This window comes from Nuphar pumila, chromosome 3, assembly GCF_984573655.1.
Source record: "Nuphar pumila chromosome 3, dmNupPumi1.hap1.1, whole genome shotgun sequence".
In the NCBI taxonomy this organism is placed as follows: Eukaryota; Viridiplantae; Streptophyta; class Magnoliopsida; order Nymphaeales; family Nymphaeaceae; genus Nuphar; species Nuphar pumila.
Window position 1 is genome coordinate 7,497,858 of NC_143251.1, and position 144,179 is coordinate 7,642,036.

Consider the following 144,179-nt stretch of genomic DNA (forward strand, 5'->3'; position numbering starts at 1 on the left):
AATTCTTCCTGAAAATCGTTCAGCCTGGAGAGACTGTGAAACACTAATTAAATTAGGTTTATCTTGACGATAATTAGTCTTACAGGACTATATTAGGCGTGAGATTTCGACTGCAAAAGTTTGCCAAATTTCTCATGGATTTTTAATTGCTCATCAATATATGGCCATCATCTTCCTTTATGAATTGTTTTGTTGTTCTATAATTCAAGTCAATAATTAAGAAGATGGTCTCATCTTCTCTATAATGTTTCCATCTTCTGATACGTAACCTGAACTGGTTGTGCAGCATTGGTAGCAGATAAGACACTGTTTTATTTGGTTTTGTTCGCTTGCATGGACTCTCTCTCTCTCTCTCTCTCTCTCTCTCTCTCTCTCTCTCTCTCTCTCTGTGTGTGTGTGTGTGTGTGTGTGTTTTGTCAACCTGCCCTTGAATGTTGATGCTGCGAGTTCTACATTGTTAGGTTAAGCGGCTCTGATGGCATCAGAACAAGCCCAGTCATCTACTAGTGCTCCTACTTCATGTTGGAGGAAGAAGTCAGAGGATGCCACCTTTCTAGCTGATTTAAGGGATCATATTGATGAGTTTATCCATGCTTCTATGGATGAGCATAAGACATGTTTCCAGAAGACCATTCAAAAGGTTTTTGACAACTTTATTCAGCGTAAGGGTGATTTCAGTATTTCACTTTTAGATTGGTCACTTCACTTCTTTCTTCTTTATGTTAGTTGTCAAACTATTAATGGAGCTCATTCTGGTTTTTTTCAGATGTTTCGAATGTCAAAAGCTGTGTCAGAGAAACATTCCGAGTCTAATGGAGTTGAAAGTGTACTGCCTCTCCAAACAACAGTCTCTGAATAGAAAGGATAAATGACCATTTTGGTAGTCGATTTGAAGAGATCAAAAACACTGAAGAAGAGACACACGGTTTACGTGGTTCGGCCAATGTAGCCTACATCCACGGAGGAAGATCATGCATCTTTTATTCTCTCTTGCTTTTGAGTACAACAGGAGGAGGTATTTATAATAACAGTCCCACAGAGATAGGGAAAGTAAGTAAAGGGATAAACATGCCAGAAAGCAAAAAAGAGAAATAAGGAAAGTGAAACCGCCAGATCTCCCACGATAGGATATTGATCTTCACTCCCCCTTAAGTGGAGCATGTATGTCATGACATCCCCACTTACTCATTGCTTGGTGTAGATCAGACTTTGATATACCTTTGGTTAGTCCATCAGCAACTTGCTCATTGCCTTCAATGAAGAGAGTTCTGATTTCTCCATCAACAACTTTGTTCCTCACATAGTGACAATCAATTTCTATGTGTTAAGTTCTTTCATGATAGACAGGGTTAGCAGCGATATGTATAGCAGCTTTATTGTCACAGAACATATCGATAGGTTCTTTTGTGGAAAACCCCATTTCTTTGAGAAGATTCTTTGTCCAAGAGAGTTCACAGGCTCCATCCGTCATAGCACGGTATTCAGCCTCAGCACTGGACCTGGCTATAACCTTCTGCTTCTTGCTCTTCCAAGTGACTAAGTTTCCTCCGACAAACACACAGTACCCTGTAGTGGACTTCCTATCCAGGATGTCACCCGCCCAATCTGCATCTGTGAATACAGTGATGTCAGCATTGTTGTTCCTTTTATACCAAAGCCCTTGTCCAGGTGATCTTTTTATATAGCGAAGAATTCGATCAACAGCATTCATATGAGTCACCCGGGGGTCATGCATAAATCTGCTAACATAGCTAACAACATAACATATATCAGGACGAGTTACAGTAAGGTATATTAATCGTCCAACAAGACGTTGAAACCTTTCCTTGTCAACCTGTGGTTCATCCTGTTGAGCACTGTTTTTATAATTAGAATCCATAGGAGTATCAACTGGTCGAGCACCAATCTTCCCAGTTTCTCGAAGGATGTCAAGAGCATATTTGCGCTGAGATAAGAACAACCCTTTGTTGGAGTGAGTTATCTCAATACCAAGAAAATATTTGATTCTTCCTAGATCCTTGATATCAAAAGTGACTTGAAGATATTCCTTTAAGTCTTTTATTTCTTTTGCATCATTACCAGTTAGAATGATGTCATCAACATATATGAGAATGTATGTAGTACTAACTTTGTTCTTCTTCATGAACAAAGTGTTATCGGTATGACATTTGGAATATCCAATTTTCTCAAGAGCTTTGCTGAGCTTAAGATACCAAGCTCTGGGAGATTGTTTTAAACCATATATGGCTTTATTAAGCTTGCAGACAGAATCAGTACCTTCTTGAGGATGCCCAGGTGGCAGTGTCATATAAATTTCTTCATCTAGCTCTCCTTGAAGGAATGCATTCTTGACATCAAGTTGATGAAGAGTCCAATCAAAGTTACATGCAATAGAAAGTACAATGCGCAGAGTATTCATTTTAGCCACAGGAGCGAAGGTCTCTTCGTAATCAATACCTTGAGTTTGGGTGTAGCCTTTGGCTACGAGACGAGCTTTGTATCGGTCAAGGGTTCCATCACTCTTGAATTTTAATCGATAATGCCATTTGCATCCCACAGCCTTGAACCCTTGAGGGAGTTTCACAAGATCCCATGTATGATTTTTCTCTAAAGCTTCAAGCTCCTCTTCCATGGCTTTGCTCCAGTTCTTGTCATCTTTAGCTTTGAGGTAAGTTTCTGGTTCTTTTCTGCTATCAAGCTCTTTGATGAACACGGCATAGCCTTTTGAGATATGGTTATAACCAATGTGATTTTCTATGGGGCAGGCAGTAGAGCAGTAAGTCTCATAGTCAGCTAAATACCTTGGAGTGCTCCGAACGCGTTCAGATCTTCTGAGTTGAGAGGAGCTTTCAGTCGATTCTCTTGGATCAACATTCATAGGAGAATTCGTTTGATTAACAGACTGATCGCTCTCTAAGATAGTCTCAACTGTCCAAAGGAGATTGTCATAGTCCTCCATTGTCTGAGTAGTGTTCTCCTCCTGACTTTTATCCTGAAAAACATCATTTAAGACAAAGAAAGGAACATCTTCATTGAACCATACATCTCGTGACACATGTAGCTTACCACTTTCTGGATCATAGCATTTGTACCCCTTTGAGCTGAAGCTATATCCAACGAACACACACTTCTAAGTTCGGGGACTAAGCTTGTCTCTTTTATGAGGCGGAATCCATACATGAACAGTACACCCGAAAGTGCGAAAATAATGGATGTTGGTCTTGGACCCAGTCAGAAGTTCAATAGGACTCTTGTAGCCTAAAAGTCTACTAGGCGTTCGGTTAATTATGTGACATGCCGTGGCAACAGCAAAGTTCCATAACTGTTTTGGAACCTTGCTTTGAAACATAAGACTTCTTGCAACTTCAAGTAAGTGACGATTTTTTCTTTCAGAGACCCCATTTTGTTGGGGGGTGTCAACACAAGAGGTCTGATGAATAATGCCCTGATCTTTGATGAATTCCTCAAACCAATGATTTACGTATTCTGTTCCATTGTCAGTACGAAGCATTTTAATCTTGCGAGCATATTGAGTTTCAACCATTTTGTAAAATGCCTTAAAGTGATTGAAAACCTCAGACTTGCTTTTCATCAAATAGATCCAAGTAACTTTGGAGTAGTCGTCAATAAATAGTACAAAGTACCGGAATCCAAGAATGGATTCAATAGGAGCTGGTCCCCATACGTCTGAATGAATCAGATCAAAAACATTTTTACTAACACTTTCAGAAGTGGAGAAAACGGGTCTGGTCATTTTTGCATGCTGACAAATGTCACAGAGACTATTATTGAATTGAACATTGGGAAACAAAAAATTTAGAACACGAGAAGAAGGGTGACCCATCCTTCTATGCCACTTATTTCCTTCATTACTTCCTGCAAAGAGAGCTCTGTCAATCATATTTAAACGATAAAGTCCATTAGTAAGACTTCCTTCACCAATCATTTTCTGAGTCGTCTTGTCCTGAAATACCACATTTGAGTCAGAAAAAATGGCATAACAATTTAGATCTTTTGTAATTTTGGCTACTGATAGAAGATTTTCTGAAATGTTTGGCATGTATAGAGCATCCAAGTTATGATCAAGCAGTCGAATAGTGCCTTTTCCTTCGATCGGTATATGAGAACCATTGGCTGCAATAACCGGATTGCTGTTTTTGGATAAAACAAGATTATTACAGATATTGCCATGGTTCGTCATATGATGAGTGGCTCCCGAGTCCACAACCCATTGAATATTACAAAAAACAATCAGACTTTTGAATCATACCTGCATTAGCAAATGCCGGCTCTGTTGTTTCAACAACCATTCCAGCCGACTTCTGAGCTTGAAGACATTTAATCATCTCAGCCAATTTTTCCAATGTAACTTGGCTATCTTCAGCGTAGACCTGATTCGCCTTCCCTTTGTAGTCATTTCGATCAAAGTTCCTTTTGTGATTATAACCACCATTCTTTCCAGGATGACCTATAATGAACCAGCAGTTTTCTTTTGTATGCCCCACCTTACGGCAGTGAGAGCACCGTGGCTTTCAGTCCATTAGTTGAAACTTATTTTCAGTTTCATTAGCATTAGTTCGTGAACTAATAAAAGCCGATTTGTCTATTTTTCCAGCATCATCAGTCAGAACGATTTCATGATGAGTTCCCATTGCTCGACGTCTAGATTCTTCCCGCATGAGAGTAGAACAGACAACACTTAAAGAAGGAAGATCTTGGGTCATGAGAATCTGACTCCTGAGTTGTTCATACTCATTTCCAAGACCAGCAAGAATTTGAAAAATTCTTTCTTGTTCCTTTATTTTTTTGATCTGCGAGGGATCTGTGGTGGAAGGAATGTAGGAATCCAGTTCGTCCCACTTTCCTTTCAACGTGCCCAAATACTTGCTTAAAGGAGTAGTTCCCTTTTTTTGATTTTGGATCTCTTGAGTAAGTTGATACATGCGAGCAATGTTGTATTGCTCGCTGTATAGTTCACGGGCAGCATTCCATATGGCTTCAGCAGTCTCAAGAAATAAGAAACCATCTGCTATCTTTTGCTCCATAGAATTTAGGAGCCATGACATTACAAGATGATTGTTGGACTCCCAATCATCATACTTAGGATCATTCAAAGGAGGTCTAGGGTTTCTTCCATTGATCAGACCAAGTTTGGATTTTCCACTCAAGAAGAGAGTAGCAGCTTTAGACCAAGCAAGGTAATTAAATCCATTTAAAAAAGTATTGGTGATCTTGAGACTCGGATTACCTTGTTCGTGAACCACAACTTTGGTGGTAGATCCTTCACCATGAGAGATCCGTCCAGCGTTTTCACCAATGGAGTGATCTTGGTGATCCGCCATGACCTTCAGCACCCGTGACGATCAACCTTGCTTAGGAAATGAACCTAGCTCTGATACCATGAAGAGATCAAAAACACTGAAGAAGAGACACACGGTTTACGTGGTTCGGCCAGTGTAGCCTACATCCACGGAAGAAGATCATGCATCTTTTATTCTCTCTTGCTTTTGAGTACAACAGGAGGAGGTATTTATAATAACAGTCCCACAGAGATAGGGAAAGTAAGTAAAGGGATAAACATGCCAGAAAGCAAAAAAGAGAAATAAGGAAAGTGAAACCGCCAGATCTCCCACGATAGTTCAGATTTAGTCAGAAAAGTCACTGATCATATATGTTTTTCTCCTCTAGAGATTGAACTTGGGAAGAAAGTTAAGCTCATGGATGTATGCTTCTCATGATGAGTTCAATTTTATGGTTTCAGGCTAACTTTCTGAGAAGATGTAGGTGGAACTGCATATTTCAGTTTGGCAGAAGTGATCTACCAAATTGAGTTCTGCTATCTACGCTTCACATGTGCTATATTTCTCTGTTTAAATCTGATTCGTGAACTTGTATCTCAGTCATGCCTCTGAAATGAGAGCATCATTCCCCTGCATCAAATTTGTCATTCATCTTTATCTCGGTAAATTATTTCAGCAAAAATGTAGCTGATTTTTAAACAAAAATTGATCTGTGAATGTTTGCATTATCATGATGAACTTTCTTTTGATGTTCTAGTTGTACACTTGAGCTGGATACTCTTTGTTAATTCTTAATCCTTTTATAGTTTTGATAATTGATGAGGTACAGAGCGATTGCTCGATATTTGAGGGGGGGACACAGGAGTCCGGATCGGGTGCAATATGGTATCACAAATATTTGTGCATTAAGCACCTGATTTCCCTCCATCAGGCCTTGGGCCCACAACTGACAGGTCCTGTCCCCCAAGATGGAGGGTGATCAGGTGCTTAATGCACAAATATTTGTGCAATCATATTACACCTGATCTTTTCACGGGAAAGACGGCCTGCATTTTGCATTTGTGGGGATGGTTGTTAATCTCTCTCTCTCTCTCTCTCTCTCTCTCTCTCTCTCTCTCTCTATATATATATATATATATATATATATATATATATATATATATATTTTCAATAGATTGTTTCTTCAATGCCCCAAGTGGAGTTGGCGTAGTTGGGTGGGGGCCTTGCCTGCTAGATGGGCAGTAAAGGTTCGATTCTTATGGGTGTCATCCCTCTGCGCAAGTCAATGGGTACACAGGCCCCGGGAGCAGCAGGGATCCTAGCCTTGAGTTTTATACTGCTAGCATGATGACTGTAGGTATGACAGGCTGCGCCAGCGTGACCAGGTCTTCATGCCAAGTGTGGCTTCTCCGGGTTATAAATTCAAAAAAAAAAATTTGTTTCTTCAACTAAAAATGCCAAACTGAATCGTGTGCTTGAGGTGATGAAGGCCTTGACCCTAGCCAGATCTAATTAATTGGATCTGGGTCAGATCTCTAGCTATTGGTACGGGGTCTAAGTTCATAACTGACTGAGCTTCACTTGTGCTGAAAGCACAATACCCACTTTATGCTACATCAGATCTTTTCCAGATCCAATTGATCAGAACTCTAGTATTGACAGTACTGGGTATAATTCAGACTAATTGAACTTGACTAAGATTGAAAGTGCCACATCCACCTCACTAAAGCTACACCGATCTTAGTTAGATACAACCGGAAGGGATCCGGATCAGACCTCAAGGGATTGACAATGGGTTTGAGTCCAAATCTGACTGTACTTGACTTCTGCAATGCCACACTTTGGCTTTGGATACAAGAAATCAGATCCAGTAAAATATATAAATTTTTGATGTTTTTCATTATAATATTTCATATTTAATTTTAATTAAATCTTGGGTATGGTTTGTGCACCTTTAAGTCATAAAACATTGAAGGTTCCAGACGTTTCCTGTTGGCTGCATCAAAAAAGGTGAATCAGACTTGTAGTAGAGGGTTACCAATATGTCAATGTGTCTCTTTTATCAAATGTCACACCTTAAATAATCATAGTATTATAATCCACAACTACCAATTGTTTTGGCCAATCTAATTCAGCATTGGCATAAAATGAGGCATATATCTGTGTCGTGTTTGGAAAAGGTGTAAAACTAGAATGGATAATTATCTCTTTGTGTAAATTGCTTGAACGATTGATATGTTCATTGTAACCATAGTCACATATATAAGTGATATTTTGAAAATATAGCGATAATATAATTATAAATACATAAAATAATATTAAAATAAAAATATATGATATTTTGAAATCTTAAAACATTATACATATAACAATATTGCATCTTTACCTGTAGGCCCACTTCACACTAATTGCATCTTTTTTAGGTGGCAAGCCTACAAATTTCTACGTGTTATTGTTCTCAATGAGTGCAATTTCTTCTCTTATAGATTCTTTTCACTCTTCTTTTTCAATTGCCTCTTCATCTCCATTCATAAGAGCAAAATTTCACGATTCATAAATTTTACATAATGATCATACTTTATGTGGAGGAGTGTTGACGTTTGGGTCATTCAAATCACTAGATGTCCTTCTAGTTAAAAAGTCACTAGATAACATGCTTATCTTTTTTTTTTTTCAATAAGAGACTTTAAATTCCTAAAAAAAATTTAAACGTCTCTAACTTTTGAACAAGAAAAGACACCCAACTCGTACAAAAAAATCATCAGTAAATAATAAAAAATATTTATGGAGTTTGTAGGGGTCCACATGTATTAGCATGAACCAGTTTCACATGCATTTTGGATCTCCAAGCTCTTCCACTTTGTTTGTCCAAACTGGGTTAGTCCATTATACAAGAAGCTCCAGATCCATGGGTTCGATTGGTCCAATGTAAGTACCTCTCTTCCTCTACAATGTGGTTTCCTAAAAGGTTTAATACTAGTTCTTATGGTTGGAAGAGTTGCTGCCATGGTCTCAATCACATTAGAGACCATCTTAATTAAGTGGGAGGTGAGCAATGGCCAACGTATTTCCTTTTGGCTAGACCCATGGATTGGGAACTCACCGTTAATTAATCATTTGGGGATCCCTCCTGGTAGATCTCTGTTTAAGTTCATGCGGCAGATCCATATAGCCGATATGATGGATCAATCTATGGGACTGGTCCAAGATATTTAGGAGGCCATAAGACAACACATTGAGAGTCTTGGCTTTCATGTGGACAAGCCCTTGCCCAACACCAACAAAAGAAAAAAATATTTCATGGGCAAGTTCTGGTTCCTTCTCCACTTCCTTGAAATGTGATCTGTACTCAACACTCCAAAGTTCCTATCTCTAAGCTCATTTGGTGCATCAAGTTACTATTTGCAAGTTTAGGGAAGCTTCTTACTCAAGACAGGCTTCAAACTCTTGGGTTCTCTTTTCCTAGTCGCTGCAGCCTTTGTAGGGCAACTTGTGAATCGGTGGACCATTTATTTTTCCACTGCAGGGTGACCCAAAGGGTGCGGCAGCAAGTTTGCCGAACATTTAGTCGTGAACTTGTCGGTGAAGCGCTTGTCAAGGTTGTTAAATGTGATGAGGCGAAGCGAGGCGTTGAGCCTGCGCTTCGCGTCTGAGGCGTACGCCTCTCACAACTGGAATGGAAGTGAAGCGGTGGGAGGGGAGGCAGTAAGAGAAGGGCCACCCGCCCAGCTGGTACGGAAGCGAGGGATATGCCGGTCGTCCGGTGGTCGGAGAAGACTGAGCAGCAGCTGCAGCACAGCAACTCCGGTGGTCGGTGGTCACAACTGGTCGGAGGTTGATGAGGGGCGCATCACAGCAACGCCTCAGTACCTTGAGCGTGCGCCTCGCCTCTGAGGCGTACGCGCCTCGCCTCTGAGGCGTACGCTTCAGGTACTAAGGCGTACGCCTCTCACAACACTGGCGCTTGTTACTTGGGGTCGGCGACGGCTTCGTCACAAACACGTGTTTAAAGCATGGATGGTATCCTTTCAAATCATCATTTGGAAAATTTGGTCTTTGAGAAATTCAATAATTTTTGAAGAGGTTCCATTGGATGATGAGCAACAAATTCAAAAATCATGTTTGAGCGTTGTTCGGGAGCATGTATTACACATCTGTAATAATGTTGTTCATCCCATAGTTTGGAAATGGTGTCATATAGGTGAATGGTTCCCTCCTCCAAACTGAGTAAGGATTAATATATTCAGTCTGTATAGAAACCGATGGCAAGTGGGGTACACTGTTCGGGACTGTCAGGGCCAGTACTTTAAGGCAGGATGGGTGCTTGATAACTCGAGGGTGATTGATCGTGAATGGAGGGTGTGGGAATTGATTGTAACAAGCATGGATAGAAGATCCAAAATTATGATCGAAGTATCTCGGATGGACATTTCAGTGGTACTTAATCATAAATTAAAAGGCAGAGGGCGAAGCTCTGTCTCGCTAGACTATTTAGTGGGTATTTTACTTTGTTTCAAGAGGATCATTATTAAATATGTTTCCAAAGATCAAAACGTACATTGTTTCGTCTTGTAACTTTGTTTTTTATTGCCTTTCTTACCACTTTTTTTATTTTTGTTGGGTGGTGTAAGATCTCCTTCGTTCTTGACCATGACCATGACAGCTAGTCTTGTCTCTTACTACATGTGATCAAAATTTTTTTTGCCAATTTTATTTTTAACTTAGATCTCCACCTTAGACTGAAATGCATGCTCAATATTCTTATCAACTGGTATGTGCATTTTTACTTTATAAGCCATCAAAGAAGTCATTAGTTTATTAATAGAGTAAATTGATAAGTCCTTATATTTTTTTTATAATAGTGACAACATGACCAAATTTTGAAGGTAAACTCCTCAAAACATTTTCTACAATCTTTTGATCAATAATGTTTTATCTAAAAGTTTACATTTGATTAATAATAACATAAATTTTAGAGCAAAAATCTTGTACAGGCTCACATCCTTTCATAAATCATATTTCAAATTCTCTACATAGAGTTTGGAGTTTAATCAGGATTACTTTTTTGTAATTGTAAAATTCTTGCCTTGATATGTCTCATGCTTCTTTTGCTTTTGTGACATAAGTCTTGGAATCTCTTTTTTACTTCTCTTAGTTTCTCTTTATAACCATTTGTTCTCTAATAGATCTCAAAGATCTTGTGAGATGAAGAATGTTCATATCTTTATAGTTCAAAATTCATAATTTTTTTCATTAAAAATAAAAACTAGAGATTGTAAAAGGTTAAGTGTATTTGTATTATTCAACATCATGAACTAAAAAAAAATTAATTACCTCTCTGCACCAATTTAAGATCTTCTGCTTCAGCTACTACCTTCACCACCACAGTGTTGCGCCCAGCTTTCCGTAACAAGACTTTGATACCAAAAATATTGGAAGAAGAATAAGAACAAAAGTTCTACCACGCACAAGAGAAATACTAAAAACTCAACGCATTATCGTAAGAGAATAAGGAGATAACAAGACAAATAACACACTCACATCTAATGCCTATTTATATAAGCAACACAAATATCGTGGAAACAACCCATGTATAAACCACCAACACTTTATTACACAGTTACACACACGATTTTTTTTAACGCACCAACACACAACCCTTTCATCTTATCATGACTTTTCTACTCACACATACGACTTTTCACGTGACACGTTCTCATAAAAAAATGTTACACAACCTGTATCAATTCTTCACATGAACAGTCTCTGGTGAACTTTTTATCAAACTTCTTCAAGAGTTAGAGGAATGCTACTTTTCAAGAAGAAGATTTATCTTGCTCCCTGTTGCGCTTCACCGCCAACTCTTCTCGATTCTTCCTCTCTTGATCCCTCTTCTCCATCCCCTCCATGAACTTTCGGTGCAATTCCTCCTGATGCTCCACTTGGTTCATGAGCCTCTTCAAAAGCGTTGTTGTAGATGCCAATTTCTCATGTTGTTCTTGACCTGTTTGCTTCCTTTTTTCTATTTTGCTCTTGTTGGTGGTGGTATTGCTTTTGTTATTGATCCTTTTGTTGTTATTGTTGTTCTAGCTATTGTTGATGTTGCTTTTGTCGTTGCGTCTTTCTCATGGACTCCTCTTCATGCGTGAATCAAGCACACACAATCACACCAAATTTTTTAACATGGTTCGATCACTAGGATCTACTTTCACATTTTAGACCCTCTCTCTATCTCTTGATAATAAGAGAGAGAGGACCCTTCTTGTTTATAGGTGATCATTTACATGTTTCTTAAGAAGAGTCCTCCACTTTGACGAGTAATGGGTTGGTGCTAAACTCATTTGGTGCTACATCGCTTGCTAAATAGGATTTTTGAGTTTTTTTTTTCATTTTATTTTTAAATTCTGACCATACAGACGTGATCTATGTACTTGATTTTATAGGGATCAGCTCTTGAAGTGTTTGATTCCAACACATGGGTGGGTTTTTATAAAGTTCAAAAAATCAATGGTCCAAAATCTTTGTAAATTATCGAGGCTCCAAACATCATTTTTTTCGTCAAAAAACACATGATCCAAGCCTGGATTCTTATTAAATCGACCATGCCCAATACATTTATAGGGCCAGAACCTCATAAAAAGCATCAAAGAAACTGAAAAAACCCATTTAGCACGCAGTTTAGCACCAAATAGGTTTAGCACAGACCCTTTGGGAGTGCATTATAAAGATTATCTTCTTTAAGTTTACATTTGAAACTCTCTTTGATTGGGAAGACTCTCTGCTTATAAGGTAACTTAGTCTCCTTTAGTTCGTTCTTGTTTAAAGATTCACTTTTTGCTGCTTCTATCTTGAAAATGATTATCTTGATTGAGATTAGTTGATCAGAAAAGAGGAAATACATGTATAGGATGGGCTTCTTCCTATACACGTTCAAAAGATTTTTGATAAGAATAGCAAGTGTTTCCCCAACATATGATGATAAATAAAGAAAATTGTGTGAAAATCAAAATGCGAATACGCTTTGGCTTTTCGATGGCCCGTCGTACATTTTGGGTAGTTGAGTTTTGGGCCCTTTTAAAAACCTAATTACTTGTCATAATCACATGATTCAAAACAAGTTGGGTATTAAAACAAATCAATCATGTATGTACATTTCGTCTAAAAAATTGAATTTAAAAAAAAAAGTGATTTCCACCTACTAGTTCCTTACCTTCTTTAGTAGCCAATATTTACCATTGTTACAACTTGTTATTTCTACAAATATATCACCAAACAAACCAGTTTCTTTAAAATAATGAGAGATTTCCCTATCAGAGATTTTCTGGAGAACCAGATTTGTAACCACTGACCACGACGTTGAGAGCATGGGTTTGTTAACTCGTGCCCGTTTCCCGTGGCATTCCCGACTCTGACCTTCTGAAGGGTTTAGGGTTTTAGTTGCAGTCGACGAAGTTGTTTTTTCAGACAGATAGAGAGATGATGGAGGCTAAGAAGAAAGGCTCCATAAGCGAGGAAGACGTTTCTTTGCTTCTGAGAAGGTACAAACTCGAACCCTTTCTCTTTCCTGTTTGGTTTTCTCGAATCTTTGATGTTGGTCGTGATTCGGCATGATCTCCGCGTTTTCTTGCTTTCCCTTCTCCCAAATCCGTCCGGGAATTTTTGATCTGCGTTTGGACGAACACGACGAGCTGGTAACCAAACTGGGAGAAATCGTATAGATTTTGTTCGGTTTTTTTCTAGGGCTCAAGATCTGACTCGAAGGAGAAAAAAAAAGGAATGGGAAAATCATACTTCTAACAGGAGCGTTTGGGGCCACCCACATACGCGGAAAAGTAGGATAAGTTGGGAAATTGCAAGTTATCCGACTTATCTTACTTTTCTGGATGAGCGCATGCAATTTCTAGGAATTTTGAAAATAGAGCATTTTCAGTAGATTCATATGGGATTTGAATTCTATAGATTTGTGACGGTAGAACAGTTTCGAATTAGAGTATGCAACTGGAGTTTCAAATTCGGTACTTCAGCCCATTAAAAACTGAAGCAAGGCACGAAGTGGGGAAGTTCCTCATTTGGGTTGTATTGTCTAGCTTGATTAGTTGAGGACTTGACATAGAGTTTATGGCGTTGGTTATATTGCTCGACATTGAAGGAGGAAGAGTTGATGGGTTTGATTGCACAATTGTGTTAGGTAATCGGGTATAAAGTGAACAATTGCATCTTTATTGTGAACGAATGCATCTAATTCATGACTCCATTAGCTGTAAATTGTGGACAAATTTGTGATCCGTTTAGATATTTTTGACAACTGATGTGTATTTATTAGGCTCTTAGTGCAAGCATATGAAAAGAAGAGGAGGATGTTTACTTTTTTCCTTTCTGTTTGATAACTCCTTGTTTTCTCTTGTAAGATACTGCAAATATTGGGCATTGTATATGTTCTTGTATGTAAAAAGAAATAGGATGATAATGATTGGGGGAAAGGGGAGATGCTTTTGTATGTTATGAAGCTAACCCACCTGTCAAAACTTTTTTAAACAGATCATATGCATCCAGAAAATGGTAACTCGAATCTTTTGTTTTGGGTGATCTCATCGACGACTTGTGTTTTCTCTTTGTTTTATAGGTACACCGCTACAACAATACTTGCTCTTCTCCAGGAAGTTGCTCAATTTTCTGGTGTCAAAATTGATTGGAATGCATTGGTCAAGAAAACCTCTACTGGGATTTCAAGTGCACGGGAATATCAGATGCTATGGCGCCATTTAGCCTACCGCCACTTCTTAGAAGAGAAGTTAGAAGAGGGTGTTGAACCTCTGGTGTGTATCCTGAACCTTCACTTTTGTAATGTGTTATTGCACATTTTTTATGAATTCATTGGTTACAATCTTTTTTTAAACATATTTTGTATGTATAGATTTGTTGATGCCATAAGCAGGCTTGAGATAAGGCATACTTTAATTCTTTATTTGATGGATTAATGCTGCTTACATTAAGCATTTCTGGAGCATGAATGTGTAGCATCAAGCTGTGTACATAAGCTGCTATCTTTTTGGCTTTAGAAAGAGTAGTCCACAAGTTAATTGTTGCACTAGCTGTATTTTCTATTTTAGGGTCTGGTGTGTTTTTCTTTGTTTTAAGCAAATATGGACTTCTAGTATTGTGTTGTATAGTTCATCATGACTTAGCTGCTAACTATGCTGATATTTTGCTTTACCTATAGGATGATGATAGTGATTTAGAGTTTGAAGTGGAAGCTTTTCCTGTTGTTAGTAATGAAGCTTCAACAGAAGCTGCAGCTTGTGTTAAGGTAAATCTTATCTTGTATGAGGGAGATAGTTTTCCTTACTCATTGTCATTTATTTCAAGTGTGCTATAACAAGGAATAAGTGCTGTGGTTGGGTTCTTGCCCCCCTGTTTGTCATTCATGTTTTCCATGTGTCTATGAACCTCCAGTTTTAGTTCTTTAGCTGCCTGTTGCAAAATTGTATGGACCCTGATAATTATCATGATATGATTTTTTATTCTACAATATCGTCTTTGGTATTTTTTCCATCTTTTCTATGTCTGTTGGCACATGTGCAGCATGAGAATGATTCCAATTTGATGCACCCAAAGTTTTTATCTTTTAGTCATGCTTATTACAATCTACTGTTATAAATATGTTGTTCCTTTCTTTTAACATTAATTTCTGATTGTACTTTCTTTGGGCTAGGCCTCAGCCAACATTGCTCTTCATTGATTTTGGAATAACGAAGGCAGCATTCTAATTTATGGTAGTGCACAACACCAAACACAAAAAACATTGGCGACTAGGGAAAGCAAAAAGAAGAAGCTAACAAAGAAATTTGTAAAATCCAGTAACATGCTCACAACATTTTGGTTTGGTCAATTCAGATGCCATTATGACCTTAATTTCCAATGCTTTTCAATTTTTCATAACTTGTACATGCTTGGAAACCTGTTTTCTGGTTGATGATCTATTGAGTTCCCAGATAGTTTTTCTGAGAACCACTTGTTCTGAGAACAACTTGTAAGATTGCCACAAGTTGCCTGATAACTGCTTAGCTGTGATATCATTTTGGATGTGTTTTGTAATTGCAGTCTTTTCCATTGAATGAAATTCACAATTAATACTGAGTGGCTGTAGCTTGATGATTTTAAAGCAAGCAACTTTGACACTCAATGAAAAATCACTTGTAGGGAAAATACCTTTTTTTCTTTCCTTGTTTTAAGAACTTTAATGGGGATGATATGTTCTCCGTCAATTTATTCTTTCCAGTAACTCTCCTGTGTTTAGTGTTTGTCTTTAGCATGGTATGTTGTTTCATTTACATCACATATCTTTGCCTGATTGATTACCTGAGACAGTTAAGTTGGTTTGGCCTTCTCAGGTCTTAATTGCTTCCGGAATGCCTGGCAACTCTGTTGCTCCAAATTCAACTGTTGAAGCCCCTTTGACAATAAACATACCTAACACTAGTCAAGCATTGAGTGGCCAGCTAGACAATCATCCTGGTCACGCTGCCCAAGGGATGAACATCACTGTTCCAGTTTCTGTTCAGAAGCAACCATTGCCTGCTGTGTCATCTGGGGAAGGATTGGATGGTAATGGATTAGTAACAGCTGGTCAGCCAGCAAGAAGAAAGAGGAAATTGTGGACAGCTGAGGAGGACAAGGAACTTATTGCAGCTGTGCACAAATGTGGTGAAGGGAACTGGGCAAACATACTGAAAGGAGATTTTAAGCATGATAGAACTGCTTCACAGCTATCTCAGGTTGTTTTAACACCTATATCATGTGTGCTTCTCTTGCTTGCTCCTTTCACATGTTTTGAAGGACCATTCTTTATCCTGATGTCTGTGATGGCATCTAGTGGCCAACATGATGTTCTGATTGGCAATGACTCCAATTTTTTTTGCTAATTTTGTGTCAAATTGTTACAGAGATGGGCTCTTATCAGGAGAAAGGCTAACTCAAATGTGACGGCTGTTGGCAACTCAACCAGTTCAGCACTCTCTGATGCACAGTTGGCTACACGACAAGCAGTTTCAATGGCTCTCAACATCTCATCTATGCCTTCATTCGGTACTGTCGACAGACTCTTGTTTCTCATTTTTCCATATACATCGATACTTTGTTGGGAGAAAATCACTTAAAGTCACAAGAATCTGCTGGCATTTGTTTGGCAACCACTTGTTGCAATTGACCAAATGATGCATTGGTCATGTTGGAAATTGCAAAATGCATAAAAGAAACCGAAAGGTATTTGGTATTAGCTTAAAACAGTTTAAGTATCAAGTTCAATTAGGAGTCGCAGGCTTCCTCATGATGGACCAATTGATGAATAAGGTGTGTATAGTTGAAGGGGGTTTGGTTTGTGCATGGGGTTTGCAAGCTTATTTTAATGATATAGCTGTTCATGAAGACAAGATGAAATCTGCCCCAACTTTCATCCCTGTTGGCTACGGCAAAAATTAAACCTGCCTCAACTTTCATCTTGTCTTCATGAACAGCTATATCATCAAAATAAGCATGCAAACCCCATGCCAAACCAAATCCCCTTCAACTAAAAGCATCTGATTCATTAATTGATCCATCATGAGGAAGACTGAAACTCCTAAATGAACTTCATATTTAAACTTTTTTAAGCTAATTCCAAATACCTTTGGGTTTCTTTTATGAATCTCAATCCCTGGGGACAAGGGGTAAGCCCACGGAGTTTTACGCTGCCAGGACAGTGACCATAAGTATGACAGGCAGAGCCATCGTGGCTAGGTCTCTGATCCTGAAGGCGGTTTCTCCATGTAAATATCAAAAAATAGATGAGAAAACTCTATCTGGAGATGTGGGCTTGGACAAAGTGCAAGGAAGAGGGACTGCTGTCTGAGGGAACAAAGGGTTCGGTTGGTGTCATGTGTGTATCTGTCCCTTCCCACCCCGGCCACACCGCCACCACCAAGGTCTTGATACATAAAAATGTAAATAACTCCAAATAACACAGATAATGATATGATATACTGAAATATACAAATAAAGTAGTAAAAGCCTGAGCTATGCCTTTATGCATAATATACACTGGTGAAATGGGAACATTTGCAATTGTTGGGATTGAGATTCAGATGGACAAACAAGATTCATCTGGAAACATTGCACTTTGCTTCCAACTTGACCAGCAATATATCATGGCTCTAAAATCATGCAGAATACAGTAGTTTGTGAGGAAAAAGTAGCAAGGGATTAAAAAGGAGGATTTTGGAGGGAATATGGTTTATTAATTGCTCTCTATGCACCTTGACAATAAGGATTTCAGAGGGATTGTGGTTTATGAATTGCACTTTGACAATAATAAGATGCATCCTTGTAGTTATTTTATGACTATAATGTGAACGATTTTGTAAATGATCAAATCCAATATGTCTTCATGTCATCACCTTCTGCCTAACCAGTTCCTCTTTTCTGCTTTTATGTGTTCATGTGTAAACAAAAATATGTGCTTATGCTTGCATACTAAATTTCTTGGTTTAGCATTTTTTTCTTGAAAATGACTGGTTTAATCATGTTATATATCTGCATACAAAATATATGACAAGAGTGCATTTTAATGAATTTCAACCACTAAGCCCCAAAGGGGTTGGGCATAGTGGGATGGGGCCTAGGCCGCTAGGCAGGCAGTCTAGGTTCAAATCCCATAGGTGTCACCCCTTGCGCAAGCTGAAGCGTTGGGGCTCCCTGGGGGCAAGGGGGTAAGCCCACGGAGTTTTACGCTGCTAGGACAGTGGTTGTAAGTATGGCAGGCAGAGCCAGTGCGGCTAGGTCTCTGTTCCTGGGGGCAGTTTGTCCTTGTAAATATAAAAAAAAAAAACCACCAAACATCACGGGGAAAGCATCAGGTTGAAACTTGGCAGGGTGCCTCATTTTGATTGAAGCATTTTGTTTGGATAAAAACATCCTCCCATATCCTTGGGATCACTTTAAGTGAGTTAAAAAAGTTTTGTATTGGGAAATTTGTATATTTATGATCTGTTTGTATTGGCAAAGCAGAAAGGCTTTTCTTATGTCCTCCATTTTCCAGTTTCCTTGTGCTCAAGCTATTGTGTCCGAATGTGTAACTGTTTTATCCTTGGGATCACTTTATGAGTTGAATTTTTTTTTGTATTGGGAAAGTTGAATATTTGTGATCTGTCTGTACTGGGAAATCAGAAAGGCTTTTCTTATGTCCTCCATTTTCCAGTTTCTTGTGCCCAAGTTATTGTTTCCGAACATACTGTTTTATGCTGTTGTTGGGTAATTAAGACATGTTTGAACATATTGGCGTACAGTGGTTCGGTAACAAAATGATCTTTATTTTGCAACATGTGGAAATGCTGCAACTTGTATGATATGCACTTCAACTCCCAGCAGTAGACCCAGCTTCCCGATGTAATTCCAATTGACACAGGGTTGGGTTTTTTTTAGGCATGCCTTCTATTTCTTCTGGTCCATCAGCAACTCCTGCTGCAGTAACGCCAGCCTCAGCCCAACAATCAGAACCAAGAGTCATGTCAGAAGCTACACAACAGGCATTGCAGCCATCTCCACAAGCTTCCACTCCAGCTAATGCTCAAAGATCAGCACCATCTCAGGCTGCCAAAGTTAAGCCAACCCTGAAAAAATCTTCAGCTCCATCCAAAGCTTCTAGTGGTCCTACTCCCAATCCGTTAGTACAGGCAGCTGCAGTGGCTGCCGGGGCTCGAATAGCTCCGCCTTCAACTGCTGCTTCTTTGCTCAAAGCTGCTCAGTCTAGGAATGCTGTCCATATAAGGCCTTGTGGGGTTCCTCTTGCCAAAACAATAGTCCCTGGTTCGGGCTTGAACACGATTGCATCGAGGCCTTCCAATGTACACTACATCCGGACTGGTCTAACTTCATCGCCTCCAGTTTATTCTTCTACTCTTCCTAGTGTGCAGAAGTCAGGTGGTCCACTGAGGGTGACACCAGTAAGTCAGCATTCTACATTGAGCATTCCATCAACGTCGAGGGTGCTGCCTAGTCAAGCTATGCCGGAGACATCCAAGCCGGCTAGTTTACTAAATAACGTGTCATCTGGAAGTCTTGATGCGGAATATGTGCCTCGGGATGTTGGAGATAAACACTTGCAAACAGCGAAGCTGGAGGGACTAAGAGTGTCATCCCTTGAGCAGCCATGCCTTCCAAGCTCAGAATCTACTGAGAACCAACCTGTGTTTGAGGATTCAAATGCAGGCAAGATTTTAGAAGAAGAAAAGGGGGATGTTAACAATGCTAACCATGAAATGGAAACCGGAGAGAAGCAGCTCAAGGATGCCGACTCATGAAGTCATGATCTATAGTGGAATTTTTGGTATCTCTATTCGTTTGCAATAAGCTTAATTCTTTAAAGGAATGAAAAAAGAGTGCCAATCTCTCTCTCTGTGTGTGTATGTGTGGATCGTTTGATGCGAAAGCATGAGGGAGAAATTAAGCAACGGGGAATAATTTCCAAATGGATATTTGATTGCATGACTTCAATGCATACTTTTTTGGGGATAATCCAAGGGAAAACCCACCTATCACTGACTGCACATCGTCTGGCCTTCATTTGGTGAAAACCCTTGAGGTCCGAAAAAAAGTCTTGTGAATGTTTCTCTTCAACACCATCTGTGCCTACATAACATTGAACCCCTTTGCCAATGTTTCTTCCTGCTCATTGTTTGTTATCCCACTTTCATCATCCACTATAATAGGTACTTCTCATTTGCAGAATCTTTACTTGGTGTTGTTGTAAAATACCCATGTACAGGTTCATTAACTTAATCTACATCTTGTTCTTTAAAACTTCTTGATTAGCATCGGCTGCTATAGCTTCTTTTACCGAACAACTTGCATGATAATGCACCAATTCTTCTTTCAAAGGAAGCCTATCATCATAGACATATATTAAGTTTTAGAGGTCGCTTAGTGACTAATGTATGTTTTCCAATGTCTGATTCCATTTTTCTTATATATATATATATATATATATATATAGAGAGAGAGAGAGAGAGAGAGAGAGAGAGAAGGGTGTAATGTCAAATTGCAAAAAGTTTGATGTTACATCGAACATGCGTGGTGCAAGTTAAAAAAAATAAAAAATACCTGCCCCATATCAAAATCCTACCCTCCATCCCTGCATGGGTTTTGATTTTAATCTCTATCCTCGTTTCATGTCCTCCATCTTCGTTCCAAATGAGGGGAGGCGGAGTGGGCCGGTTTCCCCTAGGTCAAGGATGAGGGACAGGGGCAAGGCGGGGATCGGGGATGGGACAGGGTGGGGGAAAGCATAAGTCAATCCGCACCTCCATCCCTGCACAGATTTTGATTTTAACCTCCATTTCCGCTTCCATTCCTGTTTCATGTCCTCAATCCCTGGTCCAAATGAAGCGAGATGGGGTGGGGCCAGTTCCCCCCTTCCACTGTCATCCCTAACCTCATGTTTCACTAAACACGAAAAAGTGCTGTGATTATGATTCGCATCACAGGAAGCTAAGAAAATCCAAGATTAGCATGTCGTTGCAAACGTCCCCAAAACTTTTCCGTGCTTAGATTTTGTGGAGAACGAGATTTCAAAAGTTTTCATCCTGCTACCGTGCCCCCGTCCATCCTTGAGATGGACGTCTCGTCTAGCCTTGGACAGTTTTTTAAAAAAAAAAACAAAATCAAAAGAAAGCGTGTGGTAACGTATGGTATTATGGTGCTGGAGCGCCCAGCACCTTCTTCCGCCGGTCAAAATTACTAAATCACCCATTTCCCTCCATTCAAGAATTCGCGCGAAAACTCTCTCTCTCTCTCTAAGCAGACGAGAACAAGAGGAAGAATGTTCGGATATTCAACTGCCGGCGAGAATCCTCTACTCTCGTCGTCGGAGAGGTTCAGGCTCCCCGAAGACAGTGTATTCTACGACATTTCCCCCTACAAGCCGTCGCAGAATCCGGCCGATCAGGAGGAGATGTCGATCTCGTTAAAGGGGCTCCATGTAGGCATCCTTGACTTGATCTCTCCTTACTCGAAGGATTACATTTGGCAGCACGAGCCCTTCAATCTCTCCATCTCTCTCCCAAACCTTAGCAAACCCTGCATCTGCGTCTCTGGAAGCCCTAGAGACGGCGACTCCGAAGCCGGAAAACCTAGCTCCGGCGGTGTGGCGCCACCGCACCTCCATGGAAAGGTCAGGTACGGCGATAACCTGGAGGACGAGTGGTTCATTGTCTTCCTGATGTACGAGATCAGTAGGCGGAACCCTAGGGTTTCGATCCGTGTCTGGGACACCGACGGCGAATTCCTCCTCATCGAAGCTGCATTTTCGCTTCCTCGATGGATTAATCCAGAGAATAGCTCGAATCGGGTATTCATCCGTCAAGGAAAACTCCATCTGGTCCCCGATCAGAGGATTCGAAACCCGACGATCAATGATTCACTCAGTTTTCTCTCTTCATCATCGTCTAGTTCTGAAACTAGGGCCCCGGATGCTGTACAAGCTGCGGTCGAGCGCCGGATCGACCTGTACCCGGAGAGAGCGCGAGAGAGCATGCACAGGGTGCGTTGCCGGTTGCCTCTGGCGGTGGCTCAAGTTCTGAAGCACGAGCCTCAGATGATCTCCTTCCTTGGCCGTTGAGGGGTTCTATGATCGGGACATCGATTCAATGATGTTTGCGTCGCGAATGGAAAGGTTCCTGAGTGGGGGTGAGATGGTGGACGTCTCAGTAAGGATGTCACGGCCAATGTATGCGCAGCTGGTGCAGCAGGTGTTCCAAGCGCCCAAGTGTTATCCTCTGCCTCCGTTGTCGGAGATGCAAGGTTTCCGGGAAGCGGAATTGGGTATGAAGATAGCTTGTGGTTTTGAGATGATGCATCAGCAGAGGAGGCAGTTTGAATCGGGGTCTGGAGATAGCCGGGGAGCAGAGCGAGGCTTTTCTGCTTATTCTATCAAGGGAATTGAAGGTTTGGTGCGAGCAAGCGCGTGGGAAGCGTTTTTTAATAGCATGAATAGCAAGGGTTACTTTAGGGGTCTTCTTCCTGGATCAAAAGAGTATCGCCGGCTTATGGATGAAGCCCTCGATTACTACCGAAACACCAACTTGTTTTCTAAGACAAGGTGTGCACTGATCTCGTGTTTCTCGTTGTTAATTATTGTTTCTTGAGGCTTTTCCGCTCTTGTTCACTCTAGTGGTCGAGTCATCTTGTTCTCATCTGTTATTGATGTTTTGTGCCAATGATATGATAAGACCACTACATTTAAACATAAGGGCCAAACATATCCATTCTGGTTGGTTTGGAACGTTTTCCTCGGGTTCTTCTGTCATATTCAATAGTCATGCTTGCATCCCTTTGAGATGATATGTGAGTACAAGATAATGTAACTGAAAACAATTTGCCTGTCTTCTACTTGTGAAACTACTAAATATTCAGAATACTAGTGACTTTATTCTGGCTTGCATACAAAACTTGGTTGTTATAAGGGACTTGATCTTCCATCTTGCGTATGTACACGGGAAACAAAAAGGAAAATATATAAGGTGGCCTTATTCATATATTTAATACAAAGCCTTTGTGTATATCTTCAGTATGCCGGCATGCATGAGCATGTTAGACCTAAGATCTAATAAATAGTGTTCGTGGTAAAAACTTTCAGTTGCAAATAAATATACACAGGGAGTGTTTGGGTTGTGGTCATGCAGTTTACGGCGAGGACTTGAAAAAACAACTCAGGACGAAGTATTCATGTTACATGTCGTGGCTGAAAATAGAGAATCCAATAAAGCATGGTTAGAACTAGAATTGCATGCCACCTAGCTCTGACTCAGGGGAACAAGATTCTTTTGTGTTAGAATTTTGTTGTCTGACTCAAGCAGCAGATGCTTTGGATGTTTTGTGATGTACCATCGTGCCTTTGAGCATTGCCTTACTAGACTGAATAATTTCCCACAAATTTTTTGGTGGCTTCTATGAATGTGTTGTGGATGCAAATCTGACAAGTTTGCCACATAAGGATTATCTCTGCAAAATGTGGAGGATCGTTGGATTTTCTTGTAAAATGGATTCTAATAACTATCTATAAAGAATAGTTAGATTTCCTGAGAAAGCATGATTTTCTGCTCACATCGACCATCACCTGAGTTCTGGATCGTGGAATCTAAAGGAATCCCCATTCTTGTCAATTCAGAGACAGCCTTAGGCCCTTGACTATGTCACATATCAAAATGTTTTGAGACAGTTTAAATGTGGCATCATACATGGTGCTTTTATGGTATGGATATGCTTAATGCATAAAAATTAAAAGATGAATGATATATGCTATTTTTTTATTTACATTTGTTGCAGTGCAGTGCAGTGATTCAGGCTCCAGTCAAGAAGATTGATGAGATTCTTCATGGCCCCATTCTGTTAACGACTTTGAAGGCCTTGATCTTCCTGCCTCTGATGATGATTCTTGGCTATACAATGGGGAGGAAGAGTTTAACTCTGCCATGCTGGAGAAGCAGAAGGAGCTGGATATGTATGAGTTAAAGCGTCAGAAGCGGCACAGCTCAAAAGAACAAAAAGGAAAATTTGTTGATTCAGCCATGCAGTCAGAAAATGCTGATTTTGGTGATATAGCGGAAACAATGAAGATATTTGTCAGCAAGGTTTCCAGCTATAAGGGAGCTGAGGTTCCTGAAAACAGGTTTGATTAACTAATCTTTGATTAACTAATCTTTGTTCTTCATTTTTTTCTTGCCTGAAATATTAGGTTTTGCATTTATCTAACGTATGCTTGCACTTCTTTCACATTTGTGTAAGTATATGAGGGTCTTCCACGAAAGCACAAATGCTTGTAATAGGTGTCTATTGAAGACACTATAATCATAACCCACAAAAGGGCATAAATAAAAGAACACAACAACAACAACAACAACTACGCCTTCATCCCAAAACAATTGGGGTCAGCGATATGAACCAAAAAAGAAATTCATTTTGGGTCTTCCACATGAATCCTTTTCCTCCAATCATTTCTATCCAACGCCATGTCCTCGGTGAGGTTCAAAGCATTCATATCCTTTCCTATCATCTCCATCCAAGTCTTCCTAGGCCTACCCCGACCTCTTTTAACTAATATATTTTCCCATTTCTCCAACCTTCTAACTGGAGCATCATTAGGCCTTCGCCGAATATGTCCAAACCACCGTAAACGATTCTCTCGCATCTTATTTTCAATGGGTGCAACACCTACCTTCTTACGTATCTCTTCGTTCCGAATCTTATCTTTTATTGTATTTCCACACATCCATCTAAGCATCCGCATCTCAGCTACACTCATTTTTTGAATATGATGTCTCTTGGCAGCCCAACATTCCGTACCATATAGTAAAGCGGGTCTAATAGTCGTCCTATAAAACTTTCCCTTCAACCGCAATGGCATTCTACGATCGCACAGCACTCCAGTAGCACTTTTCCATTTCATCCACCCAACCTTTATCCTATGATTTACATCTCCATCAATTTCTCCATACTTTTGAATGATGGATCCCAAATATTTGAAATAATCATTCACCGGTATATCTTGCTTACCAAGCTTCACTACACTCCCATCACTACTTCGTTGCTTACTAAACCGACATTCCATATATTCAGTCTTACTCTTACTCAACTTAAAACCTCTAGCTTCCAATGTCTGTCTCCATAATTCTAACTTAGCATTAACCCCAGCTCTAGACTCATCAATCAAAACAATATCATCAGCAAACAACATACACCACGGTACATTTTCTTGAATTGATCTCGTAAGCTCATCCATCACTATCGCAAATAGGAAAGGGCTTAAAGCAGATCCTTGATGTAACCCAACCGTTATCGGAAAATTGGTTGTCACCCCTCCACAAGTGCGAACATTGGTTACTACTCCTTCATACATATCTTTAATTATACTAATGTACCTGAGAGAAACACCTTTCTTCATCATTGTCCACCAGAGAACGTCCCTAGGTACTCTATCGTATGCCTTCTCTAAATCAATAAAAACCATATGCAAATCTTTGTTCCTCTCTCTATATCTTTCAATAAGTTGTCTAAGAAGATGTATAGCTTCCATAGTTGATCTTCCAGGCATAAAACCAAATTGATTCTCCGATATCATGACAACCTTCCTCAACCTAGACTCAATCACCTTCTCCCAAAGTTTCATAGTATGACTCATGAGTTTTATACCACGATAGTTTGTGCAATCTTGTATATCACCCTTATTCTTATATAAAGGCACCAAAGTACTCTTCCTCCACTCATTAGGCATCTTATTTGTTCGCCAAATCAAGTTAAAAAGATTTGTCAACCATTCTAAACCTTTCTCTCCCAAGCATTTCCAAGCCTCGATAGGTATACCATCTGGGCCAACTGCCCTTCTTGATTTCATTTTCTTCAAAGCCTCTGCAATTTCTTTCTTTTGAATCTTGCGCATGAAGTCACGATTTATCTCATGAAAAGGAATGGAGAAGTCTCCAAGATCTTGAGCATGACTATCATTAAATAGCTTATCAAAATAATCTTTCCATCTCTCCTTAATCTCCTCATCTTTGACTAAAACCCTTTGCGTTTCATCTTTGATACATCTAACCATAGCCAAATCCTTCGATTTTCTATCTCTCATCTTTGCAAGCCTATAAATATCCTTCTCGCCTTCTTTGGTATCCAACTTGTCATAAACCTCCTTATATACCTTAGCCCTCGCGTTTCGAACAACTTTTTTAGCTTCCTTCTTTGCTATCATATACTTCTCCAAATTCTCATTATCACGACTCTTACTTAGATTTCTATAACACTCTCTTTTAACCTTAATAGCTAATTTGACATCCTCGTTCCACCATGATGTATCCTTACCTAGTGGTGCACCGCCTTTAGACTCACCCAATACCTCCTTAGCTACTTTTCTCATACCACCCGCTATCTTATTCCACATTGATTCTGAATCCTCCTCAAGACACCAATCAACTTCCTTAACTACCTGCTCTACAAACATTCCTTGTTTAGCTCCTTTCAGTGCCCACCACTTAATTCTAGGATCTATCCTATGTCTATCCCTTTTGCGGCATTGTCTAATTCTAAGATCTAAAATTACGACTCTATGTTGTGTAGCTACACTTTCTCCTGGTATAACCTTACAATCGATGCAACAACCCCTATCTCTCTTTCTAAGTAGGAAAAAATCTATCTGACTCGTATTAACCCCACTTTTAAATGTTACTAGGTGAGACTCCCTCTTCCTAAACCAAGTGTTTGCTAAGATCATATCATAGGACAAACAAAAATCTAAAATCCTTTCTCCACTTTCATTTCTTTCTCCTATACCATAGCCTCCATGGATATTCTCAAATCCATCCCTACTAATGCCTACATGTCCATTAAGGTCACCGCCGATGAAAAGCTTTTCTCCATAAGATGTCTCTTGTACTACTCCATCTAAATCTTCCCAAAATTGATGCTTAATGGAATCATCTAAACCTACTTGAGGTGCATAAACACTAATAATATTAATAATATCCGTACCTAATACTAATTTAATAAGTAAAATTCTATCACCCTTCCTACGGACCTCAACTACATTATCTATAAACTGACGACTCATAGCAATCCCTACTCCATTCCTATTCCTATTTATTCCTGTATACCAAATCTTATATCCCCAAGGTTCTATCACTTTAGCTTTCTCACCTACCCATTTGGTCTCTTGAAGACATAAAATATCAATCTTTCTCCTACACATAACATCTACTAACTCTACCAACTTACCAGTTAAAGACCCTATGTTCCAAGTGGCTAACCTAATTTTATGGTCTTGGACTAACTTCTTTACCCCCACCCGTCCAACAAAGTGAGGGAACCCTTGCCTATTTGACACCACACCCGGGCGCCGGTGTGACGCGTCGCTTCTGGGCGACGACCTAGCAACCCTTGCACATTTATCACTGCCTCCGGGCCTAGAGAGTACAGCGCGTCGCTCAGTAGGGAACGCCCCAACGAAATTCTCATATTGGTTCATTTTCATAGGATATGACAAAGTTTTTATGCTGGCTGTCACTGGCCTACCGCAACCCTCCTCCTTTATCCGGGCTTGGGACCGGCAGTGTATAACTACACAGGCGGAGTTATAATAAACTTTATTTCATTCATATTAAATGCATAAAAACATTGTTACAATGGAAACGGGGATCACCCCTTATTTATAAACAAAGTGAGAGGGAGAGAGAGGAGCTCTAAAGAGCTCCATAGAGTCGTTGGAGCTAGTCCAACGGCTACCTTGACTAGTCAAGATCTAGTTGGATCTTGATTAGTTTAAGGTCTAGTTCAATTTGAACTAGACAAAAATAAAAATATAAAAAATGAAGAAAGAAAATAAATAAAAATAAACATATAATAAATAAATATAGAATATTATATATTATATAATAAATATAGTTACATGGATGAGTACACTTTTTAACACTCCCCCTCAAACTTACAATACAATGAGCGAAAGTTTGTTTAAGAGGAAATGATATCTAGGAGCAACAAGAGGTTTGGCGAAGAAATCTGCTAATTGGTTTTCTGATGTAACATTTGGCTGATCAATAGTTCCATGTAGATACTCTTCTCTGACATAGTGACAATCAATTTCAATATGTTTGGTGCGTTCATGGAATGTTCGGTTGTTGGCAATATAGATCGCACTCTTGTTGTCACAACACATGCGTGAAGCTTGTGTCACTTCAACTCTCATGTCAGCCAACAGTCTTCTGAGTCAAACTACCTCCATTGTTGTGGTGGCCATGACTTGGTACTCAGCTTCGATGGACGAAAAAATGACCTTCTAATGCTTTTTGCACAACTACAAAATCAAGGATTCACCTAAGAAAACACAAAAACATTGGTTGAGTGCCTGTTATTGGGATCGCCTCCCTAGCCAGTCAACATCAGTATAAACAATTAAATCTAATGAGAATGAAACAGATAAAAAGAGGCCTCGTGAAAGTGAAGACTTAATCTATCTAACAATACACAAAACTGCTCCCATGTGAACAAAAGTGAGAGTGTGCTGAAACTGACTAGTGGTGTTTACAATGTGTGTTATATCAGGTCTAGTAATGGAGAGATAAGAAAGTACTTCAATAAGTTGTCTGTAAGGGGTGAGATCATCAAGAGGTTCTCCGTCATCGATTCTCATTTTGTTGTTGACAACTTTTGGATTATCCACTCTCTTATCATCTGTAATTCAAGACCTGAAAACAATATCAAAAGCAAACTTAGATTGATTTTAAGAAGTTTTTTAATGTTTTCAACTCCCTGTTTGTCGCCTCTGGTGATGATAATGTCATCCACATAAAGGAGAATAATAATCTCTGCACAAGTTCTGAATCAAATATCAAGAATAACATGACTAAACCTATCATATCAGGTTTTTGGTGCATGTTTAAGACCATAAAAAGCTTTTTCTAAACGAAGTGTTTTACCGTTAGGAATACTAATACCAGGAGGTGCTTCCATATAAGCTTCTTCAACTAAGTTTCTATTGAGGAAATCATTTTTTACATCCATTTGAAATATGAGTCATTTTCTAATAGAGGATAAGGTTATGAGTGTCCTGATTGTGGTCATTCGGGCAACTGGAGCAAAAGTTTTTTCGTAATCGATGCCATACTCTTGAGAATACCTCTTGGCCACTAATCTGACTTTATATTTTTCAAGAGTTCCGTCACTCTTGGTTTTAACTTTATAAACCCACCTACAACTTATATAGGTTTCTTTCGCTGAATATCTTGAATGGTCCAAATATTAGCCCTTTTGGCTTGAGTATAGGATAAAGGTTCTACATACAAGTGTATTAATGCAATAAATGCCTTATATGTAGGTGAACAAAATTTGTAAGATACAAATTTTTTGAGAGGTTTAGAGACTCTTGATGACCTTCTAGTTTGTGCTTCGGTTCATATGGGAAAAGATAACCATCATGCACCTCTAAAAAGTTGTCAGAATATTACAGAGCCCGAACGGCATACGCCTGAAAGCGAAGGTGTCATATGGACAAGTGAACGTGGTCTTCTCTTGGTTCTCAGGGTGAACGGCGACTTGATTGTATCCTGAATATCCATCCAGGAAACAAAAATATCTCTGACCTGCGAGTCGTTCTAAAATCTGATATGAACAGCAACGGAAAATAGTCCTTTCACGTTGCATTGCTCAACCTCTTGTAATCAATTCACACTCGCCACCCAGTGGTAGTCCTCGTGGGGACACTTTCTTCACGGTGAGCCCAGATTTCTTAGGAATGACTTGTGTTGGACTCACCTACTGACTGTCGAAGATAGGATATATGATCCCAACGTCTAACCACTTGACTATCTTATTCATCACCTCCATGTGAGGGTTTAACCTCGTTTACAACTCTCTAGAGAGTTTAACACCTTCCATGATGATTTGATGCATGCAAAAAGAGGGATCGATTCCTTTTAGGTCCGCCACAGACCATCCTATTGCCTCTTTGTGCTCTTGCAAGACCTGCAAAAGTTGATACTCTTGAATTCTCGTTAGGTCTGCAACAATAATAATAGACAAAGTTTGTTCTTTTCCTAAAAAGGCGTACTTGAGAGAAGCTTGTAAGGGCTTCAACTCAAGCTCAGGGGGATTCTCGATTGAGGGTTTGGCAGGTTGCTCTGCCAGATTCGGGAGAGGCTTGAAGTTTAAAGTCCAATTCAGCTCACCTGAAAGTCTATCTATCAATCCCAAGCTATCCTCTCTGAGTGATTCATCATCCTCATCCTGAAGTGGATCACTCAACCTCCAAAAGGGCTCTGCTTCTACCTGGTCCTGAACCAAATCGACCTGGAAGCAAGCATCCTCACCAGCAGGGCCCATGGCATCATTGAAAATGTTCAGTCTCATCTTCCTGTTGTCAAAGAACATGTCCATGGCTCCCGCGCGGCAATTGATGCACGCATTGACTGTAGCAAAATGGGATCATTCCAGGATAATGGACATCTGCCTGACGTGGTCAACGCCCTCCATATCCAGAATAATGAAGTCGACAGGGAAACAAAAATCCTTCACTTTGACCAACACGTCTTCAAAAATCTCTCGCGGGACCTTGATTGATCTATCTGCTAACTGCAGGGTCATAGGTGTGGGTTTCATATCCTTTAACTCAAATACGTCATAAAAGAAACCTGGTAAGATGTTCACACTTGTTCTAAGGTCAAGCAAGGCGCGCTCAACAGTAATGTCTCCTATGACGCATGAGATAATAGGAGTCTCTGGGTCCTTGAGCTTGGTGGAGTTTGGTGTTGCAACACCTCACTTACCTGCTCGGTCAAGTATACCTTTTTGGGTACATTAGACCTCAACTTCCTCTTTTGTGTGCAAAGTTCTTTCAAGAATTTCTCATATGAAGGGACCTGTGAACAAACCAAAATTTTCAAAAATTCCTTCTTTGCCCCTGACTTCCGTCTTTTGAATAATTGGGTCAACTTTTAAACCAAAATTTCACGGATTCGCCGGAATCCGAACTCAATTCTCATTTCTGACCCAATTTCTGATCCAAACCGAATATCTAGATCCAATTCTGATCTCGGATCTCTTATTGTCCCAAAAATTCAAAATTTTTAAATTCTTGATATTTCTCAGAGGTTTTTCTCAGTCCAGGGTTCTATCTTAATTCAAAATCCGAATTTTAATGTTTTATCAAAATTCTTGGACCCACATCCATTTCTGAAACCCGTTTCTGAAATTACATTGGATATTTTTCATAAAAAAAACACCCTTTTTTGCTAAAAAAACCCTTTTTTGCTAAAAAAACCCTTTTTGAGAAAAACTCGTTTTAAAAGAAGCTTTTTGAAAATTTTGAAAAAAATCAAGGAGCCCCTTTGAAAAACCTGCAACGGTTTTCCGGTGCGGGGCTTCTCGAACTCTCTCTCTCTCTCTCCCTCCCTGAAGCTCTCGATCCCTAACAAATGCCTTCTGGAGGCTTCTTTCTCCTCTTTAAAAGGGGCACGCAGGGCTCCCAATGAGGTCACCCGTCTTCACCCCACCATCTCATGACTTTTCATCAAACTACTTCTTCAGCCCTTCATCTCTGTATTTCTCCTTCTTCTCTTTTGTTTTCTGCTGGAGTTCTTCTCATCGATCGAAGGAGTCTTGGTAACAATTAAAGGTAATTAACTTGCTCTCCCCTTTCTCGTCTACTTTTATTATTATTATTATTTTTTGCATTTTTCTCAACCCTTCGTGATCTTCTTTATATGTAAATGTGGTTTTCTTTTCTCTTTTTCTCGATTGTTTTTTCTTTTCTCCTTTTATTTCAGTCATTTCCATCGAAACACCACTGTAATATCGGCTTGCTCATTAGCAAAGCCGATTTACAGACATGTAATATTAACGGGATGAGAGATCCCAACATTTTCTCTTCTTCTAATTTATTTCATTTTTTTTAGCCTATGCGAATGTAAATCTCAATTCATAATTATGCCCCTTTGTGAACCCTGTGGCCATTGGCACATGATTTTCAGCTAATTCTTGTATTTTTCACTCATTTTGCCTTCGAACCATGCCTTTGCTTCCCCTATCACCTCTCATTTATGTCTTGTAAGGTTAGCCCAACATAATCCTTATTTCATCATCTCTGTATTTTCAAGTTGAGCAGCAGTTCATGACTCCTCTGTATCTTCTTTATGTTACATTGTTTTCTTTTCTCATTAATTAATTTCACTAAGTGATTTGGCCTATTTTGCTGATTGTAGTATGTTTGTTTTCTTTCCAAGGAGTGCGCTTGTTTAGGATTAAGGTTCTACGAGCCATTTCAAGTCTTGCATTTAGAGTCAGCTTCTAGGGAATGTTATTCTGAGCATCATTGCTTGTACAATTTGATTCTTTTGTATATATTATCTAAAAAATTCTTATTTTTTAAAACCCTGATATTTATTTTATAAAAATTCTTTTATTTTCTCAAAATCCAGGATTGTATATTTCTCATTTTTTTCTGTCATAAATTTCTTAAACCCTGGACATTCTTTTAAGTTTTTCCTCTATCTTTCAAAAATCCAGACATATTCTTCTTCTTCTGTTGATTTATTTAATTTCTTTTTTCATCCTGTCTGCAATTTTTCAAAATATTTAAATCTTGTCATCCATCTTCAAAAATATGTCTTTAAAAATTCTATCCTCCCATCCAAGATCCCTTTTTATTATTAAGAGATCTCTTTTCAAATCTTTTAAAATTTTCTTTCGCTATCTCTCCTCCTTTCAAAAGTTCTTTGATCTGAACCCTTCATTTATTCTTCAGAAAATATCGACATTCCATTATGGTTCAAACGAGAGCAGGAAGAAGGGCAGCTCAGCAGCACAATGACAGCAAAGTGGAAGAAGTAAACTCTCCCCGACTATCCCGGAGGCATGATTCAGATGAGGATGATGTTGACCCGGCAATGTATAAGATCTTTCAAAAGATGATGGCAAAAATGATGTCTGAGCAAACTAGGACAGGTTCAAAGAAAACATCCTCTAAAACCAAGGTCAAAAGGAAGCCAGTGAAGAAGCATGTCAGGATCAGCAAGAAGAGGGTTCAGCAGGACAGCACCTCAGAGGGTTCAGAATCAGCAGGAGAGGATTCCGAAGAAGAGCAGTTCGTATTCGTCCCAAAGGAGCTGCGACAACCCAAGAAGGTGGCAGAAGAGCCTGAGTGTCAACAAGCCTAAAGATGGGATCCCGACAGAAGATTCAATTCAAGTATTGACGAAGATGGTCAAAGATCTCCAGATTCGAGATAAGGGGAAGAAGGTATATACCAGACAAGATTTCTACCTCGGTCTAGATGGGGATAACAGCTTGGAAGACCTCCCCCGAAAATTTATTAAGTTTGATGGGTCCGACAACCCAAAGGCCCACCTCGCGATGTTCTTTGCCGAGTGTGCCAGATTCAGTGAAGACAATCAGGCCCTCTTCTTGTGTTTTCCTCGCAGTTTGGAGGGCGTGGCAGCTAAATGGTACGCAGAGCATATCAACCCCGTTGAGCTGCAAAATTTTGACAAAGTCGTTAATCTGTTTGTAGAAAGATTCATGTTCAACACTGAGGCACTGCCGACCCTCAATCACCTATATAACCTGAAACAAGAAGATAAGGAAAAGGTCATAGACTTCATTCAGAGGTGGAGAGATACCTGCAACAAGATGAGAACCCCCATTTCAGAAGAATACGCGCTCCAAGTTATCCTGAACAATTTTTCTCAGCCCCTCAGAAGCCTCATTTCCACTTACCCATCAAAATCATTCATAGAGCTTATTGAACGAGCTGAGTGGCTCGAGATGAGGATGGACAATGAAAATTATTAGGGCATCACTCTCGTCAAAAGCGGTCAAGACCTCAAAAAGAAGGTGAATTATACATTCTCAGCTAACTCTGGGGGCAGTAGCAGCAAGGATAACACGAACAAGTAGATGGGGCAGCGAGAGGAACCTTCCAAGAAGAATGACAAGCTAGTTTCAGCCAAGCAGAAAGAGAAAATAAAACGTGAAGGTTGGGGTTATGACCGCCAATTCACTGCTCTGGAACAGTCCCTCGAGCAAGTTCTGGAGTACATGTTAAGCAAAGATATGATTAAACTTCCGAGAGTTGTTGATCCTCCGGTCTCCCTGGGAAAATGGAAGGACAAATTCTGCAAGTTTCACCGAGCAGTGGGGCACGACACACAGCATTGCTTCGTCCTAAAGAACATCATCCAGGATTGCATTGATAAAAATCTTCTGATAGAGGACGAAGAAGAAGAACAGCCCGCTGTCCTAACCAAGCCTTTCCCGGACCACTCCAAGAACTAGAGATGCTGAAGTTTCTCTGTTTTTTTTTCTCTTTTTCTTAGCAATCATCTTGTAGGGGCAAGTCAGCCCTAGTCTTCTGTGATCTCTTTTTATCACTTGCGAATATCCAAGTTTTGTTTTCATCCATTACTTATCAATGAAATGACAATTTCCTTCCTATTTTTGATGTTCAATTCTTATTTCTTTCGCCATATTGGGGCATCCTTTATTGTTAAAATTACATTTGCGCTTCAAAATATTCTTTTGTCATCAAATTCCCATTCTTTTTAGGATGAGGGGCAATCCCGACATCCTTCATGAGAGAAATGATATTACCTATGAGGGGTTTTTTCAAAATCGTAAAAATCTGAAGAATTTCTGCAAAATCTTCATAATAATTACCAAAAGTTCAAAATTTTGGTCCAATCTTTTTCAAAATCAACCAGCATCTTGATCGGTTTCAAACCATTATTTTCAAAATTTAACCCTCATGTTGATCTCTTCTCAAAATCAACCCTCGTGTTGATTCTTCTTTAAAGATTAGCTTTCATATTGATCATTCTTCAAGATCAACCGCACGGTTGATCCTCTTTTCAAAAATGGTTTTCTCATGAACATTCTCCTCTCATTTTAAAGATCCCACATGCAGGCAGGATCAAACAAATTCCTTTTCTCAATCAACTCTTTTCATTTGTCGATTTTTATTAGTCTTATCAATTTTTATTTATCTTTTTTGTCAATTTTATTGATTTTTCATTAATTATATTATTTTTTTTGTCAATTTTTATTTTAATTACCCTTTCAGGTTAAGGGATAAACCTGATGCCTCTTTCCTATAAGGTATTCCTTTTTTCTTTTGAATTTCCCGCTCAGGTTAAGGGATAAACTTGAACCTCGTCCCGCGAGGTCCTTCTTTCTTCAGGATCAGGGATAATCCTGAAGTCCTTCATCATCTTTCAAGTATCTTCAATTTTTCTACCAAATTTTACCATCTTTGTCAATTCTTTATTTTCGATTCTTTATCAATTTTATTGATTCTTTATCATTTGTTATCAATTCTTTTAATTCTTTATCAACCTTTTATTAAATTTTGTCGAATTTGTCAATTTTTCTTTTCCCCTTTCAGGTTAAGGGATAAACCTGAATCATCTTTCATAATTTCTTTTCTTAAATCTTCTTTCTATTTTTTCCTTTTAAAGATTCAGGTTCCGACTCAGGCTTCCCTTTGGTTCTGATTGGACCAATCGTTTATTCTTTATCTTTTCCTTTTAAAGATTCGGGTTCCGACTCGGGTCTTCCTTTTATCTTTTCTTTTGAAGTTTCGAGTTCCGACTCCGGCTTTCCTTTGGTTCTGATTGGACCAATCGTTTATCCTTTATCTTTTCATTTTAAAGATTCGGGTTCCGACTCGGGTCTTCCTTTTTATCTTTCTTTTGAAGTTTCGAGTTCCGACTCGGGCTTCCCTTTGGTTCTAATGCTCGCATTGGACCAATCGTTTTCTTTTATGCTTTTTCTTTTCCTTTTAAAGATTCGGGTTCCGACTCGGGTCTTTCTTTTATCTTTTTGTTTGAAGTTCCGAGTTCCGACTCAGACTTTCTTTTGGATCCAATGCTCGTGTTCGAACCAATCGTTGCGTCGAAAATTTGAGTTTTCAAACTCAATTTTCTCTTTTATCTTGAAGATCCGGGTTCCGACTCGGGTTTTCCCCTTTTATATATTCCATCTTCTTGAATATCCGAATTCAGGTTTATTCTCTTTAAAATTCCTTCTTTCCTTTTCAGGTTAAGGGATAAACCTGAGTTTCCCGTTCAGGATAATGGATAATCCTGAAACCATTCATAGAGGCAACGCAGTCTTCTATAATGGTCCTTCCAAATCCAGTCTAACACTGGTCCTCCGTCAAAATCCTTCACCAAATCCAATTCTCACATTGCTCCTTTATCAAACCCAATTCTCACATTGGCCTTCCAAATCCAGTCTAACACTGGTCCTTCATCAAATCCAATTCTCACGTTGGTCCTTCCAAATTCAGTCTAACACTGGTCCTTCATCAAAGTTCCAATGTTTTCATTGGTCCTTCCAAAATTCTAATTTCTCAAATTGGTCCTTCAAAATTCCAGTTTTACACTGGTCCTTCAAAATTCTAAATTGGTCCTTCATCAAAATTCCAATGTTTTCATTGGTTCTTCCAAAATTCCAATTTCTCAAATTGGTCCTTCAAAATTCCAGTTTTACACTGGTCCTTCAAAAATTCCAATTTCTCAAATTGGTCCTTCAAAATTCTAAATTGGTCCTTCATCAAAATTCCAATGTTTTCATTAGTTCTTCCAAAATTCTAATTTCTCAAATTGGTCCTTCAAAATTCCAGTTTTACATTGGTCTTTCCAAATTCCAATTTCTTAAATTGGTCCTTCAAAATTCCAATTTTTCACTGGTCCTTCAAATCCCAATTGGTCCTTCAAAATTCTAATATTTATATTGGTCTTGCAAAATTCAAGTTTTTACACTGGTCCTTCAAAATTCCAAATTGGTCCTTCATCAAAATTCCAATGATTGTCATTGGTTCTTCCAAAATTCTAATTTTTTACAAATTGGTTATTCAAATTCCAGTTGTTTCTGCACTGGTCCTTCAAAATTCCAATGTTTACATTGGTCCTTCCAAAATTTCAATTTCTCGGATTGGTCCTTCAAAATTTCAGTTTTACACTGGTCCTTCAAATTCCAAATAGTCCTTCATAAAAAATTCCAATGTTTTCATTTCCAAAATTCCAAATTCTTAAATTGGTCCTTCAAAATTCTAGTTTTACATTGCTCCTTCAAAATCCCAATTTTATAAATTGGTCCTTCAAATTCCAGTTTTTACACTGGTCCTTCAAAATTCCAATGTATACATTGGTCCTTCAAATTTCCAAATTTTTCTCAAAATTGATCGTTCAAATTTCCAATTCCAATTTAACATTGGTCCTTTACCAGAATTCTTTACTTAACCTCATTTTTTAGTTTGTCCTGCCAAATTCAGTTCTTCTTGGTTGAATTTTCCAATCCTCACATTATTTCTCCAAAATGTCAGCTCGAGGTCTTATCAAAATCCATATTAAGTGGTTATTTCACCAAGGATTCTCGAAAATCTTGCCAATCTGCTAAAATATGTGTTGATTTCATTATTTTATTGCACAAAAGAATTACCTCAGATTACCTCTAGCATTCTTTTTGAAAGGGGAAGCTCTTTGCGAAAAAGAGTAAGATTCAAATCTTCTCCCTATTGATCAACCAAGAGGATGTAAGAAATATCCTTGGTATGATTAGCGAAAGAAATATTCAATGATGTTGAAAAGCTAGAAGCGAATCGATATTTATCATAGCCACAACGCACGCATGTTTTAAGTTGATTCTCTGACAATCAGGCAGTGGAAATATCCCGAGCGATAAAAAGAATCCACTCCATCCATATCTCTTCATTCATTCATTTAAGCAGTAATCAAATATCTGCAAAAGAGATCTCTCAACTGTCGTCAAGATGAAGACGAATAGGCGAGCAAGACCCTCGGGGCCAAAGAAGATTTGGATCATCTTTGAGATGAAGGAGTTTGTGAAGGATCCTTTCAGGGAACGTTCAAATCACCGTCAAGATGAAGGCGACTGCGCTGAACTTCCCGACAAACCCTAAAAGATATTTGATTGCTACTATCATCTAGAGATTTTTAACCAAGGAGCCAATATCACCAGCATAGTTTCTGAGAAAAAGAATGATCAGAGCATCTCCAAGATGAAGGAGTTTGTGACATACCCTTCCCCGAAAAAGAAAAAAAAGCCAGGACATCTCTAAAATGAAGGATGATGTAATGAACTTCCCCAATGTCTCAAAAAGAGTGCCAAAAAGATCATTATGGAAAAGTCCCAGGATATCAAACTGCCAAAATTACCAGAAATCATCTTTTCTTATATGAAATCCTTTCATCAATGTCTTTTCATTGCTTGCTTTTATGAAACTAAGAGTATCTCTTCTCTATTCATGTCAAGGAAATGGATAACTTCCTTGAAGAAACTCAACAGCTTTAAAATTTGAATCTGACTCTGGAATCCAGGGAGTTAACCTCGATTGAAGAAAATACCTTAAGTGAAAAGAGGGAATATCTTTTGCACATACGTGCACGCTTTCAAGCATTTGAATCAACTACAATTCCATCTTATTGGCAAAATTTTCTGGTTATCCAAAAATGAAATAAATACTCAATACCTATTTTGATACAACCTAGCGTTGTGTATACTTTTTAAAGAGAATTGCTTCATTCTGGTGAGGTACTTCTCTCGGTCCCATCATGTTTTTTTTTTCCATCAAGGAATCCATGTTTTGTATATCCATTTCAAAATCATACCTTAACCTCATCTCACGAGGTAGTTTGCAAAAATGTCCCATCCAGGTTAAAGGCTAAACTTGAGTCTCCTTAAAAACTTCTTACCTTTGTCTCAACCTTGAGACTTCCTTAAAAAAATCTCTCCTTTTTCTATTTCGGGATAATCATCCCAAAATCCCATCACGATTTCCTCATTTTCTTCTGTCCAAATTATTTTCATTCTCGAGGATTTCGTTCTCTTCCCAAAACCTTTCAGAGTAAGGTGCCAAACCTGAAAAGTAATGTTTTACAAAGCCAATTCTTCCACACCCAGTTCATGCATTCTGACTGGGGCATTTTTTAAGAAAATTTGGCGTGTCTTCTTTGCCGCTAAGTTCGGCTTACAACCGGCTTAGCAGCAAAGAGGGGCATCTGTGAACACCCTAAATTTTCCAAAAATCCAAAAATTCCTTCTTTGCCTCTGACTTCCGTCTTCTGAATAATTGGGTCGACTTTTAAACCAAAATTTCACGGATTCGCCGGAATCCGAACTCAATTCTCATTTCTGACCCAATTTCTGATCCAAACCGAATATCTGGATCCAATTCTGATCCTGGATCTCTTATTGTTCAAAAAATTCAAAAATTTTAAATTCTTGATATTTCTCAGAGGTTTTTCTAAGTCCAGGGTTCTATCTCAATTCAAAATCCGAATTTTAATGTTTTATCAAAATTCTCGGACCCACATCCATTTCTGAAACCCGTTTCTGAAATTACATTGGATATTTTTCTAAAAAAAACACCCTTTTTTGCTAAAAAAAACCCTTTTTGAGAAAAACCCGTTTTAAAAGAAGCTTTTTGAAAATTTAAAAAAAAAATCAATGAGCCCCTTTGAAAAACCTACAACGGTTTTCCGTTGCGGGGCTTCTCGAACTCTCTCTCTCTCTCTCTCTCTCCCTCCCTGAAGCTCTCGATCCCTAACAAATGCCTTCTGGAGGCTTCTTCCTCCTCTTTAAAAGGGGCACGCAGGGCTCCCAATGAGGTCACCCGTCTTCACCCCACTATCTCCTGACTTTTCATCAAACTACTTCTTCAGCCCTTCATCTCTGTATTTCTCCTTCTTCTCTTTTGTTTTCTGCTGGAGTTCTTCTCATCGATCGAAGGAGTCTTGGTAACAATCAAAGGTAAGTAACTTGCTCTCCCCTTTCTCGTCTACTTTTATTATTTTTTTTTTTTTGCATTTCTCTCAACCCTTCGTGATCTTTTTTATCTGTAAATGTGGTTTTCTTTTCTCTTTTTCTCAATTTTTTTTTCTTTTCTCCTTTTATTTCAATCATTTCCATCGAAACACCACTGTAATATCGGCTTGCTCATTAGCAAAGCCGATTTACAGACATGTAATATTAACGGGATGAGAGATCCCAACATTTTCTCTTCTTCTAATTTATTTCATTTTTTTTAGCCTGTGCGAATGTAAATCTCAATTCATGATTATGCCCCTTTGCAAACCCTGTGGCCATTGGCGCATGATTTTCAGCTAATTCTTGTATTTTTCACTCATTTTGCCTTCGAACCATGCCTTTGCTTCCCCTATCACCTCTCATTTATGTCTTGTAAGGTTAGCCTAACATAATCCTTATTTCATCATCTCTGTATTTTCAAGTTCAGCAGCATTTCATGACTCCTCTGTATCTTCTTTATGTTACATTGTTTTCTTTTCCCATTAATTAATTTCACTAAGTGATTTGGCCTATTTTGCTGATTGTAGTCTGTTTGTTTTCTTTCCAAGAAGTGCGCTTGTTTTACTTCATCTCATTGGTTTTTTTTTTATATGTATGATCGTTTACCATGAGAAGCATACAGAATCACTCTGATCCTCACCTTATCCCATTGACTCTAATCGTCGCTCTTCCTCTTTAACCCTATCTCAATACATATGCATTTGTGTCCCTCAAATGCAATCACCAGCTATCACCCCGTGTTCTCCTCTTGTTTTGTTTTTTTTATTTTTTTTCTTATTGTCTGTGATATGTTGATTTCGCTGCTCTCTTTTGATCCATGCTCATGCTGCCTTCGTTGGTTTGCTATATGTCATGAGAACCTTGAAGGTAACAGACAGATGTGTTGCTTTGTGAGGTAACATCGATAATGAGGTAAGGATGTCATAGGTCGAATCGACCTGAGATGTATATAAAACACCATACTAGGCTTGAATGTTACCAAGGGGATATTAGCACAGGATATCCATTGAACAAATTCTCATTTTTGAACATCGTTGCAGCAACAATGCCTCTCTTGCCTTTGCCCACCATCAAAGGAAAATATTTCAGTAGTCTACGTCCTGGATATAAGATGAAATTTGATAAGCTCATGTTCTGCTATAAAGTTAACTGATCGAGTGATGGCTGCACCTAGAGAGATCTGAGGTAGAATGGTGGTCTTAATGGCTGGTGGCTGGGAATCCATCCTTTAGATATTTCTGAAGATGGTGAATCAAGATATCTCAGGCAAGCCTACTGAAATTCCTTTGATAACTCCATCGGCAAATCTCAAACAGCGCTGTTAAAGCTGAGGATACCCCCATCAAGTTGTATATACTCTATAAGGGGTCTCCTGCATTTTGTTACAGATCAATTAATTATTTTCTGCTATCTTGCATCATTATATATCATTTTGTTGTTCCCTCCATGCATCGAATTGGCGTTTGCATCAGTCTTATCCTCGTAATCTTATTAGAATATAATCATCATATGTTATCACTTCCAATTTTGGGATTTCTTACTGAATTCTTATGTTGGTCGAATGGCATTTGGAGTAATCTGATGCGGCATCCATTACCATATGTACGTTTGGTCTTTTCATTTTGCTTCATTTCATTCATATATTGCATGTCATTAGATTCGTTATACTTGTTGCATCTGTCTACAGTGCTTCCAACAGCCATTTCTGCATCCCTTATTCTATCAGTCTCCTGTAACACCACCCATTTCCAGCTCCCCCACTTGCATTTCCAGCTCCCTTTTACAGCATTTCTCGCTGTCGCGTTCTACTAGAAATCGATAAGCTCACGACTCACCTACAAAACTCAAAACCAACACAAAAGAACAAACGGCAACTAGATTATCTATTCTAGTTACAGTTAGTCCCAATAAACTAATAATTGAATGGAATCTAAATGTAATACCTGACTGCATCTAAATCTAAAGAAAGAAAGTTTAGACTAAAATAAAATTAGTTTAGAACACGGTATGCCAAATCACAATTTCCCAAAACCAAACTTTTTTTTATGTAACGTAATATGCAGCATGTGTAAAACTCGTTTTTGTACAAACTTATCACAGCCCGATTTTTAATCTCCCACTCACGCGGGTCTTGGGCAAAACCGTGAACTAATGTGTTAACCTAATACCGAAAAATTGATAAACTACTAATCTATCACTAAACTGACGAAAATATAATAAAAAAGAATTAAAGCACGCAAATCAGGTTCAGCCGACCGGTTGCTCTGTTTAAATATGATCGGCAAATCGGTTGGTAGATCGGGTCGGCCTGATCTGATTGCAGATCGACTGGCCGATCGGGCTATCCGATCGGTCTGGACGTTCAGCTGGTTTTAAAAACCAGTTTTTATATTTTTTTTGTTTAAGAAATAAAAACCCAAACTATGATGTTAGAATAACTACTCATAAGAACTAATTTATGTGCAGCAAACTGACGAAGATAAAAACTTATCTATATACGTGCAGAAATTAAGAAAATGAAAGGCTAATCTATATGTGTGTAGAAATTAGGCGATGCTAAGCTATATGCAGCAAGATAAAATAAATAAAATAAAGAAAGAGGGGGGAAGAGACTCACCTTTTGGTTCGCCTCCGTCGGATTGGGGAGAAGAAGAACAGCCTTTCCTCTTCGTTACGGCTTGTCACTCACCTCCGGAGTTGAGCTTCGATCATTAGATGAATCCAAACCGGCTAACCGGTGGAGGGAGAAAAGAGAAGATGGATGAAGAAGAAGAAAAGAAAAGAAGAAAGGGAAAAGAGAAGAAGAGAAGGCAAGAGAAGGGGGGGGGCGTGAATCCCAAGGAGGAAAGATGCCCCCCCTCTCTTCTAACAATCCTTTTTATATCAAGGGCTTAGGGTCGAAAGGGGTTTTTAGAAATTTTCTAAAAGGGGCTCCTAATCTCAATGATTTTCAAAATGCCACTTAAAATATTATTTCTAAAAACATGTTAAAAACTAAGATATTTCTAAAACATAGGTGGGTCAAATCTGGAGTTTAAAATTTTACCCGATCCGTTTATCGGAGCTCGATCCAAAAGTCTTCCATTTGCTCATTTTCACTCCAATTTCAATGAAATGTGATACGAAGCTTTCCCGTATGGCAATACATCAAAATCGACTAAACACTAAACCTTGAATATGCACAAGATCATGCATAAAAATATGGATAAAATATGCATGATCGGACAGAACAAAATCTTCTTCATTCTTTAGAGTATTCTTCTTAAGTCTATTTTCTTTGATAGTTAGTTCCTCAATAGTGTCAATAATAGAGGAAATTTATCTTCTATGTAAAAGAGTCGATTTGGTTGTTTCAAATTCTAGCTTCAAACCATTTATAAATTGGTAAAAGTATTCCATAGCGAGTTGTTTTTAGCGAAGATTGATATCTTCGGGACAATGCCACTCCGGCTCAAGAAGAGCCAACTCTTTCGAAAGTTCGGATAACTCATTATAATATTCCGTAATACTTTTATCTTTTTGAGTCAAAGCCCAAACTTTATCTTGCAAATTGCATACATGTGCAATGTCTTTAAGGGAATATATATTTCTAAGGTATTCCCAAGCTTTATTAGCATGCTTGAATTTGGGTAGACTAGAGCATTTCTTGATGTCAATGCTATTAATTAGCCATGGCATGATTTTGGCATGCCTTATCATCCATTCTTTCTACTTTTTCTCATATGTAGCCAATGCCTTATTTTTCTCTCCTTCCGTGAGAGGCACCTCTTTCTCATTTTCAATTTTTATGAGAATTTGTTTTGGTTTTGGAACCATCTACCATTCCCCACAACCCTTTTTCCCAAATGTGATGCTTCATGGTTGAAACCCACGTCACATAATTGGTATCATTTAGTTTCATGGGCATGATGGTGACATTATCATTGTCATCCATTTTTAAAGGGTGGAGAACAAAGAGAGATGAAAAGAGAGGAAAGAGAAAAGAAAAAAAGAAAAGAGGAAAGGACAAGAACACAATCACAATCTTTGTGTAGCCAACGATCGTCCAAACGCCTTCTTTCTTTAGCTAGGGTGGCACAAAAGTCACTTGAATCACGAATAAGAAGATGAATCAACTTTCACTGAGGCACAGAAAATGAAGTTAAAATTGTTCAAGATCTAGAAGAAGCTCTGATACCATGTAAGGAAATGAGGATCTTCCACGAAAGCACAAATGCTTGTAATAGGTGTCTATTGAAGACACTACAATCATAACCCACAAAAGGGCATAAATGAAAGAACACAAAAGATAAAATAATAAACTTTATTTTATTCATATTAAATGCATAAAAGCATTGTTACAATGGAAAGGGAGATCACCCTTTATTTATAAACAAAGTGAGAGAAAGAGAGAGGAGCTCTAAAGAGCTCCATAGAGTCGTTGGCTAGTCCAACGGCTCTAATTGTAGCCGTTGGACTTAGCTCCAACGGCTACCTTGACTAGTCAAGATCTAGTTTCAGGTCTAGTTTAATTTGAACTAGACAAAAATAAAAATACAAAAAATGAAGAAAAAGAAAAGAAAAGAAATAAAAATAAAAATATAATAAATAAATATAGAATATTATATATTATATAATAAATATAGTTACATGGATGAGTACATTTTTTAACAATCTGATGTGACAGCAACAAGTTTTACACTATACGTTCATGTTCATTCTCAACATTTCTTTGTTAAATTATCAAATTGGTGCATCTTGGTTATTAGTTATTACCATCTCATTGCTGTTTTTTATTTTCTTGTCTTTTTTTTTTCTTTTAAATTTAAAACTTATTGCTACTTTCCCCCCACAACATCTACTCATCCCCTCCATCTCTTTGTTTTGTAAGTGATGTTTTGGCTTATGCTACGATGTTAAGCCAACTTCCACTAAGTTCTTGAACATTTCTTACTGGTCATTATTAATAAGTTCTCTTAGTTTACTACCTTGTAGTCTGCGTGTTGGTCCATCAACCTGTGGTTGGTTAGTCAAATATTTTGTTGTGTTTATTGACTATTTCATGTTTATTTCCTTGGTAAGGAACCATTGCCTACTGTTAATGAATTTCATTTTCTAACTGGTAACATTCTCCAACCGACTCACTCCTGGTGCACATGCACGTTCTACTTCTAAAGTGTAGGCTTAGCTGCTTGAGCTTGCCATTAACTTGATTTTATCTGATTGTTAATTAAAGGGACTCTGATGATGTAAAACTCAATGTGGATCGCCTTATCAAAGAAATGGATTCTATCGTAAGAAACAATCCCCAAGAAGGCACTTCATCTGCAGCAGGTTTAGAAGAAGAATGTTCATCATCTTCAGATATGGACTTTGGTATGAGGTCTTTTACATGTTTGTTTTTGTTTACTCTGCTTCTAACTGTTATGTAGTTCTTCTGAGTAATGTTTTCTGTAGCTTCCATTTATTTCAAAATATTTTGTGAATTTTGTGTTATTTCAACATGTATGTGTGTTTGTGTGTGTCTGTGTCTGTGCGTGCATGTACATTTTGAACAGATAACTGCAGTGATTCATGGCCTTATTCCAGTTCAGCTGGAAAAGGAAGTACAATTTTGTGGGTTGTCAACTTTTCATTTGGTTTTATGGTGAAATTTGATGGTATATTTTGATTTGAATATCAGGAGAACCCTGGATTCATAACTTTCAATGCATTATTTTGTTAATTTTTGGTTGTTTGGTAATTTATGAATGCATTTGTGGCGGGTGTACTGTATCCTTGCATTATAACCTTTTGTCATTTGATTATTTATGATGCACTTGTCATGGGTGTGTCAAATTGTTGTGTTTTGGCTGACATATGTCGATATTTGTATACTATGCATTACCTTTTAATGTTTTGGTTGTTTGGATTGTCCTATTAATATCTTTGGGGTGGATGTTTGAATGCCTATGTCACATGGGTGCCGGTGCGGCACTTCCAAAAAACTTGGGTGCGGGGGTGCGGCAAAAATATAAAAAATTATATATATATATATATATATATATATATATATATATATATATATATATATAGTTCAAAAGTTGGACATAAATGACCCTGGGTGCGTTGACTGCACCCAGGGTCAGGTTGACCGCATCGGGTGCGGGTGCGACGCGGGTGAGGCACCTAGTTGAAGAGTCCCTGTGACATAGTTGAATGCTTGTATATATGTTTTTAATGTCATTACATTTTTATGTTCTGCAATGTTTTGTTAATTTTTTTGGTTGTCATTGCTTGGAATTCACTTTAGACTTTCTCGGTTTCGAGATAACATAGTAATGGGCATCAGAAACTTAAAATTTGGATTGTCATTGCCATTGGCTAACATAATTAAATGTTCATATTGAGTGATTCACCTAGTAAGATGGAAGAGCAGATATGTATTTAACTAGTTCAGTGTATTGAGACAAAGGTGAAATCTTGTAAGTTCTAAGTGGGTCATAAGTGAAGTTGAAAATCAACCGAAGTGGAGTGATAGTAATGACTGCATCTTTCTAATCCAATTACAAAATATCAGGCCAAGTCATATGAGTTTGCATTTGCCATTGCACAGGAACAGCAGAAAGGGATTTCAATAATGCCGTTTTCTACATAGAACTTTATGAAGATTTGTATATGTTACCAATATCATCTTGATTATTTTGTCAGCATGATCCATGTAGTTTGCATGTGTTTTTTTTTTATATTCATTGGTCTGACCTCATTATCACTTTTTTCAATTTCTTTTTAAATAATTGGCAATAAGGGCTTTGACAACACAGCCAAAGAAGCTTGCTAAATAAGACTTTATGTTCCTAGAGACAGATGGTGCTCTTGATGCATGTACCTCATAACTGTAACAAGGAACTCTGGGATTGTTGAATTCTAAACCTTTATGCTTTTATGTCACGTTGTGCATGTGAAGCATTTTTCTTCAGCAATTCTATTAACTGGAGAGTTCATTTTTCTTCATGCAGATGAGTCTGATGAATTCAGTGACTCAGAACCTACTGAACACATGGAATCCAGTGATTCTTTTATGCAGTCTTATTCAGATGCATTAAACGACCAGCTGAAAGCTACTACTATAAGAAAAAGTTTTATCCGTGCAAACGATCAGCCTTCCTCAACTAACGTTACTGAGGTGGTAAAATCTCCTCTCTAATATAAACCATTTTCATGTCATATTTCTCTGCAGATCTGGGTTTCATGATGTAGTTATTTCTTTTGTAGAATGTTATTAATTTGATTCATTCAGAAAAGAACTATACCTGGATCGTGTGGATAATTCTGTTTGCATATTAATTTTGATGGAAAAATTCAAAAAAGACGTCAAACTTTTTGGCAATAATGAAAGGCGCCTAAGTTTACCATGGTCTACCTTAGTTTATATTTCTCGTTCCAATCATCTGCCATTAAATGCATATTGCAATGAGCCTATTGTGTCTTTCCCTCACTTCTCATGACATTAGAAACTTTATTTTTTATTTAAATCAAAACCTTTTTCCTTGTAATTTTTCCAATACTTCCTCGTGAATTATGCTTTATTTGTTTTCCTTGTAAAGCATGCTCGGTAGTTTTGTTTGCTGAGAATCTATTGTTAACACCTTTGGTGATTTGCATTTTTTTCCAGTCCAGCCAATGGCTGCTTGCACAATGTGTTTTTAGACATTAATCCAGAGTAATACTCGAGCTTTGTAACTACCATCTGAAGGGCATCACTTTGTGCTCCGGTAGCCAGATTTGAATTTGGTTGGCCACTTGAGGATGTAACTACCTGGGCTCCCATTTCCAATGCTGCCTTCTGAGATCCTCATGTTTTGATAGCTGACTTTTAATTACAGAAGCAATTGTTCTTTTTGCTAATATGGAACTGATAAGTGTCAGAATAATTAACAAGTCCTTCCTAGCTAAAATGCTATCATTTGGCCCATTAATTTTATTTCTGCAAATTTTCATGCTACGAACCATGTTGAATGCGCCTCCAGCTTACTCTAATCTTTAACATCTAAGCTTCAATTCTACTCGTCCTGCATATTAGCTTGCTATATAATGAACAAGTCTAGCAACCTTTTTTCTACTGCCTCTTATATTTGCTGAGATATTTTTCCTAGTGATATAAAAATTATCAGGCGACCGTCATGTAGCTATGTTTCCTTGTATCTGTGGCTTTGCCAAGCTAGTTATTTGGATGTTCCATTACTGTGCTTCATTGATTTGCTCAGCGTTTTCATGTGTAAATGCATTTCTTGGTTGACATAAGACATTTGTGGTATCTCTATATTCTTTTGCGCTCAAAGTTTTTTTTAATCCGTCTATAAGGGTTGCCAACCACTTCTGAGGAAGAAGGTGCTGAATTTACGCTGGTTGACATGGATGTGAACCTTGTACAGAGCCTTCTTGATTCCTTCTCATCACAGCAAGGGCTCCCTGGGCCAGCATCCAATTTACTTGGACTCATGGGTTTGCAACTCGCTCGTGATTCGACTGCAAAGAAATGAACCTGCCTCATCTATCTTCTATTTATTCAATAGATAACTATTCTCATCGTAATCGATCAGTTTGCAAATTCTTGGAAGGGTAATGTTGTACATCTGCAATAGGTGGTGACATTTTTTGATCCTGTTCTCTTTGGTTTGCTGAGTTTTGGTTGAGGTCAGCAGACCGATAGTCATCTCACTGGCTTAAAGGTATGTGCTTTTGTATATAATAGCGGAATCTCTAATCTTGTGCTCTAGTTTAATTCAACCAATTCGATCATTTGTGATTGCATGTTTAGGTATGGAGCCTGAAACATGTGGTATGTTATCTGGGATAGATTAATCAAGTCATTATTTCAGTAATCTTTCAGGTCCTAAATTCGGTAGAGGTTGAACCTTTTCCGTAACCTGTATGTGGGAAAAAAGGGAGATCTGATAAGGTGATCTGCCAAATCACTTTAAAGAAAGCTATTTGGCATCCTCACCGTCCACAAATTGCATAAAGACCGTGGGGTCCTCGTGGGATGAAGCAATGGATGGTGAAGACGATTTGACGGGTCACTTGATCTGCTCTCGAAAAAGGGGGTCTGTTCAATTCTCTTATGTTCTCGGTGTTCACACGGGGTTGATGCGTTTAATATGTTTTTTGCTTAATCGCCCATCTTTTGTACGATGGACGGAATAAAATGGGGATCTGATGCAAAAGTTTCTGACTGGATTTATACCAATGTTGTCAGTATCCGTATCAGCACTGTCTCGTTTGGCCAATGATTCAGGTGAATTGCCCATACTCAAGTGAATCGTTCTGAATCAGCCAAAAAATACACATGTTAAAGCCATTAAAATAATTTTAAGTATTTTTTACATTTATTAAAAAATAGTCGATTCAGGATGAATGGTATCGTTTTTCTGCTGATACTGACATTGGTTTATACTCCGTTTATGTGGAGAATCATAGTCACAAATGTCGTTATATTATTTATTACTTACACTTGTATCTATTTTACTATTTTATACGTTTTATATTTTAGGTACACGGATACTTTTCAGAATTTTTTCTTAGAAAAATGGATTTTAAAAAATATTCCGAGAGTTTTCCTCGATGTTTTTCTTTTTCTGGAAAACGAGATTGGTGTCTAAGTAGAGAACCAAAAGACATGCAGAACAAGGAAAATAAATTTACCAACCTTCAAGCTTAGGCCTCAAAAACATGAAATTAACTAGTGTAGCCGGGATAAGAATGAGATGTGAATCTGGTAAATTTTGGTTGAGAACAGGGATTTACATATAAATTAAGTTTGCATCTGCTTCCAAACTTGAAACATTAATTATATCTAAGCTTTTAAATGACAGGATCCACCTGAATATGTTCTCAAAGATCAAATAGATCTTACTCTTGTTTGAATCATCAAAAAAAAACTGTCAGGTCAGGGATCGAGTTCCACAAAACTTGTTTCATTTTCATCCCTAAAATGAGCCTATCAAACTGTGATTATTGCAACTGTCTTGGAAAGTTAGTCTCTCTCTCTCACACACACACACACACACACCGGACCCCTACTCTTCGGTCTAATTGGCCATAAAGCTTGTGTGCCCTACTGCAGTCTCAGTATGACCTACAACTACCTCTATACCAGCCATACCAACACAAGCCTAAATATTAATACAAATCTTAATCACATTAATGAAATGTTTCTGTCGGGTTTATGACATCCTTAAATCGGAAACTGAAAACCTGAATTATCAATTTGCTCTCCTTTAGATATATTTTAATTTAGTCACATGACATGTTATTTTTAGATCATCTTGCCAACTTTGGACAATCTCTTACTTTCTTTTCAAGCAAACAAAATGGTGAATATATAAAATGGAGGCAAACAATATGAAAACTCATGGAAACCATATAATACTAAAATAGTTCCATGTCTTTTACAACCTATTATATTGAATAAAATATAAGAGACAATGCCGCATACCGACCCATAATTGGGCTTAATGTTGAGCTAAACACCGTTGAAATAACTTTTGCAATTGGACCTGAATGAGCCTATCTGAACACGGGTTGGTATTGTCGAGTGGGGTGTCTTCAAGGTGAGCTATGCTGTTGCTCTAGCAGATTCTCCATGCTCGGTGGTTTCGGTGGCAGTACCTTAAGCTTGTAGGGCCCTACGAGAGAAGCAAGATCACACATTATTGTATACAGTATAATTGCTATTAGCATTACTTTATCTCAGGGACACTAATCAAGATTAGTATTGGTAGGATCTTACTATCGATAGAAAAGGCCTCTGCATGATTTTGTTGCACATCCACCACCTTTGCCACTTTCCTTTCTCTTTCCTATACCGACATTCCAAAATATAACCACCAAATCAAATCAACCAACATTATCTAAAATTCCAAACGATATATGTAAGAAATATGTATATAGTGCACCCAGAAAGAATATGAAAAATACCATAAATGCATCCCTCCATGGTCTCTTCCCAGTGAATCTCTCTGGCCTAGGCTTGGTGGACTTCATGGTGGTTTCAACGACTTGGGGCAATTATCTCTGGCATTCTGTTAACCAAAGGCACTTGCCAATATCCAAAAGCATTTGTCTAGGAAAAAGCTTGATAATTGAAATGGTAACTCGGGAACTAAACATTAACAGTAGAGGCCTTCTCATGTTTTTGAAAATCCAACATCACCTCTGGCTCCTCCTTTTGGTCCTATGTCAAGACTCCAATACATCAATACCAAATCATGCAACTCAACATTTTCTATAACTCCAAAAATAAATAAACTAAAAGATGAATATATTTGCTAGAAGGAACATGAAGCATACCATAACAGTAGAGGCCTTTTCATGATTTTGTTCATCTGACATCCTCTCTGCAGGCTCCTCCATTTGGTCCTATGTCAAGATTCCAATACATGAATACCAAATCAAGCAACTCAACGTTTTCTATAACTCCACATAAATAAACTAAAAGATAAATATATTTGCTAGAAGGAACATGAAGCATACCATAACCGTATAATCATATCTTTAGAGTCTTCCCAGCAGGCAATGCTGAAGGTTCAGTAGATTTCGCATTGTTTTCAACATTTTGGGCAACTTGATGTCTTTGGGTTTCTGGCAAAAAGTATTGTAATTGATGTCACTCGAAAAGAAACGAAGAATAACCATGGTAATTAAAAGTAAAACTGGCAGAAACTTACCATCAGAAGAATAAGCCTTTTGATTCTGTTCCACCCCCAACATCCTCATTGCCACATTCTCTGGGTCCTATTCCAACATTCCAATATATGAAACCAACACAAAACCATGCCAACCAATCTAAGTACCCTATCTGAAATTCCATAAGCAAGTAAAGAAAATAGATTAATAATTTGTTCAGAAAAACCATGAAAGAATACCATAATCACATCATCACATATATCCTCCATAGTGAGCATTCAGTAGATCCATTAAGAAAATCAGCCTTCTTGTGATTCTGTTCCACCTCCACCTTCTCTGAGCGCTATTCCAACATTCCAATGTATGAATCACAACATTTTTATGAAAAAAAACAAAGAAATTCCATCAACAATTAAAAAAATAAATTACTAATGCATCAGAAAAAAAGAACATGAAAGAATTGAAAACAAAAAAAAAAACTTAAACATAAAATAAACAACTTCACACAAGATATTACGTGGTTCGGCGTTGGGATCACCTACATCCATGGTACAAGCTCTCTACTCAATTCCACGACTTGAGTAGGTTCCATTATCAAAGTTCTTTATATAGTTTTCATTTTTATAATCAAGTATTTCAAACATATCCAGACTCTCTGTTTCTTTGTTATTATATATCCTTCATGTGTTTAGCATTATCGTGAACCTCCGTTTGCCTTAGCCGATCATTATTAAGACTCTTCATTCGGTTATCATCTTTATTGTGAACCTCCATTTTCCTTAGTCGATCATTATCAAGACTCTTCATTCGGTTATCATCCTTATTGTGCCTCATTACCTTATCATTATCTTGATCTCCCATTCAGTTATGCTTCACCTTATCATTATCTTGATCTCTCATTCGATTATGCCTCATCTCTTGATCATTATAGCTACCGTGAACCTTCATTCGGTTATACCTTATCATTCCTCCTCAAACTTGAGTTGGGGTGAATTCACATCCCGAGTTTGCTTCAGAGTCGATCAAAGTCAATCCAAGGAATTGCCTTAGTTAAGATATTAGCTATCTGTTGGGAGGAAGAAACAAACTTGGTGATAAGACTGCCATAAGCCACCTTTTCCCGAACAACATAGAAGTCAAACTCAACATGTTTCATGTGATAATGAAATGCCGGTTTGATAGTCACTTGAAGAGCGACAATATTATCACAAAATAGAATAGGTGGTTCAGATAAATATATCCCAATGCCTCAAAGAATAAACGAGAACCATGTAAGTTCTACTACTGTTGATGCCATTACTTTGTATTCGGCTCCAGTACTTGAACGAGCCATTGTATATTTTTTCTTAGCACTCCATGATATGCAATTGGCGTCGAGGAATGCACAAAAACCTATGGTGGATCTTCTGGTAAGAGGACAACCGACCTAGTCTGCATAAGAAAAAGCATATAATTGAATTGGAGTGTTAGCCAATAACCGAGTTCCATACTCGATAGTTTCATGAATATACCGTAAAATTCTTTTTACCATTTGAAAGTGAAACTCAGTGGGCTTTGCATGAATTGACTAACATAATTTATACTGTATGAGATGTCTAGTCTGGTAAATGTCAAATATTGTAATCCTCCGACCAGACTTCTATACATAGTACAATCGTAGAATAATCTTTCACTTTCTTTGGTGGGGTGAAGGTTAGATGCCATAGGAGTAAAGACCGGTTTGGTGCTTAGCATTTGAGCTTGATCCAATAGGGCATAAGCATACAGTTTCTTATTTAGAAATAAGTCTTTAGTGGAGCGATGAACCTCTATTCCCAAAAATGGTGGAGATAGCCCAAATCTTTCATATAAAACTCATTGCTAACTTTAGTAACAAAATCATTTATCATAGTAAGATTATTTTCTATGAGAATTATATCGTCTACATAAAGTAGAAGAAACATTATCCCATGATTACTTTGATAAATAAACAGAGATGAATCAGCAACACTAGATCAATAAGATCCCATAAAGAATAAGAATGCACCAAACCTGTTATACCAGGCTCATGGAGCTTGTTTCAAACCATATAAGGCTCTATTCAATTTGCACACAAAATCGGGTTTATTTTTATCTCTACCAATACCCAAGTTGAAAAAAATAGGTCAAAGTATTTAAGGTCATAAACATGATGTTTCATTCATCATTAATTAAGTGATGGACAAGAACAAATGTCTCATCAAATCATTCATCTAAGCAAGCATACACAATACTCACAAACATCACATCACAAGCATGTCCTTCAACATCTCAATGACTAGCTATAGGCTAATTCAACTATCTTCATAAAGCATATCTCATATGTCAAAACATAATCATAATCCTTATGCATTCATAACACAAGCATAACTCATGCATTCATAACCTAAGCATGATTATTTTCAATACAACATATAATATGTAGTTATCTCAAATGCACATACGCATCCCACTAGCATTTGCACTTATGCAGATGCTCATATGTAAATAGCACTTATCAATAGTGTTGTGCCCATATGCACTAACATGTATTCTAACAACACGCTTCAATCATGCTATCAATGCATATGACAAAAAAAAAAGAATAAGAGATGCTTCTAAGTTGCTAATGCATTGTTCCTCTTGAAATTACTTTAAAACCCATCAAGTACAATCATGGGTATTTGTCACTCAGAAACAACCATCGAGATGTTCATTATGCTACATATTTTAGTATGTCTCAAAGGTTTAACTGGGGCATTGTCTCGTGCGATCGACCCTACAAGCAGCGGTCGGGAAAATGAACTCGGAGGTCCGTGTATCGGCCATAATTGGGGAAACTCACATCCAATCTCCTCTAGTCAAAAAGCAGCCTTGTGGGACGGTCTGAGTCAAAACCCTAGACCAAGAATACCCTGGCCTAATACATTGTTGGGTACACAAACAATTAGGCATGCATGTACTACTGCCTAGGATTCGCGAGTAGACTTGTCCCATAACCTTCGTGGAACGGAGACGAGAGACGCTTCTAGCCCTTTATAAATTTTTGATATCCCATGAGGCTTGTACCGCCTACCGTCTTTTAGGTAGAACTCAAGACACTAACATCTCGTGAGATCAGGACAATCACAATTTATCCATGCTCTCATATAAGATTCATTTCACAGTTTATCCATACTCTTATGCATGATTCTTTCATAGCATACTCACTTTATACATCGTGCTCTAATGCATGGCATACTCGGCTTATACAAAAATCATATGATATGCATGTCATGTTTCCACGCATAGCATGCTTCAACATTCATTCATTTCATTCAAGTATCACGGAATCATAGGTTTATCTCAAGCACATGCATAGCCCATGGCTTATGCATAGTTTCAAATGTACGTGCAAAAGCACTTCATATTCCCACTACACTATGTCATGCTCAGCATGACCCCAAGCTTCAACAAGCAAAATACTTTTATTCTCATTCATTCATTCATGAAGTGGCATGACTCCAAACTTCACAATTATAAATATGAAATCAAAGCACTTCATATTCCCACTACACTATGTCATGCTCAGTATGACCCCAAGCTCACGTATTATCCAACAAAAACAGTTAAAGGCCACCATGAAAATAAAACACATACCTCCTTTCTTCCATAGGTAGGGTCGGTTGAATTCTTTTTAGGAAGAAAAAAGATTACAGAAAGTGAAGAAATATGAGGAAGGGAAGGGATGAAGGAGAATGGAGAGAAAAGAATGATCAGATAGGTTAAAACATGGAGGGAGGAGTTCTAATTTCACACAATGACAAGCCGAGCGTTTCCTCACTCATTTCAGAAGGCGCATACTTTGCTTAGGCTTCTAATTTTCTTTCTTTCTTTCTCCCTATCAGATAGAACCCAACAAACGGTCAAGATCATGTATAATGTGCTTAGGCGTTGGATACAACCTCCCTTATTAATTATGTATAATAATGGTTGAAGACGAATCAGGTGATTTAACAAAACACAATTTTTTTTGTGTTTTGAAATCACCCCATCCACGCCTTCAATCACCACCGTTCATTGTGAAATGATGACATTAGCACTTTTGGTGGGTTCCATTGCTTGCACAATGAATAGTGGTGAATGTAGACATGGATGAAGGCATGGAAAATGAAGATTTCCACACACAAATTTTTTGGTTTGTGAAACCGCCTGATCCATACTCAGTTAGATTAGTTAGTTGTCAAAGGGAATCCTAAAATTTAATCATACAGCAACACAAGGTAGTGCTTTTTTTCATAGGAAAAAAAAAATAGTGTTCTAAAGCATAAAAGTAGGAGCAATTAATCAACATTACGTGGTTCTAGTAGGTGTTAGTGCAAATCATGTTATCAACGAAACCAGACCTGATACAATTTTTACCGAGTCAAACCTAAAAAACAAGATCTATTTCACTGTCCAAACAGGATCTCTAATAATAATCTCTGTTTCCTGATATCTAAGAATTGATTCAAAACTATACCCAAATTCAAATAAGATTTGATAAAGTTAAGCTAAATCCAGATCCAAATAATAGAGATATTATTGATAGACATTTGAAAATCAAAGAGCTCAAGACCAGATCCTAGTCCAAAAGGCATGCTTGAGCTTAGAGATGACCAACATGCAAGTTTCAGAGTTCTTTTCTGGGTCTACATCTGACAATTTCTTTCGAGATATAGGGTACATCACCCTTACCCTTCAAAAATGAGCTTGAGCAAGCCAGGTCCGGTCAGACCGAGCCCATGGATAGCTTAATTTGTTGTTAAGAGAGATCCTCAGCAATGCTGTCTTCACTTGCTCTATGTGAAACCAGGTCATTGAAACCACTACTATATATTAGATACCCCTTATGGGCTGAGAGGTGTCATGTTGACCATGGACTAAGTCCCACATTGTAAAACTTGATAAGGACTTCCCCCTGCCCATGGGAGATAGTCTCCCACTTGGACTAGGCCTTGCAAGAAAGGATGCACACAATGGGTATCGAACTCCTGACCTCCTCCAACTAGAAATCCTTAAGCCAACCCACCTGGACAGACGTAAGGAGTCCTTGTGGGAACATTCTTTTTCAACTTGTATTGAACCTCTTCCAGATAAGTACTATCAGGAGTGGAGCTAGGTAGAGGCCAGTGTGGGCATGTGCCCACCTGGACCTGAAAATATCGAGTTCAAGGTTTCGGATCAGGATGGGCAGTGCCCACCTTGACATTTTTACTGCATATTAAAAAACAATATATATACACATATTATAAGTGTATGAATGAGTACGTGGCTATATATAAATTACTTAAAAAAATACTTTTTTTACCATAACTTTCAATTTCAAATCTATTTATTGTTAACTTTTTAAAAATATGTAAAAGATTTGGAGATTTTTCAATCAGATTTAAAAAAAAAATTACCAAACCTGACTAAATGGGTTCGGTCAGTCGCATATGCGACCCGAACCTGTGCCGTATACATTGGAGTGCCTATGCCTTGGGGGTGTCCACAGGTCGGGTATGACATGATGCTGACCCGTACTGGATCTGGCAGGATCACGGCTTTGTAACAAAGGAAGAGCTCCGATTAATTATTATGGTCGGCCAGATGGGCAAACAAACTTAATTTTAATTACAGTGTTATAACATATGGCAAGAATGTAATTTTAGAAAAAGCAATAAGGCGTCTAATTTTTTTGCACCTGTTACCCTGCTTCTTCCTTTGTAATATTTAGGAAAATATCAAGAAATTATTTTTTAATCAATAAAATAATAAAAGACCCATGTCTTCATGTCCTATGTTTTTTCTTTTTGCAAAAAGAAAAAAAAATGAACTTGTATCAAGTCATGATTCATGATGATGTCTTTAAGATAGGCTGCAAACAGATCGGATATTTGATCTGAGTTCCACATGTTATTTCTGGATATGGATCTTTTAAGTAAAATCCAAATGTACATTCGGATTTGATTCAGTTCTGTTCAATCGGATTACTTTCGAATCTGGGTTGGCTTTGGATTAATATTTTAGGTCGGATCTGGAGTTGATCCAAACCAGCATCCATCCTGATTCAAATCTAAGTTCAGATTCAGATCTATTATTGAAGATTTGGATTCATATTCGGATCCAGCACGATCCATCCTGAATCCAACCCGTTTGTACCCCCTACTTCAAAACAAAACACAGGTTGATCACATTAAGCCTATTGTTCCTTTTTTTCAATTAAAAGGAACAAAAGTCCTTTGGCTTTCCTACTAATTCCATAATAATTTTCTGACTGGTGTGATTGGTAAAACCCAAAAACCTTTCATTTATGAGATTTTATGTTGCATATATTTTCTTTGCACTTTTTGTTGGGCCTATTATGTGGTGATGATATACTGTGCTCTTGATGGGGAAAAGACCCATTTGATAGATATATTATATATCCACCAACAGGGGCGTAGCTAGGGGGGGGCTAGCCCAGTCCTGCCTTCCCAAACAGTTAATTTTTTTTTAAAAGCCCAGTCCTAGCCCTGCCCTGATTCCATATGAAATAGATTTTTATCCATTTTTTAGCCCAGCCCTTACTGCAGCAAATAGTTTGATTTGTCCATATGAAATAGATTTTTATTAATAATTGTAGCCATTTTTTATTTTATCTCAAAAAAAAAAAATTTCGGGGGCGCTACCCCGAACCCCCGACTATCACACAAATTTTTTTTTCTTTCTACACCCTGTTTGCCCCCCCCCCCCCCCCCCCCTCACATGAATCCTAGCTACGCCCCTGTCCACCAAGATCCCTGAGGCCCATTGAGTTCTTTTATGTGATCCACAGAAACTATTGAAGATTATCTACTCAGCTTTTGTTTTCTACGACATGCAAAGCTGGACGCTTAAGCATGCCATGTGCTTGCTTAATTTCATGCATTGTATGGCACACATCCCCTTCTTTTTGTTGCATTGACAGCTAATACACAGAATATCCCTTCTTTGACAAATTTCTCTCTGTGATTGATCATGGCTTTGATCAATCCCAGGGTGACAAAAGTACAGATGACACCATATTAAGTTTGGAAAGAGGGAACAAAGGGAAGCACACCCATTGTAGTGTTTTGTTCTTTCTCATTTTCATTGAGATTGTGGTTTTCAATTGACCACCTCATTGATAGATCTCCAACACGGTTTACTGTCTTTCTTCATAGGAGAGGTAATTTTTTTTCAGACAACTTTCATTTAAGGTCCAACTTTTTCCCCTAATATCAGAAAATAGGACTCACATTTTTTTAATATACTGATATGAGCCGTTAGTTTTCTGAAAACTGATGCCATCAATTAAATATCAGGTAAATTCAATCAAATTGATGGTAGTACCTTTCTCTTTCGGACAAGAGGTAAATAAGTATTTTTCAACTCTAAAGGACAATATAAGAAACTAACAAAGATCACGTTTCCCCAAGATGATGGATATTAACCTAAGAGCTCTATTTGGCAGTTTTCAGGAAACCTTTGGCTCACACTGGGAAAATAAAAACACGAAGCTCTTTTTTGCAATTGTAGGTAAAAGGTTGGCCTCTAAATGCAAATTTCCCAAATTTTTTTTTACATGAATAAAAAAGGTTGGGTTTGTCTTACGTAGAGTTTAGATACAGTTAAGGGGTGTTTGAATGAACGAGATCCAAGGCTTGCTTACTGACAGGCCAATCACATGATATAGAATTCTGGCCCCATTTAGAATGCTGTCATTGTGATGAATACGGATCCCATCATTTGAATTAGGATGGGTTCCATCGTACATCTAGCCGATGATTAGATGGCTAGGATTGAATGTATGATGGAACCCATCCTATTCCAAATGTTAGATTGGCTTGTGTCACATAGGCAGGCACTCAACCGGCCCTTGTATCCCTGCTCCAGTTTGAAATCCTTGGATCTCAGATCATCCCATTTGAACTAGCATTGTGCTTACTTATGTGGGGGCAGGTCCCATTCCAAGATCGAGTGCTTTCAAATAACAGATCTTATATCAGGCATGCAAACACACACTTAGTGAGCATATGTTTGTGTCGGATCTCAGATCCCGAGACTGTGATCTGGCTTGGAGCCCACACCACATGAAAGGGTTTGCCAAACAGGGGATCCTCAAAGTACAGTTATTAAACGCTTTCAGTTGCACAAAGTGCAGTGGTACTATAGGGGTCGGCCTAAACCCAGGTTACCTATTAAAAAGAAAAAAAGGTGCAGATGGATCCCATTATTTTTAAATATGGATGGGTTCCATCATACATTCAATCTTAGCCATCCAATCAATGACTAAATGATTCTGCTGGATGGCTATGATTGAATGTACGATGAAACCCATCCTATTTCAAATGATGGGATCCGTTTGCCAGTGGGACTGGAGGCTTTGACAACGAAGGTAAAGGTGTAAATAATTATTGAGGAAAGAACAAAATACCTCACGGCGCTTGAAAGCAGTCAGCTGCAAGACTTGGCTTTACTAATGGCAACATAAAGGTGGCGTTAGGTAGAAAGGTCATCATTCATCCGTTAAAAACAGGTTGCTAGAATAAACTAAAAGTTATGTCGCTGTTATGTAAATATCTGATCAGTTGGGTAGCTTTCTGTAAATTATTCTTTTATCTTCCTTTTCTCGTCTTGGCAGTAAGAATCATGATATTGGATTGAAGCCACTGTGATCTAATTAACCACATGTACAGTTGCTCTCCAATTAGCTATAGGAGAATGGCGACATATATGGTGGTGTTGTTACAGATCGACAGAATGCAGAAATCATGGCCACACCCATCAATTTATCATGTTTTTCTTTTCTTTTCTTTTCTTTTCTAACGAAAAAACTATCACCAAGGACTGAGCCGCTTAATGAGCCCGCCTCCTGCAAGGTAAAACTCTGGATGAGGACATGACCACCCTGCCTTACATGGCCCGTCCACCAGATAAAGCTACAGACAATACCAATTTATCATGTTAATGCACTATTTTAGTAATTTGCTTAAGGTATTGCTGCAAAGCAATTTATAGTTCCATATATCAGCTAGGGTTACTATTGGCAACTAATGAAGGTACAGAACTAATGAGTTAGAAATCATAAGTGCAAGTTGTTGTATTGACTCAATCTAACTATATGGATATGTTCACCATGGTTTGTTTGCTAAGGATCAAGCCTTGAATTGTGCTTTTCTGCTGTAAAAATGTGATCTTTTGCCTTACTAAATTTTAGTACATTGTGAGCAGTTGATTTTTGAACTCCTTTAAAAACATAATTATTTGTCATAATCTTATGATTCAAAACAAGTTTCTTACTAAACAAGCCATGTAGATCACATCTGTAACATTTGATCTGCAAAAAAGTTGATTTTTTTTTTAAGAAAAAAGTGTTTTTTACTTATTAGTTTTGTACCTTCATCGGTAGCGAATATTTACTCATTTTTTATGCCATTAGCAATGCAAGTATTTTGAAAAAAAAAAACACGACTCTTTCACCAAGTTCATTGCTATAAAACTTCAAGTTCCCACCCCAAGGTGGGTTGGCCTAGTGGGGTGGGGCCTTTGCTGCTAGATGGGTGGTCAAGGTTCGATTGGTAAGGGCTTTTTTCCTCTGAACAAGCCCACACCCAGCATAAGCCCCAGGGCAGGGGTCCTAGCCTCAGAGTTTTATGCCGCCCGCATGATGACCTTAGGTATATCAGGCTGAGCCAGCACGACCAGGTCTTCGCGAAAGCGCCTGGGGCGGTTTCTCCCAGTAAAAAAAAAAAAAGTAATTACCAATTTGTCAATGCGTGAAAGTCATATTCTTTGGAGATCATGTTGAGGTTCGTTGGGGTTAATTACATGGTCAAATTTTTACAAGGTGGGTTGGTATTTCAAGGTTTTATTTTCTCCAAAGCAACTGGTCTCAAAGTACAAAATGATGGACAAAGTCGATTGCCGAGAAAACGTCAAACCATGTGCAAACAAAAGTGACACCATTCTTGTTGGAGTTCTATTTGCGTGTTTGATCTTTTCACTTGATATCGTCTCTCTCTCTCTCTCTCTCTCTCTCTCTCTCTCTCTCTCTCTCTCATACTTTAATATCCTTTATCAAAACTGTAGCCCATATTGGCCACTAAATAGAGTTTCCTAAAATTCTCATATTCAAGACGTGTTTAGAATTAGTTAGGATTTGATTACCCACCAAACAAACAGGGTTTCCTAACATTATAAACATGCCTAGAACCAGTTTAGGATGTGGTTGTTTTATTACCAACTTCAGGCATGTTTGTTTTGATCACAGTTCTGATTGCTCAACCTATGAAAGCTAGTCACAGGGTTCACACCCCCCGACTAACTTTCACATGTCAGAAGGTGTACTTAGTTTAGACAATGGCTTAAGCATTGCTAGCAAAACTCTGCTTAAAAAATGCCTTTCCAATAAAACCTTTGACAACAGAAAAAAAGAAGACTATCTTTGGGAGTGTTGAATCCCGAGGTTGTGTGGTGGTTTCGGCCATGCTCTCATACTCTCTTGCTGTTTGGGAGCAGTGTTGTTGCTGTGAAAAATGAGAGCACATTTCAACACCTTTCTTGATAGGATGTTTTTCGCAACTCCATCTCTCAACATCACACATTGGAAAAACGATATTTTTGGCAACACTGAAACGGTGTTCCCATCCCATTGCAAGACTGCCAAACATAGCCTAACAGGAGCGACATCAAAGATCATTAAGTTGGATTATTCTATACATAATGCCCCAAACATATATTTCGGATTGGAGATTTCCGGGAAAAGGAGTTAGTATTATTAAAAAGTACTTCTTGACTAAGAAAAAAAAAAAAAATCAAGAAGCAAGTGAGCATTTGGCAATAAGGCATATAACCATGGAAACTTTCTCACCGTAGACTGCATTTTGTTTTACCACAATGTGGACTAGGGGTGGCAATTTCTGACACGACCCGCCAACCCGACCCGCCAACCCGCCTCTTAGGCGGGTTCGGGTTGGGCTTAAGCCAACCCGTTTAATAAACGGGTCGACCCGCGTAACCGGTTTATTAAACAGGTCGGGTTCGGGTTGGGGGTATGCCAACCCGCCAACCCGACTGACCCGTTTAATAAACGGGTTAGGCGGGTGGGTCAACCCGCCAACCTGACCCGCGAACCTGAAAACCCGTTTACCCGACCCAACCCATTTATTAAATGGGTTGGCGGGTCGTGTCGGGTTACCCGTTTATTAAACGGGTCGGGTTCGTGTTTGCCACAGCCGACCCGTTTAATAAACGGGTCGGGTTCGGGTTGAGGTATGCTGACACGCCAACCCGCCAACCCGACCCGATTGCCACCCCTAATGTGGACTCGCTAGAAGTCTCCCATGTTTTTATAACTAGGAGAAAAAAAAATACAAACTTTTCAATCATCTAGAAACAATACATTTCCATGGAAATTACTCCCAGCTAGGACAAGCTGCAAATGTGGAAATATCAGGCAGGATAAAGGAGTAGCCATTCTCAGTGAAGGTTGCAGTGACTACAAATATGAGGAGGAAAGGTCCTTAGACCTTGGTGCACGCACCTGAACGGCTGAGCCAAGGGCCCATCTTGGTTAAATGGTTAAACAAAGTGGTCGGTCAACAACTTTAGGGGTGTGATTCCCTGTTGTGGGAAATCCATGGATATGTGGATCGAGGCATGGGTTTCACGCCTTGATCCACCACCCTCTCAAATACCGGATCCTTGTTTCAGGCAAGTTCTCCCCCAAATCCACAGGTCTCTAGTCTGAACTTTTCCCCTTTTTAGGGTGGGGCGCGTGGGAGAGACTAGAGATCCTTGGATCTCAAAACCAAGGATCTTTGGTATGAGATCCCTTGGTTCTGAGATCTGAGGAATTCAAAAAATACCCCATGTTTGTTTGAGTCTCATGATATTTGGACTCATGCAAATGAGAGAATGAATCTCATTGGCATCGGCTAAACAAACAGCAGAAAATGAGTGGTGTGAAATGAACCCTCGAATGGTTTTACAAATGAGAGTTGCTTTCTCGTTTACATGAGAATCAGAATAATAAGGAGCCTCATGTGATTCCGATTCATATGACCCAAATCAAATTTGATTTGGAAACAAGTGGCCCAGCAAACAAAACTTACTGTAAGACTGCATTGGATCACCTTGGATCCCAGATCCGTGGATCTGATGTGGCTCAGGGAGGAGCGCTCACCTAGATCCGACGTAGACAAATGGCGTATCTCAGGTTCACATTTTTTGAGGTATCTAAGATTCAAATTTGAAAGGAAATTCACGGTTCTTTGGCCTGACCTGGGGGGTGGGTGGGTAGGTGGATCAGGCCAGAGATCCTAGCTTTTCAAATCCTCCGTTTCCTCATATTTGAAAACCGACTCATTCAAACGAGCCTAAAGGATTAAGGCGTGAAATAGATCCAACCATGTAACACTGGAAGAGAGTTCCATGTTCATCCTAAGTTTGCTGGAATTTTCTCAAGCTCTGCTGGCTAGACAAACTGAAAGTACAGTCCCAGCTCGACAAGAAAACTTTTTACAGACCATGAAATGAGAGGGTGGTGTATGTTCACCCCCGATGATTCACTGAATCCCACGTTTGTGTTCGGGGGTCCCAAAAAGCACCACGTATATAAGCACATGGGACTCGTATTCCCGTGTATGTTGACATCACTCAGCATTGGAGTATAGTTCGGTTGCAAAGACTTAAGTACCCTTTCTTGCTATTCTTGCCATAAAACGAAGGTTTGAGAAAATGACAAAAATGTTCTTCATTCAAAAAAGGAAAACAAACGGTTCAAAAAAAGGACAAACATGTCCTTCATCCAAAAAGTCGAGGATGATGTTGACTCTTCAAAGTCTACACAGCGAAACGAACCTTAGTCGACGATCCGATGGTGAGCCGGCGAAACGAACCTGAGCCATCAAAAATGTATGTTTGAACTTTTCATCGTCATCTTCTTCTTCTTCCTTCTCCGTAAAACACTGTAAAACCCTCTATCTCTCTCTCTCTAGAGAAGAAATCAAGGAAGGCAAAAAGTTCCCCCTAGAGAAGGCCATGAACATCAACTCTCTCACTCTCTCTCCCTTCTCTTTCTACTTCTGTGCACATCCAGCAGACGATCCTACATTGCTCCATCAAACACCGACTGACCTGCACACTGACTGTAGCATCGTTCAACTTGATTTGTTGTGGAGTCTGATTCAGAGTTTTTGCCCTTATAGGAGGGGGGTTTGGGGGCTCCTCCCAGCGTGGGTAGCATCGTTCAACTTGATTCATTGTAGATCCTTATTTAGAGTTTTTGCCCTTACATGAGGGGGGTCCGGGGGGCTCTCCCGACACGGGTCTCAGTTAAAATGGGGAATGAAATGATAATAGAAATCGCTGAAAATTTACATGAATAAACTAGACTCAATAACGAAGACACCACTTTTTACGGATTTGAAATATGACCTCCGGTTAGGGAGATATGACCCTCACAAATTGGTCCTAATTTGGGTAGTGATTTATAGCGATTTGCTTACTGAATAACACTACAAATCGCTATAATGATTTGCAGAAAACACTACAAATCGCTATAGTGAGATCCAACAACACTATAAATCGTTGTGGGGCTCGTTGGAGACCCAAAAATACTATAAATCGCTATAGTGATTTGCGGAAGACACTACAAATCATTGTTGAAAGGCTGGATAACACTATAAATCGTTATGGGGCTCGTTGGAGACCCGAAAATACTACAAATCGCTGTAGGAAAGCCCGACAATACTATAAATCATTTTTGAAAGGCCGGATAACACTATAAATCGTTGTGAGGCTCGTTGGAGACCCGAAAACACTATAAATTGTTGTAGGAAGGCCCGACAATACTACAAATCATTGTGGGGCTCGTTGGATACCCGACAACACTAAAAATCACTATAGGGGAGTCATTGAAAAAATTATGGGAAAGAAACAGAAAAAGAAAAATAGAAAAATCGTGGGAAGGGGTGTTACGAAAACCTCGAGCAAGAAACAACCGAAGAAAACATGAGCCCCACGATTAAACAAAACGCTTTATTGCTCTTTTTTGATAGTTAAAAGAGGAAAAGAAAATAAAAAAATTATACAAGGCCCCAAAAAAAATTGGTTTGGGGGGGCGCTGCCCCCCGAGTCCCCTGCCAGGGGCGGCCCCCCTGGACCCCCGCCCGCTGACCGCGCAATGGGACCCGCGCCGGGGGGAGCCCCCGGACCCCCCTCATGTAAGGGTAAAAACTCTAAATCAGGCTCCACAACGAATCAAGTTGAACGATGCTACCCACGCTGGGAGGAGCCCCCAAACCCCCTCTTGTAAGAGCAAAAACTCTGAATCAGGCTCCACAACAAATCAAGTTGAACGATGCTATCCACGCTGGGAGGAGCCCCCAAACCCTCCTCCTATAAGGGCAAAAACTCTAAATCAAGCTCCACAACTCATCAAGTTGAATGATGCTACCCACGCTAGGAGGAGCCCTCAGACCCCCCTTCTGTAAGGGTAAAAACTCTGAATCAGGCTCCACAACTCTTCAGGTTGAATGATGCTACCCACGCTGGGAGGAGCCCCCAGACCCCTCTCCTGTAAGGGTAAAAACTCTGAATCAGGATCCACAACTCATTTAGTTGAATGATGCTACCCACGCTGGGAGGAGCCTCCAAACCCTCCTCCTGTAAAGGTAAAAGCTCTAAATCAGGCTTCACAACAGTCAATGTGTAAGTCAGTCGATGCTTGATGGAGCAATGTAGGATCTTCTGCTGGATGTGCACAGAAGCAGAAAGAGAAGGGAGAGAGAGAGTGAGAGGGTTGATGTTCATCGCCTCCTCCAGGAGAGATTTCTTTCTCGGATAATCCTGCAGTGCAGAGACTGAGTCTTAAATAATCATCTTCGGGGCACTTAAGTCTTTACAATCATTCCTTTTCTAGAATCGTTATTTTTTTGGCACCAATGGAGGAGAGGGTACTTAAGTCTTTGCAATCGCATCAAACTCCAATGCTAATTAATGCTGACAAACATGGGGATACGAGACACACAGGCTTAAATACATGGTGTTTTATGAGACCCCCGAGCATGAGATGCCCTGTTCGGGGGGAGGGGGGGACATATAACCTGCTTCGCCATGAAATCCATAATGTTGCTTCAAATCAATGTTGTTAGTACCGGTATCGGGTGAATCAGCAGATGCCAATTCTCAAGTGAATCATTCTGAATAGGCTACAAAATAATTAAAAAATACTTCTCGTTAGTATCGTTAAAATAATATTAAAATTTAATTTTAAGCATTTTTACATTTATTAAAAAATGGCCGATTCAGGTTAGTATCCTATCAATTTTCTGATACAGGCCTATACTGACAACATTGCTACAAATCATGTTCCCCATACGAACTAATGTAAAAACATCATGATGTTACTGATGCAAACTAGTGCATTGCACTGTTGCAACTTGCAATGTTGTGTCTCAATAATTGCACCAAATCATCATGATATTACTGATAACATGCTTTTTGTCACCCATAATCAATCAACATGCCAATAAATATAGATACAAGTTACAACACAGTTGAATCCTTGGTGTACAAAAGTAACAAAACTACAAAGTGGTTTAATCTTGGAATATTCGGTTCCAAGGCAATTAGTACATCCATTAAAGAAATCAGATTCTAGAACCTGCATAATTCCACTTTTCTAATGCTTGAATAGAATTAAGAACACAGACAACAATCAAGGAAATAATGGAACGGGTTCAGAAGCAACAATTTTGCAGCTTGTATTGACATAAAGGGAAGGGAAGGTATTTACAGCAAGAATCAAGCTAGATGCTTCATACTGTACATTGGTTTTGACATGTTTTTAGACAAGGAATCTCCACATATTCCAAAGCAAGTAGGACATCAATTAAAGACATCAGATTCAGTAGTTTGAATCATTCCAAAATTTCAAGCTTAAAAAAGAATTAACAGTACACCATAATCATGGAAATAATGGAACAAGGCACGTTAGCAAAATTTTACAGCTTGTAATGATATGAAGGGGAGGTGATATTTACAATACGAATCAAGCTTGATGCTTCATACTGTACATTGGTGGAAATTTATTTACATAAAGAATCTCCACGTCTAGTATTTACATATAATTATGAGCAATCACCCCAAGCCCATAATAACAATTGCTCATCACACGGAAATTTCACACACACACACAAGAAAAGTAGAACATAGAGAAAGTGGGCTCAATTTAGTGAAGTCTTTGATCCAACTACTTATGCTGTTTGTTTTCCGTTTTCTTCACTGATTTGATGGTTTTTCCTTTTTAATCTCTTGTAAGGCATGTGCATGCCTGACGTACTTAATATTTTTTGGAGGATATAATGAGCTGAACGCAGCTTCTTTCTCTCCGACACGATCACACCATGTGCATTGAGTGTCCTCCATTATGGTCACCTGCCAACTTGAAAGCCCTGCGGCTCCTGTAGAGAGGACAGCCATTTCTCCATGTACTTCTTGCTCTCTGCACATGACAAAGGTGCAAATGCCATTTGAGTTACTGGAAGATAAAAGAAACCACAAAAGGTTCAAAATGCAAGGTTCTCTGTTTCGTTGGTTATCTAGGGAAGAGTCCCGTATAATTGGGCAACTCAGATTGAGTCTTGTTTAGTTAAACTACCGGTTTCATGGCAAGAAAGATGGTGCGGACATGAGTTGAAGAATCTCTCGGTAGCCCGAAATCATACTGGAGCCTCACAATTAATTTGCTAGTTTGGTCCCAACTCCTCGAGCTGGTTTCGGCAGCCTTATGAGCACTCGTAACTGGACTCAGGCTACAATCATTTGGCCGGGAAACATTGTGGTCCTGGCCAAGTCCTGAAAGTTCCAAGGCCAAGGCCAACATTCATGGTCCCCAAATCCTTTTCCTAATATTTTCTTCTACAGATTAAATCAATAGCTAAATCTCTATTAATCGCACTCTTACCCGCTAGTCCCTTACAATTGCCAGATTCTGTGGGTTTCCGGCATAGGATCAAGAGGCAAACTGGAAGTGAATGGTCTAACATTATAGAGCCCTCCACCGGTTAGAGCCTCAGCGGCATAGAAACCCATCGGATGACCGGATTGAGTTTTGATACACTACTCCCTCTTCTAATAACACCAGAGATTGACAAAGACGATGAAAGCACACGCTCCAATGAAGAGCGTAAGATATCTTTGTTTTTCCTTTCCCTTCACATGCCTACCCAAAAGAGAGAAAAGAAAAAAGATGAATGAAAAAGCAGGGGAAGAGATGCTCACCTGCAGAATACCCAGTGTGCAAATTGGAAATAAACGCACCCAAAAGCTGATTCTCTGATCTTTCTGCCGCAGAGTCGCCGAAAGGCCTCCCATAGCAAGGCACCAACACGGCAAAACTGTTATCAGATTCATCGTCGTCCTGGAATTCGGGGGCGTGGGGCTCCAACCAACCAATCGACCAATCCGAGTCGTCGGATTCGGAACCAGACATGCATCCACCATCCGACGGCACCAGAACGATATCATACTCCCGGTCGATCCCCTTCCGTTCCTCCCGGCTGTGCCATTTTCGTTTCACCTTCCTGGAAGTAGAAGGGAATTTCGCTCCCTTCGCCCGGAAATGCAAAGAATCCGGCTCCCGGAAACTCGACTCCGCTGAAGACGAAGACATGGGAGGAGAGCCTGAGTGAACAGAGGGATCGTGTTCCTTTCCGCCCCACAGCCACCAAGAGAGACGAGGGAAGGCGACGGCCATTTTTTTATCCTTTTTTAGGAGAAAATCGGTGGGTTTTTCGAACAGAAAACCGAGCCCTAGGAAGAGAAAATTGAACGAAAAATCAGAAATATGGAGATTTAACAAAATACAAAAGAATTTTTTCTCTGTTTCTCCAGGAAAGACGCTTTTTAAATACAAAATAAAAATATTAATGCAAAAATTTGAATTTAAAACCCAGCTCGTGTGATCATTAGCGCTGAAAAGAGAACCACAAAGAGCACGGCAATTTTATTCGCTTTTTATGAAGAAATTTCTTAATTCTTGCACAATTAAAACCAAACACTTAATAAATGTCGCAAAATCGTGATTAAAAACTTACGAAAAACACTCAAACGACAACATCCACACAACGAAAAATATTAAAGAACAAAATTTGAAACAGTCGTTTTTTCCCTTTCAAGAAAAAAATTCCCGTAGATACCGTAAAAAGAAAAAAATGAAAGAGAATAAACTGGTTCTAGCAATCTCGATCACGAATTGCGAAAATAGCAAAAGGGGACTATCCCACACTACTAAATAAAGAAAAAGAAACGGGAAAAACAGAAAATCATCCAAAAACCGTATAAAAAAGAGAAAAAAAAACCCACACGAAAGCCTAATTTCCGTTCCTATCACCTTAAAACGAGAGAGAAAGGCGAAAGCAGAACTCTGTAATCTTGCCTCCTATTCCCTTCGCAGAGATATCCGACCGATCGCCGGATTCCGTCTCCGGATTCCCTCCGAGAAACCTATAGGAATGCCAGACGATTATGGAACCGATCTTCAGAGACGAAAGGAACGAGGAAGACGAAGAGAGACACGAGAACGACGCAGATGGAGGGACAAAATGGGAATTACAAATCTCCCCTGCAATCGGAATGCTGTTCCCCCTACGCTTCCCTATTTATAGACCTCACGTCTCTCTCTCTCTCTCTCTCTCTCTCTCTCTCTCTCTCTCTCTCTCTCTTTATTATATGTGGCCTCGTCGACAGATTCTCTCCTGATTCCATCGGACGGCTTAAGTTTTCCCTACTCTCTTCCTCGGGCCGTCCGATCTCAGTTCCCCCTCCAATCATTGGGAAGAGGGAGAATCTTTAATATTTTTTTTTTAAATTATCCACTTACGTATCTCCTTCCGTATAATTTCAAAAATAGATGCTATCCTTTTTGCTTAAATTTCACTAGAGATAGCGAGAGATAAAGGTATAGGCATACAAATCAATTTGTTGGATCCAATATAATTTAACTGAGTTCATTTAGGAGTCCAATATAATTGACTGGATCTAATTTGGTTAATTCCATCAAATGTGGTCAAATTGTCTCCATTCAGTTATACTGAATCCAATATGATTGACTGGATCTAATCTGGTCCAACTGGATTCACTGAAGTCTACTTAATCCAATATGTTAATTGGATACAAACAGACCCACTTTTGCCTCCATCTTAACCCATAAGTAAATGCATAAAAATGATGGTTCAAATGCATCATTGTTGATTGAAATGACATGAGATGAGTTTTATAATAAAAGGGCAGAAATATCGTTTTTATACTTCAGCCGAGTATTCGAAATGCATTCACATAAAAGTAGGCAGTTAAATGCACTAAACAAAATACTATGTCGCTTTTGTGAAAAGCTGATAAGTTAGGATGCTTTTTTAGTAAAATCTTTTTTGAAAAAAAAAAAGAAAAACTATTTTTGCTTCTAGAAGATAATTACAGGAGTCTACTAACATTGAAAAATCCCCATCCATACCGGAGAATATTGTTTTAGATTCTCTTGGCTTTGAAAGACCACAATTTATTTCTTTTTTGGATAATCCAAGAGAGAAGTCATCCCATCACCAACCTCACATTGGCTGACCTCCTGTTAATAAAAACTTGATGTCCCCCTGCCTAAGGGTGGCAAAACCTGACATGACCCGCCAACCCACCTCTTAGGCGGGTTCGGGTTGGGCTTAAGCCAAACCATTTAATAAACAGATCGAATCCGCCTAACCCGTTTATTAAACGGGTCGGGTTCGGGTTGGGGGTATGCCAACCCGGGTGACCCGTTTAATAAACGGGTTAGGCGGGCGGGTCAACCCACCAACCCGTCCACTGACCCGCCAACCCGCCCGCTACCCGCCAACCCGTTTTCCCGACCCAACCCATTTATTAAATGGGTTGGCGGGTCGTGTCGGGTTACCCGTTTATTAAATGAGTCGGGTTAGTGTTTGCCACAGCCGACCCGTTTAATAAACGGGTCGGGTTCGGGTTGAGGTATGCTGACCCGCCAACCCCTACCCCTGCCCACCAAAAAGTACGGCTCTACAACCAACATCAACCTTGAGTCAAGAGATGCCACCAATAGGTTTCGAATTTGTGATATCCCTTCAACTTGGTGACATTCACAAGTGGCCTCTACCAGATGAGCAGAGCTCTAAAAGACCTAAATATCGAGGATAGAATATGACCCTTTTTTATATTAGGTAAGAATAAAATTTGATTGTAAAAATTGATTTAAGATAACTTCAGGTCTCTATTTGATAGTTTTGATAGAAATATGGGTAGCATTAAGAATTTCGGGAAATGTGGGTCTGTTTTTGAAATGGCTTGGGGGTTCAATAAGATCTAATTGTCAGTTCATTGATAAAAAAAAAATGGTCCTTATATGAGATTTTTTTCTTGGCAGCACAAATATTTTAATCCACCACGTGAGGTTCAGATTGGACAAAGAGGGAGGATGCTGACGTGGGGCTGACCAATCATTGATCGTGTGTGGCATCCCTCAAGCCACGTGTCACGCATCATCAACCGTTGATTTATTTTTTATAGATTTTTCTCCTTTTTTTTCTGTTTTTCCTTTCCAATGCTTAGCGTTTGATAGGATACAAGAACAAGTAACCTGAAGTTTTCTGATACGGCAAAACTGCTCTCACCAAAGTCTCTTGTTTTCCTATGACTCGGATTCGACCGGTTCAGTTTGGTTTGGATCGGACTTGAACTAAGGCTGGGTCTTGCTTTTACGATGAGACCCTGTTGAGTTCAACTTCATGACTTCCAAGTCAGGCCAAGTCCTGGGAAAGCACCGGGCTCAATGGGCAGTCCGCTGGTGTTGGACTTCTGAGCTCTATGACCGTCATTTTTTTTTTTAATGACGAAGTTCCCCGCCCAAGCAAGTAATCTTCGGGTAGGGTTGACTGACAGTCAAGCTTTTATGAAGCCCACCAATAAAAGGCACCCCACCCACACGCCCAATGAGAGTCCAACCTGGGACAAAAAGGTCAGCACCTTCTCCTCGAGCCTGCAACTATGATGACCAAGTTGAGTTCATGTCTTTGAACCGGGGACCACGTACAATTGCAGCGAAAGTTGTCACTTGGTCGTTTCAACTCATTGGCCATTCTTGACCTATAGAGTTCAATAAGTTACGCCTCTAAAAAAAAAATACGATACCGTCAGCATGAAAACACGGGTTCAAGCCTTGAGAACGACCACTTCTTGCAAAAGGCAGAAGGTTAAGACTCTCCGGTTCGCCGCACCCGAGCACAAGGAATGCAGGACCGCACTAGGTATGGCGTTTTGTGGTACACATTGGAGTCTACCTTGGAGAAACTTTGAGACGACCATGGTCAGCTTGTAAGTTGTCATCAAGTCGAGCTAATCCGATACGGTTCACGAATCACTGTCAAACCGGTCAAGAATACAGACGGCTCCGCACAATAAGAAAATCAGAAAGCCTGAAATTCAACGTCAAAACTTTGTTAAGTTGCCAAGAAACAACGTCTCTCAAAAACCGGCGGCTTTGTGAGAGGTGGGGCGTAAGCCACCGCACATTTTTCTTGCTAAACACCTTTTTCTTTGCTAACATGACCAAAGCACGGTTGCCAACTTGCAAGAGAAATCATCGTTTTCACCTCTCTTACCTCATTGGCACCATAACAAATAGAAGAACAAGTTCAAGAACTTTTCACTAGAAATGAAAACGAAATCATGAACTTGGTTACGGTTTCAATGGGCTACGTCATGTTTCATGCGACTTCCAAACGAGCCCCCATGTGGCAACCGGACAAGTTGCTTTAAAATAAAAGGGTGTTAAAAATGAAGAGGTAAATATTGTACTGATGTAAGATGCCCAACATGCTATTTGAAGAGTACTTGAGGACCACTCCAACCAAGAATTTTAGTATTATAGTAATGAGTATTATGATCAAGTGGCACGGTTTGCCACAGAAATCTCCATCATTTGGAACTGAACCATCACAGATGTGGTGGTTGCACTCTCTTGTACAAAATAGATCAGACCTCGAATTAGAGCATCTGAGCTAAGATGCCCTTTTTTCCAATGGTTGAAAAGCATAAAGCTAGGCTAGAGAATAGAAGTCTGGATTTGCTTAATGAGGCAAACATGCATATATACAATCTTTTTATTGAGGTCATGAATAGTTTGTTTGTTTTTTCATTAGTGACCGAGTTTGTCCTTATCCATCCTTTAACCAGTGGCCTTGATTCATTAACAAAAAACCAAGAACTGTATAATGATATCATTACTTTAAATAATATTACGGGGTGATCATCAAACCGTGTCCAACAATATATTTTTTGGATAGTATGTCCAACAACATTTAAAACCCTGATTAAACGATCGAAATAGTCATATACACATCATTGGCTTTTCGATTGTGGACTTGTGGTATATAGGTAGGTTGATCTCTCTCTCTCTCTCTCTCTCTCTCTCTCTCTCTCTCTCTCTCTCTCTCTCTCTCTCTCTCTCTCTTGCACGAGCAGGAAAAGCACAAATCTATGTTAGTGGCGGTGCATGAACTTGGGATGCCCCCATGTCTTCCTGCGGTAGAGAGGGGGATACTTTGGTGACAGGACATAGCGATCAGAATAGGGTCCCCGCCGAAAAAGATAGACCCGTCACTACTCAATGGAGGGACTTCTGCATGGGGACAAACAATCCCACATTTATTGGGTTCTTTAAAACATTTGGCTCTCATAAAACTAACGGTGGTGCTTAGTTTAGGAATACAATACGGCAAGTAGCAGGTGGTGGTGCAGATCAACTTGGCCGAACGATAACGTGAACACAAACATTTTACCTTTTTTTTTGCCAGAAAAAAGGAAACAAAACAAAAAAAGGGAAATGTTACTGTTGTTTTGCACATGAATACAGTTCACTATTTCAATGCAAAAGACATATACAATGGACAATGCTGCTCTTATATTTAGGGAATATTGTGTTAAAAAAGATAAAACAGAACATCAAGGTCAAGCTAAAAGGGAAATAAAATATTATGCTGCAATTTAATAGGAAAAAAAACAAAGGCATTAAATTATAATATAGGGACATTTATCTGTGATTTCTGATTTGCTGGGGGAGAATATACAATGGAACTGGGCAACACCCATCAAAATGACGCTAGAAAAAATTCTAGCAGTGGTGAGATGCATCTTGGTGATTCCTGGCTTCTATCATGAAGTCTATCTTCGATGTACTGTTAGCAGGCCAGATAGCTGCAACCATTTACCATAATGAGGCAAAAAGGCCTGCCAATGCTTCCATAAACAAACCGAAAATGGGAATCAGTTTTGGAGACGAGATCAATTTATGTTCACAGGGATTCTAAGTGTGTCCTCCCATACTTTAGATGGGTTTTTTGTCAAAATTTTAGCAATCATAGATAGAACCCCCCAAAGAAAACACTATCAGGCAATCAACATATTTTTGCAGAACCAAAACTTCGAGCAAATTCCTAATACATATGGGTGCCAAGATGAATTTGAGAAGGCTACTTGAGCCGCAGAATAACCAGGAAGAGAAACAGGATTTATAACAATCACAGTCAAGTGAATAAGAGAAACAAAAGTTCACTAAATTCTATAATTGGATCAATATTTGGAAATATTTGAGTGTATTACCCTGGGTTTTTCTTTTAAAACACTCAGAAAATCAACAGGGGTTACTAATTCCCAAAACTGAGTTAAAATATGATTATACAAGTGCATACTTTTAGAATTCTTCAATGCGGCTTTCACAGATCACGAATTATTTAATCTTCAATTTCCTTTATTTTCATGGAACTATAGTTATGATTTGTGACTGGTGAAAAAATTGGTGAACCACTTACCATAAGTTAAGGAAAACACACCTTAAACGTAAGAGCAGGTCAGCCTTCATCTCTGTTCAGAAGCTAGATACCAAAACTCATTCTTGAAGCCTTAGCCGATTGAAAAACACCAGAAAATGGTACTCAGGAGCCCAGTATACAAAACCAACCACAGGACCAGCCTTTATGTACTTTGCACACAATAAAACAGAGAACCAAAACTTATATAATGGAAGACAAAAAACAATGTAAGAATGTTTCAGGACAAAGAAGCTAAGTACCTTTCCATCAAGAATTACAAGCTCTCCATCAACCCAGCGAGGATTCCTGAAACCAGGTTCCGCAAGCCGACCCTGACCTTTGTAACGAGCAACCTAAGTAACCATTTTCCAGTCAGAACCTCAGAAATCACTACACCGTTTAGGTAGAAAGCTAGAGATTTTCAACTATGAGGTATCTGCACACATCTATCAGTAACAACACGCAAGCATACCACGCCAAATTCTTCTGGAATGATTCCCTTATGTGGTAATTGATTGTGTTTGCCAACTTTTGCACGAAATGCGACCTAGAAAAAACAGCCAACAAATAAATCAACCTTGCACTAGCCTGCTCTTCGAAAATGTTGAACTTGATAAGCTGGAATTCAGAAATATCAAAACCTATTTCACTCTGAAATGAACTTAGAAAGACACAATGTTTTACATAATGTACGTATGTAACACAGACATGCACTGCGGGTATGCCATGGATCGGGTCCCCTCTCTCTCTCTCTCTCTCTCTCTCTCTCTCTCTCTCTCTCTCTCTCTCTCTCTCTCTCTCTCTCTCTCTCTCTCTCTCTGTGTGTGTGTGTGTGTGTGTGTGTGTTCTCTCAGCCACTCGCAGCGCCGCCTCTCTCAGTCTCTCGCAGCGTCGCTCACCCCTTCACAGCACCGCTCCACCCCTTGCAGTGTCACCCTCTCTGTGCAGCTCAGGTACTCCTCTCGTCTTTGTCTTCCTCTCTCTCGTCTTTGTCTCCCTCTCGACTCAACTCTCTCATCTCTCTCCCTCTCTCGATTTCCCATCCGTGTCTCTCTTGATTCCCCTCTTTTTTTCTCTCACGTCTTCACCCTCTTTGTCTTCCTCTCTCTTGCTCTCCTCTTCCCCATCTCTGTCTCCTATTCGATTTCCCTCTTAGTTTTTTTTAAGTTGTTTTTCAGTTTTGTTTTTTTGTTTTAAGGTGTTTTCCAGTTATACTTATATATTATTAGATATTTAGACCGAATATAGATTGTCTACTTTCGGATAGAATGTAGATTATTAGATATTTTCAAATGAATATATCTAATAATCTTTATATTTTCAGACTTCATATAGATTATTTAGATATTTCAAACTGAATATATTTAGACTGCAGAAATATTTATTATTTAGATTAGATTCAGTTTATAATTTACTAATTTAGATATATTTAATTTGTTAGTTGTAGTTGTAGCTTTACTTGTTATTGAATTTTGATTCTTTGAATAAAAGTTGTTAGCCTGTTCTATTACTGGTTTAGTTGATTGATAAATGTTAAATCAATTTATGGTGTCTTGTTGGAATAATAGATTTTGATTTTTAGAATTTATTTTATATTTATGTAATATATATATATATACATATATATATATATTTATATTTATATATATACCGCCAATGTCCCCATCCCCACATTTTTTTGGAATTGCCGTGTCGTACCTGCACCCATGTGACAGAATGATACCCTTGCACAAAACAAATTGTAGGCATCATTTTGGTGTTTTGGTCGCTCTTGGATTAGTAGTTGTATATGTGCACCTCTAGAGTGCTATTGATTCAATGATAGCCATTCCCAACCTCTCTCTCCCCTGCATGAACCCCAGTCTGCTGGTGTCTGGAGTAGAGATGGATATTGGGAAGGGGAAATTACACACATACCCCATTCTAAGTTTCATGTTAACTAGCATTAGAAACCTATTGATCATGGCTTCATTTTCCACAATCCAAAACAGGCGCATATCATTCACAAGTCAGTTTGAATCCACAATTTAGATGTTCTCAACGTTCAGCTACTCTGGCAAATGACGTGTGAAGTATTTCTAGCGGATGCTTGTGTCATCAGTTCCAAACATCTTTGAAGATGCAGGTGCATTAATGCAGAGGATTTGCCGATGAAATCTGATTGACTGATCACCATTTGAATGGATTTACTAACCCTTTCCAGATCAGATTAGGTAAGTGGGTCATATATGCTTTATGTTTGCTGTACACAAATACCAAAGAATATGAATTCAGTTACCATCCAAAACATGATTATATATAAAACTGCATCCAGTAATGACAAGTAGCTAATCAAATGCAGGGTCCAGTGGAGGCTTTCTCATCCATATCTGGATCCAGCTCTGAATCCATCCAGTTGGGCTACACCAGAACATGCAGGATTCAGCAATGCCTACATCTGACCTGAACCAAGCAATTTACATCCCTATGAAGACGGCATTTTAGAGTCGGATACAGAATGTGTAAAAGCACGCATCCATGAATGGGGCTGTGTGTGTGTGTGTGATTGGTACAGTCAGGCTCTAGGGAAAAAGGAACAAGGTGCCCAATCCCACAGCTGAGCGGCCAATATGGGGGTTTCAAGGGGGGTGTCCTCATCTAGGGGCAAAGGTGGGTAGGCCCTCCTCAAAGAGTAATACAGGTAGAGACATCTCCTTCCTTGCTATGTACCCAACCTACTAAGTCAAGAGAAAAAACCTATACTAAAAAGGGATAATTAGAAAACACGGGGTGATTAAGTGAGAGGTAAATAAATAGTCGAGGGTCTCTTCTGTTGCTTTGCCTTTTTTCTGCATAGCCAATAAGGAGGGAAGGGACCCGCCACACCCCAGGAAGCACTAATAATTATAACCATTGGCAGGAAACAAAACCACAGCAACATGGTCAAAGCACATAAAAAGAGGGGGCAATGGTTTTGCAGGCAACCATTGCAAGAGCCTAAATTTTCCAACTGCTTCCAGGGAAGACGCACATTACAAAATTAAGATATAGCACTCAAACAAGAAATAGTCACGGGAATCTTATCATTCCAATTGTCTGTAAGCATACTGAAAACAATCTGTAAAACCATAGATGACAATAAAGTAAAAAAAAGTAAGGCACTTGAACATAACTGTATCAGATGAACCAAAAATACCTGACCAGCTGGGACATAAGGATCCCCAGTTATTTTTAAAGCCTCAACATACTCATAGAATTTGAGACGTTGAGACTCTGAACCTTCACCATCTTCTTTCCATTGACCATATCTGCGTCTCAGATGAATAACTTCTGAACTATATGGACCATGAGCACCAACATATAGACCTGGCCACAGAAATCCATCAGAAACAATTTTAAGTCATCATACACTCGTTGAAGAAAATTACACAGGCCAAAAATACTTAGCAGCTAAAAAAGGGAAAAAGAAAAAGATGGTCACCATGCAGAGGATCTGGCGTTGTTGGTATTTCTATCCGATGGAAAATTGTGGTACCAGATAGAGCTTGTCGATTCTGGAATTGGCTCAAGGCAAAGTTTATAAAATCCCCAACATCCTTAAGAACCTGAATCAGTTTACAACACTCTAAACATCAAGCTATTTACGTGTTACTATTGGATCTTGTAATTCTATCCTAATACATCTGGATAGAGCTCCAGATCACACCTCTAAACACGATCCAGAATCCCAACTGGACCAAGTATTAGGGGTACATGTCTGAAAAAGTAGGGATGGACCAATCAGGAATTTCACCTGGATGCAACCCATAGACAGCCCAGTCAGGAGTCAAGACTTGGACATAACCAGAGATATTACACGTGTTAAGCAGTTCTCTTTCCACCACTAATCCTCGAGTATTGGAACTCCACAGGAACCTAGGGCTTGAACCGTGTCAGGCCAGCTTCATCTAGTTATTATCTTAAATTATCATGGGATGTAGATAGACTACAGATGGATCAACATGCCCTGTGAGATCCAACTTGTCTTGAGCTGTCCCCATTGTAGGTCATGGCTTATCCGATGATGCATCTATTACAGTATCAAGGGAGAATTCCAACCATTTCAGAGAATAATGCATCTCTTTTAAAGATAAAAAAAAGAATCACAGAAGAGGAGGATCTTTTATGTATTCATAGTGTTGCTTTTGTCTACCCATAAACAAGAAAAGGAAATAACCAACCTTCCCAGGAACCTTCTCCCCTCTCACAAGGACCTTTGCAAGATCTGATGTAACAAGGCCAATACGTCGACGTACAGGATGTTTAGCATTTTTTCCCACAGGTCCATGATATTTGCTGCCAATCTCTTGTTGGCTGTCATCTTTCTCTATTCGAAATAAAAAAGATAACCGATCGCTTTTTTCAAGAGTAGCCGGCATCCGAATTGGGATGTTAGGTTTGCTACTTGACAGTTTCTGAACAAGTCCACCAATTACCAGCTTCACTGCAATCTGGTTTTCTTCCTCAGCAGCATCATTACTTCCTACATTTGGAACCTCATCTTGTGTGTTCTCCATATCAACCTCATTTGATGACCCAACGGTTATTGATTCTATGTCCTTTTCTTCATCTTCCTCTTCCATTATCTGTTCAAACACCTTCGAGATCAAATCCTTGTCAACTTTTCCAGGGACAACAACCTTCAATACCTTAACCTTTGCACCTGGTATCATATCTCGCAGGACATTGAGCACACCTGTCAATCCCTCAGCCACATCAACATCCTCATCCTTGTCCTCAACATCTTCACTCTCCTCTATAGCTTCTGTGCTGTCTAGATCATCTATTTCTTCAGCTGGATTAACCAATAAATCAGTGTCACTAGCATCCAACATTTTAGAAGATGACGCTTGAAAATCCATGGCATTGTCTCTAGTCTTATTCAAGTAGACTGCCTGGAAAGCACAAGGAGCTTATCAACAGACATAACATTAAACTGAAAAAGATAACTACGTGGACACCAAGAAATGTAAGTGTAGACGTTTCAAACTCACATACACTCTTCCTCATAAATTGCTCACATCTCAACCGTATAATCCTTTTCTGTTTAAAATCTCTATTTTTTTTAGAATTTAAATATAAAACAGGGTTAGTGATTCACCAATTTTATCCTTAAACCAATAGGCTAGCTGCTTCACATAAAATCAAGATTACCGAAGACTGGATTAAGGTAACCCTAAAGATCATGCACAAATTAAGCTTCTCAAGGATCAAATTAGGAAAAAATCTCAAACCCCCATTTTTTAGATATAAAAAACTCTAAATCATAAGGGGAAATGGCCAGTTTTGGATGTGAAAATGTGTCAAAATGACTATTGAACTTAAAAGTACAAGCAAAATTAGCAAAAAATGGAGACAAAAGACTAGCTAACAAACTTCAAGCTCTGACAAAGATCAACTCATATGCTATAGGTTGTATCTCACAATACCAGTGAATCAGTGATACAAATTGATACAGCACGATATACCACATATTGTGTTATTTCATGGCGTATTGTGCCACATCCTGGTAAATTACTATGACTAATTGTACTGTATCAAACGTTGCAATACAATTCTTACAACATTTTCCACATGTTTGAATCATCACCTCAGCTCTAAATGGTGTGTCCATGAAAAGGAAAAAATACCTAATAAGGAAGATAAAAGGCATGTCCATGGATAACCAGTTTTCACTCACACACCGCATTCCCATGCCATACAAAATTAGTCATCCCATATCCCGCAAGCATTCTAATTACATATATGGAAATAGAAACAAAGTTGTCACCAAATCTAAGGGGAACTTTTGATTTTAATTATCATGAGAAACACTACAAGAATTTGGAGATCCCAAAGGATAAGCCTGTGCTTTATGGGCACTGAAGTGAAAGAAATGATGATTGTGATATATCTATATATTTTTTTATTTTTACTTGGAGAAACCGCTCCAGGATCAGAGACCTGAGCGCACTGGCTCTGCCTGCTGTACCTACGGTTGTTGTCTTGGCAGCGTAAAACTCCGAGGGCTTACCCCTCGCCCCCAAGGTGTCACCACGCTTTGGTTTGCACAGGAGTGACACCCATGGGATTTGAACCTAGACCACTCGCCTAGCGACCTAGGCCCCCATCCCACTACATCAAACCCCTTGGGGCTATGATATATCTGTATTAAAGGCGATATTCTCAACAAAGCATATATCCTACAAGCAGGGCTTAACTAATTTCCATTAGTTCTAGACAATCATCAAATGTAACTGACCATGACAACCTCAAATGAGCAAAATTGTACCTGCTGTGAATACTCTCCTTTGCTATTTATGGTAACATATATTTCAAATAAAGGAATGCCAGGTGAAGAGGTAGCCAGTTGCCTGTCAAAAAAAACTCGTTAAATTCCATAAAATCCACAGGCCAATTCATGTAAGAACAACAGATGCACCATCAGAAACTCAGAATGACTAATCAAACCACTTCTCTTTTTCATTCATCAACATATAGTTAGGCAGATCATATCCAACAGATTCCAAGAATTATTGACATCACAAAAACAGGAACAATGTAAAGTTGGAGCATTAAATAGATGTCACTTGTTCAAAATGAGTAGCTAGAAAGTGGCCATCATAAAAGATACCCAAAATAAAAGAAGATACTGTTCAATAAAATTATCAAGTGTGCATGCACATGCACTGTATTTGTTTGCAACTTTGCATTTAACATGAGCCCATCTAATAATAACCTTATTTTTCACTTCATCATACAGAGATTTTAGCCAGTCTAGGGGTTAAAGGGGAAAAGAAATAGGGGAGCAGACTTCAGACTGGAGCATGACATCCAGCAGAGTGAAGTCTTAAAAGAAAATTGCAGACAGGCACTTTTAGTAGAACATCATATCTCTAAGCAGAATGGAGCAGAAAATGGAAATTTAAGGACTGCAAAAAGGGCATACCGTGAGTATCAAGGAAAGGGTGTCCATTCAACCCAAACTGAAGTTTTTACTTACCTAAGCTTAATCATGTGCACTCATAATATAAAAAACTACATTTGCAACCTAATGAAATTAAGGGATATTAATCATCTCACAAAAAGCATAAGGAAATCTACGAAGTTAAGAGTATATAAACAACACTAAGAACATAGGAAGGCTCAATTAATAAAACTTCTCTTAAGGTTCCGCAATTTGCTTCCTGAGTTTTATTCCAAAGTACTGTGATATAGTCAAGCACAATTTGTGGAAGGATGTTTCTATATGCAAAAGCATCCAATCAAGCTAATTTCTGCACCATTATGCAATGTTTCATCAATTATGAAGGGTGCAACATGAATAGTCTATGTCAAGATCAGAAAAATTCAACAAATCTCTACATAATCACAAGGTTGCAATAGGAGAGGGAAGGCCAACGTGATTTGCTGCAATCAATCTTAGAAATGAGAAGATGTAAACTCCTCTACATCACAGAGAAAAAGATCAAACTCTATACTATATATAAAGGGGCCACCAGTCCCAAGATTTGCAAAAATTAAAGTTTTCTTTGTTTTCTATTGGTTGTGAATTAACATTACTGTATTTTCCATTGGCTGTGAAGATGAAAGGCTGGATGTCGAGACATGTGTACATACATTTTCAAAGCTTAACCTGCCAACATGTTATATTTTAAGTCTACATATAAAAACCTGCCATCCGCCATATTTCCCTTTTCACTTGTAAAAACCTGTCATCGTGGTGCCTTCACGTCTCATTTAGTTGACAGGTATCAGGCTCTCATATAAAAAATCCAGGGAGGGCTATCATTACTTGCCTATCTTAAAAGGGGTCCAGTTAAATCATTTTTTTATGTATCTCTCCACTTGTGAAAACCTGCCATCTAAGTTTGATGTGTAGCAGGCTCACTTCACGTTAAAATCCAGGAAGAGCTATCTTTACTTCTTGGCTGTCCAATTAAAATTAGACATTATTTTTACACTTAAATTGTTTTCCCTACTACAAGACAACAAGCCACTAGAGTTCAGTCGGTGATGCTGTGTAGTCTGTGTTGATGCTGGTGGAACCTTTTGTGCTAGGATTTTTTTTTCACTTGGTCAATGATGACCTCAACCCACTTTTTAGCTTCGGACCTTGCAAACTACCCACTCAATCCATTAAGAAGTCTGATCTCACTACCATTCACAATGACTCTCTCTCTCTCTCTCTCTCTCTCTCTCTCTCTCTCTCTCTCTCTCTCTCTCTCTCTCTCTCTCTCTCACACACACACACACACACATATGTCCAACGGGGCTCAACTCATCCAACTCACCACACACCTTGGCTTTCACCGATTTGAATCAGGTTATGCATCATTCAGGCAGATCTAAATCTGAGTTTGAAACTGAAGGAATTAACTTGAATGGATCAGGATGGCCCGGACATAACCAGTTCCTGAACCTTGGATTCCACTAAGCTACACTTAAACATCGCTCATGCATTCCAACAAGATTCATGCCTAACAACATCTTAGAGTGAGGAAGTATAATTGTAGTCTGAACTGTAAATATGGCGGCCACAATTTTAGGCAGACTTGACCTGATGCAGGTGATGCAAGGTTTGATGATGATGACTGTGGTGTCTAATATTGCAGATCAATGTTCTAACTAGACTAAGACATCCAAATCTCATTACCTTGATGGGTGCCTGCCCGGAAGAGTGTTGCCTAGGATTTATAGGTGGATCTAGAACCCATACAACCTAGCTGGAATCATAGGTCAATCCTCTGGATGAACTTATAATATCCAAAGAAATGTGAATAGAGGTAATCCTAATAGTTGGAGTATCCAAAACGTAAAATTGATATATTTGATCTTAATATTAATATAGGTTTAACACAATCCCGATATTACTCTTATCTAAATATAAAATAATCTGTTCAACAGATTTTGAATTTGATCTAGATATATCTTATTTAAGGATTCACATCTACAAATAGTGTTAGATTCAAATAGGATGTTTCAACAACTCTCTCTCTCTCTCTCTCTCTCTCTCTCTCTCTCTCTCTCTCTCTCTCTCTCTCTCTCTCTCTCTCTCTCTATATATATATATATATATATATATATATATATATATATATATATATATATATATATATATATATAATTCTCTAATTTCATCTTGCACATCTCATTTGCAATTCTTACTTCCTCTTCTATTAGTTTCCTCACCTCTTCCTTTTCGGTGTTGCAAAAGATGGAGAAGTTTCACAAAACAAGGATAAGAATGAACCAACTGCTAAGTATCTTCACAGGGCATCCAAAGACAAAGAAGCCCTATGCAATGAATATAACAATGATTGCTAAATGATTTTTAAACAAAATTTTCGGAATAGGAATTATGGGCCTTTGCCTAAAACAATATTTTTTTTATGGAACTCAACTCCTTGAAATATATTTGAGAAGCCCTTGGTCTTTTCATTTATTTCTTAAACATTACTCTCTCATATCTTAGTCTCTATGTGCATGATATACAAATTTTTTAGTATATATTATCTTTCCTTTTTCATTTCAAGACAATATAGTCTTCATTCAATTTTTATTATATATGCAGTGTTTTTAGATGCTTTTAACTGCAATTTAGCTCATTTTTTAGAGGATTTGATATAGTTTGCATTTTTTATGTCTTTTACTATCTTTTTGCTTTAGTTATCCATTCTAATTAATCCTCTTACGGGGTGTTATTTTCCCTTTTTGTCATCTAACATGTGTTTTCTTATTGCCTAGCTACGAAAGTAAAAACATATTTTTTCAGTTCTCACATGTTTACTTCTTTGTTTTGCCTAATTTATTTTATTAAGTAAATAATTAAGCATCATTTTAAAATGTGGCATAACTTAAGTGTAAACTTTTTGCTTTATGTAATAGCGGCAGTGTTACAGGGTTAAGCATAAGCACTTGAAATACAAATTTGACATTTTTTTTATTCCTTCCATGTGCACTGGTGCACATGCATTTTGCTGGTATAATCTTTTTTTGATGACGCATTTTGCTGGTATAATAAAAAACCCTAGCCTGAATGTTGTTCTCCATTACAAATGGCTAACCATGAGTGGCAAGACAAGGAGGTTCAGCTACCCCAACTTCATTAACTGGGAATGGGCGTAGATAATGTTATCAAACAAAACAACTAGCTTTCAAAATGAAACCACCCTAAATAATCCACATTTCAAGTCAAGATGAAAGATGTGTATGAGAAAACTGTTAAATGTAAACACACATATATATATATACAGTTTTGTACATTTCTGTATATTTGAAGTTCAAGGGTATTTCAGTCTTTTCACATGTACACACAAATAAGCAATTTTCTATTCTTATTTTTCTATTTTTATTTTTATTCTTTTTATTGTAATTATTCTCAATCTCATGGGCTTTTGGGGAATATTGATAGAGTTGTTGGGATTCCACCCAACCACTAGAATTCTAGCCGTTGGGTAGGGTCCCAACCGCTCTCTAAGGGATCTCTTGTGTATATAAAAAGGGGTCTACCCCCTCTCTCATTTGTAACATTCTCAAAGGGATTATTCTCCAATAATATCCATTATTTTTATGAGTGTTCTCAACCCTTAGTGGCTCATTCTTGTGTTTTCGTGTATTGACCCATAAGAGGTCATATTCTCTAAGTGTTCTCTTGCCCATAAGTGGCACATCAAGACATATACTTCACTTCTTGACATGGTATCAGAGCCTATCGACTCCTTTGTGTTATTCGACTCTTTCTCAAGCATATTTTGAGGCAACGTGAAGATCGGGTCTTGCCTCGGGAAGCATGCCTATCAACCTTCTTGAAGATTGGTCTTCTTATGAATGCATAGAGGCATTGGTGCTTCAAAAAAAGTTGAAAGTTTTCTCAAGTATTTATTTCTCTTCCTCTCTCTTCTCTTTTTCTTTGTATTATTCGGTTCTATGGTAGAAAAAGAAGTGGTGACGGTAGTTCCAATAAGATTTGATGGAAAGAAGTACAATTATGGGCTACCGCCATCAAAAGAATCCTTATTGGTAAAGGATTGTGGGAGTATGTTGATGGTTCCGCAATAGAACCACAACTCACTCACAAAATCCATTAAAGAGGAGGTTCCTAAAGGAGAATAAACGAAAAAAGCTGTTATAGGTTATAAGAAAGGTTTAAAGGAATGGGAAATTGCCCATAACAAGGTACTTTCCTTATTTATGGGAAGCATGAACGAAGATACATGTGAAACTATATTGGAGTTTGAAAGAGTTGTGGCTCTTCACTAAACAAACATATATTCAATACAACATTGCATTTTGATGGGAGCTTCAAGACAAGATACACAATTGTAAACAAGGCGACAAGAGTATTAGAGAGTACTTTGGCTCTTTAAAAAAGTTGTGGGATCAAATGGCTAAGTTAGAGCCTGTTTGGAAAACTCCCAATGATGTTCAAACTAGAAAGAAGCAAATAAACAATGAGCAATTCTTTCAATTCATGAGAGGGTTGTGACCAGAGTTTGAACAAATGAGAAGCAACATCATATATAGAAGACAAGATGAGTTTCCTCTTATTCAAGATGTTTTAGCTCAAGTTTGCATGGAAGAGAGTATATTAAGGTCTCAAAATAAAGCAAAAGAAGCTAAGGACAATGTGTTGTCCGTTTCAAAACCGGGTGTCACATTCACACATACAAACCAGGTGACAACATTCATGCATACAAACCCCCACACTTTTATAAAGAACAATAAATATGGGAAGAATTGTGTGTATGAAGGAAAATGAGATGGAAGGAAAAGAGGAGGTATTTTTTGCCATAATTGTGGGGAACCGGGACATATTAAACTATTTTGTCTAGAATTCAAGAACAAAGATGACAAGAAGGTTGTTTCGGTTGGTACTTCACAAGTTGACCAAGATTCTTCAAGTAAATCAATTTCAAACATGTCTCTTTCTCAACTCGTGAAGGCATTGCAACCTCTACTCAAAGGACAATCTGTGACCGATGTCACCGTCTCCTATTCTTTCTCCTCCAGATATGGCTTCTTGGCTTTTAGACTCAGGTGCATCATTTCATATGACATGATAAATCTATACTTTCCAATTTTAGAAGTTCTATTAGTAAAAGAAATGTTTGCACTGCTGATGGAACCTCTCTTGATATTAATGAAATTGAAAATTTTGAAAAATATTATATTTTTAGTATTCCTCAAATAAGATTTGTTCCAAAACTAAATTTAAATTTACTTTTTGTTTCTCAAATCACTGATTAATATAGGATCTTCATTCCGGGAGACAGATTGGGGAAGGGCATAAGGAAGAAGACTTGTATTATATGGAGTTGAAAATTCCTATCAAGACTTTTTGCCTTAATGTTTAAAAAATTGGATAAAGTTTTGTGGCATCAAAGACTAAGACACCTTAGTATGTATAAATTATCCAATATTCTTCATCTGAGGATCTTTTGTAATAAACAAATCTCTTGTACCGATTGTATTCTTGCAAAAATGAAATCAATTTCATATTAAGAGAGGTCTTTTTTTGTCACTAAACCGCTTGAATTAATTCATTATGATGTTTGGGGTCCTGCCCCTGTTGCCTCCAAGGGAGGATACTCTTATTATGTTATTTTTGTGGATGATTACTCCTGCTATACTTGGATATATTTTCTCAAACATAAACATGAAGTATTTGAGAATTTTAAAAATTTTCATAAGTTAGTGACAAATCTTTTAAAGTCCAATATATCTATTTTTCATTCTAACTCAAGGGGTAAATACATATCTAATGACTTTCAACAATATTTAAGAGAAAATGAAATACTTTATTAAAGGTTGTGCTAATACGCCACAGCAAAACGGTTTGGCCGAAAGAAAACATCAGCACATAATAGAGACCACTAGAACTCTTCTCATATCTAAAAGTGTTTCCAAACATTTTTGGGTTGAGGCAGCTCTTACCTTTGTATATCTTATAAATAAGCTACTTTCTTCAAAAATTCAAAATCTTTCACCACATAAAAAAATTTATAATGTCTCTCTTGATTATTCTAGACTAAGGGTCTTTGGGTGTAGATGTTTTGTTCTCACCCATAAGAATGATAAATTATCTCCTAAAGCAATTGCTTGTATATGCTTAAGATATTGAGAAAGTCAAAAAGGATTTAGGTGTTATGATGCTAAAAACAACAAACTTTATATTTCTAGGAATGTCACATTTTTAGAACAAGAAAATGGTTTTGATACTGTGTTATTCAAAAATAAAAATAAATACAAGTTTTTGAAAATATCCCAATTAAATGAAGACATTAATGAAATAACTTGCAACGAATCTCAAGCTATTGAGCTCCACGATCATCCGAATGTCATTCAATATCAAAGAAGATAAGATAATGAACAACTAAGTGCTTTTGAAAAATATTCAACCATAGAAGAACAAGAAAACACAAGAATTAGACACTCAGAGAAACCACATACAGATCCAAATAGATTTGTGATATATGAATCTTTAAAACCTCACTATAGAGTTTGTTTAGCAAAAAATTATTCATACTTTGAACCATCCACATATAATCAAGCAAGAGACTATCCTCAGTGAAAAAATGCAATGAGTGAAGAAATTAGAGCCTTAGAAAAATCTCAAACTTGAGAATTATCTGATATACTAATCAACAAGAAATCAATAGGACGTAGGTGGGTATTTAAAGTCAAAACTAAAAGTGATGGATCTCTAGAGAGACATAGAGCTAGGTTAGTCGCCAAAGGATATGCCCTAGAATACGGTATTTACTATGATGAAACATTTGCCCATGTAGCACGAATGACTACTGTTAAAATTCTCATAGCCATAACTTTTGTTAAGTGACCAATTTATCAAATGGATATTAAAAATGTATTTTTAAATGGTGACTTGAAAGAAGTATATATGGATCTACCCCCCGGATATAATGTTCCTAAAGGAAAAGTGTTATGCCTTAAAAAAACTTTGTATGGTCTTAAACAAGCTTAAAAAGCTTGGTATGATCATTTTAGTTCTGTTATGCTTAAACTTGGATATACTTCGTGTTATACTGACACTGCTTTGTTTATTAAGAATTTTGTTGCAAGTATTGTTATTTTGTTATTTTATGTAGATGATATGATCATTACTGGAGCAGATAAACAGGGAGTAGATCAAGTTAAATTTATTCTTAAGCAAAATTTCAAAATGATTGGCCTTGGTTTTCTCAAATATTTCTTAGAGATTGAAGATTCAGATTCTCCTAGAGGGTATATGTTGTCTCAATCCAAGTTTACAACATAAATTATTGACAAATCTGGATTACTGATGACAAAAGAGTAGATACTCCTAAAGTGATAAATGCAAAGATGAAAATTGATGATAGAGAACCTCTGAAAGATCTTACTCCATATCGGCAGATGATTAGAGCACTGACATACTTGACTATTAGCAGACCAGACATAACATATGCAGTTCACACGACCAGTCAATTTCAGGATTCTCCTACCTCTGTGCACATGAATGTTGTGATGCGTATTATTAGATATTTGAAAATTTCTACTTCTAAAGGATTATTTTTCTCTTCATCTTCTCCTTAGTTTAATAGCTATGGGGAGGAGACCCAAATGACAGACGCACAACTACTGGTTTTATGCTTTTGTAGGAGATTCTCTTGTATCATAAAAATGCAAGCAGCAAAAATTATCTTTATTCTCCATAGAAATTGAATATCGAACCATGGCAACCACTACTACTGAAATTGTATGGTTGAGGCGTTTTCTCAAGGATATAAGAGTTATTGTGACAGAGCCATCAAGACTATGTTGTGATAACAAAAGTGTGATCTACATTGCTAGAAATCACACTTTTCATGAGCGTACTAAACATATTGAGATAGACTATCACTATGTTAGTGAAGAAATTTTGAAGAAGACTATTTCACTATCATATGTAACTTCAGAATATCGGCTTGCAGGCTTTTTCACAAAAGTATTGTCTTCCCCAAGGTTTTATTTCCTGTTGGACAAACTTTTGGTGATCCCACCTTAAGTTTGAGGGAGAGTGTTAAATGTAAACATATATATATATAGTTTTGTACATTTCTGTATATTGGAAGTTTAGGGGTATTTTGGTCTTTTCATATGTACACAAAAATAAGTATTTTTCTATTCTTAGTTTTCTGTTTTTATTTTTATTCTTTTAATTGTAATTATTCCCAACCTCATGGGCTTTTGGGAACATTGATAGAGTCATTAGGACTCTACCCAATGGCTAGAATTCTAGCCGTTGGGTGGGTCCCAACGGCTCTCTAGGGGTCTCTTGTGTATATAAAAAGGGGTCTACCCCCTCTCTCATTTCAATAATATCCATTGTTTTTATGAGTGTTCTCAGCCCTTAGTGGTTCATTCTTGTGTTTTAGTATATTGATCCATAAGAGGTCATATTCTCTAAGTGTTCTCTTGCCCATAAGCGGCACATCAAGGCATATACTTCATTTAATGACAGAAACATCATTTGTTAAATGACCCTTCCAAGCTTTGGTACTTTCTATTAAACCCTAGGTACTTGAGGTACAAATCGCCTTGGTAACCAAAAGGATAAGGTATGCTTAGTAAGGAATCACCAATCCAGCAACCCTCTCAAAATATAACCTTGTCCAACATGCTTTATACCAAAGTAGATAAGAGATTTTTTATATTATTTTGAGAAGCAAAATATATAAGAGGGTTTAACAACCACACAAGGAACCTTAAATTTTTTAGTGGAAGACCTAACATCCATGCAACACAATTCCACGAGTCTATCCACATGATTATTTCTCTCAATTCTCATGTATTAAATCCACTTTTCTACATGACTCTCTCAATTACTCATGTATTAAATCCAATTTAACTTTATCCATCTGAAAATATCTCTCAGCCATGCGTAAGGCCCCAATACACCCATAATACATGGGAAATTTCAGCTAACCATGCATCCTTTTCCCAAGAAAAGATCCACAAATTATGTTCTTGACTTGCTTTAGATAGCAACTGGTGATATTTCGTCATCAGAAGCAATCCAGCCACCAAAATCCATCCCTTGACCAACTCAGCCTCTGCTAAGGTTGCAAAAACGATGGGTGAGATGCCAGAACACAACCAATTTACCAAAAGAACTTCCAAACCACACCCAGCCTGTTGAGAACAACAAATTGGACCTATAGCCAGCACATAGCAGGTCAGGCCCATATTCTTCACTGTGAGCAAGGCAACTCAGCCAGTTATTATGCTACTAAAATAAATCTAGATGTGAACTTCTAGAAAATGGGGGAATAAAACCAAGATCACTCTAAACCAAACTAGACCAGATCATCAACTGAGACATGGCACAAAATGGGCCTGAGCAGCTCAAAACATAAGACAATCAAACCCATCTCCATACCTCATAGAATCAGGCGAGAAAGATCGAACATCTTGGCATGATGCTATTTGGAGCTCATTATCATAACAAAAGCAAGAGAAAATACAATAAAGAATACTCCCCCGAATCCCAGTGGAAGACATCGGACCTGTGAAACATAATCATAATGCATCATGATAAAAAAACATTTATGTCCAAGTTCCTTTGGATGTCATGCTGTTTCATCAATGTAGTCAATGTTAAAGCTAATTCTCATTATAACTGTCCAGCCAACCCAATGAAGAGCACAGCTGTCAAAATCTGTTTGGACAGTATTGCAATATTGAATTTTCTCAGGAGAACTCAAAGATGGGCATCAACAAGATATTCATGAGACAAAAACCTGTAGTACTTTCAATATCTCATAAGTTTTTGGTTGCTGAAAACATTTTGATATTCCAGTTGACAGATTCCATACATCAAATATGTCCATTTACAGTTTTGTTTCCAAGGCAAAAACAAATAGCTTTATCAGAGGGAATTGCAATATATATCCTTGCATTAATATTTTTTTCCTTGTAGTCAGAGACCTGAGATATATTTTCTCTCTTTCAATACATTCTATTGGACACGTTTCACAGATCAATAACAGGTTCTAGGCATGTCTTTTTTATGCTTCATAACTAAACAAACAAAAAATACGGCTTGTTATTGACATGTTTCCTACTTAGTGACATATTGCAGCTACTGTATTACCGTGAACTGTAGCTCTTTGCAATGAATCGGCCATGTGCAGCGCTGATATGGATGATTCGACCATAAGGATCAGATGGATCTTCTGATATGCCAAACCACCAACCCAGCTGCAAGAAATAACACAAGTCATATCAGCAATGTGATGCTTGGCATGCATGTCGAGTTCAGAAAAAAGTATTGCACCAAGTGCATTGGATCTTATTACTATGGAGTTCTAGAACATTTGATAACCAAGGCTCAAGTCAATCTAAGATAAGTGGTAAAAAGAATTTCTTTGTGATAGTAGTATTCTATGACTATATGAAAAAAGAAAAGTCAAGTAATGGGCATGAGATCCAGTTAACCAACAAGTCATGTACACCAAATTTGCAAATAAATACAGTTTCAAGATGGGCATATGATAGAAAGCAATGTTGTAAGTGTCGTGCTATTGGAGAATATTGACACGATACACACTCCTATCGTGATACGAGTGTGTATCATATCTCTATCGTATGTATTCGTACGATATAGGGTGTATCGTACAATACAGTGTAACTGCACTTAAAAAAAGGGCCAAATCGTAATTTTTCAGTTTTTGGCTTTAAAGACCTCTTAAGGTCTGACCATGGTTGCCAGTTGAGGAAGCGGGAGCGGGAAGCGATACGGGAAGCGAGGCACTTTCAAAATTTTAGGAAGTGGGGAAGCGTGGGACCACTTAGGACCAATTCGGGAAGTGTCTCGGAAGCGACCTAGGAAGCGTCTCGGAAGCGACCCAGGAAGCGTCTCGGAAGTGAGGGGGAAGCGAAAAAAATAAAAATAAAAAATAAAAAATACAAAAAAATTGAAAAAAACAGGGGAAGCGAGGGGGAAGCGTGATGGGAAGCGCGCTTCCCATTAAAGGGAAGCGCATACCCCATTAAAGGGAAACGCGTCCCCCATTAAAGGGAAGCGCGCTTCCCAAAAAAGGGGGACGCTTCCCCCCACGCTTCGGAAGCGCAACGTTTCGCGCTTCCCCTTTTAGCTAGGCGCTTCCGGTAACCATGGGTCTGACTACCTCATTTGTGTAGAAGTCATTAGAGAGATATCCACACACCCTAAGACTCGTGAGAGCGATTAGGGAGCCAATTCGTAAGTAAGAGAGAGGGTTTTTGCGGTTTGTTTAAGTGCATTTTCACTATTTTTTCACTCAAAGAAATGGGTTAAGGTAAAAACCTTGTTTTTTGCTTCTTATTGAGTTTTTTTAGGGGAAGATGGCATCAAATGATCCGGCATGGCAATGGGGCACTCAAGTAATAAGTGACAACGATCGAAAATCGAGTGCAACTATTGCCAAATTGTTTTTTCAAGTGGTATCTCTCGGTTGAAGCATCATTTAGCTGAGACACATCTCAATGTTGTAGCCTGCACATCAAGAGAATTGTCGGATGCCGTAAAATGATAATGTCAGCAATTACTCACTGATCTAAGAGAAAAAAAACAAGAAAAAGATATGAGTGAGGTAGAAATGAAGTATGTGCAACCCTAGGAGGACGAAGATGAGTTTTCTACTTCTGATCCTACAACCCCTAACATAGTATCAGAAGTAAGAAGTTCTGCAACGAAGGGAAAAGGTGTAACTGGGGATAATAGTAGTGTTGTCATGGGTACAAAAAGTAAAAGAGTCTTTCGCGAGGAGGTAGATATAGGCTCTATTAGGAGCTTTTTTCCTCAAAGGACTGCTATTGGAGTGCAACCCGACATTCGTACTATTATGACTCCTCAACATTAAGTCGAGCAGGCGAAAGTCGTGGTTGGAGATAGTTCTATGATGCCTACATCCCTTTGAATGCGAAAAATTCTTTTTATTTTCAGGTCATGACAAATGTCATAACCAATATCGGGCCTGAATATAAAATGCCTTCATATTATGCTTTGAGAGAAAAAAATTGTATATACTAATGTAAATGAAGTGAAGGCATATTGTGATGAGATGAGGCAGTCATAGAGAGAAACTAAGTGTAGCATCATGACAGATGGGTGGATAGACAGAAAGACAAGGACCTTGACAAATTTCCTTGTTTATTACCCCAAAAAAAGTATGTTTTGAAATCAATTGACTTGTCTGATACACACAAGATAACAAATGTATTGCTTAGGGTATTTGATCAGGTTGTGGAAGAGATTCAACCTTAAAATATTGTTCAATTTATTATTGATAATAAAGCAAATTATAGAGCAGTAGGTAAAGAATTGACAGAAAATTATGGGTCATTCTTTTGGATCCTGTGTGTTGCCCATTGCATAGACCTCATGCTTCAAGACATCGCAGTATGAATGAGATAAAACACACAATTGAATGTTGCCAAGAAGTTATTAAATTTATTTACAATCATGCATAGATTTTAAACTTAATGAGAAAATACATTAGTAGTGCGGAGTTGATTCGTAGTGCAATTACTATATTTGCTACAAATTTTTTGACAATGTAAAGTCTAGTAAAGAATAGAACTGCACTAAAAAAATGTTTTCATCAGATGAGTGGAATGCATATCCCCATGCACAAAAAAGAAAGTCAAGAAAAATTGGAGATATTATATTCATAAGTGAATTCTGAGATTCATGCTTTAAGTTGTTGAAAATTGTTATACCTTTGGTGAAGGCGCTTCGATTGGTTGACAGTGAAGACAAACCAGCTACGAGTTATCTCTATGAAGTCATGGATAAGGCAAAAGAGGTCATTAGAGATAATTTTAATGGAAAGAAAAAAAAATTTATATCCCTATACGAAACATTATTGATCATAGGTGGATTGGGCAACTTCATCAACCTCTTCATGCTGCAATATATTATTTAAATCATGCATTTAGATGCTCTCCTACAATTAAAATGGAAAGAGAAGTCAACAAGGGACTCTTGGATTGCATTGAAAGGTTGAACCCTGATTATGGCATGCAAAATTTATAAGGAAATAAAAATTTATGATAATGCATTGTATGATATTGGGAGACTTGCAGTTGTGCGAAATCATGCCACGATGTGTTCATGTAATCTATTTTGTCTATTTTAATTTTAATTTTAATTTTATATTGTTATTTAGTTATGATGTTTTGTATGATTGTAATTTATATTTGTTATTGTCTTATTGATTTTTCATTTTCTTGTTTTTTTCAGACATGTGTTCCAAACTTTAGAGCTTTTGTCATTCGCATTCTTAGCCAAATGTGTAGTACAAGTGGATGAGAGAAAAATTAGAGCATCTTTGAGCAAATACATACAAAATGAAGAAATAGATTGGAGCACAAAAGGCTCAATAACCTCGTCTACGTTCGCAACAACTTACGGTTGAGGCAAAGGTATATAAATTTATAAAGTTTATTCATCATTTTCATGTGTTTATTTAAAGTTTTTTTTATATCATACAAAATCTAACTAATTTTAATTTTTTCATGTCATCCTTTTAAGCAACTAGAAAAGTTATAATCAAGAAGGCATAAAGAGCAATTTGATCTCATTAGTTTGAAAAAAATTTATGTATTGGATGCATAGGTTCAAGAAGAAGCAGACATTCTAAATGATGAATGAAGAGCCCACGTACATTGGAAATGATGTAGGTAAACGTAGAAGGAGCTCAGTGTCACAAATTGAAGTGTATGCCTTGATGTACCACGTATGGGCAAGAGAATACTTGAGAATATGACTTCTTCTGGGTCAACACAAAAATGAGCCACTTATGGGCTGAGAACACATAAAAAATATCAATGTTATTGGGGAATAATACCTTCAAGAAGACATACTTGGAGAGAGGGGTCTCACCCCTTTATATACAAAAAGAAGGCTCTAGAGAGCCGTTGGGACCTACCCAATGGCTAAAAATCTAGTTGTTAGGTAGGGTCCCAACCACTCTATCCTAATTTCCAAAAGGTCTATATGGCTGGAAATATTTACACTGTTTGAAAGAAAAAGAATAAAAATAAAGAAAGATAAAAATACATTATTTCTGGATTTACATGTAAAAAGACTAAAATACCCCTAACATATGTAAAGATATGTCTACATTAACACTTTCCCTCAAACTTACAGTGGAATCACCGAAAGTTTGTCCAATAAGAAATGAAACCACAGAGAAGGCAAGGCTTTGGTGAAGAAATTTGCAAGCTAATATTCTGAAGTCATATATGGCAGTGAAATATTTTTTTTTTAAACTCTTCTTGAACATAATGACAGTCCATCTCAATATGTTTAATATGTTCATGAAAAGTGTGATTTCCAGCAATATAGATGGTACTTTTGTTATCGCAACATGGTCTTGATGGCTCTGTCACAATTACTCCCATATCCTTGCGAAGACGCCTTAGCCATACAATTTCAGTTGTAGTTGTTGTCATGGCTCGATATTCAGCTTTTGTAGAGGATAGAGATACTTTATGTTGTTTTTTACACTTCCGTGATACCAGAAAATCTCCTACAAAAATACTAAAACCATTAGTTGAGTGTTTGTCATTTGGGTCTCCCCAATCAGAGTCAGAATGAGCAATTAAATTAAGAGAAGATGAAGATAAAAATAATCCTTTAGAAGTTGAAGTTTTTAAATATCTGATAATACGCATCACAACACTCATGTGCACAGAGGTAGGAAAGTGTTGAAATTGACTGGTTGTGTGAACTGCATGCGCAATGTCTGGTCTGGTAATAGTTAAGTACGTCAATGCACCAATCATCTACCGATATGAAGTAGGATCTTCCAGAGGTTCTCCATCATCAATTTTCATCTTTGCATTTATCACTTCAGGAGTATTAACTATTTTGTTGTCAGTAATTCTAGACCTGTCAATAATTTCAGTTGCAAATTTGGATTAAGACAACAGATACCCTCTAGGGGAATATGCAACCTCAGTCCATAAGAAAAATCTAAGAAAACCAAGGTCACTCATTTCAAAACTTTGCTTAAGAATAAATTTAACTTGATCTACTCTTTGTTTATTTGTTCCAATTATGACTATATCATCAACATAAAGTAATAAAATAACAATACCTGCAGTGAAATTCTTAACAACAAAACAGTGTCAGTATAATAGAAAGTATATCCAAGCTTAAACATAACAGAACTAAAACGAAGATACTGAGCTCGTGTAGCTTGTTTAAGACCATACAAGATCTTTTTAAGGCGCAAAACTTTGCCCTTAGGGACATTGTATCCAGGGAGAGGTTTCGTATATACTTCTTTTAAATTACTATTTAAAAAAACATTTTTAACATCCATTTGATAAATTGGCCACTTCCTAACAGTGGCTATAACTATGAGGATACGAACAGTAGTCATTCGTGCTACGGGAACAAAAGTTTCATCATGGTCAATTCCATATTCTTGAGCATATCCTTTGGCGACTAGTCTAGCTTTATGTCTTTCTAGAGACGCATCACCTTTAGTTTTAACTTTAAATATCCACCTACATCCTATTGATTTCTTATTGATTGGTATGTCAGATAATTCTCAAGTTTGAGATTTCTCTAAGGCTCTAATTTCTTCATTCATAGCATTTTGCCACTCAAGATAGTCCTTTGCTTGGTTTTACGTAAAAGGTTCAAAGTATGAAAAAAAATTGCTAAACAAGCTCTATAATGAGGTTCCAAAGATTCATATGGCACAAATTGATTTGAAATCCTACGTGGTCTTTATGTATTGTGTTTTCTTGTTCTTTTGAATATTCTACTTCTATGTGTGAATATTTTTTCAAAGCACTTAGTTGTTCCTGGGATTTGGATGATCCTGGGATTCATACAGTTGAGATTCATTGCAGGTTATTTTATTAATGTCTTCAGCTTGTGTGACATTGTTTTCAATAGAAATTTCTAAAAAATTGTATTCATTTTCATCTTTGGGTGTGGTAATTTCAAAACCATTTTCTTGTTCTAAAAAGGTGGCATTCCTAGAGATATATAACTTATTATTTTTAATATCATAACACCTAAATCTCTTTTGGCTTTCACTATATCCTTAAAATACATATGAAATGGCTTTAAGGGATAATTTATCATTTTCTTGTTCTAAAAAGGTGACATTCTTAGAGATATATAACTTATTATTTTTAATATCATAATACTTAAATCCCTTTTGGCTTTCTCTGTATCCTAAAAGTACATATGAAATAACTTTAGAAGATAATTTATCATTCTTATGGGTGAGTACAAAGCATTCATACACAAATAGTCAGGTGGGACATTATAAATCTTTTCATATGATGAAAATTTTTGATTTTTTGAGGAATGTAACCTATTTATAAGGTATACAACAGTAAGAGTTGCTTCGGCCCAAAAATATTTGGGAACACTCTTAGATATCAGAAGAGCTCTAGTAGTTTCTATTATGTGTTGATGCTTTCTTTCGGCTAAACCATTTTGTTGTGGTGTATTAGGACATGACCTTTAATGAAGTATTTCATTTTTTCTTAGATATTGTTGAAAGTCATTAGACATGTCTTTTTCTTCTGAATCAGAACGAAAAATAGATACATTGGTTTTTAAAAGATTTGTTACTAACTTATGAAAATTTTTAAAATTCTCAAATACTTCATGTTTGTGTTTGAGAAAAAATATCCAAGTATAGCGGGACTAATCGTCCACAAAAATAACATAATAATTATATCCTCCCTCGGAGGCAATAGAGGCAGGACCTCAAACATCCGAGTGGACTAATTCAAGAGGTTTAGAAGCAGAGAAAGACCTTTCTTGATATGGAATTGATTTCATTTTTGCAAGAATACAATCAATACATGAGATTTGTTCATTACAAAAATTCCTCGTATAAGGAACATTGGATAACTTATACATGATAGGGTGACTTAGTCTTTGATGCTATCCAATTTTTGAAAGTCTTGATAGAAATTTTCAACGGATCCATATAATACAAGTTTCATTCTCTATGCCCTTTCCCAATCTGCTTCTCGAACTGCAGATCATGTATTAAGCATTGGTTAGATGTGAAGGACACTTTACATCCATAATCAATGATTTGAGAAACACAAAGCAATTTTAAATTAAGTTTTGGAGCATATCTTATGTGTGGAATACTAAACTTAGGGCATTTTTCAAAGTTTTCAATTCCATTGATATCAGGAGAGGTTCTATCGATAGTAAAAACATTTATTTTACTAGTACAATTACTATAATTTGAAAGAATAGATTCATCATACATCATGTGAAATGAAGCACCCAAGTCTAAAAGCCAAGGCGTCATTCGTGGAGGGAAAGAGGAAGAGACAACAGTATTAGTCACAAATTGTCCTTTGAGTAGAGATTGCAATGCCTCCACGAGTTGAGAAAAAGACATGTTCAAAATTGATTTACTTAAAGAATCTTGGTCAACTTGTGAAGTACACCAACCGAAGCAACCTTCTTTTCATCTTTGTTCTTGAATTTCGGACAAAATGGTTTAATATGTCTTGGTTTCCCACAATTATGGCAAAAAATACCTCCTCTTTTCCTTCCATCTCCTTTTCCTTCATACACATGATTCTTCTCATAGTTATTGTTCTTATAAAAGTGTGGGTGTTTGTATGTATGAGTGTTGGCACCTGATTTTGAAACTGCAACACATTGTCCTTAGCTTCTCTTGCTTCATTTTGAAACCTTAATCTAGTCTCTTCCATGCAAACTTGAGCTAAAACCTCTTTAAGAGGAACTTCGTCTTGTCTACTATGAATGATATTGATTCTCATTTGTTCAAACTCGAGCCTCAAACCTCTCATAAATTGAAAAAATTGTTTGTTATTGATTTGCTTTTTCCTAAGTTGAGCATCATTGGGAGTTTCCTAAATGGGCTCTAACTTAGTCATTTGATCCCACTTCTTCAAAGAGCCAAAATACTCTCTAACACTCTTGTCACTTTGCTTATAATTGTGAATCTTATCTTGAAGCTCTCATCTAAATGCAATATCACATTGAGTATGCGTTTGTTTAATAAAGAGTCATGCTTCATTGGCTCTTTCAACAACAACAACTACTACTACTACTACGCCTTCATCCCAAAAAATTGGGGTTGGCGATATGAACCAAAAAAGAAAATCATTTCGGGTCTTCCACATGAATCCTTCTCCTCCAATCATTTCTATCCAATGCCATGTCCTCGGTGAGGTCCAAAGCATTCATATCCTTTCTTATCATCTCCATCCAAGTCTTCTTAGGCCTACCCCGACCTCTTTTAACTAATATATTATCCCATTTCTCCATCCTTCTAACTGGAGCATCATTAGGCCTTCGCCGAATATGTCCAAACCATCGTAAATGATTCTCTCTCATCTTATTTTCAATGGATGCAACGCCTACCTTCATACGTATCTTTTTGTTTCGAATCTTATCTTTTATTGTATTTCCACACATCCATCTAAGCATACGCATCTCAGCTACACTCATTTTTTTAATATGATGTCTTTTGGCAGCCCAACATTCCGTACCATATAGTAAAGCGGGCCTAATTGTCGTCCTATAAAACTTTTCCTTCAACCGCAATGGCATTCTACGATCGCACAACACTCCAGATGCACTTTTCCATTTCATCCACCCAACCCTTATCCTATGATTTACATCTCCATCAATTTCTTCATTCTTTTGAATGATACAACAACAACAACTACGCCTTCATCCCAAAATTCTTTGAAACAATCATCCACAGGTATTTCTCGCTCACCAAGCTTCACTACACTCCCATCAGTACTTAGTTGCTTACTAAATCGACATTCCATATATTCTGTCTTACTCTTACTCAACTTAAAACCTCTGGCCTCCAATGTATGTCTCCATAATTCTAACTTAGCATTAACCCCAACTCTAGTCTCATCAATCAAAACAATATCATCAGCAAACAACATACACCATGGCACATTTTCTTGAATTGATCTCGTAAGCTCATCCATCACTATAGCAAATAGGAAAGGGCTTAATGCAGATCCTTGTTGTAACCCAACCGTTATAGGAAAATTGGTTGTCACCCCTCCACAAGTGCGGACATTGGTTACTACTTCGTCATACATATCTTTAATTATACTAATGTACTTGAGAGAAACGCCTTTCTTCATCATTGACCACCAGAGAACATCCCTTGGTACTCTATCGTATGCCTTCTCCAAATCAATAAAAACCATATGCAACTCTTTGTTAATCTCTCTATATCTCTCAATAAGTTGTTTAAGAAGATGTATAGCTTCCATAGTTAATCTTCCAGACATAAAACCAAATTGATTCTCCGATATCATGACAACCTTCCTCAACCTATACTCAATCACCTTCTCCCAAAGTTTCATAGTATGACTCATGAGTTTTATACCACAATAGTTTGTGCAATCTTGTATATCACCCTTATTCTTATATAGAGGCACCAACGTACTCTTCCTCCACTCATTAGGCATCTTATTTGTCCGCCAAATCTTGTTAAAAGGATTTGTCAACCATTCTAAGCCTTCCTCACTCAAGCATTTCCAAGCCTCGATAGGTATACCATCAGGACCAACTGTCTTTCTTGATTTCATTTTCTTCAAAACCTCTGCAATTTCTTTCTTTTGAATCTTGAGCATGAAGTCACAATTCATCTCATGAAAAGGAATGTAGAAGTCTCCAAGATCCTGAGCATGACTTCCATTAAAAAGCTTATCAAAATAATCTTTCAATCTCGCCTTAATCTCCTTATCTTTGACTAAAACCCTTTGCGTTTCATCTTTGATACATCTAACCATACTCAGATCCCTCGATTTCCTATCTCTCCTCTTTGCAAGCCTGTAAATATCCTTCTCGCCCTCTTTGGTATCCAACTTGTCATAAACCTCCTTATAGACCTTATCCCTCATGTTTCGCACTATTTTTTTAGCTTCCTTCTTTGTTAACATATATTTCTCCAAATTCTCATTACCACGACTCTTACTTAGATTCTTATAACACTCTCTTTTAACCTTAATAGCTAATTTGACATCCTCGTTCCACCATGATGTATCATTACCTAGCGGTGCACCGCCTTTATACTCACCCAATACCTCCTTAGCCACTTTTCTCATGCAACCCGCTATCTTATTCCACATTGATTCTGAATCCTCCTCGGTACACCAATCAGCTTCCTTAACTACCTGCTCTACAAACATTTCTTGTTTAGCTCCTTTCAATGCCCACCACTTAATTCTAGGATCTATCCTGTGTCTATCCCTTTTGCAGCATTTTCTAATTCTAAGATCTAAAATTAAGATTGTATGTTGTGTAGCTACACTTTCTCCCGGTATAACCTTACAATCGATGCAAAACCCCCTATCTCTCTTTCTAAGTAGGAAAAATATATCTGACTCGTATTAACCCCACTTTTAAATGTTACTAGGTGAGACTCCATCTTCCTAAACCAAGTGTTTGCTAAGATCATATCATAGGACAAAATTTAAAATCCTTTCTCCACTTTCGTTTCTTTCTCCTATACCATAGCCTCCATGGATACTCTCAAATCCATCCCGACTAATGCCTAAATGTCCATTTAGGTCACCGCCAATGAAAAGTTTTTCTCCATACGATATCCCTTGTACTAATCCATCTAAATCTTCCCAGAATTGACACTTAATGGAATCATCTAAACCTACTTGAGGTGCATAAACATTAATAATATTAATAATATCCGTACCTAATACTAATTTAATAAGTAAAATCCTATCACCCTTCCTACGGACCTCAACTACATTATCTATAAGCTCACGACTAATAACAATCCCTACCTAGTCCTATTTATTCCTGTATACCAAATCGTATATCCCCAAGGTTCTATCACTTTTGCTTTCTCACCTACCCATTTGGTCTCTTGTAGACATAAAATATCAATCTTTCTTCTACACATAACATCTACTAACTCTACCAGCTTACCCGTTAAAGACCCTATGTTCCAAGTGGCTAACCTAAGTTTATGTTGTTGAACTATCTTCTTTACCCCCACCCGTCCAACAAAATGAGGGAACCCTTGCCTATTTGACACCACACCTAGGCGCCGGTGTGACGCGTCGCTTCTGGGCGACAACCTAGCAACCCTTGCCCATTTATCACTGCCTCCGAGCCTATCTAGTACAGTGCGTCGCTCAGTAGTGAACGCCCCAACGAAATTCTCATATTGGTTCATATGCATAAGTTGTGACTAAGTTTTTATGCTTGGCTGTCACTAGCCTACTACAACCCTCCTCCTTTATCCGGGCTTGGGACCGGCATTATACACTAAACAGTTATACATAGCCTAAAAATAATCTCACATGTATTTTCATTCATGCTTCCCATGAATAGCAAAAGTATCTTAGCATGGGCAATTTCCCATTCTTTCAAGGCTTTCTTATACCTTATAAGAGCTTTTTCCTTTTCTTCTCCTTTGAGGACTTCCTCCTTAATAGTTTCATCCTTTTCTTTGATGGATTTTGTGAGAGTGAATTGTGGTTTTATTGTGGAACCATCAACATACTCCCACAATCCTTTACCAATAAGGATTCTTTTGATTGTGGTAGCCCATAAATTATAGTTTTTTTCATCAAATTTGATTGGGACTACTGTCACCACTTCTTTGTTGATCATGGAACCAAAAAATACAAAGCAAGAGAGAAGAGAGGAGGAAGAATAAATACTTGAATAAACTTTCGACTCACGTTGAAGCACTAATGTCTCTACGCATTCATAGGAAGACCAATCTTGAAAAAGGTTGGTAGGCACATATCTTGAGGCTAGGCCCGATCTTCACGCCACTTCAAAATATGCTTGAAAAAGAGTTGAATACCACCAAGGAGTCGATACGCTTTGATACCATGTCAAAAACTGAAGTGTATGCCTTGATGTACCACTTATGGGCAAGAGAATACTTGAGAATATGACCTCTTATGGGTCAACACATGAGAACACAAGAATGAGCCACTTAAGGGCTGACAACACATAAAAAATATCAATGTTATTGGGGAATAATCCCTTCAAGAAGACATACTTGGAGAGAGGGGTCTAACCCATTTATATAAAAAAGGAGGCTCTAGACGCAACGGCTAGAAATCTAGCTGTTGGGTAGGGTCCCAACGACTCTATCCTAATTCCCAAAAAGCCTATATGGCTGGGAATATTTACATTATTTGAAAGAAAAAAAATAAAATAAAGAAAGATAAAAATACATTATTTTCAGATTTACATGTAAAAAGATTAAAATACCCCTAACTAACATATGTACAGAAAAAGTGAAAAACATATATAAACATATATGTTTACGTTAACGCTCAGGACATAGATGATAAAGAGCCCACGTACATTGGAGATGATGTGAATGTCGAAGGAAGAGAAGAAGAATATAATGATTATTGATGGTATATTTTTAAAAAACTTGGTTATTGTCTCGTGTTATTTTCAAAAAATTGGTTATGATGTCTTACGCAACTCATAGAGACATAAATGCTTCATACGTGATTTTATGGTTGTATTTTGTATAATTCATCATTGTTTCAGGTGTTGTGATTTTTTAGAATTTTTTCTAATTTTTCCTGAAATTTAATAAAAAAATTAATTTTTAAAAAAAATATTAAAAATTTACGATTTTTACGATACAATGTGTATCTTATTTTGGACCCGACCAATATGGGTAACAATACGATACTTACACCCATGATAGAAAGAGTAACTATGATCTTTTTTCTTATTGGAGCTAGATTAATTCTATCTCAAACTCCCAAAAGTTCATCAAAAAGTTCTACCACAGCAAGTGTGTGCCTTGTAGAAATGTGATGATGCATAAATATCACATTTTATTAATACATTTTCACTGCATAAATGCATCATCTATAGGTTTAAAGCATACACTTAGGTGCATAATATGATTATAGAGCTTGGGTTCGAATTTCATTGAAATCGGACTTAAAACGAAGGAATTATGGCATTTACAGTGTAACGGGTCAAATATCGGATCCGATTTGAGAGATTTGGATCCAGACGCCCATTTGGACTTTGGATATGGACCAAATTACATGGATTTAACACAACTCCAGCCCACTTAAGTTTTGTAAAAACATTTTCTAAAAAAACCCTGCAGAAAGAGGCGCCCAGTAAATATTTTTATTTTAAACCTGTTTTTGTAAAATAGCCAAAAGAAGCCAAATCGCCTAAAAGGAGAGGGGCGCCCATTCCAGCCCGTTTTTTGGCGGTGTTTGGACACCCCTTGCAGTGAATCTACTCCAGCAGCTCCTTCCTCTCCATCTTTCCCCACGTTTTGGCCATTGAAGACCGATCTATGCTTGATTTTCAAGCATATTTTCGATCTCTCTTTTGTTCCTTTCCATTTCTTTCTTTATCCTTGCTGTAGTTTCACCATTTTCTGTATTTTTGCAGGTGTAGCAGAGGTGGAGACCATTAACCTTGTGCGGGAGTGCGAAACACACCACCAAGGTGAGCCGGCCCTACCTCCATCCGGCTTTCTACACCCTCCGATCGAGAATCGGCTCACATTCCATCGTCGGTGGATCTCCAACGTGTAGCAGCTGCAAAGGTGTCGTTTTTTGGTGAAGTACAGCATTCTCGAACTGTGTAGGACGTCCATCTCCAGCCACGGTCCGCTCTTCTTCATCCTCCCGGTCGTCGGATCTTCCAAAAGGTAGGTCTTCTTCTTCATTCTCTTCTAGCTAAAACCGAATTGGGTGTTGGTTTTCTTTTTATTTTATTTTCTGAGTGTTTCTTGTTTTCTTTTCATTTTCAACCTTAGGATAGAGTTCGTGCATAGGCCAGCACGCTAGATTAGGTTTTCTTTCATTGCTTACATATTTAATTGGTGTTTTTCCATCGTTTTTTCTCTAAAAATATGTAAATCGGCTAGAGGCTTTTCTAGCCGATTTGGGGTTTTTGTTTCCAACGTGTTCTTGGGTCTGTTCTATTGTAAATCCAATTATAAAAGTCATTTTGATTCATCTTATTTGTGGATTCGATTGTGTCTTGTGTTGGTTTCCATTTTGAAAAAGAAAAAAAAAATCGGCTAGATTTATTCTAGCCGATCTTTGCATTTTAGTTAAATTCGTGTTTTTAGGTTAGCAAGTCGTGTGTTTTGCTGTTTGTTTTGCATGTTAACAGCAGCATAAAAGCATGTTAAGACATTTTATTATTTTAGGATTGGTCTAGAGAATCGTTTTTAGTATTTTGTATTTTTGGTGTTTTGGATCTATTGAAAAACAAAAAATTACAAAAGTCGATTTTTCATGTCTTTATGTTCTTAATAAATTCCAGCATAGTGTTGTTCATGTTTGCAATTGTGGAGTTAGGAGTTCTTTTCATTATATTTTAATTTAATTTCATCAATATAGTGGTTCCTTAGTAAGTCGTTTTTCTTTTTAGTTAAGTTTTTATTCTTTTTAAATTTTTTTTTTTTTAGTCTTCTTCTTCCCCAAGGAGGGGCGGCAGCCATTAGAGCTCCCCTTGAGCTCTTGGTCGATTTTTTTAGTAATTCTTAATTACAATTAGGTAGGTGTAATTAGGTTGTCTAGGTTCAATGTATTAGAGTTTAGTGTCTTAGCCGTTTTTAGGGGTCATTTAAGTTAAGTTTTGGGGATTAGGTTAGTATTTAATCCTAGGAAATCGTTTTTCTATTTACATTCCTTTATTCCCTAGGTAAAATTAATTATATTAGTTTAGAAAGTAGCACTTTTAGAAGTTGGCGATTTTTGAGAAGGGAGGCAATTAAGGCATTGAAATTTGGAAAGTTTTGGAAAAAGTAAGTTTTAAAAATCGTGTGGGGTATTTAAAGTAGGAATTAAGTCTAGATTGCTTTTTAATAGAGAGTTACGAATTGAGCTTTGAAAAGAGATTTTGAAAATCAATTGGATTTCCAAAGTGGGTGTGTATGGTTTCAAGAAAGACTTAATTGCATTTCATTTCTTGTTGGGAAGCCAAAATCGTGTATCTATCTAGGGTGGACGGGTTGACTTCTCCAAAAAGGAATTAATTTCAATTAAAGGCTTTCCCTCACCTTGGTTTTGGAAATTGCATTGATACACGTTTCCCAAATGGATTTAAAAGCTCATTAAGGTTGTAACTCCCCATTAGAAGGACGATTTTTGGATTTCTCCATTTCCAAAATTATCTTTGAATTTTTATTGGGTGCCTATCCTTCTAACCGACCTTAGTTGACTAAGTTAACCCTAGGTCGAGTCAACCCTAGTCTAAACCCACTTGAGTCTAGTCAAGTCAACCCTTAGTTTGAGTCAACCGACCCTACCTATTGAACCTAATCTAACCTAGTCAATTAGATTGACTTGGTTAGGTGAGTTGTGAACATAGTCCCAACCGAATCTACCTAACCTAGTTGAAACCTAACTTAACTGAGTTAACCTAGTTGACTTAGTTAGGTGCGCCTTGTGTCCAAGTCAACTTGAACCCTAGCCCAAGTCAAACCCTAATTCAAACCTAGGTCGAGTCCAAGAACTAGACCTAACCCTAGTCAAGCTTTAGTCCAACCCTATCTAAGTCAAACCTAGTTGATTCAAACTTAGTCCGAGCCCACCTAAACCCAACCAATCTTAGTTGACTAAGTCAACCCAAAACCGAGTCTAGCTTAAGTCCAAGACTAAGACCAAACCCTAGCCAAGCCTAGTCGAGTCAAACCTAACCTAAGTTTAGGTCAACATACTCTATCTCACCCTACTTAACCCAAGCCGAACCTAGTGAACCAACCCGAACCTTAGTTGACTAAGTTAAGCCTAGTCAAGTCCAAGTCCAACCTAAGGTGAGTCAAGACCAAGCCTAACCTAAGTCAAAGTCAAGACCAAACCGAGGTTGAGTCAACCTTAGCCAAGTCAACCCAACCTTACCTAATCTAAACCGAGTCCACCTAAGTCAACCGAACCTATTTGACTAAGTCAACTCAAAACCGAACCCAATCTTAAGTCAACCGAATCCAACTAGTTAAACCAAGCCTAGCCGAGTCCACATTAGTCTGAGTCGAGTCAAACATAGCTCGAGCCTACCTAATCCAAACCGAGTTCACCCAAACCAACCCGAACCTACCCAAGCCAAAACCAAGCTTAGTTGATTCAACCGAGTGAATCCTAACCCTAGCCTTTGTTCTTTAGTGCATTGGTTTCATTTAGTCTTATTTATTTTGATTTTTATACTAATTTAGTTTAGTTATTTAATTTATTTTTCATCCAAAGTGTGTGTGCGTATATCGTATTTGTTTCGTATGTGGGAAATGTGTTTTGTGATTGTTTGATTGGTAGTTAGATATTATTTAATTTAGTAGTAGGATTGCATTTTATTGTCTATCATAGTTGCATTTGCATCGTTATTTAACGTAGTTTTAGTCATAACTTGCTTAGCGTATTTTGTTTGTCGTGCATTTAGCGTATTTGTAATATTCATCTGCATATGCACTGTGATACAGTGTCATTTAGACTGCATTAGGTTTAATTTACGTTTTCTAGTGTTTAAATAGATTCATAAAGTGAATAGTGCACTCAAATAAAAACTCGATTTTTGCCCTGTCGCACCAGCATTTTTTTCTGTGCAAAAATTCTGTGTTTTCCAAAAAAAATTATTCTATTCACTTTATTGACGTGTTATTTGACTGCAGACCAAATTTCAGCTCTTTCGGAGTTGATTTGGTCTGATTTTTAAGCGTTTTGCGAAAACCGCTTTTTCTGGATTTCAAATTACAGGACTTTCGATATCCTGATTTTTCCCAGATTTGAAACGCTTATATCTGGAGTTCCAGATACTGTTTTTCCATTCTGTAAAAACTGACAGTTTGTTTAATCTGTCAGTTGCAGAACAGAACAAATTTCGGAAAAATCGGACCTCGTTTGCCCTGTCAAACAGTGGTTTTCCGATAACCTGTCAGAATTCTATTTTACACTAGTTAGGGGCAGTTTCGTAATTTTCTTAATTTCGGCATTTTAGACTTGTTTTCAGTAGTTTCTGCATTTTAGGAGTTGCATAATCATCATACAGCATTAGTAGAATTAATTTAATTAATTTTAGACTTAGTTTAGTATTTTATTTAATTATTGTTTGATAAGTAGCATTTGTTTTATTATTTTCATAAAATTAGAATTAGTTTTAGTTATTGTTTGCATTGTTAGAATAGAATACTAACTTTGTATTTTTCTGCATTTTTAGGTTGAAAGCATATTTAGTTTTCAGGGTTATTGTCCAAGTGCGAAGATTCTTTAATTGGTGAAAAGACGGAAATACCCTTGGTGTGGAGCAGAAGACTGAGTGCTGTTTCATTTTCATTTTAGTGATTAATTGTAGTTTTATTAACTTTATAATTGTAGATTGATATTTGTAATTAATAAATCAAATTTTCTAGACATATCGTGATTAAGTTTTGTTCCCTGAGGATGCGACCCGTACTTACCACTTTGTGGAAAGTCGGTTTTTATATTTTTGGTTAACGATTTTCCAAAGTTTTATTGAAAATAATTGTTTTAAAAAGATCATTTCAAAATATCAACCAAAATGCCCCATGCCTATCTATCTGTCAAAATTGCACTTTAAATCAGGGTGACAGGCTTCAATAGACCTGCCAGAGAACCATGAACTAGTTCATGCAAACTGGATGGCAGGATGTTAGTGACCCAACTCACTGAAATCAGCAAATCCACTTTTCTATTGCTAAGTCTCTAGAGAAGAAGGGAAAAATGGAGTTTTAAGAGTGAGTAGTTACTACATAACTTCTAAGATCCAATCCGCTCACTCTCACAATATATGCACATACACATGCGAAATGAAGCCACTCTAGCTTACCAGGATCACTAGGCACCTATAAAACACAACCTACAGCACACGACCCTGGTGACCATACATCATGCATAACTAATACAAAGAAAAAAATGTCATTAATTACTTTTTAAAAAGATCAAAGACTATAGAAAAAGGCCTAGAGAGAGAAGATTATGAACCTTGATGGAGAAGATATAGTTGGGAAATAAGAGACGAAAGAAGAAATGAAAACCAGAAAAAGGAAAAAGATAAGTTACATAAAAAAATATATTAAAAATGAGGACAAAATTGGTAAATGCTTAAAGAATGAACTTTTTACATTAACTGAAATTCATGGAAAATATCCACTTTCCCTAATCCATATTGGGAAAACCACGAGAACAGGGTAGCCCAAGTTCAAAATCGAGATAAAAACAGAAAAAAAATGGTGATGGTGATTATCACAATGGTGAATTGATGATTCGAAGAAGATGATGATGTGAACATTCATTATAAAAGATACATATAAACTTATAAATGGATTTCAAGAACTGAGCATTGCCATTCAAAAACCGTTTTAAAAAGCATGATTAACACACTATTGTCCAAATACTAAATCAAGTAATAGAAAGACAGACATGGAAAATTGGATTTTGTAACTGATTTACCATTAAAGAGAGTTTTCAAAAATGTTTTTCAAAGGAAACTACATTGTTTACCCTAATAGATAAATGAAGTAACAGAGAAAATCTGCCTAGTAGGTTGTACTCTCTGCAAACCAGTTCCATGTACAGAATTGAAACCCATGAAGGCAAAATAATGAAAATCTTTGCCAGTATTAAAACAACTGCATTGAATGATTAAAGAGAGGACAAATTTAGCAATTTCAAGGATTTTCAAAATTACAATTTGCACATAACTATGATGTAAAGAAAATAAGGAAAAAATCCACAAAATAAATTGAAAAAAGAAACTGCAGGTACCCATGAAAAGGTTCAAGGATCTGAGAAAAGCCATAGATTTTAAACAATGTTGCACGATGGAAATACAAGTCACAAACTGACTAATAGCCGCTAAAAGGCACAAGCATGTTAGCATAAATGAAAATACCCTGTGTAAGTTCATCAAACACCACCTATATGTAATAGGCGTTAAAAGATAGAACACAAGGACGCAGATTTTTTTATTTAATCAATAAAAAGCTATTTTTTATATTTTAATATCTAAAAAATCACTTTTATTAAAATATCATCAAAATCCTTAAAATATTAAAAATATCCAATTAATGCATATGTGTCAGTGTCTGTATAGCATGTCTGGTCTGGTCTGGTCTGGTCGCCAGGGACATTCAGCCAAAATCATATTTCCCTGACACTGTTCCTGGGTAAACTTCATGTACATGCAGGCATGTGCAAAAATGTATGCTGGCATGTATGCACACTCTCTATGCATCTCAACAATCATCAGTTTTTCTTTTTTTGCAAGGCCTGTGTTATTGAACTCACCAATCCAGCACCAGCTTTGTCTCGAATAAAACATGCTTCCTTGTAGCACTCTTCCCTTACCGCTTTCTGCAATGATAGTATGATGAATCCTGTGAGAAATATTTTACTTACTCAGGACAACAAAAAGCTGATAAGCTCCTTACATTGAGCTGACAAATCGCTTTGCCAACAGTATCATTGGTTGCTGCCGCAGCAATTGCCACCTTGAGCTTAGCTGCCTCATCATAATCCTCTCTCTGAACAGCGTCTCTCAGGTGTGCCTGTTAGAGCTTGATATTAATTTATCAAATACAACAAATGTCAAGGAACTAAGTAGGGGTTCCTGTCAATGATTGATAAGCCTAGAGACATATATGTTGACTTGGCACTATGACCATCAGAAGCTGCAATTCATGGAAATGAAAACTCGTGACTAACTGCAGAAATGACAGTTCCAAAAAACTTCATGGTTTCATATGGTAAAAAATTAAAATTTGCATTTACACTATAACCTCATCAAGTCCATTAATATTTCGAGAGCAATCACACGTTACTGCAGGAGAGTATGACAAATGGTGCTTAGTAGTTAGCTGTACATTTGGTTCCCCACAATGGAATTGAGTTCTTTCATAGTTCTGCACCAATTAGCTCACATCATTCATCATTTGGAGACTGAAAGGGTTAATGAAGGTTTTTGGTGAGAAATACACTTTAGAGGGAATCCAAGATGTAAACTATATGACAATCCCATATTCATGTCTCAAACATAAAACCCAAGCAACCATCTTATTCTTTGGTCCAAAGGGCATGAGAATCCCACTGTGAATAACATTCATCGAATTAACATTTTCACAATTCATTTGAGAGCTCTTTCAGTATTGAAGAGACTAGAGGAAATCGCAACAGTATTTTATGGCACAGTTGATCTGACATGTCAGTTTTGAAAGAGAACATTGCCAGAAGTTAACCAACCAGAGGGAATTCCTGATGGAAAATCGCTAGATGTGATCCTGAAATTTAAATGAACGCTCTATTACCCATGGTCTTAAACCTTGCAAATATACCATCAAAAAATTATCACGGATATTATTTCTCCACACCATATGTACATGGCATAAGCTAATTATGCATACTATCACGGATATCACTTCTTCACACCATATTATGCATGGCATAAACTAATTAACTAGCAGCATTTGACCAAGTAAACCAGCGGAAGAATTGCATCTAATCCAATTATTCATAGACCATTAAGCAAAAAAAAAAGCCATAACCAGTCCCTCCTTTGAGCATTCGTAATGTGACATGCACCACATAAATCCAATTGCAATTCATCCACCCTAACGTCTATAAACCAGTCATGATAGATCCATCCCAGCCATACATAGATGAATCGGTCCTTGATGAAAAAACTGTGGGTACCACATCCATTGGATACTAAGTATAGTAACAGTCCATGTTTCCTCTATTTAGAAAAAGTTTTTAAGAAAACAAAAGGGAAAGCATTAGAGGAGACTATATGCATAAAATAGGCAAGTCAATGACTGTTGAATAAATGCAGAGCGTCGAACTCACATAAGTAGCCCTTGGTTCCAAACCATCTACTTACTTTGCTCGCTACCAGTTAACAATTGGCATCAAACTAAGAATAGTTTTATGTTTGCATATTAGTCAAGAAATTTTTCTTCCTCACGGTAAGTTTAGCTTTGGTTTACATAAAGGATTCCCCTAGAGAATAGTGCAACGCAGTCTTTATCATGAACTTCGAAATTCAGAAGTTCACTATAATCAAATTAGTGGAATTCCCCTGAAACCTTATCGAATTTGTGGAGATATCCAATTACCTTCAGAACAGAAACCATCCTATCTCGCTCTTCCACCTCCGCGAAATGCTGCTTCCACCTCTCCCAATCCCACTGTACATCCTGCTCCGCCGCCGACACAGAAGGAGGCGGCGCCTCCGCCTTCTCGGACCTACCTTTATACGAGTTAAAGTAGTCCTGGAACCGCTTCCCCGCGCTCCTCGCCGCCTGCACGAAGGGATCGCTGACCTTGCCAGCAATATACCGGAGCTGCTTCTGCGCGAAATCCCATCTGAATTCCTCTCCAGAAGACGAAGACGAGGAATCCGGCGGCAGATCGTTCGCCCGGCCGCTGCCGCCGCACCGACACGGCGGGAAACCGGAAGCCCTAGAAGCAACGAAGAGGCGTTTCGGGTGAGGAAGATTGGAGGAGATTCTAGGGTTCGGGGAGGGGGAGAGGGTTCGGAAGAGGATCTGGTTAGGGTTAGTGGCGAGGTGGTCGATGGGAGGGTAGGGAAGGTGAGGCCCAGAGATGGAAGCCATCATCTGATAATAAGAAGTTCTGGCGGAGAGCGTCGCCTTTTATATCTGCTGCAGCGAGAGGTGTGAGGGAGACGAGCGTGTGGAACTCGGCCGCACGTGCGAATCGGGAGAGGAGGAAGGAGGCTGGCATCAAGAGGAGTTGAGAATTGAGATAACGCTTCCGCAACTGGTTTTATCCATAGAATATTGTCGCAAATCTCATTCACGATAAAATATCGTGATATTTAATAACAAATAAAGGCTAAGAAAACAACGGTATAAAGGGTAAATATTTGGTTACTAACGAAGGTAAGAAACTAATGAGTATAAATGAAATAACTCTTTTCTTTAAAAAAAAATCAAATTTTTGCAGATGAGATGTTACGATGTGTAGGAATCTTTTTTTGAATCATGTGATTACGACAAATAATTAGGTTTTTAAAGGGTCTAAAAATAAACGGTCCACAATGTATCAAAAATTCACATCATAAATGTGCATGATCCAAGGCTTGATTCTTAGCAAACGAACCATGCTGAAGACATCTATATAGTTAAATTGAGTGATACTTGTACATATGATTTCTAGTTCATTAGTTCCTTACCTTCGTTAGTAGCAAATATTTTTCCTTATATATAATTATTGTGCAAATATTTGGTGCTAACGAAGGCTCAAAACCTATTGAGTAGAAATCACTTTTTTCGGACATTACGAATGTAATCAGCAACATTTGTTTAATAAAAAAATAAAAAAAAATTAATCATGTGATTTTGACAACTGAGTTTTTTTTAAGAGCTTCAAAAATCAGAAGCCTACGATGCATCAAAATTTTACAACTACATAAATCATATTTTTTACATTGAAAAATATCACCCAAGGTTTAATCTTTATCAAAGAAACCATGTTCAACACGTCTCTATGGTCAGATTTAGTTGATAATATCTTGAACCTATAATTTATAGTTCAATGTTTTTATATTGACATTATTACCAAAGATAAACTTTATCTTTATATTCAAATGTAAATACAAATATAAATGATTTAAAAATAAAAAACTTTTTATATTGCATTAAGGCCAACGAGGTCTCCACTCATCTAGTATGGATAACTTGTCAATGTCACTAAGTTGACAAGATGTCACAAGTTGGAAACCATTCACCCCACTCTTGAGAACTATAGTAATGATTTGTTTGTTCCTTAAAGATTTTGGATTTGTTGAGAATGAGAAAATTATATTCAGACTTGTTTCTATTTTTATTTTTTAGGTCATTCTAGATACATCATTTACATCTCGTACTAGAGAAAGGTCTTCTCAATGCTCTAATGCTCACACCGGATATGGACTGAACCATACCAGATATGGACCGAATTGTCTCATGACGTTCTAAACCCAGCTCACATAGCACTTTAATGTGCGAATGTAATACCATCCCAGGTGGCAAAAAGCTGACATCAAGGTGCCAAGCCTTCCCATCGATGACATCCCTTGCCGCAAGGTCGAAGCTGGGTATACTCCCTAGACGGCAGAGGAGACCTTGAGGGTTTTACCATCTAGAGGCCAACAAATGTGTTATTAGTGATAGGGGTGTTTTTCCCTTAGATTATCCAAAGAAAAAAAAAACATGATATTTTTGAAACAAACGATATTTTAAAATATATCATTTTTGAGGTATAATACATTAATACTGCCATGTTGAAATTATCGTGATAAATTGTGATACTTTCAATGTATCAACGAAATTTGCGACTTTGGAATTAGCAACCTTGTGAAGCACGTATCACGTAATTGTGTCAGATTTTATTTCAAATCAAATTTGATTTGAAGTCATATGAATCAGAATGAATGAAGGGCTTTGTGATTTTGTTTCTCGTTTAAATGGAAAAGCAACTCTCATTGGTGAAGGCAAATGAGAGTCCGTTTGTTTTAGTCAATGCCAATGAGATTTATTCTCGCATTTGCATGAGTCCAAATATCAAGAGAACCAACCAAACATTAGTTTGGGGCTTTATCCAGGTTGCAAATAGGTCGGGTATGGGTTTGGTGCATCTTGACCAGATATTGTATCCTTTACAAAAAGAAACCCGATTCTGGATTTGGATCTCACGATGGGTTCTGGATTTGGTCATTTCTGAACCTTAACGGCACCAGAACCCGTGAAAATTGACATCTGTCATTTTGTGTAGATGAGATTTTTCTCTTAAAAATCACGGCATAGGATCTTGCGTATTCAGATCCAAGGCTCAATATGATTGTATTCCAAGATCTAATAAGTTTAGGTCAATATTAGAGTTTTTACAAATATTTTGTAAAAAATTTATATATTTAACGAGTTTTTTTATTGGCATTCTGAAAATGGCACTCTTAAAAAAAATTTATTGGTTTTCAAAGTTTTATTTAAAATATGCATTTAAATTCTGATAAGGTTGGGATTTCAACTTGGATATGGTACTATATATATGCTTGCCCAGTTTTGGGTCCATAACCAACATGCCATTTATTTCGGATTAGAACCGGTTCAGATATGGATTACCAGATCTGATTATCTGGGTGGGATCCATTCAGAACCAGGGCCAACTTTCGAGCCACAGAATTTTTTTTTTGACGTTAATCTAAGCCTTCGTGTGGCTGAGCCTAGTCCTGGTCTCATATGTTTGGTAAATATCCAAGTTGGGCGTGAAAATCTTGGATCTGAAACCACATATGATCCTGGCATGGTGAACGCAAACATGGTAAAATTGGGTTTTGACGTTAGGCTTTTAGAAGGAAAACTAAAGCTGTTGGGCTCATATACAATTTCAACACAAACTCACTGATCTACAATATGGATCGGGGTAGGAACTCAGATGGACCAAGTACTATTTAGATGGACACACAAATCTGCGTGTCCAAATCAGAAAAGTGTTCAGGATTTTCATATCTAGATCCGAAAATATGAATGGAATCTGAAACAGTGACACGTTAAATCAGGCATAGCAATGTAAAAGACTAACCTGATAATGATCTCCTTATCAAAACGTCAATCTAAATCCAGACCCGACGTGCGATTCGATATTATCCACATCTTATCCAAATTCGAACCATTTAAAATATTTTACATCTCACTGTTCTCACAATTGTATTAGGATAAACTTAAAAATAAAATAAATAATACATTAAGATTTAGTAACATTTAGTTGGGTCCTGTGTTTGATCAGATAAATGGTCATGTTCAATACAGTGTTTTTTGCCCAAATGATTCGGCTCGATGACCTCATGGTCTTTGTGCATATTGTAGACGGTGAGGATGTCAAATCACTTTCCCAAAAGTGATTTGGCAGGTCACCTGATCTGCTCTCATCTGGCTCGCAAATTGACTCCAGAGATGTGTTACCATGATTTGCTATGGATGAAACCTTACATTGATTTTTGTTTTTCAAAGTAAAATCTCTTTAAATTGTATTTTTTGGGGTTATTTTCATGTATATTTATAGGGATGGCAATGGACCTGGGTAAAACGGGCCACGCCCTGCGTCGCCCCATTTGGACCACGGATGAAGGACATGAAATGGGGATGGACTTACGTTTTCTCCCGTGGCGCCCCATCCCGATCCCCGCCTTGCCCCGCATCATCTCCAATCCTTCTTTAAGGATGGCAATGGACCAAGGAGAAACGGGCCCCCACTCCGCCTCGCCGCGTTTGGACCGAGGATGGAGGACATGAAACAAGAATGGAGGCGGGGATTGAGGTTAAAATCAAAACCCATGCAGGGACGAAGACGGGGATGGAGGGCAAGATTTTGAGATGAGGCGGGGGTGGAGACCTTGTCCCCTGCTCCACCCCGGTCCACTGCCATCCCTATATATTCTGTTTTGCTGACAGCAGAGAACTATATGACTACGGTTTATAAGAACCGTCCCCTCTGACTTTATGATGCTAAATCTTATCATATAACATTTGGTTATGTATAGATCTGAACCAATGATGGATCCCAGCAATGCAAGGATTGAGTAACCAAATCCAGATCTGACTAGAAATCAGACTCGGATTCATTATTGAGTTTTGTGTTGAAACCCAACCTGAATCCAATTAAAATCCAAAACCGACTAAAACCCAAACCCGATTAATTTTAAATATCAGATTTTAAGCTAGTCGGATCCAGATTCAATTTTAACTTTTTTCATCTGAATCCGATTAGGTTGGATCCAATTCAGTTTTGTCTTTTTCCATCTGAACCCAACCCGTTGACATCCCTAAGTCAATGTAAGGATCATCTAGCAGGTTCCTTTTTTAATATATTTGGTTCCACTTAATTTGGTTACTTATGCTAGTAGCACATTCAACGTGATAAGTTCGAACTATATCAAGAAACAACCTAGTTTTTAGCATCTTCCAAGTATTGGGGTCAAATGAAATAAATAGATGGTGGCATCGCACTGTCATAACCAAGGGAAGCAGATCCATTGTTTTGGGATTCCACTGTAATAAGTTAAATCTTATCGAATATGAAGTTTCTCAACCTATAAGAGCATCTATGTTTGCTATTTTAACAGATCGTGAATATAAAATAGATGCAACATGTTATTGTAAACCAGGATAGGTGCCAAAAAAGAGGGGGGGAGGGGGGGTTAAGTTACCTAATTATAAGGTTATCTTATTCTAAAAAAGCAATTTGTAAAATATTTAACTTGGCAAAAAATCTTGCCTTGGATAAATGATGAGAGAGAAAGAGGGAAAAAGTAAAAAATGGTAGAAATTTGAGCAAACATGCAGATTGGCATGCCAAGTAATATTAAGCTATCAAATAAAATTATTTATAAATATATCATTCAAATTTATGAGATTGGTTGCTTATCAAAAAAAAAATATGAGATTATTATAAGATGAGTACCGTAGGAAAACAAATATGCTTCTTAAATTGTGTGAGCCAGAGAAATAAATAGTTTACTTCTGCTATGAGAACCGTCCAGGACCAAATTTTAGGGAGTGATAATAGGTTGAATTTCTTGTTGTAATTAATTTTAAGATAGTCCATTCAATTTAATTCCTTGTAGTTTAGTATCAATTTAGATAAGTTTTTTGAACTTAAAATTTCCTTCAAAAACTTGTACAAGTACCTTTGAAATGATTTAAGACTATAGATTTATTTATTTTTCTCTGGTATTAGGTTACCACACACACACACACAGGTTTTCAATTTAAGCCTTGGATTAACCATGAAGGTGCTTTTGCTTTTGCAAAAGGTTGCTTCAATTTGGTATGACTTAGATTCCGTTTGGGGTATGGATAGTAGATCTCGAAACTTTTCCTTCTCACTAAAAAAATATAAGTTATGTATCATTATAATATATAAGGCAAACCTCCTATTTTTGGCATCAATTTGATGTACACTGTTCATAACAAAACTCTCTGAACTAGCATGGGAGATATCAGATATCTTAAAAGTCACATGCAATAAGTGTCAAGCCTGGTAGGGTTCTGGTACAATTTTCTTCTTTTTTCCTCCACACATTTACAACACCAAGCCCAAGTTCAGGCTACATCGTTCAAGGTGTAAGGCCATGTGGCTGACTCTTGGGGGTCATTTCAAGAGTCACAATATTCATGCAAAAGACACGTCTCTCTAAGGATGAAAGGATTTCTCTCAATGGTGTGTCCCAAAACTTGAACCCTTCACAACTATAAATGCAGTGAAAAGGATATGGTACAAAGATGATGAATCATACAAGCATTCACAAAAAATAACGGTTTCAGTTACTAAAGGCATTCAAACTTGTAAAAGGGTTGAGAGTGTGGACTCCTTGGCGATTTTGAGCATAACAGCGATATCTTCACCCCCGTTGCAATTCTGCATTCGTGCATAAAAGTCCTAACATTGTTATCAGAGCAGGTTCGACAGATCCCTTACGGTGTCAGAAGCAGTTTGTGTGTGAAGGCGTGTTGACGCAGAAATTGAACGTCAATGACAACAGCATCTCATCGCCAGAAAAAGGCGCATAAAGAAAAATCAAAATTCAAAACAAAAGGTCAATTTTTATTTTTCTAATTTACACAAATCGACGAACCAAGTGTTCCCGATTTGCGTAAAATAAAAAAAAAGAAAGAGAAGAGGAAAAGGGTTTGGTTCCCTCTTTCCTCTCTCTCTCTCTGTTGAGAGGCGTTACCGAACAAAAAATTCCTGCGAAGGCATCGATTGAAGCCATTGAAAGAAAAAGAAGAAGAAAGGAGGCCCAAAATCACTCACCATTTTCGATCAGAGGCCTGATTTGTTATCGGATTTTCACCTGCAGCAGCAGACAGAGGCCGCGGAGGCCTTCTGAGGTCGTGCGGCGACCACGAGTCACCTAATCTGGTGTGGCATGCTACCAACGGACTGGTAGCCAGGTGTCGTCGGGTGCGGTGTGTTGCTGTCAGATCGACGCTAAATTTCTGCCTGCAACAGCAAACATGCAGCAACAAAAAAACTGAGAAAAGGGAAGAAGAAGGGGAACAAGGTCTTCACCTCGTCGGGGCATCACCGGATAGGCCGAAGGAGGTGGTTGTTCCTTGCTGAAAAACTTGTCGTCGCTCCGGCGGGTTCCCCTCTTTCTTAGAACAAAATAAAAAGAAAACAAAAAAAGGGATGCATAAGCCTTTTTTACATAAAAAAATAAATTTTTTAGTTTAAACCTAAAATTTCATGCAAATTCGAAAAAGGGTTGGTTTTCTTGAAAAATAGAAAACATTGCACCAACTTTTCTGAAATTACAGAAAAGTGGTTCTTTTCTTTTCTATTAAACTCAAGAAATTTTATTTATATATATATATATAGTTTGCTGAATAATTAAGAAATTGCTATTGATCTTTTCTGAAATTATAGAAAGAGGGTTGAATCTTTCTGTTTAACTCAAAAAAATTAGGTTTATATTTTTGTTTTTGCTTAAAAAGGCTTCTGCCTTTCTGGAAATTGCAGAAAAGTAGTTTATCTTTTTTGATTAACTCAAAAATTTCAAAAAGTGTTCTGCTTTATTGAGTTTTTGCATAACAGGGTCTTTGAACTTTTCTGATATTACAGAAAGAGAGACAGAACTTTTTATTTAACTCAAAATCTTGCAGAAATAGGTTTATGTGGTTTTTGTTTACACAGAACCTCTCATACTACTTTCTAAAATTGTAGAAAAGTGGTTCTAAGTTTTTGAGAATCACCTATTACTTATTTTTATTAAATAGTGCTTAAATTTAACAATTTTTGAGAATTTCTTACATACTTAGAGACCATATTGCATGTTAAACCAGTTTAGAAGGATCAAAACTAGTTACATTTATAAATATTAATTAGAATAAGCTTTATTAATTTTAATATTTATTTATAATTAGGAATATGGCAAATCGAATAATCATGGTTGAGTTATCCAAAATCAAAAAACTCAATGGGACGAATTTTGTAATGTGGAGAAAGAATATAAAATATCTATTAACACATGACAAGACCCTATATGTATTAAACAATGTAAAATCTTCACTAATTGATAAATCAAGTGAAGAAGAGAAAAAAATTTATAATAAGTTTATCGAAGATGAACAACTTGTTTGAGCAACTCTTCTAACATTTATACAAGATGACATCATCTGAGTATTTGAAGACTTTGACACTGAAAAGAGAATGATAGAAGAAGTCAGAAAAAAGTATGATATGACTTCAGAAACTCACATTCAAATTCTTTTGGAGCAATACAACTTATGTAGGATGAAAGAGTCAGACAAAATGGTCGATCATGTGAATCAAATGTTGGTAATGTCTAAAGACTTAGTCATAGCTGAAAATAATATTCTTGAGAGCATGCAAATCTCCATCATACTAAATAGCCTTCCTCCAACTTAGAAGATGGTGTCAATTATCATGAGATTAAAACATAAAAGCCTTACTCTAATTGAGCTCCCTCTGCAATTAGCCCTTTAGCAATAGCACATGTCAAAAGACAAAAAGAGAGAAGTTATAAATACCCAAAAATTATTTTCGGCAACCTCTCACAAGTTCGAGCCTAAAGGCACATTCTTCAAAAAATTTAAGAAGAATAAATTTAACAAGAAGCGTCCAGTGCAAACCAAAAACTCCAAGACTATAGCCAGGAGAACATATTTCTCTTGTAGAAAAGTTGGGCATTTCAAGAATAATTGCTCAAATAGAACCAAGAAAGAGAATCCAGGAAAGCAATTAAATAGAGAACGAGAATTAGTATGCACCGTGTCTAAATTATTGATTGCAGATAGTGATTTCTCAGGGTAGTGGATTGATTCAAGGGTGACGTGACATGTGTCTAAGACAAAGGAAGAACTTGTAGAGATGAATGAATTGAAGCTTGGAGATCATAAGGTGTATATGAGAAATAACACCTATAGTGATGTAGTCGGAATAGGGACTTACATGCTTTAGGTAGAAGATGCGAGTCTCCTACTAGCAAATATACTTTATGTACTTTTCATGAGAAAAAATCTTTTAGCAGTGAGAGATTTTGCTAAAAAGAGCTTCGAAATCCGCTTATAGGGTAATAAGATCACTATTGAGAAAGATGGAAAAGTGAAGCTCAAAGGTCGCAATAATGCTGACCACGATCTCTTTCGTCTTAATGTAACTTCTTCTATAAATAATAGAATGAATATTTCTGGTTATATTGATTGTGTATTTAATGTCAATGTATATTTATGGCATTTAAGGTTAGGGCATGTAAACGTCAATAAAATGAAAAGAATAATTTGCATGAGATTATTACCTTCTCTTAAAAATGTAGAATTTGAAAAATATGGACTATGTTTTAGGTAAAATGACTAGAAAACATTTTCTTAAGGGTAGTAAGTCATGTGACTTACTAGTTTTGGTACACACAGATATTTGTGGACCTTTAACAGTAGAAGCACGTGAAGAAAATCATATTTCATCATATTTATAGATGATTACTCATGATATGGCTACATATACCTAATCTCTAAGAAATCTGAAGCTCTAGAAAAGTTTAAGGCATATAAACATAAAGTTGAAGGATTACTAGAAAAAAAATTCAAGTTATTAGATCTGATAAAGGAGATGAGTATAACTTTGATGAGTTTAAGACCTTCTGCATTAATAATAATATAACTCTTCATACAACTATGCCTTATACACCACAATAGAATGGTGTAGCAGAATAAAAAAATAAAACCTTAATGGATATGACAAGGTCCATGTTGGCACATGCAAATCTTTCCAAGAAATTTTGGAGAAAAACAATTTACATTGCCATGTATATCATAAATAAGGTTCTTTCTAAGGTTGTAGAGCTTACATCCCATGAATTATGGACTGGTAGAAAGCCATATTTGACTCATTTACAAAAGTGGGGGTCACCTACTCGTGTGTTGATTCCTAGTCAAATGAGAGACAAGTTAGATAGCAAAACTATCAAATGTATCTTCATGAGATACCCAAAAAGATCAAAGAGATATCGACTATATAATCCTGCAAAGAAATTTATAGAGAGTAGGGAGGTAGAATTTCTAAAAACTCAAGAAAGCAATTTTGATCCTGAAGATGATGGTGTCTTTCTTGATATCATAAATGATCCTAGGGTACCGAGTCAAGAGTTAGAGCATAACGATCTAGTTGTGAATAATGAGAAAAATTCACAACAAGTAATTGGATAGAAAAGAACAAGAACTCCTCTATCATATTTGAATGCTTATTATACATTCTTGAGTGAGGAATTATGTTATTCTATGGATTTAGATGAACCTCTTGACAACTTGAGTTTTTAATATGCAGTTGCTTCTATTGAGTTTGAACTATAGAAGGAAGTAATAAAAGATGAGTTGGAATCCATAGAAAAGAATGGAGTTTGAGAACTAGTTACTTTGCCTGGTGGATATAGGGCAATTGATAGTAAGTGGGTTCTCAAGAAAAAACTCAGAGCAGATGAATCTATTAATAGATTCAAGGTAAGATTAGTGGCAAAAGGCTATTCTTAACGAAAAAAGATTGATTATGAATAAACTTACTCTCTTGTAGCCAAATTGACATCTATTCGTATTATTTTGGCATTGATAGCTTATTTTGATCTTGACCTGTATCAAATGAATGTCAAAACGACCTTAAATGGTGAATGAAACGAAATTATTTTCATGCAACAACCAGAAGGTTTTGAAATTAAGGGTCAAGAGGATAATGTATACAAGTTAAATAAATCTTTGTATGGACTTACGCAGTCACCAAGACAGTGATATTTGACTTTTCATAATGCTATAACCAAATTGGGTTATGAGGCAAATAGTCTGGACCACTTTGTATATGTCAATAATAGTGAGGGTAAGTTTACTGTATTATCCCTCTATATTGATGATATATTAATTGCAAGAAATAACATAGACATGATAAATATGACTAAATCATTGTTAAGTTCTCGATTTGAAATAAAGAATATGGGCGAAGCTTCATACATCTTTGAAATTAAGATAAAAAGAAATAGAAAATCGAGATTGTTATGTCTAAGTCAAAAAAAATATTTTGACCATATTCTAAAAAAATTTAAAATGAAAATTACCAAGGCAAAGGGTACTTCTGTAATAAAAGGCCAAAAGTTAAGTAAGAATGACTGTCTAAAAGATGGACACGAAAAGTTGAATGTTCCCTATGCTCAGGCAATTGGAAGCTTGATATATGCAATGCTTTGCACTAGACCTGATTTGAGTTTTGTTGTAAGTCTAATGAGTAGATATCAAAGTAATCTTGGGCTCTCTCACTAAGAAGCAGCGAAGAAATTTTTTTGATATCTAAAAGGAATTAAGGAACTCAAGCTATGCTATCAATCAGATAGTTTAAAACTTGTAGGCGACTCAGATGCTGACTTTGCTGGTGATAGAGATTAAGCAAAGTCCACATCTGGTTATGTATTTATGTTAGGAGGTGGGGCAATTGCATGGTCATGCAAGAAACAAGGATATGTGGATATTTCCATGAACTTCTTCAAGAAAATGAGTATATTGCCTGTAACATAGCAGACATATTTGGTGTGTGGATAAATCGTTTCTTAAATGAGTTGAAATTGGACATTCTAAAAGATCCAGTTCAATTTTATTGTAACAATAAAGTTGTTATAAGACTAATACAAACAAGAACTTATAACTCTAAAAATAGGCATATTAAAGTTGAATATCAATATATTCATGATATACTTATGAAAAATGAAATAGCAGTAGATTATATTCCTTCAAGTGACATTGTAGCAGATCCGCTAACCAAGGCAATCACTGAAGATGTTTTCACTAGACACGTGAGTCAGATGGGACTCATATATGTTTAAGTGGTGAGTGAGTAAAGATCACTCGAAAAGTGTGTATGCAAGGTTTCAATTGAGAACAAGCATATAAACACAAAAAATCGCTTATGGCCAAGTGGAAGATGTAAGGTCATGTGAGCATAAGGTGATTGTTGGGGGCCATTCTAATAGTCATAATACTCAAATACAAAAGACGTGTCTCTTGGGGGATGAAAGGATTTCTCTTAGGGGTGTGTCCCAAAAACTTGAACTATTCACAACTATAAATGCAATGAAAAGGGTATGGTACAAAGATGATGAATCATTCAAGAAATCATACAAGCATTCACAGAAGGAAACAATTTCAGTTACTAAAGGCATTCAAACTTGTGTAAGGGTTAAGAGTGGACTTCCTGATGATTTTAAGCGTAATAGTGACATCTTCACCCTCGCTGCAATTCTGCATCCATGCATAAAGGTCCCAACACAAGGCTCATGTTGGAGCAATTTGGCTCTTTAACCCTATCAGATAAAGCCAACTCTAACAAGATAGCCTTAAGTAACGATTATAATTATTGGTCCCAACTTAAGATTTCTCGGTCAGAGACTCAGGTTGGATCTAGTAACTAGACTTCATAAGTTTCACATTGAGTCGAACCAATTAATTAGTAACTGGTCTAAGACATCGAATCCCGGTTGAGTCAAACCCTGAACCTAAGCCCTAGAAAAATAAGTAAATTCTTCTGGGTCTGCATCATTTTTTTAGGTTCATTAAGAATTCTATTGGTTGGAACTTCCTGTTATTTTAGTAGGAATCTGATATCCTGATTCCCATCCTAGCAATGTTTTTTTTTTCACAACAGATTGTAATTTTCTGCTCACATGAAGAGTAAATAGGAGAGTATCATATCATTCTCAAGGCTGCTCCAGGTCTTGGGTCAAATTTAGATCTTTATATTGTAATTACTATAAGCAATTAGCATATCTTAATTGCAGTGTACACAGTATAAGCAACTTAGCATATCTTAATTGCAGGCAAGCATCTGTATATGTGTTTGTGCACGCAGAGTTTCACTGAACTGCAGTATAAAGGATAAGAAAACACCCTTCTCATAGGTTTTGGATGTTTGGGTTACTTGGCCTACACTAGGAATTAGTTATGAACTAACTGGAAAAGGAATCCAACCAAATTATATTAAACACCAACTGACCACAGATTTGTCATTTCAGCCCCCAGCTTACAACCAAGTTTTGGCTAGCTTTTGGCAGCAGGAAAAGCAAAGGTATGATATATAATTAAGGTTTTAGTAAAGATATAAAGTTTTCCCAGCCCTTGTAGTTGCAGGCATAGTGACATGTTTTTTTCGGCAAAATCTAGTTTGTCAAAAACTCGCGAGAAATTGAAAAATGTTCATAAATATCGTGTTTTTTTGGCGAAATCTCAGCAATAAAAAAATAAATAAAAAAATATTTTGTATAAGAAAATATTAATAAAAATTATTTAAAAATAAAAATACACGATTTTTCACTATAAATAGCCATTTAAAATGTAAATATCGTGTTTAAATAGCGGTATTTATGTTTTTTTCATAAATCTCGTGATATTTTAAAAATCTCGCAAGAAATTGCTGTTTTAAACTTTCAGGCAATATCTCACAATATTATCGCAAGATTTTCATAAATCTCGTGATATTTGTTAGAGGTTCCAAGTGATTGGTCAGGATAATACCAACATGGGCATGTTCAATATCCAAGTACCATGGTTGTTGAAAATCAAATTGATCTGTCCACAATACATACCTCACAGGTTCTTCACCACTGTGTTTCATATGCAATGTACAAATCCCACAAGCATGGAAAATCCCAGTGGTCTGAAATATAAAACTTTTAATTCATGGGGAATTACACGAGTACTTATGACAGAACACTTCAGTCGATCTTTTCTGCAGTACAGGATCAGAAATAACTTGAGGGATGAAATCTGGTTGTATGTAACTCGACAGCAACGCTGAATACAAGTCATAGCGAGCAGTCATGTGAAATCCCCACTTGTCTTTCAGCTGTCTTCAAAGTTTGAGATCCATTTCTGCAATGATCAATCCATCCTGACATCTGGAAAGGCATGGAGTGCAGGAAGCATCAGGAGCTGAAAAATAGCTGGAACCATAAAAATGTCCAAAGTGGGTGTGTTGAGGCTTGCCATCCCCTGAAGTAAAGGGATTTGGAAAGATCTCGGTGCCAACCCTGTTAATTGATCCAACAAAGTAACTGTTTGCGATGGCCGCATTGTGTGCCTACATATAATTCAGATGGAAATTCAGCTATAGATTCACTGTTATCTAATAATTAATTATCAATAGAACTGCTATATCAACAAAAGCGTTTCCTTTCATCTAACCAAGTAAATGAGTAATCCTAGTGAAATGTGGCTCACTGGGAGCCTTGAATTAATTCATCTACTAAAACCAATCATATACAAACGCATGCATTTCTAAAGTTGCATCTAGCAGAAATAAGATCAACTTTTTGCATCAGCATAACTTGTGAAAACAAGATTGGGACCAAGTCTCCTGATGAGCAAGGAAGCCCTCATAAATTAAAATTTGAAAAGATAAGGAGAAAAACAGGAAATTCAATAAATGTCTTATCTCATAGACAGATATGAATTTTCTGAAACAAATAGAAACTAATTTGCACTTGGTAGAGTGACTGTTAAAGATACAGCTGTCTAATTGGGGTATAAAACTTAACCCTGTCTCTGGTTTTTAAGCACCTCGGAAGAACCGATTGTGATCAGACAACTGAATCTAGGACAAGCAACCTCAAATTGCTAAAGGCTAGCTTTCCCAAAGTCAATCGAGGAAAAAGAAACGGCATTTCCCATAGTTTGATTGCAGCTTCAAACCTTGGCTTAGTTCACAATTTAACTATGATGTTTGTTAGTGGACCTGTGTCTGGTTACCATGATCTCAGTGGTAATTTATATCCACCATTTGAGGCCCCAAAAAATCAAAATGAAAATTCTAACAAATAGAAGTATCCACAATGATACAGTTGCAATTAATTTGGTCAAGATGTGCATGCAGAAGACAGACGTGTGATATAAAGATAAATTATTGAATGCAATTTAAAAAGCACAGTTACCTCAATAGGCCACATTGGTTCGCTGAGCTCCCCAACAGTAGCAGATGGGTTGAATACAATCTCAGCGCCATTCAGTCCAAAAGCTAACCAATTTAAAGGATGATGCCTGCCGTAACAAATATTCACTGCAATCTTTCCAAAAGCAGTTTCAAACACAGGATGCCCAGTATTTCCTTCCATGTAGTAGGTGCTCTCATTGAAATCCCCAACCCTTGGAATATGATTCTGCAGTAGTTCCAACGTGTGAGTTTCATCAGGTAGAAGGATTCAATAATACAGAAATGGCTATAAAGTTGACCTGCATAACAAAATATATTCTTACCTTGAGATGTTTTCCAATTATGTTCCCATGATTTCCAATCACAACAGCAGTATTCCAAATCGTTTCTCCATGTGTCATATCCCTTTCCAGAATTGAGCTGATTATAACCATGTTATACTTTTGTGCAAGCTTCTGCAGGAACTGGGTCGAATCTCCATCAACAGGCTCAGCAAATTCACACCATTTCTTCTCTCTAGTGCAAAATGCAAATGGCATCATCCAGGCCTCCTGAAATTTCATCCATAAAATGTCACAGAAGTGACATGCTATACAGATAAAATTATGTCTGTACCAGATATCAATAGAACAGCTCACTGCTTATAAAAAAAAAAAAATAGAACTCACTTGTAAGCACAACATATTGACTCCAGATTCACCAGCTGCATCAATGATTTGATTTATTTTCTTCATTATGGCCAACTTTTGCTCTGCAATAGGTGCTGTTGTTGGAAGGACAATAGAGTTTTGGACAAGACCAACTCGAAAAATTCTGGGTTCACGCAACATCTCTTTGTCCGCACTGAAGCTAAATGCCTAAAAGGCTTAAGATGAAAGATATCCTGTTATCATAAGATAAAACATACAAGAAAAGAAGAACAGCCCAACAGAGTGCAATGAAAATTCTGACGCATTAAATCTAAAACATACAAAAACAACTTCATAATCAAATGCCACCACTAGTCGGTCAGTCTTATTGGTAAATCAATCCCATAATCTGTTATCTAGTTGGTACTTCTTAACTAAGAACTTTATGTGAAAAGATCAATTACTAACTACCAGTTATCAAGAAATTAATCTGAAAAGTTTAATTACCAATTGTTACTTATCAAAATGAGTAAACTACCTAACGATCAGATCCATAGGGTTCCGCAGACATTCAGATTTAGAAATCTCCAGTAAAATTAAAATCTGAAATTTTATGACAAAACTAAATAGAAAAATTGTAGGAACTACTTCCGTGTAAATTTTGATATTATTTCTCATACAGGAAAAGAGTGGGATAGGCTTAGAAGCAAATGACAACTTCTGAAACTCAATTCTCAAAACACGTTACAATCATTTGCTCAAAAGAGCAAGAATCAAATACATCGACCAACGTGAGATTTCCATCTGACCTTTAAGTTGAAACCAAAATTCAAGGAAGCTCGGGTTGCAGAGTCCGGCAAACTGATTGGCTCCACTGCTTTTCCACAATTCAACCCCAGAAGCAAACGGCTAACCTCCTGTGAAGAAACCGACAAACAAAAGTACATAAAAATAACTATCTATTTTCCAGGAACCCAATTACCAACTTGTGGGTATACACCAATTACGCATACAGTAAATGAAATTATCGATACCATGTTAACCAAATGGATGAAACTCATAGCTTATGGATTAAATTCGTGATTTTGCTCGAGGGAATACCATTAAAATAAGTATAATTATAACCAAATGGATGAAAATAATAGCTTATGGATTAAATTCGTTATTTTGCTCGAGGGAATACAATCAAAATAAGTATAATTATAACCAAGTGGATGAAAATCATAGCTTATGGATTAAATTCGTTATTTTGCTCGAGGGAATACCATCAAAATAAGTACAATTATATTTCTCATACCAATAAGAAATCATGAAGAAACATGCAATTCGTGAAAGATCATAATGATAGACAAATGGTCTTACGATTCCCCAAAAAATCCACTTTTTTCTAAAATTAACTGATGAGCGAACTCAACGAAGACCATTTCAAATTGTTCTATGAATATAAAGAAAACCCACCTCGAGTTTTCCGATTGGTCTTTAACGTTTCAGCAAAAGGAATAAGAAACTAATCTAGCAAGACAATGATGCATATCTCTCTCTCTCTCAAACCTGGAATATCTCTGGTTTGAGATTGGCTTGAAGGAGTTGGTGGAGGGAATCGTAGACGTGGATGGAGCCGTCTCTGAGGGGGGACTTCTCCTGGTTGGGTTGTTCTCCTCCTTTCTGTTCTTCCTCCTCTGCACCAGCTTCTCGTGCGACAGCGCCAACCATTTCGCTCGTCCTTCGTAGCTTGCCCACCTACTTCTTGGCACAGATAAGCAACTCTTCGCACAGTCGACTTTTATACCGCACCCAAGATTCCGGCCACCGAGGATCCCACAAAACGACGGCAAACGTGAAACTTTTCCTGCAAAAAATAAGAAAAGACGGCTTATCAAATATTTACAATTGATCCTCTAACGAATTTCAAAATTTACAAACTGCCTTTTTTTCTTGTGAGGGGCAATTAAGATCTGGTAAACGAGTCGAACGAATCGAACATAACGTATTTAAGCTCGGTTCATTTTTGTAGCAAATTCATCCCAGCTCAAGCTAATGACAAACCTGAGCTAAAAGCTAAACAAGCTGAACTCAAACCGCTTCATTAAAATATATATTTTTTAGAATAAAAGTAATAAAATTTTGATTTTTAAACTTATTAAAGCAAGTTCAAAGCAAAAACTGTTATTTTATAATTAACAGTAAGTAATTAATCTTTTTTTTATAACCAATAGAAAACCACTTCATTCCCTGAGTTCATTGGCGTAAAACTCCGGGTTTCCTTCACCCACCAAGGAATGCGCAATCGCTAATTGTCATCCTAGCGGATCACTTGGACGTGTGGCACATCTGTTTTGATGCTCAAGTTCTCTGTTTCATGATAGCTCCAATTAGATTGATGAGTAGCTCCTCTTATTCCCTAAAAATCACTCTTTGGATTGAATAGATTCGATGAAAAACCTTGATTACTATTTCAACAAGTTTTGGTACAACATGAGTCATCCGTTTTTTATGGATCTAAATATGCATTTAAAGACAAAAAAATACTTCACCTAATTCATGGTTTCTAGGAACCCGAGCCAAACCAAATCCTATAGGGTTTGGGTATGATGATAAATAATAAGACCCAATTAAGACCCGGGTTTGGATGAAAGTCCGATTAGTACATGGACCCGAGTATAATTTGTGAAATTTTATACCAGACCACTCGTCTCGAGTTTCAATGTAAAAATGATAAAACAATATGGTTTTACCGAGTATGGTTTGGGTTTGGTTTATATAGTTTTTATTGGGTTCAAATATGTTTTTTTTATTGAAAAATGATTGTACTGTACGGGTAATTTGATCTAATTTTTTAAAAATCCTACAATTTTTTATATTCTTTCGATATCCAAAATCATAAATATTTGATATCGTCAGGGCACTTTTATCCTTTGCAACTGTGAATTTATGCAATTTTGTAATAAAATTATATAGTTTGGCGGCTATGTCTAACACCAACTTAAGTCTAGAATCATAGGTTTTTTTATGCAAATTTAGATCTCACAAACTCACATAAATTTAATTATGAAATATTGATGAAACTGAAACCACCAAAATCATAAATATAATACTCTTTCGCATATAATAAAAAATTTCGTACACAAATATTTGCGAAACACCTCTCATAAAGTTATTTTTGAGAGGTTTTTGCAAATAACACACTGTTTCACATATATCACAAAATCACATAAATTTTTGCATAATCTAGATTTATGTTGTAGCACTTAATTCTTTTCAACTCGGATAACGAGCACTGTGTTCTTTGGTAAATGAATATGAAGGAAAATAACTTCATGTTATATAATTTCATGCCAAACACATATTTAGCAAATAAAAACCTCCAACAAATAATATGATAACATAACTTATTCAATAATATTTTTTTTATATGTTTGTTATTTTCTTTTGTGTTTATATTTATTATCTCATTTTCGTGTATATTGTTGTAGGTTTTTTTTTTTTGTGCAATTTGGGTTCGATTGTTATAAAGATTGGATGACGCAAAGAATAGAGGGTATTTCTCAATAAGAGAAAGACTAATTGCTTTGCATCTGTTTGCTAATTCATTTCGTACATGTGCATGTTTTTCAGATGATATTTTAAATTTTATATGTATGACAATGGTATATTTGTAATATAATATATACAATACTTGGGCAAAAACTGGAGTTTGAACTTCATGCAGGTATGTGTTTATATGTCAGTTGTTCACTACTTTGAGTTGTTTGCTGTAGTTAATTGTTTACTAATAAAATATTATTTTCAGTAATATGTTACAAATACAAAGAATCATATAATCAAGTTCTACAAGCACATGAAGAAAAAAGCTTTCAAGGGTATGAAAGACAATAAAAAGATAGAGACATCGGTTAGAGAGGTACCGAAAAAATTTGTCCAACTAGTTGAGTTGTGGACAATTATGTACCTTTGTAATAGATCAAGTTAAACTTACAATTAATTGGATATTAAGTTGAACTTTGTAAATGAATGGATTAAGTTAAACTTTAACTATAGCTTTGTAATGAAGCACATGAGTTGAATATAACTTTGTAATTGTTAATGTGACGCCCCAAACCCTGACCTTGTAAAAACCTTTGATTTTTGGGCAATTTTTTTTTTGTAAGAGTTTAAAACAGATAGCGGAAGTGCAAAGGGGTAAGCAAAGGCCGCAAGTCTGAGCGGGCCACAGTAAAAGATACAAACCACATGTTCATTCCAAATACATATAATATCAGAGTTTTACAAAATGAGACTAAAAACACCCATACAACGAGTCTCTCTCAAAATGAGAGGAAAACTCCCCTCAAACCCCAAAACAAGACACGGACCAAGATCTGCAGCTAAGTGTGGGTCTCAAGTCTCCAACCGTACACCGTCGCATCGCCACTGCGCCTACTCATCACCTGTATCCCCATAAAACGGGGTCAGAACTCTTGCGAGTTGGTGAAGAACAACAACATTGCATATCCATTTTATCCAGAAAAGGCACATATCATGCAACAGGTAAAGTGACAGATATATGTGCAAGTGTCAGGTAAGTGCTCGTGCTAGAAGACTGTAAAACTACAAGTAATAGTATGACAACTGAAACAGAGCAGGAGCTAACCAGCAAGGTACAATAATTTAAAGGAAGTACAAGCAGTGCCAAAGTAAGCAAGTAACCAACTACTGTACGTTAGTCTGTTTGGTTAGTCTTTATGTTCTTCTTTTTAACCTCCTTCGGGTACGTGAAGGACAGACCCTCGAGTTCTGTGAGACATGCACCCGACGTCTGTTATTAAATTTCTAGTGTGGTAACCGGGGATGCTACAGAACGAGAAAAACCACCTGCGGGCGACACGCAGCCAGGAGAAACCTTTCGCAGGGGCAAAGGATTGCAATCCGTACTACTGCAGTAGCAAAGGTCCCTGTGGAGGGCAACCTTGACCTCCCTAACTCCGAGTGACTGAAGGTCAGAGGGCACATCGGCTCCTCAAAAGAACAGGTCGTAGTAACGACACGTCACTCGGGGCTGTACCATTCACCCTCTCCCTGGGTGACCAAATTTGTGAATGGGGCGCGGCAGGATTATCTTATTTAGGCTCATTCTTCAGGTCATACCTCCCTTCGAGGTAGTTGTGCCTCGTGGTCCCCGTGGGGTACGCAAACGAGGACTTGGCCTGCCCATCCACGTGCTCAGCCTCTCACGGCCACACGAGCACATCGCCGGTGAAGACGATATTATAACATTTCCATTTCATGCCTAGGGTGACACAAGGTGTGAGTACACTCTCACAAACCCGGGCCACTGCCCGAAGACTCCAACCGAGTCCCAAACCTTAACAGGTCAAAAGTGTCATACCCTACAGTGCTTTTAGTTCTTTCCAGGTATATGTCACATCGAGTACAAAACACGCCTTCGGTGTGTCGTGTATCCATTGATATACGAATGTGAGCCAAAACAAGAAGTACTCGACGAACCCGAACGGGTGACATACGTGTCATGATGTGCCACGTGCATAAACCACACATTATCACGATTTGGAACACATATTCATAAAGGCACAAATCTGAGCGATAACAGGCTCCAAATATATATATATATATATATATATATATATATCAACATGTTCGTACGACAACCAGTGTCCAAAGCTTTAAGCATGAATTTCCCAAATACACATATTTCCGCCGCCCTACGTCGGCTACAACACTTAGCGAAACCATTCGCTTAGGGAAAACCGTAGTGTAGACACTGATGAGTGTCGAGAAAAGTTCTTAAAGTAACCCCATGTGTACGGGGATTACGTCAATACATCCGTGATGTGCCACCGCACTAGCAAAACTCAAAAAAAAATCAAAACGACGGTTTTCTGCTGAAAACGTCGAAAGACCCAATACTTGGGAAACGTAATAAGGTATGTGGGCAGCGTACCGCTCGCCACACTATACCCCTTTCCAAACTCACCACGATGTGGCAGCGAAGGCTAAGGTGGTCATTCTGGACCACTGACGTGACGACAAGGGTATGATGGCACAATGTGTGCCGAAATGCCAAAAGGCTAACCGTAGCCCTCCAGGCCCTATAGGCAGTTCCGAACCATGCATCGTTGGTGCCAAGTGTACAAAACGGTTGTTTGGACATCATACACGTGCTACAAGGAGTCTATTAGTGACTCTCTATCGGTTTTGCCTTCATGCGTGCATTTTCGTGCTTTTGAAAAGGCGGCAAGTGGAAATCGCATATATAGGTAGTCTAGGCATGTCGTCCCAAACTCATAGGGCTGTGACAGCCACCAACACGAGCTTCACTAAGCTCTACACGAGGCTACTGGGTGGGTGCAGCAGGTCACGCAACCACCTAGTGGTTGGCTAAGCTTTGCAGGCGCACTTAGCACCCGCCGCCACCATAAGGCTCCCACCGGGGTCATTTGGGCAGCCTGGTCTGCTGGACCAGACCTAACCCCACCTTGGTCTGACCTATGTGTCAGACCCCAGGCTACTAAGGCAGCAGCCCGCAATGGGTCGCGAGCAGCCTGCACCATGGGGTGTAGCTAAGGTGCCTTTGGGAGGCAATCTGGCCAGCGACCCGCTGGTCTGGTCCATGTGGGGCCAGACCCTGCCGGGTCTAGGAGGAACCCTCTTTGGCCACGGAACAGCCAGCAGCAAGGATGCAGCCTGCTAGCTGCGGGGGCGTGTCCCAGCAAGAGGGTGCTCCGGGTGTAAAGCACACCCGGTTACCCGAAACCGTGGGCGTCCCGTGTGGCGCCCCTTCCCCACGTGATTGGGGAAGACCCAATGGGTGGGTCCGAACCCCGAGGTGGGTCAGACCACCCTGCCTTACCCAACGCTGCAGAGGTTGCAGCGGGACACGGCGAGTCCCAAACATCTTCTCTCTCTTTTTTTTTTATACATATATATATAGTTATATAGTTATTTACATGGCCCAAAAATAGCCTGAAAGATGACCCGATTTGGGGTCCGTCCGCACCAAAATAGCAAAAACTTCAAACACGTAACTCGTAGATCCGCGTCTCAGCTTCGCACAGACACCAATATCACTCTGATCCGACCATCGGTCTGGAAAAGGGCGCTGTGTTACCAGACAGTGTATGGAACTTTCTGGACCACTGTCAAAACCCTGCCAGTCTGCTAAAACCTGACTTTTTGAAGGGTTTACAAAACGAATCATGGAAAATTTCCAACATCGATGTCGTAGATAATCATTTTACCTTTCCGAAAAGTTATAACATGAAAAATTTCGACAAACGGTTTGAGAAATACCACCGGATTACCGGACGATGTTCAGGACTTCCTGCACACTGACAGAAGTTCTGAACGTCTGCTAAAAACGAGGCTTTTTAGGGATGGTTGCAGACCGAACCAGTGAAAACTGCAAACACGAAGGTTGGAGAACGTCGTCTCCCCTTTCCGAAAAGTCCAAGAACGCTCCATTCGGACCAGTATCGAGTGAGATACGGTCTTTTGAGCAGAGGAGACTCCGGAGCTCCAGAACTCCGAAATCGCCTAAAGACAGTCCCATTGCGTGGAACGTCCGGTGTGTGCGTGTTTACCACAACGATGTGTCGATCCCTCTAAAACACACCCACACTCATACAAGTTTCATGATATAGAAAAAAGAAAAACCCAAACCAACCATAACAATTTTTACATGCATTTTTCAAAAGAAGAGTGCAAAGTGGAAGCTCTTCACCTTCGGGGTTTTCCGGCGTAGGGACGGAGATGGTTCCGGCGTGGTGGTGCTGGTGCCCTCACTCACCTTACTCTCTACACTCTCTTCACTCTCACACTTGAGAGAGGAGGGGAAAATGGAAGGATGGAGGGAGAGGGTTGAGGAGGAGGAAGAGAGAAATGAATTTCTCTCTCCTCCCTCCCTTAAATAGCCACTCCAAGAGATGGAGGGCTGGGATGAGAGGGGAGGAGATGGAGGGCTCTCCTCCCACACGCCCCCCCCCCTTCCTTTAGGTGCTATAAGGCTAGCCCAAGGGGATTTGACCCCCTTCATGATGGGCCTAGCTCAAGGGTGTACAACCCTTGAGCCTAGCCCACAACTACTCTCCCTAAATTAGGGAGAGTAGGTCTCCCCATAGACCACCTTTTGACCCTAAGGTCAAACCCTTTTTGAAATTCAATTTTTTTTTTTATATTTTATTTTTTTTTTGAGTTGATGTGCTGGAGCTACCCCCTAAGGGGCGTCCAGCCTATGGGGGCTAAGCCTCCCACTTTCCTAAATTCCAAAAACCAACCCCTTTTTGAAAATTTTCCTCCTTTTAAAAAATGCCTATTAAATACCATTTTTTTTGTATTATACTTTTATTTTTTTGAAAAGTAGCAAAGGCTGAGCTCATGCTCACGTGGGCCCCATGCTAACTACCTTTCCTAAATGTCCAAAACCAACCTCTTTTCAAAACTTTTCGAAAAACCTCTTTTAGGTTTTATGAAATTTACAATTTACTTTATGTAAAAACCTTAATTACTTATTATTTAAATGGATACATTTAAATTAATTCCAAAGTTTTATTTCTGATTTATTTTTCATGTATGAAGGCCAATATAATAATAATATATATTTAAATTTCCAATTTTGGTAATTTTGGGCCTCGATCCGACCCATATTTACCAATATACCCTTTTTGTGTCAATTCTATGAAATAACGAGATATATTTCTCGTTTAGATCCCAAATTTGGGGTGAAACTAATTTAGTATAATATAAATATACTCTAGGAATATCAAGGCTAGATTCATCTTGGTTAGCCCTGAATCGCCTCGTAAAGCGAATTTACGCGATTCAGAACCTCCGAAAACAAAATACACCAAATATTATGAGCGATTCTCGCCTAGAACACAAAATTTTCAACACTAAAGCATACTTCATATAAAATTTCCTTAGAAATACAATGGATCTTACATGTTAAACTTCAAGTTATCCGATTTTGTACAAACCAACTGTATTTAGTTCTATATTAATCATATTGACTTGTCTATATATGAAAAAAGTTTTGCAAAATTGTCTAATTTTTGCAAATCAATAAAATTTTTGCAAAAATACTTCACAAGACTTCAAAACATATATGCAAAAAAGTATGAAATTAGTAGCCGAAAGAGAAGCAGGTTGGTGATAACTGGTTTTGGAGAAAAGACAAAAAAATGATCTAGATTATAACAAAATAAGAAGGTTGATGACTAAAGCGGGTTTATATATGATTCAATTTTTTTTTTAAAAATATCACATATTTGTTATAGTTTCGCAAATATTTAAGTAAGATATTCGCAAATACCTTAATGCAAGAGCATGCAATATATGCAAAAACGTCAGCTGTTTGCAAAATTAGTGATAAGTGTTTCACACATAAATTTATGTGATTTCAGGATATATGCAAAATAATATGTTATTTGCGAAAACCTCTCGAAAATAACTTTATGTAAGAGTTTTTTCACAAATATTTTTATACAATTTTTTTTATTATATGTGAAAGAGTATGATATTTGCGATTTTGGTAGTTTCAATTTTATCGAGATTTTGCAAATAAATTTATGTGAGTTTGTGATGTTTAAATTCACATAAAAAAACTGCGATTCTAGCCCGACGAGCGGTACAATTTTATTACAAAAATACCTAAATTGACAGTTGCGAAGGGCAAAAGTATCTTAATGATGTCAAATATTTGTGATTTTAGACAACAGAAGAATATAAATTTTTTTAGGAAATCCCATCAAATTAGGAATATGGTACAATGATTTTTCGTTTTATTATAGTGGACCCCATTAGACCTAAGCTTGAATCTGATACCGTACTTGAAAATCAGGTTTAATTTTGACGGGTCCGAATCCCTTAATGCTTTCTATTAAACTATAGTTAATACGTTTGTGAGTTTAAATCAATCAATACCTGTTGAAGCCGTTTACTTTAGAAGACATGAAGGTTTAGGAGCTGGTCATCATTCTTAATATATATATATATATATATATATATATATATATATATATATATATATATATATATATATATATATATATATATATATATATATATATATATATATATATATATAGTTATTTGTGTATGCAATCAAGTAGAAACGCTACTTTTTTCTAACTTTTTATTTTTTGTGTGGGTATACATAGTTTGTTTGGTATAAAATAAGTTTTCAATCACGCATTTGCAGGATGTAAGTAATTTTTTCAAACTAAAATTTGATGAATCAAAAATTCATATTTTTATGCCAAAAAATTGTGATTTAAAGTGTGTTTCTTAGCAAACAAAACATCTTCATCACATCTATGATATCAGATTGAGTGAATACAACTTGTGCATGTGATTTTCCAATTAGATTATGCAGACTGTAGACCAGTAGCCAATATTTATCCATATACCTGTGCATGCTTTTTGAGGTTTGGTACGTCTTGAATAAGAATACGGATCCCATCATTTGCCATAGGGTGCATTCAATCGTAGCCATCTAATCAACAGCCAGTATCAGTTTATATTTTTACTTAGATGTGGACTGATCTTAGCCTTCCAAATACTTAACTTGGATCGGTTAGGATCAACATAAGATGAAACCCATCCTGGGTCAAATAATTGGATATTTTTTTCTTGGATAGTTGGAATATTCTTGCTAGTGAGTTTTTATCCGGTTTTAAGCAATGCTTGCCACTTGCCAGCCTCGATTTCCAGTCGTACCATGCGTTGATCTTTTTAATCGTTCTTTTACAATATTTTAAATTATCTATTGTGCCTAGTTTATTATGCTTACGTATCTTAGATTTTTTTTTTTAAAATTTGTTATAATACTTTTCTCAACTAAAAACGGGATCGGTCTGCCGGGGTCTTGCTAAGTTCACGATAGGTGGAAGATAGTAAATAGGTTGGATCCCGTTTGGTCCAACTGTGTCCGGATCCAGATTTTACACATCATCACAGATTCACAGTTCATAACCAGGTTCCTCTTAAACCTCTTGGTACAAGTCTAATTGACTAACCAAATATTGGTGGGTCCAGCCCAACGGATGATACCCCAAATTGGATCCAAGCAACCCAGTTGAGAAGATGACCCAAATCTAGTTACTCATTGGTTAGGTCCAACCTTGCTCCCGCGGCCTGGAGTCCGAGTTGCTCATAGAAAGTTACCAAACTTGGTTCGAAGTTGGGTTTGCATCCTAGAACTTGTTTTTTAATTAGGATCCTTAAATAAGATTTCAATGTGTATCCAGACTAGATTTATTTTCCGATTTATTGAGATCAATATTTCGTATCAGATCTATGTTTTGCTTCAAAACAAATGCAATCTGATCCTACTTTTTCCACGTGAAGGAAAGAAGAAAAAGAAGAAAGCTTGTTTTTAAATCTTTTTTTCCTGATCCATATTACCATGTACTTTTCAGATCCGAGTCCAGCCCTATTTCAACGAATCTCATTTAGATCCAGACTGGAACTCGGATGTAATACATACATTTTGATTCAGATTAGGACCATTCGTGATCAGGTTCTTGTCCAATCCATTTTCATTGCACCTAGAGGTGTCAATGGGTCAGGTTTGACCCAGACCCCACCCCCACCAAACCTATAGGGTCAGGGATTGGTGTTAAAGGAGACGGTCCTGTCAGAATCTGGATCGGACTCAAAGGATCCGATTAATATATGGAGCAGGGTATAGTTTGTGAAATTTCATCCAAAAAAAAAAGTTTGTGAAATTTCATACTACACCCACGTATCCATAATTTTTAATTAAAAAAGATAATAATTATTTTTTTTATTTTACAGGGTATGATCTGGGTCTGGTTCATGCATTTCTTATAAGAATCGGATATAGTTTTCGTTATGATGGGTCCGATTGAACCCGAAACTGGACCCGGTATCAGCACATCAAATCAGATCCGGGTTCGATTCCACCTGGATCCGAATCAGACCCGACGCGTTGACACAATTTGCACCCTAGCACAGAAGTGCAAATAGTTATAGACACGTGTTTAGCCACAACGGTTAGCTTTGAATGATCGGTGAGCCCCGCTGGACAGAGAGAAGAGAGAGAGAGAGTGAAATTCGCTACGTGGGAGCTCGGAGATGCCTTTCCCCAAAGAGGAAGAAAAAGAAGCAGAAAACGGAGGAAGTTATAAAGAGGATCAGAGAAACCCTAGCACCCTAAACTGAACCATCGGAGTGTCATCGTGTCGTATCAGGAAGCTAGGCAGGACCAACAAGATCGTCGATGGCTACGGAGACGGAGGAGGTCGACGAGCCTCGGCCCGGTACGAGCATCAGGGTGAGGGCGAGGCCCGACCCATTCTTGGTGGTCTGCAGATGCTTCAGCGTCCTCACCATCGCCGCCTCTCTCATTTGCGTGGCCGTCAACGGCATCTCCGCCGTCCAATCGTTCAAGAACGGTTCCAATGTAAGCGTTCGGAGAATTCTTCGCTTCCCCGCCGATTTATGGGCGATTGGTTCTTAGCTTTTACGGTTTTGATTCATAATTTGGGTGTGTTTCTTATTGGGTACTCGAAAATCTGCTTCTTATGTTTTCGGCGAATTGATTTTTGAACTACCCATACCGAATCTTGTGGGATTTAGTCTAACATGAGATTATTGAACGTTTCTTTTATTGGATTTTTTGACAGTGTGGGTTGATTCTTTTCTTATTGTTTAGATTTTTGGCGGGATCTTTCGGTGCTACGCGATCCTCGTAGCGATATTGGTAGCGGTTGCGGAGACGGAATGGAGTTTCATTTTCAAGTTTTGGGGGGTGAGTTTCGTGTTTGTGGAAAGTGTTTTGGTAGTCTGTTATCTTTCAATTTCTGGTTGAGAATATTCATTTTCTCGTGAAATAGGCAATTCGGTGATGCGGTTGTAAATTCTTTGGCTTTCCATTTTCTTCTAGCAATTATTACCCGTTCTTCGGTGTGACCACGAATTTCTTTATTTCTGAAATTAGCTTTCTCCATGTATGCAAATTAATGTATAATGCTCATATTATTTACATTTATATTCCCGTGAGAGCTGCATGGTGTTTTGTGTATCTTATGATGGGAGAGCTGCATAGTGTTTTTGTGTATCTTATGATGGAAATACACATGCAAGTGCCTCAGCCTGTGGACGTCCCCATAGACCAAACTCTAAAGTCTAAACGGAGGGGTAACTTTTTTTGGGACACATGATGTATATTATCATTGAGTCCTTGGACATAATTTAACTGTGGATTGGCAAGATAGCAAATGTAAGCGTTCTGATTCATTATTTTAATCTATTGAAGGAAATAAAAAGTTATATCTATGAAACAAGGAAAAAGTATTGCTTGATACCTGTTTTCCCTGTTCCAGTCTGCTGTGCCTCTGTAGGTTATCATCGATTTCTTACTTGTAGATTCATGGTATATTTGAGAGTGTTAATCTGCACAACGGGTTTTAAACCTCCATGCAAAATGATGCAGAAAATACAAGCCACATATCCCGACAGCAAAGAACATGCAATGCCTCATCAAGTACAAAGCGGGAAAGAACTCGACAAGGGGAAAAAGAAAAATCTGTTCGAATACTTGGTCAAATGCTCGTGGTTGAATTGTAAGTAGGCCACTTGGTGATGTTCTTATCAATACAGGATGTGGGGAAGTCAGAAGGGACAGTGGCAGGGTGGTCACAGCTTGTTTGATGGTTTGAGAGAACACATTCTTGGGGCTTCAAGGGGATAATATCTGATGATCTATTTACTGAGGAGTGAAGACCTGGGATTGAATAGTTAGGTTTATAAACAGACAGCAGATATGGAAAGGCCTTAAGTGGGTAAGGCGTGGGCATGTTTTCTGTTAGATACTATTTGAGGACTTCTGTGGTGGCATGCATAATCCACTTTCCATAAAAATCCGTATTAGAAACGATTCCATCTCCTAGGCTGATGCTTTTCCTTTGCCCTACAAGATGAGGTACTCACAAGAGATGTGTTTCAATCCAGGTGGTTGGATTGGGTTAGCGTGTGCTGTCTTTGCAGAACATGTCAAGCTGCAAGCTATATTTTTGAGCTCCAGCAAGTTCCTATAATCTTTTCACGGGGCTTTGTAAGAACTTATAGAGTGCTGAATGGGAGGGTTTTCATACAGAGGGGTGTATGGAATCACTGAATGAAGGCTAGTTTGGATATGATTGGTTCCAAGGCTAAAATGGCCAGTTGGTGAGAATATGAGGATTTTCAACAGGAAAGAGGTTTTATCATCCCTGGTGCATCTGTAGTGAACATTGTCCTGGTCTGTGTAAAGGTGGGCTTAGCATTGAGAGGGTCTTAGGAATCGTTATTTGGACCAGGCCCAGGAGAAGTGGCAGAGTATGTTACCCTCAAAATTTGTCTTCACCAGCCTGTTTGAACCCTAGTTATTCTGCTTTTTTATTATTTTGAAAATTATTTATGGACAAAGTTTCTCTTTTTCTTTTTGTGTTTCCAGAACGTTATAAAAGGAAATATGGTTGCTTTAGTGGTGGTAAAAAAACATGTTCTTCCTTGCATTATATCATTGAATCTTTACTAGAAAAGAAAATTCCTTTAGAAACTCATGGCATATATCTGAGCTTTCCATGAGTGCAGAAATTGAGCTAGTGGCCCTGAAATGAATACTGTGGCTTCAAGACCAAGGCCTACCAGCTGATAACTAGGGCTTTCTGTTCATTAACCTATTGTCTGGAATAAGTTTGACTGGGAATTCATATACATGTATACATACATGCATAAATATGTCTGTGTATGTATATGCAAGCTATCTGAATCTTAGTTGTAGGTTCATGAGCTTATTTACTTGATACGCAGGCTATACTCTTTGATTGGACGTGTTATTCAGGACCATGATAGTTTCCCATGGTCGTTGAACAAATTTCAAATTGACTAAAACTTGAAAACACGGATATCCAACTCATGGTCCAAGATTCCTTTTCTTCTTCTTCTTTTTTCTTTCCTTTACTATTTTATGTTTTTAATTTTATATGGAGCGGCTTTTGGTGCCTCCGTTAGTTCCTATGTTCATGGACACAGTTAAAAGGACCTGGGAAATGCTATTCGTGTAATTTATCATTAGAAATAGCCACCTAGGGGACATGACACAAAAGTAAATTCAAGTATCCCTGTATTATAGATTAGACCATTCCATAGAGATTCTAATTTTCACCTCTTTTCTTTTCCTGCAGATACTAGAATACTGGGCTGGTAGGGGAATGCTTCAGATTTTGTGAGATTCTACTCTACCATGAAACGGTTCAACTATGCTTCTTTCTTTACAATTTTCAAAAATCCAAGTATTCCATTTAATGACTGAGTGTATTATTTCTAAACTAAGAAATAAAATTATTAAATTGGTAAAGCTAAAA

At 37.7% G+C, this 144,179-nt stretch overlaps 7 protein-coding genes across 12 annotated transcripts in view; 4 read left to right on the top strand and 3 right to left on the bottom strand.

Moving 5' to 3' along the window:
* The first annotated feature begins 475 nt into the window (after positions 1–475).
* LOC149841810 (uncharacterized) lies at positions 476–859 on the top strand. The gene is made up of 2 exons (XM_090001171.1): positions 476–640; positions 767–859. Exons 1-2 carry the CDS (start codon positions 476–478, stop codon positions 857–859), a joined length of 258 nt encoding a protein of 85 aa, XP_089857297.1.
* Positions 860–12,714: 11,855 nt separating this feature from the next.
* LOC149841811 (uncharacterized) lies at positions 12,715–19,814 on the top strand. Its single transcript, XM_090001172.1, has 6 exons — positions 12,715–12,838; positions 13,924–14,116; positions 14,521–14,607; positions 15,692–16,075; positions 16,244–16,385; positions 18,756–19,814. Exons 1-6 carry the CDS (start codon positions 12,777–12,779, stop codon positions 19,631–19,633), a joined length of 1,746 nt encoding a protein of 581 aa, XP_089857298.1. The 5' UTR covers positions 12,715–12,776; the 3' UTR covers positions 19,634–19,814.
* A 1,336-nt stretch (positions 19,815–21,150) lies between these two features.
* LOC149841812 (protein ecdysoneless homolog) lies at positions 21,151–48,390 on the top strand. Its single transcript, XM_090000526.1, is given in 9 exon segments — positions 21,151–21,383; positions 21,465–21,930; positions 21,932–22,428; positions 23,660–23,700; positions 23,703–23,997; positions 44,908–45,047; positions 46,670–46,839; positions 47,326–47,350; positions 48,015–48,390. Coding segments are annotated over 9 exon segments (2,046 nt in total). The 3' UTR covers positions 48,194–48,390.
* An 18,944-nt stretch (positions 48,391–67,334) lies between these two features.
* On the bottom strand, positions 67,335–69,973 carry LOC149841813 (uncharacterized). Of its 2 annotated transcripts, XM_090001174.1 has the most exons (3): positions 69,736–69,973; positions 68,625–69,155; positions 67,335–67,845 (listed from the first exon to the last, which is right to left on the bottom strand). In XM_090001174.1, the coding sequence occupies exons 2-3, from the start codon at positions 69,097–69,099 to the stop codon at positions 67,775–67,777; spliced, it is 546 nt and encodes a 181-aa protein (XP_089857300.1). In that variant the 5' UTR covers positions 69,100–69,155; positions 69,736–69,973; the 3' UTR covers positions 67,335–67,774. The 2 variants fall into 2 exon arrangements, with proteins under 2 accessions (XP_089857300.1, XP_089857299.1); XM_090001173.1 differs by having other exon boundaries at positions 68,625–69,973.
* Positions 69,974–74,287: 4,314 nt separating this feature from the next.
* On the bottom strand, positions 74,288–113,970 carry LOC149841814 (protein EXECUTER 1, chloroplastic-like). Of its 5 annotated transcripts, none has more exons than XM_089998708.1 (12): positions 113,323–113,970; positions 111,643–111,759; positions 111,500–111,565; positions 92,325–92,431; positions 81,504–81,585; positions 79,414–80,127; positions 78,675–78,798; positions 78,390–78,559; positions 75,687–75,761; positions 75,475–75,567; positions 75,236–75,375; positions 74,288–74,642 (listed from the first exon to the last, which is right to left on the bottom strand). In XM_089998708.1, the coding sequence occupies exons 1-11, from the start codon at positions 113,824–113,826 to the stop codon at positions 75,292–75,294; spliced, it is 2,136 nt and encodes a 711-aa protein (XP_089854834.1). In that variant the 5' UTR covers positions 113,827–113,970; the 3' UTR covers positions 74,288–74,642; positions 75,236–75,291. The 5 variants fall into 5 exon arrangements, with proteins under 5 accessions (XP_089854834.1, XP_089854833.1, XP_089854832.1 ...); XM_089998707.1 differs by having other exon boundaries at positions 74,288–74,600; positions 75,236–75,384; XM_089998706.1 differs by having other exon boundaries at positions 74,288–74,633; positions 75,236–75,384.
* Positions 113,971–126,893: 12,923 nt separating this feature from the next.
* On the bottom strand, positions 126,894–130,527 carry LOC149841815 (beta-ureidopropionase-like). The gene is made up of 6 exons (XM_090000527.1): positions 130,366–130,527; positions 129,624–129,731; positions 128,854–129,042; positions 128,509–128,736; positions 128,187–128,411; positions 126,894–127,336 (listed from the first exon to the last, which is right to left on the bottom strand). The coding sequence occupies exons 1-6, from the start codon at positions 130,525–130,527 to the stop codon at positions 127,109–127,111; spliced, it is 1,140 nt and encodes a 379-aa protein (XP_089856653.1). The 3' UTR covers positions 126,894–127,108.
* Positions 130,528–140,851: 10,324 nt separating this feature from the next.
* Positions 140,852–144,179, top strand: part of LOC149841816 (uncharacterized) — a 4,398-nt gene continuing 1,070 nt past the window's right edge. The window contains exons 1-3 of the mRNA XM_090001175.1: positions 140,852–141,232; positions 141,485–141,580; positions 144,000–144,040. Coding sequence (XP_089857301.1) covers positions 141,050–141,232; positions 141,485–141,580; positions 144,000–144,040 — 320 coding nt within the window. The 5' untranslated portion in view covers positions 140,852–141,049. The remainder of the gene's footprint in view (positions 141,233–141,484; positions 141,581–143,999; positions 144,041–144,179) is intronic.

Coding starts and splice junctions, on each gene's coding strand:
- LOC149841815 (XM_090000527.1), bottom strand. CDS start 130,527: ATGGTTGGCGCTGTCGCACGAGAAGCTGGTGCAGAGGAGGAAGAACAG. Junction 129,732..130,365: donor TCAAACCAGAGATATTCCAG/GTTTGAGAGAGA, acceptor GTTTCTTCACAG/GAGGTTAGCCGTTTGCTTCT. Junction 128,412..128,508: donor TAATTGGAAAACATCTCAAG/GTAAGAATATAT, acceptor GAACTACTGCAG/AATCATATTCCAAGGGTTGG.
- LOC149841810 (XM_090001171.1), top strand. CDS start 476: ATGGCATCAGAACAAGCCCAGTCATCTACTAGTGCTCCTACTTCATGT. Junction 641..766: donor TCCAGAAGACCATTCAAAAG/GTTTTTGACAAC, acceptor GGTTTTTTTCAG/ATGTTTCGAATGTCAAAAGC.
- LOC149841813 (XM_090001174.1), bottom strand. CDS start 69,099: ATGGCCGTCGCCTTCCCTCGTCTCTCTTGGTGGCTGTGGGGCGGAAAG. Junction 67,846..68,624: donor GCACACTGGGTATTCTGCAG/GTGAGCATCTCT, acceptor TGTCATGTGCAG/AGAGCAAGAAGTACATGGAG.
- LOC149841811 (XM_090001172.1), top strand. CDS start 12,777: ATGATGGAGGCTAAGAAGAAAGGCTCCATAAGCGAGGAAGACGTTTCT. Junction 14,608..15,691: donor AAGCTGCAGCTTGTGTTAAG/GTAAATCTTATC, acceptor TGGCCTTCTCAG/GTCTTAATTGCTTCCGGAAT. Junction 16,076..16,243: donor CTGCTTCACAGCTATCTCAG/GTTGTTTTAACA, acceptor AAATTGTTACAG/AGATGGGCTCTTATCAGGAG.
- LOC149841814 (XM_089998707.1), bottom strand. CDS start 113,826: ATGATGGCTTCCATCTCTGGGCCTCACCTTCCCTACCCTCCCATCGAC. Junction 80,128..81,503: donor AAGGAGAGTATTCACAGCAG/GTACAATTTTGC, acceptor TGTGCTTTCCAG/GCAGTCTACTTGAATAAGAC. Junction 75,568..75,686: donor TTCCAGAAGAATTTGGCGTG/GTATGCTTGCGT, acceptor ATGGTTACTTAG/GTTGCTCGTTACAAAGGTCA.